General features: G+C 33.6%; 18 protein-coding genes, 3 long non-coding RNA genes and 2 other non-coding genes across 40 annotated transcripts; 12 read left to right on the top strand and 11 right to left on the bottom strand.

The window, feature by feature from the left end:
- Positions 1-779: 779 nt before the first annotated feature.
- On the top strand, positions 780-5,952 carry LOC108220479 (uncharacterized). The gene is made up of 8 exons (XM_017394259.2): positions 780-1,517; positions 2,652-2,728; positions 2,888-3,056; positions 3,798-3,886; positions 4,001-4,165; positions 4,288-4,365; positions 4,653-4,756; positions 5,481-5,952. Exons 1-8 carry the CDS (start codon positions 917-919, stop codon positions 5,584-5,586), a joined length of 1,389 nt encoding a protein of 462 aa, XP_017249748.1. The 5' UTR covers positions 780-916; the 3' UTR covers positions 5,587-5,952.
- An 894-nt stretch (positions 5,953-6,846) lies between these two features.
- Positions 6,847-13,959, top strand: LOC108220170 (beta-ketoacyl-[acyl-carrier-protein] synthase III, chloroplastic-like). Its single transcript, XM_017393859.2, has 8 exons — positions 6,847-7,458; positions 8,790-8,938; positions 9,801-9,937; positions 10,232-10,337; positions 10,441-10,559; positions 12,794-12,858; positions 12,937-13,159; positions 13,694-13,959. Exons 1-8 carry the CDS (start codon positions 7,265-7,267, stop codon positions 13,913-13,915), a joined length of 1,215 nt encoding a protein of 404 aa, XP_017249348.1. The 5' UTR covers positions 6,847-7,264; the 3' UTR covers positions 13,916-13,959.
- A 1,543-nt stretch (positions 13,960-15,502) lies between these two features.
- Positions 15,503-18,732, bottom strand: LOC108221928 (uncharacterized). The gene is made up of 6 exons (XM_017395788.2): positions 18,275-18,732; positions 17,742-17,850; positions 17,353-17,444; positions 16,986-17,244; positions 16,677-16,823; positions 15,503-15,808 (listed from the first exon to the last, which is right to left on the bottom strand). The coding sequence occupies exons 1-6, from the start codon at positions 18,619-18,621 to the stop codon at positions 15,713-15,715; spliced, it is 1,050 nt and encodes a 349-aa protein (XP_017251277.1). The 5' UTR covers positions 18,622-18,732; the 3' UTR covers positions 15,503-15,712.
- Positions 18,733-19,923: 1,191 nt separating this feature from the next.
- Positions 19,924-21,032, bottom strand: LOC108222605 (patatin-like protein 6). Its single transcript, XM_017396501.2, has 2 exons — positions 20,847-21,032; positions 19,924-20,529 (listed from the first exon to the last, which is right to left on the bottom strand). The coding sequence occupies exons 1-2, from the start codon at positions 21,030-21,032 to the stop codon at positions 20,215-20,217; spliced, it is 501 nt and encodes a 166-aa protein (XP_017251990.1). The 3' UTR covers positions 19,924-20,214.
- A 2,875-nt stretch (positions 21,033-23,907) lies between these two features.
- LOC108224014 (protein EARLY FLOWERING 5) lies at positions 23,908-25,282 on the bottom strand. Of its 2 annotated transcripts, none has more exons than XM_017398533.2 (2): positions 24,829-25,282; positions 23,908-24,674 (listed from the first exon to the last, which is right to left on the bottom strand). In XM_017398533.2, the coding sequence occupies exons 1-2, from the start codon at positions 25,280-25,282 to the stop codon at positions 24,121-24,123; spliced, it is 1,008 nt and encodes a 335-aa protein (XP_017254022.1). In that variant the 3' UTR covers positions 23,908-24,120. The 2 variants fall into 2 exon arrangements, with proteins under 2 accessions (XP_017254022.1, XP_017254021.1); XM_017398532.2 differs by having other exon boundaries at positions 23,908-24,683.
- A 478-nt stretch (positions 25,283-25,760) lies between these two features.
- On the bottom strand, positions 25,761-28,061 carry LOC108224015 (GCN5-related N-acetyltransferase 3, chloroplastic). The gene is made up of 4 exons (XM_017398534.2): positions 27,481-28,061; positions 27,087-27,145; positions 26,550-26,606; positions 25,761-25,921 (listed from the first exon to the last, which is right to left on the bottom strand). Exons 1-4 carry the CDS (start codon positions 27,922-27,924, stop codon positions 25,762-25,764), a joined length of 720 nt encoding a protein of 239 aa, XP_017254023.1. The 5' UTR covers positions 27,925-28,061; the 3' UTR covers position 25,761.
- Positions 28,062-30,993: 2,932 nt separating this feature from the next.
- LOC108221574 (uncharacterized) lies at positions 30,994-35,781 on the top strand. The gene is made up of 8 exons (XM_017395442.1): positions 30,994-31,101; positions 32,459-32,606; positions 32,696-32,843; positions 32,933-33,058; positions 33,170-33,250; positions 33,773-33,971; positions 34,064-34,343; positions 35,531-35,781. The coding sequence occupies exons 1-8, from the start codon at positions 30,994-30,996 to the stop codon at positions 35,779-35,781; spliced, it is 1,341 nt and encodes a 446-aa protein (XP_017250931.1).
- A 1,832-nt stretch (positions 35,782-37,613) lies between these two features.
- On the top strand, positions 37,614-42,088 carry LOC108219686 (uncharacterized). Its single transcript, XM_017393184.2, has 8 exons — positions 37,614-38,088; positions 38,717-38,864; positions 38,955-39,105; positions 39,193-39,318; positions 39,911-39,991; positions 40,543-40,735; positions 40,810-41,080; positions 41,482-42,088. The coding sequence occupies exons 1-8, from the start codon at positions 37,891-37,893 to the stop codon at positions 41,745-41,747; spliced, it is 1,434 nt and encodes a 477-aa protein (XP_017248673.1). The 5' UTR covers positions 37,614-37,890; the 3' UTR covers positions 41,748-42,088.
- Positions 42,089-59,239: 17,151 nt separating this feature from the next.
- On the top strand, positions 59,240-59,688 carry LOC135152909 (uncharacterized). The gene is made up of 3 exons (XR_010292179.1): positions 59,240-59,352; positions 59,434-59,488; positions 59,573-59,688. It is a non-coding gene; the product is annotated as an uncharacterized LOC135152909 (long non-coding RNA).
- A 7,117-nt stretch (positions 59,689-66,805) lies between these two features.
- On the top strand, positions 66,806-68,810 carry LOC135153007 (uncharacterized). Of its 14 annotated transcripts, XM_064094564.1 has the most exons (6): positions 66,806-67,019; positions 67,560-67,674; positions 67,802-67,837; positions 67,941-68,000; positions 68,437-68,503; positions 68,574-68,810. In XM_064094564.1, exons 2-6 carry the CDS (start codon positions 67,654-67,656, stop codon positions 68,708-68,710), a joined length of 321 nt encoding a protein of 106 aa, XP_063950634.1. In that variant the 5' UTR covers positions 66,806-67,019; positions 67,560-67,653; the 3' UTR covers positions 68,711-68,810. The 14 variants fall into 14 exon arrangements, 3 of the variants coding, with proteins under 3 accessions (XP_063950634.1, XP_063950632.1, XP_063950633.1); XR_010292452.1 differs by adding an exon at positions 68,238-68,353 and having other exon boundaries at positions 66,806-67,837; positions 67,948-68,000; XR_010292453.1 differs by adding an exon at positions 68,280-68,353 and having other exon boundaries at positions 66,806-67,837; positions 67,948-68,000.
- A 10,070-nt stretch (positions 68,811-78,880) lies between these two features.
- On the top strand, positions 78,881-84,474 carry LOC135152865 (uncharacterized). The gene is made up of 2 exons (XM_064093996.1): positions 78,881-79,362; positions 84,333-84,474. Exons 1-2 carry the CDS (start codon positions 78,881-78,883, stop codon positions 84,472-84,474), a joined length of 624 nt encoding a protein of 207 aa, XP_063950066.1.
- Positions 84,475-87,840: 3,366 nt separating this feature from the next.
- Positions 87,841-88,274, top strand: LOC135152915 (uncharacterized). Its single transcript, XR_010292200.1, has 3 exons — positions 87,841-87,922; positions 87,999-88,112; positions 88,199-88,274. It is a non-coding gene; the product is annotated as an uncharacterized LOC135152915 (long non-coding RNA).
- A 3,308-nt stretch (positions 88,275-91,582) lies between these two features.
- Positions 91,583-93,271, bottom strand: LOC108221575 (protein FAR-RED IMPAIRED RESPONSE 1-like). The gene is made up of 3 exons (XM_064093997.1): positions 93,020-93,271; positions 92,276-92,833; positions 91,583-92,167 (listed from the first exon to the last, which is right to left on the bottom strand). Exons 1-3 carry the CDS (start codon positions 93,269-93,271, stop codon positions 91,583-91,585), a joined length of 1,395 nt encoding a protein of 464 aa, XP_063950067.1.
- A 4,833-nt stretch (positions 93,272-98,104) lies between these two features.
- On the bottom strand, positions 98,105-109,012 carry LOC108223538 (uncharacterized). 3 transcript variants are annotated; one of them, XM_017397856.2, is made up of 15 exons: positions 108,812-109,011; positions 108,401-108,535; positions 107,841-107,927; positions 107,611-107,682; positions 107,028-107,229; positions 105,482-105,600; positions 104,696-105,088; positions 104,332-104,466; positions 103,104-103,241; positions 102,594-102,749; positions 102,057-102,293; positions 101,192-101,358; positions 100,383-100,497; positions 100,174-100,254; positions 98,105-98,456 (listed from the first exon to the last, which is right to left on the bottom strand). In XM_017397856.2, the coding sequence occupies exons 1-15, from the start codon at positions 108,938-108,940 to the stop codon at positions 98,241-98,243; spliced, it is 2,382 nt and encodes a 793-aa protein (XP_017253345.1). In that variant the 5' UTR covers positions 108,941-109,011; the 3' UTR covers positions 98,105-98,240. The 3 variants fall into 3 exon arrangements, 2 of the variants coding, with proteins under 2 accessions (XP_017253345.1, XP_017253346.1); XM_017397857.2 differs by having other exon boundaries at positions 98,383-98,517; XR_010292148.1 differs by lacking the exons at positions 98,105-98,456; positions 100,174-100,254 and having other exon boundaries at positions 101,192-101,384; positions 108,812-109,012.
- A 1,220-nt stretch (positions 109,013-110,232) lies between these two features.
- Positions 110,233-113,545, bottom strand: LOC108220279 (superoxide dismutase [Fe], chloroplastic). Its single transcript, XM_017394008.2, has 9 exons — positions 113,382-113,545; positions 113,250-113,293; positions 112,611-112,685; positions 111,994-112,182; positions 111,506-111,677; positions 111,242-111,360; positions 111,031-111,057; positions 110,882-110,905; positions 110,233-110,790 (listed from the first exon to the last, which is right to left on the bottom strand). The coding sequence occupies exons 1-9, from the start codon at positions 113,422-113,424 to the stop codon at positions 110,578-110,580; spliced, it is 906 nt and encodes a 301-aa protein (XP_017249497.1). The 5' UTR covers positions 113,425-113,545; the 3' UTR covers positions 110,233-110,577.
- A 55-nt stretch (positions 113,546-113,600) lies between these two features.
- On the top strand, positions 113,601-113,673 carry TRNAF-GAA (transfer RNA phenylalanine (anticodon GAA)). The gene has a single exon. It is a non-coding gene; the product is annotated as a tRNA-Phe (tRNA).
- Positions 113,674-114,225: 552 nt separating this feature from the next.
- Positions 114,226-115,965, bottom strand: LOC108220278 (putative pentatricopeptide repeat-containing protein At1g12700, mitochondrial). Its single transcript, XM_017394007.2, has one exon. It carries the CDS (start codon positions 115,963-115,965, stop codon positions 114,226-114,228), a length of 1,740 nt encoding a protein of 579 aa, XP_017249496.1.
- A 149-nt stretch (positions 115,966-116,114) lies between these two features.
- On the top strand, positions 116,115-116,187 carry TRNAF-GAA (transfer RNA phenylalanine (anticodon GAA)). Its single transcript has one exon. It is a non-coding gene; the product is annotated as a tRNA-Phe (tRNA).
- Positions 116,188-116,370: 183 nt separating this feature from the next.
- Positions 116,371-119,078, bottom strand: LOC108223878 (probable pterin-4-alpha-carbinolamine dehydratase, chloroplastic). The gene is made up of 3 exons (XM_017398331.2): positions 118,663-119,078; positions 117,653-117,845; positions 116,371-116,762 (listed from the first exon to the last, which is right to left on the bottom strand). The coding sequence occupies exons 1-3, from the start codon at positions 118,999-119,001 to the stop codon at positions 116,671-116,673; spliced, it is 624 nt and encodes a 207-aa protein (XP_017253820.1). The 5' UTR covers positions 119,002-119,078; the 3' UTR covers positions 116,371-116,670.
- Positions 119,079-119,772: 694 nt separating this feature from the next.
- Positions 119,773-123,313, bottom strand: LOC108223877 (metacaspase-1). Its single transcript, XM_017398330.2, has 5 exons — positions 122,782-123,313; positions 121,236-121,566; positions 120,987-121,107; positions 120,698-120,907; positions 119,773-120,182 (listed from the first exon to the last, which is right to left on the bottom strand). Exons 1-5 carry the CDS (start codon positions 123,176-123,178, stop codon positions 120,123-120,125), a joined length of 1,119 nt encoding a protein of 372 aa, XP_017253819.1. The 5' UTR covers positions 123,179-123,313; the 3' UTR covers positions 119,773-120,122.
- A 1,440-nt stretch (positions 123,314-124,753) lies between these two features.
- LOC108220289 (casein kinase II subunit beta-1) lies at positions 124,754-130,101 on the bottom strand. 2 transcript variants are annotated; one of them, XM_017394020.2, is made up of 5 exons: positions 129,868-130,101; positions 127,752-127,970; positions 126,638-126,747; positions 126,373-126,538; positions 124,754-125,200 (listed from the first exon to the last, which is right to left on the bottom strand). In XM_017394020.2, the coding sequence occupies exons 1-5, from the start codon at positions 129,914-129,916 to the stop codon at positions 125,070-125,072; spliced, it is 675 nt and encodes a 224-aa protein (XP_017249509.1). In that variant the 5' UTR covers positions 129,917-130,101; the 3' UTR covers positions 124,754-125,069. The 2 variants fall into 2 exon arrangements, with proteins under 2 accessions (XP_017249509.1, XP_017249510.1); XM_017394021.2 differs by having other exon boundaries at positions 124,932-125,200; positions 127,752-127,967; positions 129,868-130,058.
- A 3,023-nt stretch (positions 130,102-133,124) lies between these two features.
- LOC108221576 (uncharacterized protein At1g28695) lies at positions 133,125-134,775 on the top strand. The gene is made up of 3 exons (XM_017395444.2): positions 133,125-133,289; positions 133,416-133,793; positions 134,275-134,775. The coding sequence occupies exons 1-3, from the start codon at positions 133,125-133,127 to the stop codon at positions 134,773-134,775; spliced, it is 1,044 nt and encodes a 347-aa protein (XP_017250933.2).
- A 1,719-nt stretch (positions 134,776-136,494) lies between these two features.
- LOC108220037 (uncharacterized) lies at positions 136,495-140,372 on the top strand. The gene is made up of 2 exons (XR_001806649.2): positions 136,495-138,887; positions 139,983-140,372. It is a non-coding gene; the product is annotated as an uncharacterized LOC108220037 (long non-coding RNA).
- The last annotated feature ends 183 nt before the right edge of the window (positions 140,373-140,555 follow it).

Consider the following 140,555-nt stretch of genomic DNA (forward strand, 5'->3'; position numbering starts at 1 on the left):
TCTGAAACAAAATCAGATTAAAACTTTCAAGCTTCTATATCCCATAAATAATCTGTAATAAAATCTGATTCTGAAACTTGCTTCCAATACATCCGAAATTAAAAAAGGTAGTTCTAATTTTTGATATTTTTCATCCAAAAATTCTCGAAAATTAGAAAAATAGAACGGAGCGATGTGAGAGGCGCCACCTAAACGCCCCATGCTTCTCCTTTATATAAGTATATTGATACCTGACATTTTACCTATTTTAAAGAAGGGAATAGCTAAAAATTACTAACAAGTAACAAACCTCTTATCCTTTAATAGATAAAATTCGTTTCATTGTTTAATCTAAAATCTTGTTCATAGACATGAGCTGGTGAATAAACAGATAACAGACCAAGTATTGATAACTCTTATTTATACAACCAGATTTGATATAGTTTCGGGATTTATTAAGAAAGAGTGAAAGACATGTAAGTCAACTTGCTCAAATAACATAATTTTTAAAATTCATTACTTGCTATGATTTTTAACATTTGAGGTTTTATTGTTAACTAACATGTTTTTAAAAAAAAAGTTCATCTATGCTCTCCACATAATATATCTTAGTTATCGGATTACAGGAATCTTTTAAATTATATAATAAAAATTATAGAATAAATTTTAAATTGTTAAAGTCAATTCAATAATAGGATAATACTCCACTGAACGTGCTCGTATATTTTACTAATTTATTGCTTTTCTCCCGCGTAGACCGACACCTTTATAAATTAAAAAAAAATTCGTTCCTCCCATTCAAAGCAAAGACCCCAAAATAACTCATAAACCAGCGCGTACAGTTCAAGTAATCAACCAAACAGGCCCTTAATCTCTCTCTACAGACACCTCCGTTTCTCTCACTCCTCTGACTTCTTCTCCCACTCCCTCCTCCTCCATGGAAGAAGAACAACAAACCCCATTACAATCCCCACCTCTACACACACATATACACACAGAAATGCAAGAAAACAATAATAATGATGATAATAATAATATGAATAATTTAAGAACATCAAGAACAAGATACTCATCACTTGTGTCAACATTTCGGTTCTTGCAAGCCCCTCTCTCCTCTCTAGTCTCTCACTACTTCCCCGTTCCTCAAAGCCCTAATTTCACTTTCTCCAATGAGATTGATGTTAGTAGTGTTGACAGTGGTGGGGCCGGTGGTGGGCCCACTGAGGTTTCTATTGAAATCATGGCTGATCAGAGTGATGATCGTGATGGGGGTGGTGTATTACGTGGGAATGGTGGCGGGGTTGTGGGGGAGATTGGTGTTAGTGAGGGTGATCAAGTTGGGGGAGATGAAGGTGAGTCTTTGATTAGGAGTTCAGGTGGGGCCCACCAGAATGTAGGTTCTGGGGGTGATGAATCTGCTCAGTCTTCGTCGTCGTATGAGCATCGGTATGATTTGCAGCAGGCGGCGAGGCTGATTGAGCGGGTTATTCCGTTTTCTTTTCTCTTGTTGCTTGTTTTTATTCGTCAGCATTTGCAAGGTATCATCCTCATTTTAAGTTAGTGCCTTTTTTTTTTTTGATGATTTTATGGCTCGTTTTAGCTACTTTGTTCATGTGTCGTAAAATTAACAGTATTTTCTGTTTAGTGTTTAGAAATGACTTGATTAGGAATAAAGAATGGAAGCTTAGCTTAGTTTGTTTCGTTTGGTTAAATACTGAATTTCACTTGTACGTTCTGTGTAAACTCCTCTTCGACTATGCCACAAGTGCTCTACTTGGTTGCTAATCTTATTTGCACACAGATATTAGTTTAAAAGCTGGAAAGAATGTGTAGGCATCACGAATGGTTATGTTTGATGATGTAAAAATGTTGTCAATTGTTTATGAGCCAGCTGTTATGTATAAGATGCCATGGATGTGAAGTGTAAAGATATGCTTACCTTAGAACTAAAGAGAGATAAGGCATGGGGTTGGGGTTCGCTGTGCAAAAAATAATGTATTCAAGGGACTTAGGAGTCGTTTGGTTGATGGTTAATGAGCCCAGATAACGGGAACCGGAACCTCAAATCCATGTGTTGTGTTCGGATTATTAATTTTGTGATATGGAATGGGAACTTAATCTCACTTGGAGGGTCAATCATTCCTTACATTCCATTGGGATACCCATTCTCATACCCCTCATTCTCATACCCTTCATTCCCATTCCCGATTCTCATTCCCACTCACGATCTGAAAGCCCCCCTAAATAATAGTTACTAAGGTAATAAATATTGAAGAGAGGCAATCTGTTGCTATTAATTTATTTTTGTCTTGAACTCATTTGGTAATCTTCCCATTTATATGAATTCAAAATAGATTTATTTAGTTTATTCATTAGTTTTCCCATCTTAAGTGTAGTTATATTACATGTATAAATTAATTTTTATGTACTTTTGATTAATTAAATTAAAGACTGAAACTTGTTTACAAGAAAACAAATATCAGGTAAATGTCGTACATGTATGAATTAATCATACATTTATACTCTGGTTCAGTTGTTTACAGCATCATATATACTTCCTGTGTGTAACTTAAAATATCTCTGCATGTAAGTTCCAAGTTTGCATCTCTGCGTTGCTCTTGTTATTTCCCAGATTCAAATTTACGATTGTTATGTTTTTCATGAATATCTAGGATTCTTTGTCACAATTTACATAACTGCGTTCATGTTCAAGTCGAATGATATTCTTAAGAGGCAAACTGTTCTAAAGGTAAGATAAATCTTTCTTTAGACTAATGCAGTTTCTATATTGATAGGAAACTTTATCATTTCCTCTTGTCTCTTTCTTCTGCAAGTAAAACTGATGAAAGAGATACCTATGTATAATTTAGGCTTGATGATTACTATTTTTTGCTCTTTTTTGGGGCAGGGGGAAAGGAAACTGTCAGTTCTGGTTGGATATTTCTTAGTTTTTGTACTTCACGTAATTGGGCTCCCTTGGTGGTACTGGAATGAGGATATGTTAAACCCATTAATCATGGTTCCTCCAAAAGCAATACCACCCTTTTGGCATGCTATGTTTACCATTCTGGTTAATGGTATGAATTACTCTCTCTCTTCCACGGTTATATATTTGTTAGAAATACAATTGAGTGTGGTACTTATATGATATAGGTGTATCTTCCTGGACTGCCTAATACATTTGCATACATTTGTTAGTCATGACAGATTGAAAGCGAATAACTGGATACAATCTACTTAAAAAATATAAATCCAGTAGAATATCTATGATTTAGTAGCGCCATTTAACTCCTTGTCGACTGCTGAAATGTTCTGGCAATAACTTCTTCCAGCTTGGTCTTTCAGCTTTAGTTGATCATATTATCTTTAATCATGTACTACTGCAATATAAAGTGGTGTATTGTCACCCTTCCCATCGTCATCTAAGTCTGTGTTAGACACTGTAGCTACTTTTACAGTTTACATTGTACTCCCTCTGTCCCTCTAGGTTGTTTACATTCACTGTTTGCACGCATTTTGAGGCTCCTGTAAAATATAGTTTCACAGCATTTTTTCAAATTTTCTTTTTTTTAATAAAATTTTAAACACCAAACTTTTATTTAGAGAAAACAAATTTAAAAATATATTATAGAACTATACTTTAAATGAGTCTTAAAAAGCGTGCCAAAAAGTAACATAAAGAAATGAGAGGGACAGAGGGAGTAGTTTCTTAGGTCACCTATTGTGTAATTTCTATGATTTATTCTTTGTTGATTGTGTAACATGTTATGTCCTAATAATATTTTTTTCTTTATTTTTTGAAACTTGCAACTCTCCAGATACTATGGTGCGGCAAGCAGCAATGGCTTTTAAATTGATTCTGCTAATGTATTACAGGAATGGCAGGGCTCATGATTTTCGTAGACAGGTAGGTATAGGTTATTGATGCCCTATTTAAGCTTAGTGCGCACAGACACACACACACAAAGGACATATTTTGAGAACGTGATAAACATTCCTTTTGTTTGCCTTTGTGGTTCAGGGCCAACTGCTGACTCTAGTTGAATACACATTGCTGCTGTATCGTACACTGTTGCCAACACCTGTCTGGTACCGATTCTTTTTGAACAAAGATTATGGAAGTCTTTTTTCGTCACTGACAACAGGGCTATACCTAACCTTTAAGCTAACATCAGTTGTTGAAAAGGTTAGTTTTTTGTAGTCTTACTTCACTTAGCTATATGGATTATATTTTTCATCTTATTCTGAGCAATACTTTGACTCTGATATTGACTTTATATGCTCTGCCTCCCTCTATCTCTCTCACAGGTCCGATCCTTCTTCTCTGCCTTTAAAGCTTTATCCCGAAAGGAAATGCACTATGGGTCTTATGCCACACTGGAGCAGGTATTTAAGTTGATCTTTGATTGAACAGAAGTTCTTTAGCTTATTATAGCAACTACCTGATTTGCATGACAAACACTAACGGAATTTGCCTTTTAATGGCTAGCCTTTTCAAATCTTTGCTGCTATTTTTTTCTTTTTTTTCCTCCCTTCCATCCCAAACGTATGAAATATAAAACATATCATTTTGATGAAAACTAGAAATTCACAATAACAATTCTATAATATATAAACATTAATTGCAGTCTTACTAATTTACTGAGTATAAGCATGCCAATTACTTTTGATAGGTAAAGGATGCAGGTGACTTGTGTACTATTTGCCAGGAAAAGATGAGTGTACCAGTTCTGTTGCGTTGTAAACATGTGTTTTGCGAGGACTGCGTTTCTGAATGGTTAGTTTCTCACATTTGTTTTTTATTTCTGAAACCAAATTAATTTTATAAGTAAAACTGAAGTTAGCCTGCAAAAGTATATTTAGTTTATCTTTATGTCACATAATTAGTCTTATATTCAGTTTGATAAATCATCTTTTTATTGCTAAGTAGATGAATCATATTTTTCTTTTTGCTAGATTCGTTTACACATATAAATTTATATGGTAAATTATATTTGTATTTGTAATTTAATATGGTTGATAGAGGAACTTGAGCATGTATACATGTATGCATGCACAACATTTGTAATAATATACACATATACATACTTTGCCCATGGTTTTGTCGTATATGCCATCAAGATGCTGATTTGACTACCATCTGGTAAATTCCCATATTCGCCACTGATGTTGATAGTCTTTTATAATTCCTTGAAGTTATGATAACACATAGACCTGATTTATTACCTGCTGATGCCAATTGCCAAACCATGAACGTTTGTTCTAATATAAAGCTGTATAATAATACTATCTCTGTAATTTGTACAATACTACTACAATTATTTATAATCAGGAAAGTTTTTTATTATGCATATAGATGGGTTAATGCGAGTTCCTTCTTGTTTAACCTTCATTGGCTTGTGTTCCTTTCTGTGAATGCAACCTCTTGCAACTGGTATTACCTTAGCTTATGCCTTAATGGTATTGAGAAAACCAACTAATTGGCACTTTTAAATTTACAGGTTTGAGAGAAAAAGGACCTGCCCTTTATGCAGGGCATTAATTCGACCAGCTGATCTGAAATCATATGGCGATGGTTCTACTAGTTTGTCTGTCCAGTTATATTAGAAATTTTGTTCTACTTCACAGATTGCATTTTCTTTGCGGTCAGGGACTGTCGGCTGTTCATAATTTATCTCTGTGTTGCTCTGAAAGAATCAGCATAACCAATAAGAGAATTGGATTGACAAGGCCGTGGATACAACAAAGAGATGAGGAAATTCCAGATGAAACGATCCCGCCTGATGTACATATGTCTGGAAACTTGACGATTCAATAATTTTAGTCTATAAAGTGTATACATGTTCATAAAATCGATAGAACCATTTTTTAGTGAATTTATTGATGTTTCAGATTTGGTTGGTTCGAAAGAGTAATTGTATTAGAAACTGTGATTTTATGAGAAATTATTTTGGAATGACTGGGTTTAAGTGCGGGTCCAGAGTCCAGAGAGTGCCCTTTCACTTTGATTATTCATTGCACGTACCATAAAGCAAATTTATCACATCTTCACTGTTCACGTTCACGGTTATGTGTTTGATATTTGCTGTTAAGGCAGATAAAAATATCGTTGCTTTTCGGAGTTAAAGTTGTTTTCAGAGAAAGCATATCTTTAAAAAATGTGGTTTCTCAACTCCCCTATTAAACATCACCTAAAATTATTATTTAATACGTGATTTTATAATAACAAAATATTATAAATTATCTTAGTCCCCGAGAGTCTCTCGGAACTTAATTTTTAATTATTCTCTTTATATCTTAAATTAGTAATCTATTAACAATTTCTTGAAAATGCTTTAAGTTATTTTTAGTTCTCCCAATCTTTTTCTACAAACATGTTATTTATAAAAAAAATAAAAACCCTTATATGTTAAATTATATTATTTATTTTAAATCTCTTTAAATAATAGTTAATTATTATTTTATCAATCTCACGTTACTATTATACCAAATTTGTATGAAATGATTATATTATTATAATATGTCTCTTAGTATTCATATTTATTATTATATTTACACTTTTATGTGCATTATTTTAGTAGTTGTTGTAATTCTGAAATGATAAATATCATATAAATTTATTTAGAGAAATTTTTTTAATTATTTTATATTCTAAATTTTATTACTTACTTCAACTAAAAATGTTTATTCTTAAACATACACAAACCGCACCACATCATATCGTATTTTTGTGGTGCGGTTTACGCGGTTTTTGTTGGCGGTTTGAGTTTTCAGCGAAATTCGTAAGTATTTTGTTTGCGGTTTTGAAGAAAAATGGGCCTTCCTCAATCCTCGTTAAGGTTTCCTGGCATTTCATATCTACGTGGCAGGCAGCAACACATCAGCTGCTTATATGTGTAGCCTGTAGGCATCTATTCCTCAAAACCTCACAGACAACTGGAACTATACCAGTCATCATTAGTAGTGCTGAAAAATCTAGGCATTGGGAAACTATACTTCATTAACTTTGTTCTAGTCGGGGTCTTAACATAGTAGCGGATTGTTTTTCATCTTCTTCGGTTTCTCCGAAACACCATTTGAAAAATTCCCATAAATAAACCCCTCTTTGTTTCCCATTCTTTTATCCTTTCAATTTATTAATTTCCTCATGTGGGCTGTTTTTCTTGATTCATATCTTCTTCTTCTTCTCTCATCACTGAGCTAAAGATCTTTGCTTTACTGATTTTCTTGCTTGTTTTGATCTTTACATCTTTCTTGATAGATAGACACACAGATACATACACAAATGGCAAATGCATATGGGTTTCTTACACCTTCGGTGCAGAGTGTAAGAGGGAGGATTAATCCATCGATTGGTGTTTATGGATCTGGGTTTTGTTCTAACAAGGGGATTGCTACAAGGGTGTTGTGTTCAAGCAGTGTTGAAGATGTAGAGAAGCTTGGCTCTAGTGCTTCTGCTTCTCAATCTAGGGTGCCCAGGTGAGTCTTAGGTTGTTTTTTCTTGGTTAAAAATTATTTGTAGGTGTTTGGTTTGGTGCAGTTTAGCTTCAAGTATGTTGTTAACTAGAAATGTTGAATTGTTAACTAGAAGGGTCTTTTATGTTGGTTGGTATGTGTTTTGAGATTCTTGGTGTTGGTTCATTTCGGGGGAGCTGGATTTATTGCCAAAAAAAAAGTGCATTTCATGGTTTTTCTGACTCATTTCGGGGGAGCTGGATTATATTTTTGAAGCTTGTGTATACTGGAATTCGATAAAAAGACAGCTTAATTAGCTTATGTTGATCAAGGTCTTCGTATTCTGCCTGATCAACAGATGATTGCATTTATACTATATTAGAGTTACAACAATTGAACTGGTATTTCCAAAAATTAGAGTTTTAGAAAAGTGATATGTTAAGAAATGAAAATTTTCTATGTCTCTCTGATTATTTTTAAGTATCATGTATTGGAAGCTGTAAAGTATAGGCAGTATCAGAATTTACGAAGGTAATATATATACTAGACACTTCTTAGTGACAGTTAGCCGGGGTTTTTGACCATTGGTAACTCTAATGAAAGAAAACATTCAAACAGAAGTACCAGCTTATAATAGGTGGTAAAAGAAGGTAACTATCAAATCTAATCAATGACAAGATTGTACATTTGTACTAGATTCAAACTTCTGAAATCTGAAAACGGTTGGTGTAGTAAATGAACACATGTGCATAAGGGGTTGATAAGATTTTTTAAAGTGGTAACTGTTTTATCCTTAACAATTTAATACTTGTAGTATCCAAGCTGTGTTGTATGGGTTATTGCGAAAGATACTTATCCATAAGTCTATAAACTTGACAATGTTGTGAGTATGCATAAGAATCACGAGTAGCTCTATTCCATGTGATGTGGTGTAAACAAGAAATTTAGAAATGATTTAAGATCCTGAATGCGTAAATATATTCTGTAGAAAAATGAAGCAATTGGAATTGAGGTGATTTTGTTTGCCTGCTCTAGGAGATTCATGTTAATTATATTTTTAGACTTGCAAGGGGTCCATTTAATATACATTCAAGACATTATTAGTTGTATTTCATTCTTGCTGTAAGGTTGATAGTTTTACTTCAGTCTCCCAACTTTAGGGCACTCTTTTGACTTTGGCGTTAATGTTCCTTCTAAGTTGTTTTCATTCTTTAGGCAAACCATTTGAAATTTACCATTCGTAGTCAGTGTTAGATATATTTTTGATTTCACGTTTAGCATGAAATTGGTCAACAAAAGAAAAGTGCGTGAAAATTCCTTTCCCCCATGCTGATTCTAATTACTAATGTTTACAGATTTGTCAGTAAAGGCTGCAAACTTGTTGGATGTGGTTCTGCAGTACCAAGTTTAAAGGTGTCCAACGATGACCTTGCAAAACTTGTAGAAACTAATGATGAATGGATCTCTACCCGCACTGGAATACGAAACCGACGGGTTATTTCAGGTAAGAATTTTTTTCACTTCCATGATTGCTTTAATAGATCTGGAGATGAACAATTCGAAGTCCATTATTTAAGAATGATCTCCGTTGCCTTTCCAGGATAATGTTTAGGAATCATGAAGCAGTTAAGTGCTAATCTGTGTCCAGTAATTGACTCTTTTGTGAAACAAATTTAGTGGTTGCTGCACATTAGCATAGTAGACTATGTTTTGAACAATGTTGCTTATCTTGGTGTGCTTCAGAATTGGAATTAATCTACAACAACATTATCTATTAGCCACATGGGGCATGGGTCCTGCCTGTTTAGATATGATAGGCAGATGCCTTGGGTATTATATGTTTCTGTAGGTTTTTAGTTTTCTTTCTACAGTCTACAGGGATTTAATTTATCCTTACATGCTGCTGAGTTTATTTATGAGCTCTATTCGTTTTGATTTGTAACTACAGAACTGAAGTTCCATTGACTTGAGATTCTTTTTACAAGCAAGAATGTAAGCTAAAGTTCTTTCCTTCAGAACTGAAGTTCAGTAACCTGAGATATTCTTTACAAGCAAAGCTAAAGTACTTTCCTTTCTTTACACCTCTATGAAGTAATTTTACCAAATAACCATGTGTTTGATGATCAGCTCAAGAATGACTAGCACAGTTTCAATTGCTCAGTCACACTGAAACATAGAGAGAACACAAACTAGTTGATCATCTTATGCAAAAATTCCTATATGATACGTATAGGTCAGCCAAAATAAGGATTTTATATTATTTTGTGTGCACTATCTAGTATTGGCATCATGGAAGCATACATCTTGCAAGAATAATGAAATAGTGACAAGCAAAGTATGCTCAATTTGGTATGTACATATCACAGGGGCAGATAGCTTGACAGGTCTAGCAGCGGAGGCAGCAAGAAGAGCTCTTGAGATGGCAGAAGTTCACCCTGATGATGTGGATTTAGTCTTATTGTGTACATCAACTCCAGAAGATCTATTTGGAAGTGCTCCTCAGGTATTGATTAAAGATTTATCATCTCCAGACATAGATAGTGGAAATGTGAATATATGGTGTGTGATCGAAACACTTTAGTCAAGTTGGAAAATTGAATTTACATGAGTGTTCTGCTAATCTCTTCCCCCACCCCTCCACCCACTATATGCCAAGTTTGTTTCGTCTTAAGTTTTAGGTTTTCAGCTTGATACATGTCTTCTGTACAATGAGTCTTGTTTTTACAATCCTCTGCCTGTTTAGGATAATTGTATCTACCAAATGCTTAATTTTGCTGCTCTTCCTATTGATATCTAGATCCCAAAGGCACTTGGCTGCAAAAAGCATCCACTCGCTTTTGACATAACTGCTGCTTGTAGTGGATTCATTTTAGGTCTTGTATCAGGGTCTTCTTATATACGAGGTAAAAAAAATTAGAGCTGTGTTTTGGCAATGGTCTAATATGTCAACTTATTTAGTGCGCAGAAAAAAGTTTGCTGATAAATGAACTTGCAATGTGTTTGCAGGGGCAGGATTTAGAAATGTTCTTGTAATTGGGGCTGATGCACTTTCCCGTTATGTTGATTGGACTGATAGAGGCACTTGCATCCTCTTCGGGGATGCTGCTGGTGCTGTATTGCTGCAGGTATTGTGTTAAGGCTTTTTCTTTATTCCAAATGTCACTATATAAACTATGTTACCCGGACTCTCCATTTTTGTGCCTATACTCGTGTCCCCTGGACATGACATGGGTGTGGGTATGAGATCTGAGTCGGATCCTTCTTACTACAACCGGACACTTCACCTTGTAACATCCCAGGTCAAAATGAAAACTTAGGTCTTGTTTCAACTTGTTTATAGAGATCAAGATCCAAGAATGACTTGTTTCTATGTTGTTCTACTGATTTTATGCTTCAATTTTCAGTGTATGTGATTTATGTGCAGTAGCACTATTTTTGTGAATATAAAGTTTTACTTGCGTGGAGCTCAAGTGCCAAGTCCCCGTACCCGAGTCTAATTCTGGATCCATGTCCACGAATCCTAATTATCCTAAGACTACGAATCTGACTCTTGGATGTGTACCCATGTCCGATACCCATACCCGAGTCCGGGTATCTTAGTATATAAAAATAAGCCCCCACTGTCACTTCAAAACACAACTTAAAGTTGCGTTTTCATTTTTAGTCAAATCGTAACATGAAGTTACGTTTTCCTCTTAAACCCATTCTCTCTTTCTCTCGCTGCCGACTGGAGGGAAAACTCTGCCCCCCCCACCCCCCCTCCCTCCCTCTCCCTCCCGAGGCTGTCGCCACCGTCATACCCAATTAACTAACACACAATCAACACATGCACAGTAGTACCTCACCTCTCTTCCTTCCCTTTGTCAGTCCATCCCTACCCCCTTTGATTGCTTTCTTGATCACAGGCGTCACTGCCATTTGTCAGAAACCTTCCCTACACTGCCACGTATGATCTCTCCGAAAACTCACGTAAACTGAGCTTAAAGTTGCGTTTTGGGTGCTGAAAATGCAAATCCACAACTTGAAGTTGTGTTTTGGCATCTTAAAACATAACTTGAAGTTGCGTTTTCATAAACGTCAGACGAAGTCACATTTTAAAGTGACATTTGGGACCGTATTTCAGGATCATGACATTCAGGTCATTTCCCCCTAGAAAGTGACATATGGGGCCAACACCTACATGAAGTATGCCTTTTAGATATTCTTTTCTTGGTGTATACTTGGCTAATGGTCCTGTTTGGTAATTAGCGGTTAGCGGATTGGATAAACTGTTTTGACTAGCATATTGTGGTAGCAGTTTTGACTAGTGGATTGAATTAGTTGTTTTGTATAAAGCTGTTTGGTAAATAGCTGTTTACTTAGCTTTTTGCATCTTAAATAGACACATATCAAACCTCTAATTTAAAAAGCTCCTCAAAGTAGCCTTTTGAAAATTAGTTTTTTGAGTCCAAACCGCTATTTTAATCCACCAACTGCCAAACACCAAATTAGATGATTCTCTTGGTCAAACTTCTAATTTATGCCCAAACCTCTAATTTATGCTCAAACCTCTAAGTTTCAAACATGGCCAATGTCTTTTTAAAAGCCCCTCAACACTTAGCAAGGCATCTACGCCTACAAGGTTCACCAAATCTGTCTAGAAAACTTCTACCTTATTAGCTGTGCTGTAAAAGTCAAAAATCAGTTTTAAATCATCGAGGGAAGCACATATGATTTTCCGGATTGATAGGGTAGTAATGATTAATCAGTGTCTAAATTGGACGTGTAAAGATATTCATAAATTTATGCAAATTGTGACTGTTTCCTTATTGCATAGTTGCAATATATTGGCAACAAGCACCAGACAAGTTTGGCATTGTCTGGCATCTATTAGGTTAATTCTGTGAATCATCATTATATATGTGTATGTCCATGATAAAGTCAAAGTAGTGGAAAGAATTAGCCATTTAAAAGTCTCCACGAGCTCCTTTATTATTAGTATTATCACCTGACACCTTTATTTGAACCTAAAATGAGCTTGTACCTAGTAACCAAGATAGTAATCAAGATAGCTATTTAGGGCATGGCCTGTTTAACTTTTCTGGGGGTGATATTCTCTCAATTAAAGCAGATAAGAGTATGTGGGTTACAAGGCTCAAGAGACAATGATGAGTTGATGACCGTATTGTGACTTGTGAGACCTGTATTACTATTTCCTTGCATGATAGGATTAGTGCATACTGCATACTCCACGTGACATATTTTGTGTTTAACCATGCGCACTACTCTAGTTTGCTTCAACTCTTTAAGTAATGCTTATATTAATTATGCAATTTTGTGCTAATGCTTTCATCTAAACTGGTTTAAAAATACTTTGCAGGCTTGTGATATTGAGGATGATGGTTTATTTGGTTTTGACTTGCATAGTGATGGTGATGGCCAGAGGTTTGTTCCATTACCTTCGTGAAAATAGGATCCTTTATTTTATGTATATATTTGTCTTACCTTCAAAAGCTTTTGCAGGCATCTGCATGCCACAATGAAACAAGAAGAATTGGATGATCCAGCAGCCTCTAATGGTTCAGTATTAGGGTTTCCTCCTAATCGGCCCTCTTATTCATGCATAAAGATGAGTGGTAATGAGGTGTTCCGTTTTGCTGTTCGTGCGGTGCCACAGTCAATTGAATATGCACTACAGAATGCTGGTCTTACCGGGTCTAGTATTGATTGGTTACTGCTCCATCAGGTATGAACCACCGATCATAAGATATACTTGATGAAACTATCTGACTACACGATTCAGACGTTCATATTAAATGTGCACATAAATTACTTTTTAATATAAGAAATATGTAAAATTTGTAGCTGTAATGCTGTATATTGTCTACAACACCTTTTTCTTCCTTATGAACTTGCATAATGTGAACAAGCTTAAGTTGTAATTTGTAAACTGACAACTTCGCAACACTGAATCACCGCCCAACTTTCTCTTGGTAAAAACAGATTCTGTCAAGTATACTATTACTGAATTCAATGAAATATAAATTATTGTTATTCCTTGTGCGGCATTTTTTATTCTTTCATCCAAAATTTAGCATATCATTTCCAATTTAAAAAAGGTCGAAATTACAATATATAATTTGCACGTTCAATTCATTAACAATTTTATGAGTTCTATACTATCTTTGATTTTACTTAAAAGAAGTCATTGCATTTCGAAATGGCTACAACTCATTGTGTTCAGTGCTATTTATATAATTTCTTGTTCAATCCATTGCAGGCAAACCAAAGAATCCTTGATGCAGTTGCCAATCGTTTGGAAGTTCCATTAGAGCGGGTCATCTCGAACTTAGCCAATTACGGTAACACAAGTGCAGCATCGATTCCGTTAGCATTGGATGAAGCTGTTCGAAGTGGGCAGGTGCAGCCAGGCCACACTATTGCAACAGCAGGATTTGGGGCGGGTTTGACGTGGGGTTCAGCTATCATAAGATGGGGGTAAAACCAATTTCAAAGATCCTTGCAGATAAAGAACTTAAAATGTTACATATCACAGCTCTTTAGGTCTTTCTTAGAGTTAAGATTAATGCATTTGCTTTAGGGTGGTGGCCATTCCACCATCTTATTCGTGCATTTTTGTTTGTTTGTTAGTCCAAAAGTTTCCGGAACCATTTAGGATCAATAAACTGTAATTTCCCCTCTAATCTTTAGTTTTCCCCAGAGATCTCCCCATAAAACATTTTTGTATCTATTTTAAGAAATTTGTTCAATTACAGCCATCAAATTATTTTGTTTTGAGCAAATGACACTTGTGTTATTATGGCATTGTCAAGAGTCCAGACATTTGTGTAAACAACTCGCACAACTTTAAGGTGTTGGAACTAGGAGTTCTACTTCCTTCACTGTATGCTTATATCCTAATGTCCATCACTAGGAAAGAGATATAGTATTTTTCCGATGAAATGAGTGAATTTGTAACACCCAGTTCCATGTTAAGTAGAGAGACTCCAGTTCCATGTTGAGCAGAGGGGAGTGTAGTCCCACGTTGCAAAGTAGTGGGGACAAATTAGTCTCTCGTTCTACATTCAACAGAGGGAAAATTGTAGTCCCACGTTGCAAAGTAGAGTGTAGTACCCGTAACGATTTATTGCTGGTGTAATTAACTTTCAACGAGAAAAAGTCTAAAAAGTCATTATTTTAAGTCAAATAACCTCAATGTCATTTTCTGAAAAAATACCCCAACTGTCACTTCAAAACACGATTTGAAGTTGCGTTTTCAGGAATTTCAGCTGAAACCACACAAGTTGTGTTTTAAAGTAACAGAGAGGACAATTTTTTCAGAAAATGACTATAGAAGCTTTTTGCTACTAAATAATGACATCTGAACACCCACTTTCAACAACCTTCAGCCGGAATAAAATAATTTTCCGGATAATGTCGAAAATATTATACACATTCTGCTTGTGTTCATCCAATGGTTTAAGATATTAGTTCAGACTTATTATTACTTCAGATTATTGAAGAAAAAACCATTGTTTTACATCAAGGCTGGTGTATAGGCTTACTAATTTGGCAAAGAAAGAATGGAAAAAAGAGGCTTAAAGTAACTTAGTTTGAAAATTCCCCAATTAAACTATTAAAACTGAGTCCATAACCTGATAGTTGTATACAGGTAAAAAAAAATTTGCAGCATATTACTCTCTCCGTTCCGTTTTGAAATATCGATCGCTTGACTTTTTGACACACACTTCTAAATCTTTTGACCGAATAGCTAAAATCGTAATTTTTAAAATTTTCTTTCTCTAAATTATAATATTAATCATATATTTTATTCAAAAAAAAGAAAATTCCGAAAATAATGACTTTAACTATGCGGTCAAAAGACTTAGAAGTGTGTGCCAAACGACTTATATTTCAAAACGGAGAGAGTATCAACTAGGCATCCAGCCAGGGGCGGAGCCACAGCAAAGGCTGTGCTGAGCTGGAAAAAAAAATATTTTAAAATTTTTTATAATGCAGTTCAGCTTTTTTGAAGTTAGCTCAGGATAAATAATGCCCAACCCATTTACTTTATGTAAAACATTGGGAGTTAGGGAAGAAAATAAAAAAGAAACTTGAAAACAAAACTCCAGGTTTTCAAGCAAGGGAGAAGATTAGAAATTTAAAGATAATTTAACAACAAAATTAAGCAAGATTTGTCCTTTGACAAAGAAATTTTTTTCCAAAGTTAGCCCAGGTGAATTTTGTTTCCTGGATCCAGCAATGCTGAGATCAATGTGCATCCAGACTCCATTATAGATCAAAGCTTAGAGTGGCCAGTTTGCAGATCATCGAAAACAATCATCACCTTTCCAATAGCATTTCTCTCCCTTAACGCCGCAAAGGCAAGGTTGATCTGCCAACAGTAAGGAAATTAGATTAGTTATGCTTTGAAATTTTAAATAAAAACGAAGTCGTTACAGGTAAGGACTGCCATGGTTACACTGGCTATTGAACAACTTGCCAGAACAGAGTTTCCAAATAAGAATGATTGAACTCTATGTTACTTTGACTCGGGTACAGAGTGTCGGACACAACACATATTCGAGTGTCAGACTCAGGAACTTTAAAAATTAGGGACACGGGGACACTGTCCTATTTTTGGACATGGGTACGGGGACACGTCGTGGTATAGTAATAAAGAAGTATGGTAAGTTAGTCATCTTAACAAAAAGTAACAATAAAACTCAAATTAGACATGATTTTGTTGGGGGTTTTGCAAATTAAGCATCTTCTATACTTTAATCCCTTTCTTGCTTCTTTCTTTTTTCTCACATAATTCTTTGGAATTGTAAGTTTGACTCATATTTGATTTTTAAATTGGTCAAAGTGTCCACATTTTAGTCAAAGGATCCAACACGAAATAAGTGTCGTGTCCGAGTGTCCGACACGGGTACGGCAACCAAAATAGAAGAGTCGGAGTAACATAGATTGAACTTTCCAAAGCTTCTGGATTAATCATAGCATATTATGTTTGACAAGCAAAGGCCACAAAGGAGCAAGATTGTTGATTTATCATCTACTTTAAACATCAATAACAGTGTTGATTTACCATCTCCAAGACTCTTTGAAGCAAAGAAGTTCAATTCAGTATGTTTCCCCGAATAACATAATCTGAATAATTAGTCAGTCTGCTGTAATGTTGTTTTGAAACTATAACAGTGTTGTGTATACCTAGGAGAATAACTAAATCAATAAAATCTTGCTGAATTTGAAATCATAACCTCTGACAGGCCGTAAACATGAGAAGCGTGAACAGTGAGTAAGCCCTTCGCTAACCAGGACAAAAGCTCCTTCACAGAATCTTCTTGCGCACCAGGACGGATTACATCATTATAGTGTCCCCAGTAGAATCCATGAATTGTCCAATTCTGAAATCAGCAGATGTTATAAGAAACAATCACAGATGTGCTATGGAAAGACTAACATACACATTAATAGCAAATCATGAGCAGTACCTTAACTAGGGCAATATTTAGAAACGATTTTTATAAAGACACTGGACAGGATCATGAAAAACTCATGAGCAGTACCTTGACTAGGGCAATATTTGCAGGTATGATAGGAACTTCGCCGCTTGCAAAACCAATGACTAAGATTTGTGCACCCCAATTCAAGAGCCTTAAAGATTCTCTCGTCAACTTACCTCCAACTGGATCATACAAAATATCAACTCCTTTAAGCTTTCTTGACTTTAAGAACTCCTTAATACTTGCAGTTACATTCCCTTTGTTCAAGTCCACTACATGATCAGCGCCAATTGATTTCAATATGTCCGCCTTTTCAGTCCCCCTAAATTTAAAAAACATAAACGAAAAATCTGCATAATATCAGTTGATTGGTCCCGATGAAGGGTATTGCAAATGCTTGAAGGCTTCATCAGACGTACTAAATCAGTACCTAGCAACTGCAATGACAGTGGCACCACGAATCTTTCCGATTTGCACAGCTGCAAGCCCAACTCCCCCTGCTGCTCCAAGAACAAGCAATACCTACAACAAAGAAGACGGTAGATATTAATAACAATGACAAAACATTTAATCTGATTACTCATATAAGGTGCAAGAAAACTGTTGGCAAATATGAATAACTATAGCTAAATGAAGTAATCAGAAAGTATCAATGGCAATAATCAGCAAATACTAATATCAGATTGTTAACAGATATGAATAACTATTGCTGAATGAAGTAATAGCAAATATCATAGCAATCACCAGCAAATACTAATATCAATATATGCAAATTTAATTTAATTACTCATGTAAAGCAGGACAGGGCGGAGTAAATACCTGACCAGAATGTAAGTGAGCTCGATGAATCAGGGAAGAATATGATGTTCCATATGCAAGCGGAAGTGCAGCAGCTGCAACCAGATCACACCCATCAGGTACTCGATACCTAATATATGTTTCACAGTTAGACCTGTTTCCACTTAAACGCCCTCTATGAGGCAATTACACAGATGATTTATGTTGGCATCTCGGATCATATACAGTATTCTAGCATTCCCTACAATTTTTGGAGTCGAACTTGAGTCCCCCCTGACACTGAGTGCTAATACTATGTTAAATGACCCGTTCTCCTAAAATTTCAAGATGTTAACAGGAGGATGACTTAACTGGATCATATAGTATTCTAGCAATATGTATATAGTTAAATCCCACAAAAGAACTCAGAGTTACAAGCCAAATAACCAAATTCAATTGAACATCAGTCAAGAACTTAAAAAAATTAATACTTAAACGTGCAGAACTCAAAACACTCTCTCCAGAGAAATCTCCAAAAAAGAAATAAATCAGTATTACTTGCAACATAAACTTACAGTTTAGCCTGGTCAACTACAAGGAACTGAGCAAAAGAATCAACATCTATGGCACCACAGACACGATCACCCACTCTAAGTCTACTAACATCAACTCCAACTGCTTCTACCACACCCGAAAAATCCGAGCCAAGTACAAAAGGCAGCGCTGCTTTCTCTTGGTACTTGCCCTCAACTTTAAGCATAGTAGCAAAGTTGAGAGTGTTGGCTCGAACTCGAACTCGAACACAAGTTGGCGAGGCCAATGCAGGGACAGGGTGAGACTTGGAGATAGTGAGCGGCGAGTCAGGTGATGAGTCTGGAGGGATTGTGGGGTCTCCAAGATTTCTGCATACTAATGCTTCCATTTACTCAAAGAGCAGAGAACAACGGAGAGTGGTTCAGTGCAAAGATTAGATTACCGGATATTATTCTGGTGTGCGCTTTTTTTTATTACTCCTATCAGATTACTTAAAGTTGTGTGCATGTTAAACAATCGAATAAAATAACGGAAGAATCATATAACAACATGTGCAGCGTGTTCTTCCGAGGCTCCAAGTTTGGCTGCATTATGTATAGAGAGTAGAGACAACTTGTCTAGGTTCATTTGGTATCTTCGAGGATGTCTACTTGTAGAAACATGCATATATGAAGAAAATATACTACTTTCCCGATTATTTGTTTCCCCACAATTTTAGATTGGGAAATATAATTTCGTTAATTATTTCATTAAATATGTTATTAAAAATTATATTATTTAAAATTTTGCATTAGAAAAACACCAAGCAAAGGATAAAGACATGATATTTTGAAATTCAGAATACATGTAAAGGATGATGAAGTAGCTAATTTTAATAATTTTTGTGATTTGAATTTTGAAAGACGAAAGGGTGATGGATATGATCAGATAATCTCAAATATTTATATATAAAATATATGTTTAATACTTTCCGATTTGTAATAAATATCACCTAAAAGCAATGTTATAAAAATAAGAATCAGACTTAATCGGTAAAATCACTGAACAAAGATTAATCGAAGATTAATTGAATTTATTGATAATTAATCAGAGAGATTAATCCATTCGATGAGTTACGAAATAGAGATTAATCATGGTTAACCATCGTAAGAGCATCTCCAACCATCTAAAACCCTTAGCTAAAAAGTGAGTTGGCATACTTAAAATAAAAAAATTTAGCCAACAGCTTCAAAAACTCAACTCCAACCATGTTCAGCCGTTTTCTATAAATTTAGCCAACCTCCTATGGATGGCTAAATTTGTCGAACCTCTACAGGTCTGTAGGAAAATCTGTAAGAAAATTGTACATCATTTATTACCATATTGAACTGATATATTCTACTTTAACAATTTAAAATATTAAAAACATACTATGTTTAAATTATAGGCAACCAAAATAGCCAATACCATTGAAGCAAATATCTTACAGGTTCAGTAAATTTTGCATAATGTTTTACAGATCCAATTTAGCCAACGATTATAGCGAATGCCGTTGGAGATGCTCTAACATGTCTAAAAATTATTATATCATTAATAATATTATCTCTTAGCATCCACCATATTTGACTTGTACGAGTTGCACTTGCACGTTGTCACCCGCCTCCTTTGACTTAAATTGTGTTGAGTTTATAAAAAATGCATAACCCTAACTTGTAATGGGAATGCTGGTAAAGTGATCTCACTGCTTCTGATGGAGCAAAAGTATATCAGTTTAAAATAAAGACTAATAACAGAGTCTGGCATAATATTTTAAAGACTCAGAACTACTTGGCAAAAAAAAAAAAAAAAAGACTCAGAACTAAAAAATATAATAAACTCTTGAATTCACTGAATTACTCCTATATAGAATAATAACGGGAGATATCACACTCAGAACGAACTCGACTCAAATATAGTCACGCATTAAATATAAATATAAGAATCTTGAATATTAGTCGACACGTTATTCAGAAGATAATGTTGATGATGATCTCACAGATGAAGTTCTGGGTGATCCCCCAGCCGCCTGCTTTAACACCACTGCAGACAAAATGCCAGTCTTTCTCCTTTCATGCTCCTTGATCAATTCTCCAGAAATTGATTCCAGTTTATCCAAGTTAGTAATTTCCACCAATTTCTTGCCTTCGAACAATGCTGATTCTAAATTCTTTTGTCTCAACATTTGATCTACCGATGCAACACTACCATTCGCTTGTATACGGACATAATCATCACCGGTTTTAGCCTCCCTGAATACCATTGACACAGCTTGATCAACCTACACACATAATAAACAATCATAAGACTTTTTCGTATTCATGTGAACCACGTTCCTTCTTAGATGTCCCAAAAAAATGAATCTTCCATTTATAACATATATTTAAGATTATTACAACCACACATTTATAAACTACTTATTTAATACCTCCTAACTCTTTTTATGTGATTCAGATTAGGTCAAGTATTCATTTATTAGAAACCGTGTTAACAGAGAGAGTAATACTAAGCACAATATTAGTGATGACGTAAATGTGCGTGGATATTTAAATTTCTACGACTAATCGTAACAAAGTAACAAGGGTAAAGTAACATTACCATGTCTGAAACACCCTCTCGAGCAATTTTGATGAATGATGTTGCTGATTTTCGAGCAATGCTTCCATTATAAATTTCGCCATTACCCAAGGACACGATCAATAAATCATCAACACCGTTACAAAACGGAAACTCTAGCTTGTTATTAAGCACGTGAGTGATCGCGGTGGCTGTCGGATTATTCATATGTCATGTTTATGTTGTAATATTATATATATACATAATATGTTACAAAACACATGTAAGAAATTTTATATTTTTTATTATATGTAAAATATTTTTACAAGTCGCCAATTAGTATTCTGTGCAAAGAACTGAGCTTAAGTTTCTTTAATTGTATTGTCATAATAATTTATATCAAGAATCCCTGCCTATTAATCCTGCAACTACATCTTCCAGTTTCATTATACTACCTATCGTCCTCATAATTCACTGTGATTAACGCTCACCATTCTAAAAAGATGCCGAAAATGTTATACTATATCACTTATTCTGCATGCTTGTTTCTTAGGAATGTCATGAGATTTTTTCTGGTATGGAACGTGGATCGGAGAAAATTTAATAAAAAATTAGGATTGGAACGGGTTCGAGGAGTCACGAAGTGACCTGATACCCGTCCCTAGTAATTCTTGATGAATGCTCTTAATGGTTGAATACTTCAAGCCTTGCAAAAAAGCTGAGAGTAACAACGAAAGGAGGCAAGCTTAGATCATTATATTACTGGTACTTTTATCCACTGTAGTCTTAGTAAACATAAGGAGCAAGTTTTTTAGTGTTAGAAAATGGAGTTATTAAGTTCATAATTTTATTATGTTCTTGTTGTTAATTTCATAATCTAATGATTGGAAGTTGGTTCTAGATATCGGGACTTAAACTTTCATGTATGAGTTTAAGAATTTTTTTAATGAAATCCATAAGAGAAATGAAGTTGAAGTTAGTAGTTTGAAAGAGCTTGTTTTGAGAATGTGTTGTTTGTCCCACATAGAAAGAAATAAAGTGGGTGTTGGCTTTATATAGTATAACACACATGGGTAGTGCATAACTACTAAGGTGTGCTATGGTGCATGGTGTTCTCACGAGCCCACGCGCCGCCGCCGCCGTCTCGGCACGTCACGACTCGGGTCGGGTCGAAGGACGATTTGGGAGAATGTCTCGGCGTCTCGCGTACGCGAGGCGACCTGGGCGGGGAATTTTATTTCGGTTTTGATTTAATTTAATTAAATTATTTAATCAGTTGGGCTGGGTTAGTGCCTCTGTTGGGCTCTCTTGGACTGGGTTCGATTCTTATGGGCCGAGTCAAAGCCAAGTCAGATACACTGAATCTGGACATGTAACTGATATAAATTAATTATATATATATATATATCAAAACGACTGGTTCAATGTGGGTTTTAATGTATAAAATCATAAGTTTTTGATTTATTTAATTAATTGGACGGTTTTTATTCGATATTAAATGGAGGTGTATCAGTTACACTTAGCATCTCCTATAAATAGAGGCCTAAGCAGCTGATTGTATACACACTACACCTTACATTCTCTTCCTCACTTACCTCTCTGCTCTCTCTCCCTCTCCCATACACAAGTCAGTTCGTGGTTTCCCGGCGAGTGAGGAGCCAGTCGTTGTTGAGCTTTGGAGGTGCTGCTTAACCAAAGTTCTGAGCTGTTTTATCCTGGAGGAGGTGTTGCAAGCATCCCCAGTGCAGCAGGTGGGGGCAATAATCTCTTCAAGAGCAGTCAGGTCTTCGTATAAGGCCTGACGACTCAGCTGTTCTTGTGATTTTTTTGTTGTACATGTTGTTGGCTCAAGCTATGGCTACTGGTACAACTTCTTTCCTTTCTCTATTCTTACAGTCACTGATATGCATGTGTTTCAACTTGCTTGGCCTTGGCTTGTTTAATATGATATATAACTGCCTCTATGTTGCTATAATAATCAGTATTTCCAACATTTAGGACATATGTTCTGCTATTTTATTTGTAATAATCAAACACAATACCACATAGCAATACAAGAGTTTTGATATTTCTCTTGATTTCTTGTTCAGTTTCAACTTTCACCATTTCATTATGCACACATTGTCTATACAATATAGATAACATCATCCAATATAAAGTTCTTCAGCATATTTAGTGCTGGAAATTGTTTTTGGCAGCCCAACAACACTGAGATCGTAGGCATCAAGATTCAAGAGTAGATTAAAGCTTAGAGTGGGCGACCTGCGGGTCATCGAAGACAATCATCACCTTCCCATAGCATTTCTCTCCCTGAGGGTGGCAAAACCAAGGTTGATCTTCCACAATAAGGAAAATAAATTAGTTATACTTGGTAATTCGAATATAAATAAATTCGTTACAGGTAAGGCTGGTACATTGCATGCCAGAACAGAGTTCAAGTCCACTACGAATTCAGCACCAGTTGATTTTAATAGGTGCAACTATTCAATTCCCCCAAATTAAAAAAAAAAAAAAATTGAAAAAAAATGCTCTAATGCAGTTCAATGGTTTTATCAGAAGATATTGCAAATGCTAAAAAAGCTACATGAACTAAACCAGTACCTAGCAACTGCAATGACAGTGGCACCGCGGATCTTTCCAATTTGCACAGCTGCAAGCAAAACCCCCCCTGCTGCTCCAGTACTAGCAAGACCATTCTGAGACCGGCCAACTAGGTCCGGACAAAATCTTGAAAATGTCCAGGCTCGCATATCAAATACGGAGAGTCACTTAGATTTAAGGCCTCCCCGGCAACACCATGCGTACCTAACACCATGCTGTTCACAAGGCAACTCATACGTATACAACTTAAAGGATGGCTTCTAAATTACTCCCATCATCCCAAATTAGATGACCTCGTTGATTTTGGACACATAATTTAAGATGAATTGTTCGTATAACTACATAACTTACTTTCTAAATTTTACTTTTACAAATGAAAATAAATAAATATACTAAAGATTTTTTTTTTTTTTTTTAAATACTTAACTAGACGGTCAATGCACCTTAAATTGCATGCCCAAAATCAACTACCTCATCTAATTTGGGATGGAGGGAGCAGTGATAAACTTAACACAGTGTCCATGGGATATATTTGAAGCTACTGCAAAGGATCATCTGAAAACTGATGACCGATGCCACACTCGTCAATTTACTTATTACATTGCCGGAGTAAAAAATAAAACAAAACAAACTTCCCAGTTTTCAGACTGTCATCACAAAGTAACATTTATTATGGGACAAACACTGATATGCATAAAAATAAAGTAGCCCTCTCTCAGAATGGAAGATCAGTAGATATGTTGAAACTCGCACTCGGCAGATCATATCCTGACATAAAATCATCTCCAAATATGACCGCGCCAGCTGCTAATGCTCCAGCACCCAACCCCAGTCCCAAACCAGGGCGGCTGTTATGTCCAGGGGCTGCTCCAGATGAAGGCATGTTTATGTAACTCGGAGGCAAATTATCCGTTCTTGGATTAAATGTTGAAATATAACCAACATTGGATGGCGGAGGTGGAGGTGGAGGAGTTTTTGGTGGTTGATAGCCAGGTCCTACTGCTGAAGGTGGTGGTCTTGGAGTTACCTGTGGTTGATAGCTAGGTCCTGCTGATGATTGGTAGCTTGGACCTCCTGCAGAAGAATTGGAATAGTTTGTAGGAAATGACATTGGATGCTTGTAAGGCACATTTATTTGTGATTCATTCTCTGGTTGTTGAGATGACGGGGCCAAGGGCAACTTTGGTGGGTACGATTGTGCTGGTCCATATGGATTAGCCATGGCATTGCTGTTTCTGCGATCATGAAGTCTAAATCCTTCCCCATCACCTGCAAGATCTTAACATGTGGGGTTCTAAGCTTAGAATAAGTCCCTTACTAATGCTTATGTTAAAAACAGAAGAGAAATGATCTATATATAAAAAAAATGAAAAAACTAGAAATCATGAGAAATTAGATCCAAGTGGTAACCAGATTTACATGCCTGGGTAAGAATTCAATTCTTCTTCTTTCTCTGAAATTCGAATTGATACATCAACAAACCCTTGAGGTTTATTGGAATTCCTTTTCCGCAACTGAAAGCTCCCAACTTCTTCAACTGGCTTCGAAACCTCGGAATTCTTAGAGTATTTGTCTAGAAATTCTTTCAAAACAATAGCTGCTGTTCCCTGGAGCCTTTCTCTAAGGAATATCGGTTCCCGGCTGTACACTTCAACAGAGAGGGCGCACTCATTAAAATTGGACTCCGAGCTGTCGACTAATATAGAAAACTTAGTCTTCCAAACAGGATTTGCATTCCCTGATGCATCAATCTTTGTACAGTATTTATTATTCGGATCAATCCATCCAACAGCAAACCATTGAAGCTTCCAAAGAGCTGAGGTACGCCTCAGCCCCCTTGCGGATATTAAGCAGATCTCAACCCAGATTTTTCCCATCACACAAAGTTTTAGGTGTTGAAAAGAAAAGTCCAAAGCTTGTTGGTGTTTCAGTAAAGTTGATTAGAGATTAAAGATAAAGTGAAGATGCTTTACATCAATCAGAAGGCTACTTTACCTTGATACCAGGGTGTTATATATATTCTTGGACTTATCTTCAACTATTTTCCTGCCCATGACTCATAAAGGGGGAAATGAATCTAAATGAGTCAAAAGTTTACAGTACAAAGATAGGGTAAAATGTCCTGAAGGTGATGAAAAATTACTGAGACAGCCAGACAGGCCATCATTATTTTCTTCTAACAGTCCCTTCCTAGTCTCTTCTTCAATCTATCAGATATTTTGTTTATTTCACTGTTGAAAATAACCCCAAATTTAAAGAAATTTATTTAGTAAGAAAGTTTCTGAAGAGCCCTGAATTTCTACACAAATTTCAGTGAAATCAGTGGACCTTATAATAGCAGGTTTATAAGATTATATCATGATTGAAAGGGCTTTCGATCTGGTGGCAATAAGAGCGATTTTCTACCAGCACGCTGAACCATCTGTTTGGCCTCAGAAGTAGAACTGGTTCTGGTATACATCATCGTGGTAGAACCCATTATGTCATTTTCAAATCCACATGCCTTGAAGAATTGCCTGAGATTATTGTAGGATAATAACAATTTACCATGAAATTTCTTATGGCGGCTACACAGATATAATATAAGCTGATGTATCAGCAGAATCCATCCACAACACTATCTAACTTGTTGCTTTATACTCTAGCATCCTGACCCAGTGCATGACCACATAAAAGTGCTAGCAGTATTATAGTAAGTCAAATATAAAGATGATGATCAACAAGAAAAAAAGAGCTATATCTATAAAGAAATGATTTTCCAAAGGCAGAGTTAAGTGATGCTTGAGGTCTTGAATGCTTGTTGTAACTATTACCAGTACAGGTGTTACCAAAATTATATTATGCTTTTACTCAAGATTGGCATTATGCTGAAACTTTAAAGTAGTTTAGATGGGCCGTTTTCATGAATAAATTCACAATAAAACTAAGTAACTAACTATATAGGCTTTCACTTGTTTTGGCAATTTATTCCGATGGCACGCTTGTGGTCGGATAAAGAAAGTACCAACTTTGTTAAAATCTCTTAAGTTTTATGATATAAAAGATATAACACCAGATCGAGTTGCACGTGTTCCTAAGATTATGAGAGAAAAAATTAAGCAGAATACCGATTACTAGACAGTGTCTCATAAATTAGGAGGTTACCTCTCTTCTTCAGAGCAGAGGGCAGCAATATCATATATGCCTCTGTTGGTCAGTGATCTGCGAAGAAAAAATAGAGTGGTAAGAGAGTTACGCCATGGACAATGGATGACCGGAAATTTTAAGAAAAAAGGGACTGAAAATTCTGCCGCACAGCCTACAATTAGATTATTAGATTGTCGCTAGTAAATACGTCATATGTGTCAAAACACGAATTAATTCAAGAGTGGACAACAAAATTATACAGCAACTAACATATCTTTACAAAAAAAACTTTTTTTTTCTTTTTAATTAGTAATATGAACTTCGAAGTTAACAAATGATTACACCAAAAGAGAAGTCAAGGAACCAAAAAGATGAGCCGCAAGCCCTTTCTGGATGGCAAAACCAACCATTTCAAAGAAACTGCTTAAACTACAATAGACATTACCATCTAATATCATAGAATGAAGCACCAGTTACATCTAACTCGCTATAGCACAATAAATATTGTGAAGCAATTGTACCACACGGAAGTACAGAAATTGATTTCTGACAAACCTTATTATCTTCTGAAGTATCTTCCTCCCAATTCCTCTTCCTTGCAGGGCTGGAAGAACCTGACAACCGAGATCATATATAAATTACTATATGCAACAAACTCTAACTCTCACTCCTTATATCAGGAATCAAAGGACAGGAAAGGAAAGTTAATGAAGTGAAACAACTTTTGGTAATTTTACCCTATTCAAAGCTAATTTCCCCTATTAAAATCAGACAAGTCAAGAACACATATAAGAGCAAAAATTCACTCAATTTGCTTCCTTATCACCTGCTTTCCTCTCTACTTAAAACCCGAAACCACAATCTAATCATCGCGCTCAATCAAACACTTTAATTAAAAGTAATCCCACAATTAAAAGAACTATACAATCAGTTTAGGTTTAGATATTACCATAACATCATAGATAGAAGCAGTCAGACAAAAATCTGAAACAGCCCGGCCAAACCCCACCAACCGTCCATTCGCAGGTGACAAAGGCATCAGTTTTCGAAACCAATCTCCACCCTCTTCAACCCCTTCCAAACCCTCCAGCTCCCCTGGCAGATCAAGCTCTGGTCTAGTAAAAACAGAAACCACAACAGTACTGTTGGAAAGAGCAATGCTGAGCTTATTAACCTCAACAGGCTCAACCTGGTTTTCGGAATCTCGAAGTGGGAAACGGTGGGGAGAACGGTTGCATTGGCTGTAAAGATCTCTCAGGTGAAAAGGGTTGATGTCTGATGGATTAGTAGATATGAAAGTTGGCAGAGGTGATTGTTTGGGTGTTTTTCTTTTGTAGTTGCTTAGTTTTGCTGAAAAATTGGAGGGAAAGTAACGGCCATGAATAACTGCCATTTTTGTCGCAAATCAAGAAGTGTTGGTTCGTGTTCTTGTTTTGAAGATGTGATTATATGCATATGGTCTTTGTGTGACTTGGTTTTGGCCAGGTGGGCTCCTTTTCTAACAATATCCAGATTATCTTTTGGTTTATTAATGTTTTGGCCCTCCACTTGTGTCATTATTAACGCATACATGGATTCCAAGATATTTTCGTGTACTTAAATCCTTCGAGCACAAGTTTTGTATGCATTTCTTCGATGTATTTTGAAATTATTATAAAATATACACCTTCTGTTTCTTTTTAAGAAAAATTTGGAAGAATGAGGGGAGAGTGCTTGAGAACCCAGAGATGTAAAAATGAGCTCCCCTCCTTCCACGTATAGAAGAAAAAAGGACTAAAATGTTAAAGATTCTTATATGAGCTTGATAAAAAAGCCGAGCACAACAATGAACAAGAAAGCCTTTAGAAGGATCTGGAACAGTCTCTGCAAATTCTGCAACAGAAAATGGGATGGGAGTCTATTTGTTTCTTAAGCCGAGCAGAAGCTACAAAATGAAAGAAACAAAGGCCCAACCAAAGCATCTATTCCCCAAAAGCCAACCAGAAAAGCTAATATATATAGGTTACCAACTTACAAATTTTTTTTTAACACATATATATAACTCAAGTTCAAACATTTTTTAAGATATGTTGTTGAATATCGATTAAAATTGTGTTGAAGAATTACATAAACTAAAATTTCAATGTAAAAACTAATTTAAACGTATTATATAACCAATATTTATCTTTCTAGACCCTACCCAAACTCCAGGGGTATAATTTAAGTATCTGTATAAATATATTCAACATGATAATTAATGTTCTGCACTCAATGTTAAACTCCAATTACAAATGTGTTGAATGCACGATTTATCTATGTGTTATTTTTAAAATTGTGATGTTTTTTCAATAATTTTCAATATAAATACTTTCGATAACTAAGAATAACAGGTTGCGAGAATAAAAAAAATTCAAATTATTTTTTTGTAAGTTTGTAACTTACAAAATTTTTGTTTGATCCAATACCTATATATACACACACACACACCACCTAGAAGACTATAGTTAGTATGAGCAAAAAACGACCGGGCAAGTGCACCCTGGTCATGATTTAATTTAGGATGAGCTATAAAGATTTCTTTTTTTTTATATAGGAGAAAATCGAGGGACCTTACACCTAGCCTTCAGGTTCCGTGTTGAGTAGCGTAAAAGGAAAAGGGCCCCTTGAAATCCGACCGGGGATCCCTTTTTCAGTTAGGTTTTCATGTTGAGCGGGAACAAATTTGAGTAGAAAAGAGGAAACTATCAAAAAAGCGCTACTTTCGAAAAGAATGAATCATTATCCCTCTTTAAAAAATCAAGGAAAGAATATACATATTAAAAGACAAGAAAACTTCCGTGCAAATTTCGAGAAATTTCCCATAAGTTGGGCGAAGTTGATATGGGCTAAAAATATCCTATATGACATAATAGATGCTATAATTAAATACGATTATTGGTTCGAATATTGATTAATTAGGCCCGTGAATCCCTAATTTATTATTAAATTCTTGGGTAATTAATTAGCTAATAAAATGTTTAATTAAGAAATGTAATATGATTCTACAAAAGGGTGGATTTCAAAAATTATTATCCTATAATGAAACTAACTCCTATATCAGAAGACGAAATTTGACCTCCAAGAAAACTTAAAATGAATCGAAGATTGTCTCTTGGTAGCACTATAAATACACCTCTTCCCTCATCTACGTCTTAACTTGATTTTGAACGCAAGTTTGAGATATAATCCGTTATTCTAAAACTCTGTAACATAATTTCAAGTAAAAAAGAAAGATAAAATAATTAATTAAAAATCCTAAATTAGTGCAACAACAAATACACTGTAATAAATTGATATATACAAGTGCAATAGTCCAAATATGAAAATATTTGTGCATCAACAAAAATAAAGTAATATGAAAGAAACCTAAATCTATGTATGTCTATATTTACGAGCAACTACTCACGACTCATCCCTCTATAATATAATATTATGGTTGTTTACAAACATTAGCAAATTCGTAAGCAATGGATACCAAGTCATATCTAGATAAAATATACTATAAATATATTGTTTTATACTAGAATTTATTGAACTTAAAAAACATTTATTCTTTGTTCAGACCGTTCTAGGAAAAATGAATATGATATGTACATATATTATTGGGACTTTGAATTTGGTTTATTATCCAATTCATGACTCAAATAAAGTTGATTGACTACTCTTAACCGTAGTTTGTCAGAGCATGTTATGCATTAAAAAAAATTAGTCGCCATGACTATCTTCAACACTTATCCATGAGTATGTGAAAGATTAAAATATAGACCATAAAATGTTGTTTAGTCTATTTTCCATAAAAGAACTACAGCTACACATACTTTTTGAACAATGTGGACTACATATCATTCTTCCACCCACATTAATACTAAACATCATCATTTGTAATTATCTTGTACAAGGACGGAACTACACTCGTGGTAGTGGAGGATGTGCCCCACTCAATTCTGAGCCCAAACTTTATTTTTGATAAAACTCAATCCGTTCTCATTTATAATTTACAAGTTCTCCTGTAGTTTATTCTCATAATGAGTAACCCTTGGCCATTAAATTGTAGTTCATTAGCTTGGTTTAGGTTCTTCAAAATATTATGTGTGTGTGGTTGATTTTGATCATTTTCAAAATCTAGAAGGTTGTTTAACTTAGTTTTACTTGTGTCTATCAGATATTTTTCTTATTCTTGTTATATTTCATTGTTTGTTTCTTTATATTTAAAATATTATTATTTCTTAATTTTTTGTTAGTTTATTATGGCCCCAATAAAATTTATTTCGGGATCGGTTATGGATTCCCAACTTATGACCCCACTAAAATTTATTTGTGGGTCCATCAAGATTTCCCAACCAAAAAAGAGAGTTTGTCATTTTGTGCACATACACTCAATATATAATGTACATAGTGTATCATAACTTAGTATTGTCATTCTCAATCATTTGAGAGAATTATAATGAAGACAGGCTCCATTATTCAAATACTTGTCAGGAGAGAAATTGGTTTTAATCGATGTTTTAGAATAGCTAGTACACATGAAAGATTTAAAAGCAATTTTTTACAGGTATGATTGATTTCACAACATCATCACATCATTTTTATTTCCTATATGTGTGATTGTTATGATAGAAGTGTAAGCTTCTATGATATATATATATACATATATATAACATATCTATATATACATCTCTATGTATATGTGTGTGTTATTTTTTTATGTGATCAAATTATAAGATATCGTTATGTTTGATTATAATTTATGTGACATATGCGCCTTTTTGTGTGTGTTCATACTTTTATATGATAATATTATAAATTTTTGTTCGGTTTTTCTGGTGTGTGCCCATGGGCACATGCTAAGCGCGGAATTTTAGAAGATTGAGAGATTTTGATTGGCTCTCATATTTTAATAATGGTGGACCCTCCTGCAAATACAACAACCACACCAATCAAAACCTCCCAAACATATCAAATTCCGCGCTTAGCATGTGCCCATGGGCACACACTAGACAAACCCATTTTTGTTTTATTAGATGATTGTTGATATAAATCTGACACAATACTAGTGCGATGTGTTCAATATATGAAGGGAATGAAGCTATTAAGATTTTGTTACTATTTTGATGAACAATTGAAAAAAAAAACTAGTAATATTGAACTATGTTCATAATTTGTAGTGGGTTAGTATCTTTTTTTTTGATCAAGTGATTTACTCATGAAAGATATGTGTATCTATATATTTGTGTCATGATAAATGAATTAAGGGTTTGTCTGCCCTTGGGCACCTGCTAAGCGCGGAATTTTATATGTTTGGGAGATTTTGATTGGTGTGGTGGTTTTATATGCAGGGGTCCACCATTATCAAGATAACAAAGTTCTATAATCTTTTCCTGGATAAATTAAAAATATCACCAATTTTATATACTAAATTGAGACTAAGTTTGTCATATTTCTATATTCTGATATTAGTTATTCTAGACTGATATATTGAATATGAAATGTCAATTAAAATGTTTCTTTGTTAATTTAATAGACTACCGGTGGTTTTTAATTTCGGGGTGGACTTGCATATTAGTGGATATCAAACAAATCGGTATTAATGAATTAACTAATATTCTGTGCTTCAAAAACTAAAGTAAGAGTATATATTTTATATAATAACACGAAGAAAGAAATTCTTCAATTTGGAACTATAATTTTTACATATTCTGTACTTGGAGTCTGCTATGCATTTGGGAGGTTACTATCCAATAATTGTTAAGTAATCGACTTGTGGAGAACATAGATCTTTATATTTTATGTTATAGTTATATCAAATAATTATATAATGAATTATTTATTCTAATTCTACCCCCAAAAAAATCCTTTGCGTTATTCTTTATGTGAAATCCACCCCATCTGCCGTGTTCAAATTATTGCAGGCTGAATATGATACTCAAGTTCCAGAGAGACAGTCCGCCATAGTGCTACCGTTTATGAGAGAACGGTCAAAAGTTGTTGAGATATTATCTGCACGCGGAGTTGTCTTTGCTCGTGTGGAGTCTGGTGTTTGTGTTGCATTTAGTCGAGGTAATCTATTTTCTTAGAGGGGATACTTGCTGGAAGAACAGTTTCTCATATGGAAATATTGGTTGTAAACTCTTGATACATTGATGCAGGAACTAATCAAAGGTTATGCTTTCTGAATGTTTCGGGTGAAATTATTCAAGACATATTTTACAATAAATGCGATGATTCGATCATCACCGTCTCAATTTCTGAATCAGACAATTTCAGCTCCTTCAAATGCAGAAGCACAGGAATTGAGTGCGTGAATTACTTGTATTTCAGTGTGTATTTTGTGGTTTCTAAATTTTGAATTTACTCATGCAATGCCCTTATATATATGGTGACAGATACATTCGACGTGCTCAACCAAATGCTGGCTTCACCCTATTTGAATCCTTGTCACTGAAACGGCCTGGTTTTGTCGACTTTGATGATTTGGATTCAAATGCAGTCACTTTTTCTGTCGAAGAAAGGTAAGATTACTACCATTTTTTGTTTATTCTATGAAAAGAATTAAGGTTATTCTTTGAAAAGCATGATTCTTAATCTTGAAATAATACACTTTCTGGCTTCTTTTTTCTCAGCATCTACAGGGTCTTTGACCTAAGCAACTACACGATGCTATACTCCATCATTAATAGAGATTTGCATGAAATTGATTTCAGGTGAGGTTTTATATGCATATAACTAGCATTATAATAATGTCCTAGAGATTTTTTTTGTGAGGAATGTCCTAGAGATTTTAAATTATAGTTTACTAATGTTATTTCATTGTTCCAATCTATTGTCATTATAAAAAATAAAGCAAAACCGACCTGATATAGAAAAGATGAAAAATAAGATAGACCGAGACCGATGCTAGGTCAATTATGTCAAAGACAATATCATTTTGATGACGTGGGAGGCTCTCGTAACTGACCGATTTTACCAGCCGGCTTTGCCTTATATTTTCGTAGTGTATATTGTTACCTACTGTTACCGTATCTGTATCGTTACCTTCTGTTACCGTATCTAACGCTTGTATGAGAACTTTAGTTAACTTTTATAAGTTATACAGATTTTGTTTTCTTTAAATAATTAATTTGGAAATATTTTAGCAATTAAGACCCAAAGTGTACTATTTTTAAATGTGTGTGGTATAACTGTGCATCTGCGACATTAATTTGACACATCTTCATGACAAACAGCCCAGGAATGATGTTGTTCATTTATCCACCTAGATCTGGCAATAACATAAATCGTTTTAAGATTCATTCAATAGAGGACGGATCCGTTCTTAAATCCTTTACTTATCGCCTTCATCGGGAAAGAAAGGAGGAAGTAATTGCACTGTGTAATGAAAAGTTACTTTTCAAGCAGGAGAATGAGAAACTACAAATTCTTGATGTATGTATTCTGTGTCCTTGTTATATAAATTGCCCTATTGTTTCTTTTCTCTTTATGAGCAACTCCAACAAGCTGGAAATTGTGATATGCAGGTTCGAACCTCAACTGTAATTAAAGTCAATGGAACTGAATTCAAGGACATGCAGTCGGAATTCCTTTTTCTTTACAAGAAACATATGTTCCTGACATTCAGTAATCGAACAGTAGCTATGTGGAATTTCAGGGGTGAGCTCGTGACTACATTTGAGGAACACCATTTTTTGAATCCTGCAGATAGCAGCTTCAACAACACTATATATACCACTAGTGACGAGGATCTTATCATTTCTTACGGCAAGGCGGAGACCAATGACCAACAACGAAATGGTAAAGATCTATTCATTCTCAGTACTTGATGCAATTTTAAACGATACCAATAATTATATTTTAACAACATATAATTATCAAAATTCACGAAACAATTAATTCTTGTAAAAAACATATGATTACAAAATTAATTGGAATCGAGGAGAAAGGTTTGAGAAAACAAACGGAGATCAGATTTAATCTCGAGTTCAAGAAATCTGTCTCTTTACCGTCTGTTAAGAGACCTTTCTCTTCGGATAAAATGAGATATAGTACAATTGATAAAATCGACAATGCTCTAAGCTAACTTGAACTGAAGACACTGATAACTTTAAGAGCGGCTATAAGTTTCTCGACTTAGATTAAAATGCCCTAAAAAGCTCAGTTTATAAAGATAGACTCCAAAGACTGGATTAAAATGCCCCAAAGCTCAATTATAAAAATAGACTCCAAAGGATTTTTCACCTGTTTTTCCACATGAAATAATCTACGTAAAAGAGAAAATTAGGAATATGTTTGTGCTCTTCTCGATGTGGTACAAAACTTAATAGTCACCTCAAAGAGTCAACTTTGGAACATCAGTTCGCATTCCCTCTTTATTCATTTTTTAGCGTGGAAATATTCAGGAGAATACAATCTAACCAAAACACACCACTGAAACATAGCTAGTGTATTTCACTTAAATTGTGTTTGATAATGATCCACAACTTAGTCTAATATACTAAGTTTTTCCAACAATCCCCCACCAATGAGATTGATGGTCTAGTGGCACTCACCACACAAACACGAAGCTTGACTTGGTTGATAGATATAAACTATGGTAGACAGAGAATGCTCCTTGAACCTTCACCCAAGTAAGTATACCGATTGACTGTACCGGTAGATAGTAGACATGTTGTCTTGAACTGTTCAATCGTATGTTTAAGCAATGATATACTTATCATCATACCTTAATTTGTCTGAGATAAGATGCCTTAATTTGTCTGAGATAAGATGCAGCAGTCAATGAATGGAGGCATCTTTTTCATTGCAGAGCTAGAAATTACAAAATTTGTTATTCTTACTTAGGCTACGAAAACCTCTTGCACTGTAGCATGATTATAAAATTCTACAGGCTACTTTCGGCATAATTTTCCGGTTGAAGATTTTGTATGCTATTTAATGTATCTCCACGGTATATTTATTCCTTGGCATTTCATTTGTTCATTCTGCAACAGGTTCAATAAATATCAGCAGTATTTTGACGGGCAAATCTATAGCCAAGATTGATGCTGGTAACAGTCGCATGCTTAAGGAATGCACATGCAGTGGTCGAAGGTGCAACTCAAGTAGTCACCAAGCAACTGAAATTACAAGCACAGTTGCACAAGCATTAGATGATGTCACTGCACTATGCTATGATGAAGAACTCAATGAGTTATATACTGGTAACCAGGCTGGCTTACTTCATGTTTGGTCTAGCTGAAGGTGCTAACGTCGGATTGTATAACGACTCTCTATTTGGTCTTGCAATTTCATTTAATTTTGTTCAAGTCTGCACCTGAACCGATCTTTTTAAATATTTTATTGTTTTAGTGGTATTTAATTTTTTTAGTCTAATTTCATTTTTAGTCATATGTTAACACCGTGTTTTTAGAATATTTATTTGAAAATTTGATTTCATATGAGTTTGCTATCCACAAATCTTCTTTAAAATTTATTATATTTTTATTTTATTTTATTAGCTATGTAATAGTTTGGCTACAAATATTTTCAGAAATAAGAATTTATTTACGGAGAAAAGTATATGAAACTCCACTCCTTCTTTTTTGAAATATTGCCTTTTTTTATCATATAATGAATATGAAGCACCTTCTTAATATTTATACCAAAAAATTAGTAAAATATACATTTTTTAGAAAAAAATATTAAGTCCTTGATAAAGAATTTATATTACCAAACACACCTATGCATTAAGTATGATATCATTTAGATCAACTGACTTCTTTTTTGCTCTATCAATTAGAATCCAATAATATAAGTGGTGAAAATAAGTCATAAAAAAAATTATGATTTTGAACTAATATATTCTACCTTAAAAGTTGAAAATTGACTTTGTAATTTCCCAAAAATGACACAACTAATTAAGTTATTTTTGATTTATAATCCCGGAAGCTCCAGACCAAACACCACCCATATATTTATATTTATATACATTATGTAAGATCAATTTAGAAAGATATTTATATAACTGTTTATTACTTCTTACCTTCATCATTCTAAAAAAATCGAAACATTACAATTTTATTCTCACACACTTCTATAATAATTAAATTAACTATCAAACATTTTTGTAGAAATATAAATATTTCAAAACTAATAAATGTTCTTCTTTTGTAAAACTAATCAAAACCACAAAGGAAAACAAAAGCTCATTTACGCTCAAAAATTTTATATACTCAAATTCGATGATTTTTAGTTTTGTTAGGTCAAATTCAGTATGAGTCAATGACTTCCGGACATATTTGATGTCTTTACCTATTTACATTGAATCAGTTAAGGATCATGAGAATTGATCTGATGATGATAGTATGAGTTCAAAATCTTAAATCTTCGTGTATTTTAATATTGTATTTGATATGTATAATATTTGTTCGTTATTCTTTATTATATATTATATAGTTCATAATTTTATTGTTTTTTGACTTGTTTGTAGTTAAATATATAACACTATTGTAAATTGTGTTCATGTCTTTGTTATCATCTGTTTAGATTTCCTTTTAATTGAGTATTATAATTGTTGGGATTATTTTGTTTTGTGTTTTAAAAACAATCGTGTTGTTATAAATGACTTTGTTTCCTTACATGGCATGAATCTATGCCCGGTTCTTTTTTCTATTCTCATATTTTTCCTCCTCTTTGTTTTCTTTTTTTTCCGCAGATTCTGTGCCATTTAATTAGATTTTCTTTTAAGTCATTAAAATTTTACGGATTAAATTTTCACGGTTATCTCTTCATAATCATTGGTTGGCCGGCAAACATTTTAAAATGACATTTCTCTTTTTCTTTATTAAATCGTGAAATTTTATTTTTTTTTTAAGATATTTTTTCCTACATCAAAATCTTCATCTTAATGTCCACGAGACAAATCTGCATGTCCTATAATTAGATGAAATACTTCTATATTTTAACGCCCTTTAATATTATACTTTCGGGACGACAAAATAAAATAAAAATTTGAAGTACCCGTGAATATTTTGATATGCATTTTGCAGTTTTTTTTCTGTAAAAAAGGGAGGGAGCAGCGAAATCACAATCAAATCAAAAACAGTTCAAATTCGGATTTCAAATAAATCTAATCAGACCCCAAACACACCCTCCTAGTTCTTTCTAACTCCGGCACTTTACTCCCCTTTTCGCCGGGGATACACACATAGAAGCCCTAAATACAGTTAGGGTTTATCAATTAGGCATCTAATTCATCTCAAAATCATGTCTTTACAACTCTGCGGTGCTTAATTCTCCGTTAGTTTGTGACCCTTTTAGTGTGTTGTGTATATAGAGAAAGTTTAGGGTTTTAATTTGGGGGTCTGAAATGGACGGGAGGAGAATCACGGCGACTCGGCGACCGTGTTGTGGTCGCAGAGTGGTGGCCAAGAAGCGGCCACGGAGTGGTGGTGATGGGTTTGTGAATAGTGTGAAGAAGCTGCAGAGGAGGGAGATTTGTTCAAAGCGCGATCGGAGTTTTAGTATGAGTAATGCGCAGGAGAGGTTTCGTAATATTCATTTGCAGGTTCACTCATTTTACCTCAAACTTGTTTCAATACATGTATTTATGTTTGATTAATTTTGAATTGGATGTGATGAAATTTAGCATTTGTGTTATTGTTTGCTGGATTATAATTGTGTTTATGAAATTTAAGATGTTATTTATGTGTTGATATTTCTGCGGATGGGAATAATGGAAGGTTCACATCTCTTAGTAATTGGCATGTATTTCAAAGTTGCCGTGTAAAAAAAGTCTTTGTACCTATACTTACAGGATTAGTTGGGATAGTAAATGCTTTCTACTGCCTTTGTTTCTAGAGATGGGGTATTGCTTCGCATTGCACTATTTCAGTCTGAAATTGTGATGTAATATGTATACTCTACACAAGCATCTTTCCTTATTGCTGTATTCTTGTGTTTTAAAATAAAAAAATAACTTGTGATCAGTAGGTATTTCAGATTGAATGTTTATTAAACTGTTAATTTGAGCATAAGCAATCCTCTGTGCATTTGTCTCACTAGATGTGTAAATTGTCTTTATTCGTATATTCATGTTCTTTGGTAAAAATTCTAATCCTAAACTGAACGAATTCTGTTCACTAAGCGGTGATGATAGGTTTTTTTACATAATAGTATATTTACTTATTCATCAGGAGGAGTACGACACCCATGATCCGAAAGGACATTCTTCTATGGTGCTACCCTTTCTAAAAAAGCGATCAAAAGTTATTGAGATTGTTTCTGCTCAGGATATTGTCTTTGCTCTTGTGCAGTCTGGTGTTTGTGCTGCATTTAGCCGAGGTAGTGATTTAATTAGATAATGATAAGATGATAGTTTAATGTCATTGGCGTAAAAGTGGTAAAATGTAACATTTGAATTGCTGAATGCAGAAACCAATGAAAGGATATGTTTTATGAATGTCAGTCCTGATGAAGTTATTCGAAGCTTGTTCTACAATAAGAACAATGATTCCCTCATCACTGTTTCCGTTTATGCATCAGACAACTTCAGCTCCTTGAAATGCAGAACCACAAGGATTGAGTGCGTGAATTATGCATACTAATTTGCTCGAAAGTGTTTTTTGGGGTTCTGTTCTTTCTCTAATCATATGCATCCTTTATGATTTAGATACATCCGACGTGGCAAACCAGATGCTGGCTTCCCTCTTTTTGAGTCCGAATCATTGAAATGGCCTGGTTTTGTCGAGTTTGATGATGTCAACGGGAAGGTACTCACTTATTCAGCACAAGATAGGTAAGCATACAATTTTTTTTTTGCTTATATACTTATAGGCCAACATTCCATGGAGATCCTTATATGGAATTTCGTAGTACACCACTATATATCATTGATTTTGTTATGGATTCTCTTATAAAATACGTATGATGAGTGTAAAATACTACGATATATATATATATATATATATATATATATATACATACACACACACACACACACACACACACACACACACACACACAGATATATATATATATATATATATATATATATATATATATATATATATATATATATATATATATGAGTTATATGCAATTTCCACCCGTTTAATGTAAATGCAATTTACAGCCAATACTTTTACGACAAACACTTTGCATCCCTCAACTATCTAGCCCGCTACCCTATCTCCATAGAACTTTACTCGTATGTATTATATATATTTATAATGGGGTACAACAGAACTTCATATAAGAGGGTATGCTCCAGAGTGCCAGCACACACACACACACACATACATATAGATATTGTAATACATGACTACTATAGTTTACAAAATATGGTTCTTGATATCATGAAATATAATTTTTTGTTTTCTTGTTATCAGCATCTACAAGGTCTTTGACCTGAAAAACTATACAATGTTATACTCCATCTCTGATAAAAACGTGCAAGAAATCAAGATCAGGTGAGTTTATCGTACATAACTATTTGTAGCAATGTACTTGAAACTTGAAATTATGACTGGAAGTTCATTAATGTCGATCCTCGGATCTCCTATATGTTTTGGGCTTAGTTTCTTGTCATGTGTTATACCAGTCTCAGAGACCTTGTGGTATACATCTGATTAAGTTGTAAGATTTTGGAGGTTTTTGCCTATCCACTTGTAATTTGGATATTGCGTCACGGGATTAGATAGTTACTTATTCTAAACCCTCTACTATTACAATGAAACCCACCAGTTTATATTATGAAATCAATGTACATATATTTTTTTTAAAAGTACATTTATAATTTATATACATATTCTGGATTTTGGGCCTAAAGAAAATGATAGATATCGATAAGATCTGTGAATATAATACAAAATGTAATTAAGGGGTTGTTTTAAGAAAATATCAGTTCTTACATTTGTTAACTTTTTATATAGTTGTTACCTCTATGATTGTGATTCATAAGATCATTTTCTCTGCTTTATTTATGCATCATGCAACCTTCAACATATCTTTCGACCAACAGCCCAGGAATAATGTTGCTGATATTCACAAAAGCCAGTGGTCATGTTCCCCTTAAGATTCTTTCAATTGAGGATGGAGCTGTTCTTAAATCTTTCAATCATCTCCTTCATCGCAATAAAAAGGTGGATTTTATTGAACAGTTCAATGAAAAGCTGCTCGTCAAGCAGGAGAATGAAAACCTACAGATTCTAGATGTATGTATCTATTTCGTACTCCAAAAGCTGCTCATGTGTTAATTACTTCTAAATGCTTCAATTATGTAATGCAGGTTCGGAATTCTGAGCTAACCGAAGTCAGCAGAACTGAATTCATGACTCCGTCAGCGTTCATCTTCTTATATGAAAACCAATTGTTCCTGACATTTCGGAACCGAACAGTGGCTGTGTGGAACTTCCGAGGGGAGCTTGTGACTTCATTTGAGGATCACCTTTTGTGGCATCCTGATTGCAATACTAACAACATATATATCACAAGTGACCAGGATCTTATTATATCTTATTGCAAGGCTGATTCCGAAGACCAACTGCTAGAAGGAAATGGTAAACTATTAAAGAAAATCTAATTTCCATATACAGCTATAAATACTCCATACTGGCTGCTAGTTAACATGAGAACTGGCCGGTGAAAGTTTTTTGTAATTGCACCACTTTGGTGATTGTAAAAGTTATTATTAGAATATGCATGGTGTATGGTTTTGTTATTATGTTCACATTCGAATGGATTACTTGTCAATTTGACCAATATGTGCAATGTTAATGGTTGGTATTATATGATGTCATTAATGTGGGGTAAGACCTTTTCTAGCTTCATGTGCAGAGATTGTATTTGTATAGGCTCCAGGCAATAGCCGCTCCAAATAGACAATTCTTATATATTTTAAAAGTTAATCAGCTCTGTTTTACCCTTGTATAAATCTCAGACATTTTCTTTGTTTATGCAGCTGGTTCAATAAACATCAGCAATATACTGACGGGAAAATGCCTGGCCAAGATAAAAGCCACCAACAGTCTTCCGCCGGAGGAATGCAATTGCAGTAGCAAGTGTAGTGGAAAAAATTGCAGCTCAAGTAAGCGATTCCAAGCTTCTAGGATGAGGAGCACCGTTGCAGATGCACTCGAAGACATCACTGCTCTCTTTTATGATGAAGAACGCAATGAGATATATACTGGCAATCGGATTGGCATGGTCCACGTCTGGTCTAACTAAAGGTGCTCTTACCTTTATAACTGCAACTGGTTGAATTCACCCCACAAGCCCAGCTAGAGCAACCGTAAGGAAAATGTTGTGTTCGAAGTTGGTTAAGGTTGTTTTGTGTCCCAACTGTTCCATGCCCTTGTGGTTAATATTTGCCCCTTCTTTAATTTGCTCCCTCCTATTAGGGGAGTTTTATTTATTATCAGGGCATATAACGGGTTTTGCAAATTGAGATGTTGAAGTGACACCTGTTGTAGATGTGTTTTATGAAGATGGGCATACTATGTAAAAGGAACTATGAGTGCTTGATGGACATTTGCATGCAGGAAAGCTCTAACTTCTTCCATTCACAATTATTTTTGAAGATATGTGCGTGTGTGCGTGTGTGTGTCCGACGAATCTTAATTTTATTTGTGTTTTTTTTTTTGAAGTAATCATGTTCTTATATCGTCACCTTCCTTCAATTTTTTTGGATTGATTGTGCACAAAAACATCTAACTTAAATTCGTGAGATTGTGGTTTATAACTACTCTTGCTTGTAAATTTTTAATACTGTATAAACAGCCTTCACTTAAAAGTTGCTTGAACGGAGCAAACAGATAATGCATGAATAATTTTTTCCCATATACAAAATAAATCATATAAAAATTAACAACAACAAACATGTCCGATGAACAAAACAAATATTATAAAAGAATAACCAACAAACATACATCAATAATAGTTAATTTATTGATATCATTCATCAATATCATGTCAAGACTATATTCTTTTCCCGTGTTTTGGATTTGTCGACTCCTTCATCAATATCATGTCAAGACTATATTCTTTTCCCATGTTTGGATTTGTCGACTCCCACATAGCGGTCTAATATTACCTTTACTTGCATGTTTGGATTTGTCGACTCCCACATAGCGGTCTAATATTACCTTTACTTGCAACAACCTTTATTTTTTTAATACTGTATAAAAAGCTTTCACTTATCGTTGTAGAAAAACGGCATTACCGAGTTAGAAATCGAGCAAGAGAACTATCACCAGAGAGAGGTATGGTTGCGGTATTGAGAGAAAGAGGAGGTTGTGTTTAGATGATCCAAAGCCCTACAATCTATAGGGTATTTATAGGTGCAGAGAGACTTGTGTGCTACTCTTTCCCATAATTAAATAATCTGAAACAAAATCAGATTAAAACTTTCAAGTTACCATATTCCATAAATAATGTGAAACAAAATCAAACTAAAAAAGGTAGTTCTAATTTTTGATATTTTTCATCCAAAAATTCCAGAAAATTAGAAAAATCGAACGGAGCGATGTGAGAGGCGCCACATATACGCCCCTCGCTTCTCCTTTGTATAAGTATATTGATTGATATATTGATATATTGATTGTCCTTTTTAACTAAAATTATTATCTTTTTTATATTTTTTAACTAAAAAAACTCAACTTTGTAAAATTAACATTGTACAACATAGCAGCTACTCTTTTCAAAAAAAATATGTGAAGCTGATCCAACATTAAATAAAAAATGAAGGGAGAGAAAACATTTTCACAGAAGTATTTTCAAGAAAGGAGTATTATCAAGATATACTTGATCGGGGTGATGTTCAAATTAGAACCAATATTAAAATTAGAACTTAGGACCACACACATCCATTAGATGAATTTGAATTCAATGGTCATGATCTGCCTAGCTATATTATATAAATTACAACTTAATGCTATTTAATATACCTTATCTTATATGTAAATCATTATTACAAATCATAATAATCATTAAATGCTGCCTACTCATTATAATAATCAGTTAATATATATGCACTTTGTTATAAATGCAAATCAAACCTACAACTTATGATTCTCAATCAATTTTAATAATATAATATTGTAAAACACGAGATTCTGTTGCAGTACATGTAATATTACAAAAATGAGCTGTTGTTGCAGTATATATCTAACTAAAATAGATTATAAAACACGAGATTCTGCTACAGTACATGTAATATTACAAAAAACAAGATTATGTTGTAGTACATATCTAACTAAATATATTACAAAACACGAGATTCTGCTGCAGTACATATCTAGCTCATATAATATTACACAACACGGTATTCTGATGCAGTACATATCTAGCTCTTATAATATTACAAAATACGAAATTCTGCTGTAGTACATATTAATAATAATAAGACATCAAAACATACACATTCGAATTCTTCGTATTTTACTAAGATATATGAATTAAATATTAAATATATTTTTATTGTAAAATGATCAAATAAATTAAGAATGTGCATTAATTGAAGGCATGTATATTTAAATATGTACCATATTAAAACATATTCATATGTTTAATTTCACATATTAAAATTACTTTCATTTAATGACTATTAATGTGGTTCTAAGGTTCTAAGTTTAAGCGGTTCTGTCTGGAACCTGACCCATTTATTGTTCGATCGAGTTTTATCAACCGGTCGGTATTATTCTACGGGTCTCCTTAATATATAACATGTTGTAATAAATTCAGTCAGTATGATCGGTTTGTATTTCAAATTAAATTTTAATTATAGACGATAAAAATTACAAATGTTATAAATCGGAGACTAATTTTTGTGGCTATAGAGACTTAATCACAGCCATCTATTTCTCACCCATCTTAACATAAAATAATAATTCCATAATATATATTGGTGTTCAATCACCGAAATCTTAACAAATAAAAATAATAATTGCATACAAAACAAAGATGTAGTTGGACATTGATATGATTGGCACCGAACTCATTGTCATTGTCCTGCAACGAATTGAATTTGTTGCAAGACAAAATAACACTTAGATATATCACAAATATACGGGACAAATTATTAATATTACATTACTAGAAATGTATGACAAGAATAGTGTAAATTATAAAGATAGTTTTAAATTAAAATTAAAACAAGAAAAGCAGGACAAGAATATTAATAATACATTACTAGAAATGCTGGACAAGAATAATTTAAATTATTAATATTACATTATTAGAAATGCAGTACAAAAAATATTTAATCATGTCCATTAATTGCTAGATTATTTTAATGGTAGATCTTGTAGTCTTTAAGAACTCCAAAGTTTTTGGTCTCCATTGAACCCAACTCTCTCTCTATATATATAGTGGTGTTCAAAAGGGTAATGTATGAGTGCTTCGCTACGTATCTACATCAAGATTATAGTGGGATCCAGATCTTTATAGTTAGGCAGATCTTAATTACAAAGATTTCTCTTGATTAATGAGATATCATTGCTTTACTTTGCATTTACATATATATTTAATTTTTAGATTTTCTAATATTAAGAGTGGATATTGTCTTTAATGTTACTCCCTCCGTCCCCCTCAATTGTTTACATTGGAGGGGGACACGGAAACCAAGACAATGTATGAAAAATGAGTAAAGTTAGATGAAAAGTGGGTAAAGTGGTGGGACCCGTCAATATTTAATAATAAATTCGAGATAGTGGAGGAAAGTAGTGGGTGTAATAATAGTTTTTATTGTTAAATATGAGATAGTGGGGGAAGATAGTGAGTGTAATGATGGAAAAAACTTACTATTTATAGTAACGTAAAGAAATGAGAGGGACATCTCAAAATAGTAACTGTAAAGAAATGAGAGGGACAGAGGGAGTATTTGTTATCTTTAAGTTGTATAAATAACTACCCAAAGTTCATTTTCTAAGACACATATTAATAGTCTAAACTTTAAAGTACGTACATTAGGCAAAAAAATGATGAAGAATGGTATTAAATTTAATTTTGAGGGGCTATTAATTATGATGTTACTTATTTTTCGAGAAAATATAAAGGTTTCAGGTGATGAATGTTGTCAACAATGTGTTGAAGTGTGTGAAGGGAGTTATAGATGTATGTATGAATGCTTTTTACACTGTCCTTACTTCTGCGCTATGTATATTCTTTGATTATATACATATATTACTTATATTTACAATTAATAATATATCATATCTTCTTAAATAATATTAAGTTACGATGGTTTTTGTTTGTTGATTAATATCGATTATACTTTAAATGTTGCAGGAGGAAAATTTGTTGAAAAGTCAAATGTTGAAGACAGTTCGAATATGAAAGAGAGAAATCAAGAGAAACGAGTAGTAAAAAACATTTAGCAATCTTTGTTGATGTTAAATGGATTTTTTTTAAATTAGTTTTGTTGAGGTTATATGACATACTTTTGAAATAAATCAAGATATTTCTTAACTCTATATATTTCTAATTTTATACATTTAGTTTATTTATCAATTAATAAAAATATGATATATTTCATATTTTAGAAAATAATGCAACCCATTTTATCATCTTCATGATTGATTTATACACATCATAAGTATTGTAAAATTTTAAAAACCGAAATTATAGAATAAGCTCAAAAACCATATAAAGAATGAATTTATAATAATTATGGGAGGAGGTACATAAAAATTTGATTTACAGGTGCACATTTCTGTTGGAATAATGATTAAAATATTAGTATTGTGTAAAAGCGTGAGAGATGAAGATGTGCGAGGTAATTTTAGCACAATATTAACAGAAAAATTAAAATTTGATGGGTAACTTAATCATTGTAAATGTGCTTGGTAACTTAATAATAATATTAATATAATATGCTCATAATTAATTAATATTGAATTATCTACTAACAATATGCAAAGACTTTTCATTATTGAATTATTTTCTTTTTTTAGAAAAAAAACAATATACAAAGACTATATACAAAACAAAATGATATTAATTACCAATTTGAATTATCTTTTGGAGTGGTCGCAACTTAACACATATTACTTTATATAAGAGTTGGGTTGCTTGAAGTTAAATTGTAGATTTTAGAGTATGAATTTGTAACATTGTAATTAGACAACAACAATGTTGTTATCAAGAATTTAATTTAAAAAAATTAAAATATAAAATATTAGCAATCACTCTCACCACCGTCCAGTCATCAATCTGGATTTATGAACATAGTATACAATAATTACGATAATCAATTAACATATCCATTATAACAGACTCAATATGACAATGTCTCCCGTTTTACTATATGTCTTGCAATTCTTGTATAATTATCTTACATTCCAATTAAAATAGAATTGTATGATTAATTTTTAAAGTGAAAAATGTATGATTATTAAGAAGGGGATTGGATATGTATGAGTTATTATCGTGCACACGAGATTGAGGTTGAACAAAAAAAAACTACAAAGAAGAAATGAATAAATAATTTCAATAAAATGTTCAAGCAACAATAGGAAAGATCTCGGTACCAACGATACTGAAAGATTATCAAACATACCGTAAAAAATATATTTATAGTACTAAAATCATGTGATTCATGTAACTGTACTATATATATATATATATATATACAATAAATCTTAGCGTACATACATATCCACTACTAATTCACTACCTGGTTTTTAGGGTAAAACGTGGACCCACTTTGTCACTTGTTTTCATCAACTGTTATCAATTTCCGTGTATTTCAACAAAATTTTTTTGTGACAAAACAGATTCTTATTTTTAACTTAGCCAAATTTTCACTTTCAACTTCATCCCCAAAAAAACCTCCTTTATATTTAAATTTTACAAAATATATACCGACCATAATATAATTATATTTTAGTATATAATATGTAATTTATATAATATTATATTATGCCTTTCATGATTAAATATCAAATTTATCTTGTATCATGTGTCAAAAATTATTTTTAAAATTTAATATTATTTGTCTGTATGTTTTTATTGTTAGCAAAATTCTGATAAATACATTACTTAAATAGTAAAAGAAAGAAAAATAACTAGTACACAATAAATTTATATAGCTCCTGGACTTTTTTTCATCGACAACTTTCACATAATTTTTAAATAAAATCTTAATATACATATATTAATAAAATTATATATATATTAATAAAAGTTATAATATTATATGTATAATTATTAATATTATATAATTTTTATTTAAAAACTATGGTCAGTAAATATTAAGCCATATTAAATATATAATTATATATATATTAAATATATAACCTCATATGATGATACATCCTCTATAATTTTTTAAATATATATATGATGGATCAAATGCGTATATACTAAAATTATAATTATATAAACTCATAATATAATTTTATATAAATTACATATTATATATTAAAATATAATTATATTATAGTCGGTAAATATTTTGTAAAATCAAAATTACATAAGAAAGTTTTTCTTGAAATTGAAGTTAAAGGTGAAAATTTGACTAAGTAATAAGAATTTGTTAAAACACACGTAAATCGATAACAAACAGAAGTGAGAGAGGGGGTCACATGTTACCCTAAAAAGCAGGTAGTGTATTAGTAGTGAATAAGGATGTACGCTAAGATTTATTCATATATATATAGGGGTTTATTCCACTACAAACCACACTCCCATACAAACCTAAAAACCACTATTTCCACTCCCATTTTTGCTATGAGCACTCCAATCTTTTTGTTTTTTATTTTTTTAATTCTCAGGGGGGCCCACTGCTGACATCATCTGCCACGTCAGCACTGGGTCAGCCCACTGCTGATGTGGCAGTGCCGCGTCGGCAGTGGGTGTGACCCAGTGCTGACGTGGCAGTGTCACGTCAGCAGTGGGGGACCCCCCCTGCGCTGACGTGGCGTGGTGACGTGGCGGGGTGGAAAGTGTAAGTTTGGGGAAGTTGATGGCAAAGCTGGGGGGGGTGATATTGTTAGTTTTTAAGAGTTTGGGGGGATATTTGTTTAGTTTTGAAATTGGTTTTTAGGTTTTTATGATAAAGTTGGTTTGTATTTGAACAAACCCCTATATATATATATATATATATATATATATATATATATATATATATATATATATATATATATATATATATATATATATATATATATATATATATATATATATATATATATATATATATATATATATATATATAGACCAACATTCCAAAGAGGTACTCCTTATATGGAGTTACATAGTGCGCCACTATAAATCATCAATTTTATTATAAATTCTGTTATAGAATACATATAAAACGTGATTCTAATATAGAATACTATAAAATGTATCTACTTTAAGTAATTTAACACTTAAAATTTGATTAAAAAAAGTATATTTTTGAAATTGATTCTACAACAGAATAATTCTGGATGATTATTATTCTGTTATAGAATCATGTTGAGATATTGCATAATTCTAGATGATCTTTGGAATAAAAAAATTGTATAACTTCGTTTTCGCTTTAATAATCAAAATTGGCAATTATATTTCATAAAATATATAATATAATATATATTATGTATATATTTATAATGGTGTGCTACGTAACTCCATACAAGAGGGTATGCTATGGAGTGCTACCCTATATATATATATATATATATATAGGGTCGAGTTCCAGGGAGACCTCACATCTTGAGAGACCCTAGAGACCCTCTAACAGCCGTTGATTACATCAGTAGAAAGTGTATACACTCAAGGGCACGCTGGTCAGAAACCGTGACAAAATACAGGGCTAAAAACAAAATACGAATTTTATACGAATTCTAAAAAGGGAAGATTCTGAATTGATTATACACCAGCGTCAATCATGCGATACTGTAATATTGGAAGGTTTGATTTCAGTTGACAACTACATTATTAGAACAAAACGAAAAAAAACTACAGACGCAGAAGAACTCTCCATAGAACCCTAGAAGAGACGACGACTGAAACAGGCATGGATGAAAAAAGGTTCGTTCTATAAGACAATATTCTGCATACTGTTCCTTTTCATGACGACTTGTTTATGGAACCCTAACTAGAATCGCTTATGTTACTTTTTCGTTTTTTCCAATGTACAGGCATGATCGATCGATTGTTAGATTTAGACCTTGTTTGCTTGCAGACGTTTTGTCCTCTCTGACCCAGGATCAGAAATCATGGATTTGCTCGACGGGTTTTGGTTTTGTACTAAGTTTTGAACTGAAGGAGTATCCCCTTGAGATATCCAGGTTCTTATTAATGGCATTTGAACCAAACCCCCCCTTGTTGAGGTTGGATGAAAGTACTTTTCCTGTAAACGAACAAGATGTTAGTGAGATTCTTGGTTTACCTATTGGTGAAACAGATGTTGATTTTGGTCTTTCAACCGATGCCATTAAAAGGTGGGCAATCTCTTATGGTCAGGTCGGAAATTGCTACAAGGTTACACCAGTTGACATTTGCAAAAAAATTGCTGCATGTGACACAGTCAATGAGCCATTTAAAATAAACTTCATATTGCTTCTGAGCAATGTATTTTTTGAGGGGTCATCCACTCCTTATATTAATACGCGAATGATTCAATTTAATGGTGATTTTGACAACTGCAAGAAATATAATTGGTGTAAGTATCTTATTCAGTGCTTACAGGAGCAATATGTTGTTTGGAATGAGAATAGGGAAAAAAGGTTCTTCAAAGGATCCCTCGTATTCCTGCTTGTGAGTAGTTTCTTGCAACTATTCCATTAAAAGTTCCCCTTCTTTATTAGTTAAAATATCATTAATTTTTTTAACAATGTCTTTGCAGTTTTTTTCATTTGAGAGAGTACTTTTGCATTCTAACAAGCTTCCAATGGTTCAGCCATCTTTTAGAAGATGGCCAAGTGAAACAGTCTCTGTGATTACATTAGATTGTTTTAAAATTCAAGGCATCTCTCAAACAACAAATGATGTTCCAACTGATGATAAGGTATGTAATAAATTTCGAATTCTTAAATTCTTTCGAAAACTTGTTAAGTTTTTAAATTTAATTTTTATTACACATTATTAGGTAAATCCTGCTGATGATATGGTTACGTCAATCATTCGCGGTGTTTGTAATGACATTAGGAAGGAATTTGATAATGATCTTGATGCAACACCTCAGGTGCTTTTAAATTCTTTTAAGGTTTTGTATTATTTTTTTTTTGAAATAGTGTTTGTTACCTGTATAATTTTTTTTTTTTGGTTGAATGAGGAATGTAGATTCTGATTTCAAATTTAAAAGAGGCACTGGATGATTACAACTCAAAACAAGAAAAATGCATGAGGAACTTACTTTACATTTACGAGCAGTACCCTGGTAGTGATTCTATTGATGTAATGAAGAATAAATTCGTTAAAATAAATGAGAAGGCTACATGTTTCCTTTATAAGAATTTAGTTCGTGGACTTTTGAATGAAACAAAAACATCATCTGGAGATCTTGAGCCATTCAATGGAAAATTCAAAAAGCAGCCCACGATTCTATGGGATATCGTGAATTCTGAACAACATGACGACAAGTAAGAAAAATTTGAAATGCAGTCAATTCTAGATAGCACAGGATTTTTATGTGGCCTCCTCATTTTTTCTTTCATCTGTTTCAGTATGGTTTTTTTCAAATGGAGGTCTGTGTTTGCTTGCAAGATTGATTTCATGTCCCTGAATTTTGGAGAGATGGTACTGTCGTCAGTAATAGATGTCTGGAGCTGTGTATTGAATTTGCTTGTCCCAACTGCGGATAATTCTTCAGCAAGGAGGCTTTTTTGTTTCACACAGAACACAGTGAGTTTTTTTTCCATAAAAAGTGAAAAACAGTCATAATGAACCTATTATACTTGTCATTTGGCTAATAGAAGATGACTTGAATTAATTTTAGATTGGTATCATAAATGCAACCAAACAAATACCATATGAGAGGATGAATCAGGTTTTCGTGGAAAACATAGAAGATACAATGAGGCTTTATGATGTCCGTCTTGAGGATCTAAGCATGGTACTGGGAACTCTGCCTTTAAATTTGCTTTTGTAATGCAATTTTAAATTCACTGACTAGTTGAAATTTGTTTCATGTAGATTTTCTTTCCAATGATTGCATCGAACCATCATTATGTTGTTGTGTATGATTTACGTTCGCCTAGCAGGGAAATTTTAGACAACAGAAGATCTGATAGAACATTACTTCAATTGTATGGTGATCAGATAGATGTCTTGGTAAACACTGAAACATTAATTCAAATTTTGTGAATCTATTTTAATACCACATTTAATTTTTTCATCTATTTGATGCTTCTATCTTTTTATATTCAGCATAAACACTTCACTATGTTTCTGAACAAGAAGAAAGCTTCGAAAAGTATTGATTACTTTTCCATAGTGCCTGAACGTTTAGAGATGGAGTGGCAGACTGTTTACAATGATGTTGATTGCGGTGTTTTCGTTATGCATCATATGGGGACGTATTTTGGTGGAGGTACTTCAAGTTGGGATGCTAAGATCAAAAAAGAAAGTGTATGTGTTGTGTTTTTTTTTTACCGAATTCGTTATTATGCATTTACCTTTTACTAATTGCTGGTATTTATAATAATTTGTTATGCACACAGTATGAACAAGTGATGCAGCTAAATGATCTAAGGCAGGACATGTTGCACACAATACTGACTTCGAACAACAATGAGAAGTCTCGGGAACTGCACGAACTCTGCGTTACTTTCCATGGAGGGAATTTTTGATGATAAAAATGGAATGTAGTACTATTATTTAAAACGCCTATTATCTAGCAGACCATTTCTTACTGTTAAGAATTAGACTCGCAAGATTTATTGCTTTAAGTTTTGATGTTTTCTGGATACTGATGTTTCTATTTTTAATAAATCTTTTCCATTGAATTCTAATTTAGTACAATTATTTTACAAACAAATAACGTTTTGGCAAATAGTTATAAGTTTATATCACGAATTCAGAAATAATATACTCACACATGTTTTTCGTTCATGAAAAAAAAAGCAATATGTTTTTCATTAAAAGATTAAATTGTCTCTTATATAGGAACATTTAATTTATTTGATACATGTCAAAGCAGTATCTTTCATCAGTTTAAAAGAAATCACTAAAACAGAACAAAAGTTTATGTTTGTATTCCTGCGAATAAATATTTTAATATATTAAATGTTGAAAACAAAATATAAGTAAAACATCTTTTTATTATATTAAACTCAGGAAATTCTTATAAGGAGCACACAGGAACACAAAAAAAAAAAGACGGCAAACCGGGAAATATGTCCATCAAAAACACTAAGAACAAAATACGCATGTTTTAAAATCCAGAAAGCTTCTAAATCTTCTTCGGTTTCTGCATAGATGCACGAAGAACATCTTCATCGGGAACCAATGATGGGTCTTTCATCTCGTCCATTATCATGCCAAAACAACAATTGTTTCGGCTCGAAATCATATTGTATGTGTACAGAATCCGAAGCCTCCTTATCTGAACCTTTTGAGTATACTACAAATGAAAATATGGAAAGACGTTAGCTTTCGATATGTCAAGCCGAATTATCTTTTAAACTAACAAGTCATTCAGAAGATTACACTCTCAGGTGCAAATTTCGCATCCCAATTCCGTGATCCTCCTCCAAAGTATGTCTCCATGTGACGCATTGCAAAAACACCACAGTCTATCCCATTTTCTTTTGTTTGCCACCTCATCTTAAGGCGCTGAGGCACAAGCTTCGATATATCACCAAACTTGTAATGATTCTGGGTTTGTAGATACTTCACAAAGTGTTTTTGCTGAGAATTTTGAAGACATGATTTCAGTGTGTGTCTGATTCTTGTAAAACAACATCTAAGAACACAAGAACAAAACAGTTTTAGGAAATTTTACCAGAACAATTAGTGGCTGACCATACAGATTCTTGATTGGTCGCTCCGAGGCTCTATTATCAAGGATGTCTATAGATGAATTCTTCAAGTTGTAACAGACAACATAGTAATGATTTACATGGTGAACTGGGAAGAAAACCTGTCAATTATACAACAATGATTTTTTTATCTTTCATAATAGAAGACAAAATTTGATAATGATAAAGACATGAAATATTACCAAATCATAATCATGTATTTTGGTCTTGTATGTTGCAAAAATATGATCCATGTTCTCTGCAAATGTTGTGAATTTTTTTTTTGTATGGATTCGTCTGTGAACCCATTCAGCGTTCCAACCTGAACATGTTTTTCTAGTTAAATTTTTACATGTTGATGAAATATAAATAAAAGAACCCGAAGGGAAAAGCGTAAACATACAGTTGTCTCTGTGTAACAGAATAGTCGTCTTGGAGACGTTGGAGATCTTAGTTCTTCATAATAATTCAAATAGCAGCACCATACATCCAACGCTGAAGTCATTTTTATCTCACCTTCTTTCATTGACTGGAAGTCAATTTTATAACACATGATGTTCTGCCACTTGAACAAGACTCGACTGCATGGATAAAATAATAATAAATATCAACTCATACTTGGAACCTTTTAATGAATAACACTAAGAACACTTACTTTGGGTACTGTTCATTTTTGTGAAGCCATTCCCAAAGTTCTGTTTCTTCTTTGCTGAAATTCTTTCCATTTATATTTGTTATTCGGTCTATGTATGGTGATCTAAAGATATTAGCAATCTTTCTGTCTCTTTCTGGTTTCTGCATTGCAAGGCCAGGAACTCTACTCGAATCTGGATTTGGCTCTTGATTTTTGAACTCTTCTCCTAAGTCAAAGGTTGGGATTGTTGCATCCAAATTAACTTTAAAAAAGCGCCCATCACCTGGTGTCTTTAGATCGTTTGACAAACATTTCTCTTGTATACTTAGGAACTTTGATTGTGATTCCATACTCCTGAAGAGTTCTGACTTGTTTTCTTCGACCATGTCGTTCGTGGTAACCAAATTATCAGGACACACAGACTTCTTTGTAGTAAAATTGATGAGACCATCACCAGCATCAACCTTTTCATTCGATGAACCAGTATTTTCACGTCTCATACTCACATAGTTGAGAACTGAATTATTGAACAGAGTTTTATAGTTCTGTATATTCAGCTCCTTCTCAACAAACTCGTTTGCTTTGACTATTAGATCAACAAATCTTTTCTGCAGCCCATCAACAAGATTATTGTTACTGAACAATTCTTTAGAAGACAAGAGATACATTATACACTTCCTTTGAATATTCTCGTATCCAACAATTGAATCTTCCAGTTCACTGAGGACATACTCAGGCACCTAGAAAAAAGAAACTTTACATAGTTATTCCCTGACCCTTTTACAAATGTATGATATTGTTATATTCGATTTTATCTTGTGCTTGAATTTTACCTTTTTCCCAAGAATTTTTTGTTCTCCTATTGATTGAACAAAGTTTCCTGTCAGAGTAACGCCAGCATCTTTCTGTATAAATATTACACAAAAAATTAATATCACATTGTGTCATCATGTAAAAATAAATAAATTATAACAGTGTGTGATTACCTCGTAATGTGCTTCACTAAGTTTTCCATCAGTTAATATTTCAAACTGGTTTAAATCTTTTCCAGCCTGTGATACGTTTGGAACACTGTTAAAAGAACCATGTTCATCATTCCTATCACATTGTACCTCGTCGTCATCCGATGATGCTGCTGAAACAATGTTCCATGTGTTGTCCTATTCATAAAATTTAAACATTTTTTATATAATAACACATATTAATTCCTATAATATATTCAGATCAGTAAAACTGGTGTGCTAATAAAAACACCTCATAGCTGCTCTCATCATCCGAATGCTTGCTTCTCAGTGGTAACGCAACACGTCCATTGAAAAATGTCTTGAGGCTGCCTGTTGCGAGTTCTGAAATCTGTCTGTCAAGTATGAGGGAATCTGACCATCCTACAAAAGTTGGTTTTTTACGCCTGACTTGACGTTTCCCATTTACAACTCGATCAACATAGAGATACTGTAAAAAAATAACAAATTACACGAAGTTCACAGTTTTGAATAAAAAGGATAATTAATTATTTCAGAATCAGAATTTTTATCATTAAAAAAGATTGAAAAAGATCTATGAGAAAAACTTACAACAAGCATTGGGATAGACCCAGTGAAGTACTTGCTGTCTGGTTTTTCACTCCATGCCAGAATTGCATTTCTTAGGTTCTCAATCAAATAATCACACCAATTATAGCTGCTGCAATTATCTAGATTGCCGGAAAAACCTAGTATGTTTTGCTTAACATAAGGATTTGTTGGTCCTTCAATAAGAACATTATACATCAACACCAGAAAATTCAGCTTAAACAATCTATCAGCTTCATTGGAATTTTTTATTGCATCGCAGACCATGTTCGCTGTCACTTTCCATCCATCCTTTACAAGTTCCTTAAACTGATCTCTCCATCTGTCCTCAATATGTGTACTACGTATTATTTGTACGTTCACCACCGAGAGGTAACCCAAGTACTTCATTTACATCTTCTTGTGTTATTGGTATAGTAATGTTACCGAACACCAGAGATGTTAAATTCACATCAAAACAAGAAGCCAAATCATAACATAATGCTTGTGGATACTGGTTCATTCTGAATGAAAGCAAAGAAGCAAAACCTGTGTTCTTGACCCATTTTTTTGGATCGGAGAAAGAGACCTGACAGCATCAACAAGAACTTTAGGCTGATACCTTACTAGTAACCAGTGTTCAAAATCTTTTTTGTTCCTTTTCCTCGTTCTAACAGTGATCATTGCAGATTTTTTTATTTGGTGTTTAGGAACCTAGAGAACAATACCAAAAAAAATATATTTAAAATGTGAATCATATTCCTCAAAAACAAATAATTAATATATAGAAACTAGTACCTCAACAATTTTCCCCACTTCAACATATGTTTTTTCTTTCATCACGTATTCCTGAAACTGTTCACCAACCAATCCATCTTTACATAATTCTTTTTGGTTCGAATATACTGGAATCAACTGTTTTTCCAATGAAGTGGATTTCAGTTGTGCGACTTCTTCTAGAGGTGTTACGATCCTAACTCTCTTTTTCGAAGGTGTAACACTGCTATTGACGTTGACAGGAATAGAAGTTTCATTATTCGCATTATTCTCTGTGTTGTTTCTTGTACGTTTTAGAATTGAACCTAATGAAGCACAAAAATAAGGCTTTTATCAGACTTTTTTTTGATTTTGAACTGTGGAAGAATAGATGTTATATCCAAAAAAAAAAAGAGATGCAACCTGAGAGAGAAAGTTTGTTCCCTTTAGATGGTGTGAATGCTGGTACCCGATTAACATTGTTGACTATAGTTGATAGAACTTCACGAGTTGCCGGGTATGGAGTTCCTCTAAATACCGGTGTCCTATGTACATTTTCTTTGTCATCGTTCACCATCTTCAAAAACTGGAAAAAAAAAAAAGAAGAAGAAATTACAGTAAAAGCACGTATAATATATTCTGGAAAATAGTTTTGATGCGAGGTAAACAAATACGACCTAATCAGCGCCACCAAACAGAGTTTTGGCCAAGTATTAGAGAAAACGTATCTTTGATTGTCTGAACAACGATGAAGAAATGAGAATAATTTTTTTTTCAAAATATGAGTTACGGATGAAATCAATTAAGCGTTCTGAATATTACTAACAACCTTGATTAAAGGAGTGACATAAGGTTAGTTTGAATTTTTGTGTCATATTTATTATGCATGCATCCTTATTTATAGCATGTTCTATTTTTTAAAATTTAGAACGTACACCTTGTGTTTAATAGACAATATCTTTTTGATACATTTTATGTTTCAAAAAAAAATGGAGTATTCTAAGGGAAATCAGTTAAAATATTCTCTAATAACACCAGAACAACTATTAGAGGAAACATGTTATTAGCTTGTATGTAGAATAATATTATTTTTCTGATTGATAAAGTAATGGAAAGAGATGTATCCTTTTTTTGAACACTGTTTGGAACTCAAATAAATTTGAATTGTCTTAACACACATTTGTTCTCTGTATATAATGGGAAATTTTTATGTTATTTGTATGTGAAAAAAAATCAAGTTTTTTTGCTTTGTCTTTAATTTAAAAATCTTACTATTATGAGTTAGAACACTAATGAATATCGGTTACGTAACGTAAATTACCCAGAAATTTAATATTAAAAATTTTCGAAGCAATTATTTTTTTTCACAAAAACGTCACTATATGTATTTGAGGTATGATATAAGGAAATGATGGAGACATAAACGAGATTTAATAAAAAATATTTAATTTGAGAGAATTACTATTAAAAATTAATGAATATATTTAGTTATAGATTTTTATCATGGAATATGCTGTAAAAAGACTTCCTTGTGGATAGAACCTGACTTCTTGTGTGGTCGTTTTAATGTAATCGACTTATCAAAGAGTTCACAACACCAATCTAAAGAGATTCATATTACACGTCGAGTACAAGATCAAATTAAAAATGCAAAAGTCTACTGAAAATTAAATTAATCAAAAATTATTGATAAAGACAAATAATTAGTCATTTACCTTTTTTGAAAATATGGGACTATTTCTTAGAACTAACCAAAACAAATTTTTTTTTATTTACATAATATCTTAGATTTTTATAAAAAATGTTAGATCTTTATAATTTAACCATAATTTCTTTATTTATTTTTAAGAAAAATTCAAAATCCTAATAATTTTTCATATTATTGAGATTGAAATTATGTACTGTTAATGATTATACTATTATGTTGTATAGTATTTTTCATAATATTTCAAATTTTGGTAGAAAAACTAGTAATCTTCGTTATCATACCACAGTCTTGTAGTCTTTTTTCAATGCATTACAAACTTTTTTTTTATTAGGACTGTAATTCAGAAAGATGACATTAATACTCCTCGAAGGGGAAAAAAAAACCGAAATCAATGTTGTGTTCTACTTAGTTTTTTCAAACAAGTCGAATACATATGCAAATGTTTAATGAAAATTAAATCTTGAAAAAGGAAAAGTTTTAGTCAATTTTTATTTCCCTAAAACAAATCAAATCACAAATTTTTATTTTCATAATATCTTAGATCTTTATAATTTCCTATACTATTTTAATTACTTTTTAATAAATACTAAAAATCGTAATAATTTTACTCAAAAATTGAACTTAGGCATTGTTAACGATTATTTTTTTTTATGTTGTATAGTGTTTTCATAATATTAAAAAATTTTAGGAGTCATTCTAGTAATCTTCCTTACCATATACTCCCTCTGTTTTTTAATATATGACGTTTGACTTTTTGGCACACACTTTTAAGTGCTTTGACCGGATAGTTAAAAATATTATTTTTGAATTTTTCTTTTTCTGAATAAAAATATACAATCAAAATTTTAATTCACAAAAAAATCAATCAAAAATAATGATTTCTACTATCCGGTCAACCCACCTAAAGTTACGTGCCCAGGTCAAAAGTGTCATATAAAAAAAACAGAGGGAGTAACAGTCTTGTATTCTTTTTTACAATGCATTGCAAGAGTGATATTTATTAGACCTGTTGTTCAAACAGATGACATTCACACTCCTCATTTATTGCTGAATAATGGATACATCGGTACGGTTAATAGTGGAAAAAAAAAACGAATTCAGTTTTGTGTTCTACTTTATTTCTTACAAGTTGTGTTGTCTTTCTTAGAATCCCTAAAAGAACTTTACCAAACCTGACCAAAGCATAGTTGGGAGCAAAAAATGGCGAGGAACTTGCGTTCGTCCAAGGCTATTGATATAGGTATAATATCATCCCAATCTAATATTCTACTTAGATTAGGGTTTATTCTTTGTATATCTTACTAGTTTCGATCTGTTTCAGCTTGTCCATTTGACCCAGAGAAGCTTAATGATGATCAAGCTGAGCAATATTTAAGGTAACGAGCTTATAATGTTTACACCACCAATCCATTACTCTAACAAAAGTTCTCACATTCTTCAAATTTGTTCATTATTTATAGGCGTTTATGGATATTAATGGGGAAAGAGAAAGCAAAACACTGTCTGTATATAGATCCCCTTGTCATCAAAGATTACTATGACAACAGAAAGGGCAGGGATAAAGTGTTAAGTTGTATGCTAAAAAATAAGTTTTTTGAGAAGAGATACATTTTCTTCCCAATATGCTTGTGGTAAAGCTGAAATATTTATTCTAATTGACAATGATTATTTAGTACTCTGTATTTTATAAGAAATTCGTAAAATGTATGGATTTTCAGGAATCACTGGGTTTTAATGGTTTTTTGCAACCCGTGTAATGATTTTGAAGTAGAGATCGAAAAACCGGCTCTTATTCTCCTAGATTCACTAAAGGATTCTGTGAAAAAAGATGTTATAGAGTTCATCCATGGGTAATGCTTCATTATGATTTTTGTTGTTTTTTTATATATGGTTTTAATCAGTGTGTGATGTTTGTATCGTGTTTTGGTTTGTTACAATTTAGGATGTTGGTATCTCTTTACAAACTTGCAAATATAAACTTTTCTCCGACAACTGTGAAGAACATTCCTGTATTAATCCCAGAGGTATCTTAAATTAACAGATCAGGTCATTTTTATATTTAAAATGAGAAAGAAACTAACTGTACCAAAAAATGTTATGCAGGTTCCGAAACAAAATGATGCTAAAAGTTGTGGTTTCTTTGTGTTGTTTTATGCAACCATGTTCTTAAAGATGTGTCCACCAGTGTTCTGCACGAAAGAGCACTATCCTAGTTTTGTAAGACTTTTATGCATTTACTTTTGTTTTTTCCTATAGCATCGGTTTCCATAACTTATTCATGTTATTCTATTTTAGATGACAAAGAATTGGTTTTCTACCAAACAAATCAAGGATTTCCGCAAATCAATTCTCGGCATCTTTTCACACATATGTATGGTTTTGGTCTATAAGCAAAAATCATTCCTTTTTTCTGTTTGGAAACCTGTTTCACTGTTTTGATACACAGACTGTTTTTGTCTTGTTGTAGCCATGTTTGATTGCTCATCAACTGAAGACTATACCATCAAGAAATCCAAAGCAGATGTTGAAATAGACATGGTTATAGAGTCACTTCGTAGCAATTGTCAGTGTCTCATAATATTTTTTAATTTTAGTGATTCATTTTTCATTGTTAAATATTTCCTAATTGTTTATACTCCAGTATAAATATTTAACAATATCCTTTTTATGTAGCTTGTTCTGTTCATTACAATACTGAGGAAACAAGTAAAAAACGGAAGTTGGGGCAAAAAAGTAAAGATCTAGTCGTTGAGGTTTGTAATCAATTTTTGTATATGTGTAAAATGAAGTTACCTGTATTGTTTATATACTGACATCAATTAAAAAACAGAAACAGATTCCTGATGTTAAGAAGAAAAAGAAACTTTCAACCGAAGGTCCTGAGAAAGAAGAGATCGAGCTAGAAGCAGAGAAAAACGCAGATCAAGAACATAAGATCTTGATTAAGATAAGTCCTTCGCTGTTCACCAACTTGGTTAAGAATTTAACTGAATCTCAAAGAGAATGGGTGATTAGTACAGGTTTTGGATGTATTCTTGATTTCAATCTTACTAGTTATCCAAAATATCTAGGATACAGCCTTGTTAACAGTTTTGTTTCTAATGATTGTTCAATTGTATTGGACAAGAGGACAATAAAAATCACTGATAAAGATGTTCATCGTATTCTTGGTCTCCCACTCGGGACAATCCCTGTACCTTTTGTTAACAGCAAACAACTTTCTAAAGAATGGAGGAAGCAGTTTAAAAACACTGACAAAGCTTTCAGGGTTGGCGTGAAAGATGTATTGGATGCCATAAAGGATTCTACGAGGGTTGATGTGAATTTCAAGAAAAATTTCATCCTCGTTCTTATCTGTTTTTTAATCCAGCCATCATCAAACTCTTACATTAGGCAGAATTTCCTGGGTATTTGTTGTGATCTTGACAAGTGTTTTCAGTATAATTGGTGCCAGCTTGTTGTTAGCTACTTGAAAGAATCCTCAAAAGTTTGGCTACGGAACACAGAAACAAGGTTCTACACAGGGTCGTTGTCTTTCTTGCTGGTATGTTTGTTACCGTATTAATTTTAAACCATTTTATGTTTTTGAAAAAATTTTCGTTAAAAACTCTCTTACATGCAAAAAATTTCCACAGTATTTGTTTCTGGATACCTTCATTGGAAGAAGGGCTTTCCCAACAATTCCAAGCCCCAGATATGTTTCATGGAACTGCTACAATTTGGATGTTCTTGAGGAAATCATGATTCAAAAAAATTGCATACAAAATGGGGAGCTGAGTATTCCTGAGATTGACTATTCTGCACTGCAAGGCTGCCAGAGAAAGGTCTTAGAATAAATTATTATATAATGTTTTTGTATTGGTTAATAAACGTCTCTTTAATTTTTTTTACGTTATATTTAAACTCATCACGAAAACACTTTTTCTGAATCTCTGCAGTGCTTGACTGATCCCATCGAGCATGAAGATGATGACAGTAGCATCATACCAGAGGTGAAAAACGTTTGTTACCGCATGTACTCTCAAAATAATTTCAAGGACATATTTTTTTTTATATTTTTTTGCCTTATACTTATATGAATGTTATTTTTTTCAAACATCTGTCTTTATTTTCTATTTTTAAGAAGGACAAAGAAATTAATTCTTCTTCAAGGGAGCATTTGGGTGAACCAGAGATGGACAATATCACAAAGGTTTTTGTCCATAAACTATTATTGTCACAAATACGGTTATCATCTTTTTTTAGATGACTCCATTGCTCTAATTTTCAGGACCCAAGTGTCAAGGACACTGTTGAGAACAAGTGCGAAGCAAGTTCTGAAAGACATAATCATCAGGTTCCTACTAGATAATTCACTTATGTCCTTTCCGAAAAATTCTCAACACTGCCTTATTTCTGTACAATAAAAAATTCTCAACACTGCAATATTTCAACTTGTAGTATTGCTAAATAATCTTTAAAACACTATTAAAAGATAACATTGAATGTGATATAACTAAAAATGGTAAGTATAGGTAATCAATGTTTTATTTGGATTATTAATCAACTTTCAAATTTGATTTGTTTTATATACAGGGGAATCTAATTGTGTTGGAATCTCTGTTAGAGTCATACAAGAGACTTCAACAAACGTTCATGCTACAGATGTCATGTCTAAAGAATGAAATGATAGAAGACGAAAATGTTGAACGTATAAGGAGAGCTTTCATCAACATGAATGACACTGCAAATATGTCACTGTAATAGATCAGTTTTTCTCTTATCATCAAAATTTGGCGTGGAATGTGAAGGAGTGTATTGATGTTATTAATCTGGCCTATCGATATGAACAGGCATTATTTCTTTTGGTTTTTTATTAACCAAATCGAATTACAAGATGGTTCTGTGTTGCAGGGACGGCCAAAAATCAGATTGCCCCTTTTTGAAGTCATTTTACTCGTCAAATGTTGTTATTTTTAGTTTGTTTGTTCAAGAACAACACGCTGATGAATTTACTGAACACCCAGAAGAATATTTGTATAAGGAAAAAACGATATAATGTTGTTTTTTAACATTTTTGAATGTGTTTTTGTATTGGATATAAGTGATTTTTGAATCTTTGTATAATTGATTTTTGTTAGATGTTCTTCGAGGCTTTTATAGAGATAAAAAAAAACTGACTATTGGACTACCCCCAGGATTTGCCCACAACTTTCTCCACGCATTTAATACATGCATGTATTGGGTTGTTTTTTTTTTTTTAAAATGTTGCACTATTCATTTTAATTTTTTTACTAATTATAACTCATTTTTATCACAAATAATGAATACAAAAAGTCTATTTTTTTAAATTAGGAGTATCTTTGAAATAGATTTACATCAGAATACGTAAGAGAACACTAGAGTAAAATCAAACTGACAAGATTTTAAGACCATTCTGGGTTTTTTCCTATATAGAAGTTATTATGGCTACAATGCCTACAGCCTCTATTTTATTCTCTTATTTGAAATGTATCTTGTGATAGTCCATTATAATACTAAATACTTACCATATAATAAATAAAGAAGATCAAAAGTCAATTCTAAATTTATCTTTATAAACCCTCGGCTACAAACCCATTGAAGAGTTAACCCACTTTATAATTTCCAAACCTAACCCTTTTTATACCAATGGCCTCACAGTCACCGTCAAACCCCAATCAGATCATCGCCAATAAGAGTGTTTTGGAAGAAAAAATAAAAGACTTGGAGGAGGATAATGCCATTCTTCAAGAGAACATAAGGTTAATGGAAAATCAACTCGCGCACCACCAAACTGTGATTGATTTGCTGAAGAAGCATATTGAGGAACGAAGTGCCAGGGGAGTTTCCATTCAAGGTGAAGTCGAAAGCCGGAAAGCCTCCGATCTTATTCAGGCTGAACGCAAAGAAGATAAGAACTAGATAATATTAATTAATTTTCTTTACATGTCGATGTACTATGTAGTCCACGCCACCGCGGGGAAAAAAATGAAAAGTCAAGGTTTAACTTAAAGTAATTTTTCTTGATTTATTATTACACATTTTTTCAACGTTGTAAAATGTTTAAAATTAAAAACGATGTTTAAAATGACGTTTCTTAATATATTTTTTTACAATCATTATATGTGACACGGGAAAGGCATTATTAGAAAGAACATAAAAAAGAGAATTTAAACGAAGAACACCTAATGAAATCTATGCAAAAGGAACATGTATCGGGGATTAGATACGGGTTCCAACATGTGTTCTATTAGGTAGTTTGTAAAACAAAGTTTCCAGTGCGTGTGATGGAAATGAAACGTTAGGAAATATAAACCGAAGTAACATTGTAATTTTCTAAAATTTTATTTTTTTGACCGTGTTGAATTTGTTTAATTTGACATTCATTTTTAAAATGTATTAAATGGATTATATAAAAACATTTATTAAATTTTTGAAATGATTCTTATTGATGAATCACTTTAAGACGCAGTTCCATATATTGTTCACCAATATTGATCATATACGTTTGTTTTTTTTTTTATTATGACTGTAGTGACTGAAACGTTTACTTTTTTCCTTTCAAGTTTTTTCTGAATCTTATCTCCGTAACATTTTTGAGATTCTTTTTATTGTTTTCTATAGAACACTCTATAGAAAGATATGGAGATCTAAGCTATGCTCGCTATTTTCTCGTCCATTCATTTTTCTACAAATATAGAACCACCTGTCAGAGCAGTCATATAAATTTTTTGAAACAAAGTTTAACATAGAGATTAAGTCAAAAAATATGATTCTTCATGCAAGAAAATTATGTTAAAAATTATTAAAATGATTGTATTCCAGAAAAATATCTTAATTGTAATCGACAGTCGAACAAATAGGATAACATGTTATGTGAGATAAGAAAACTAAATATTAAAAAATAAATAGTCATTTTTTTAATTAAAACAGGTGGGTGCACTTAGTGAAGTAAAAAATCAAGAGTCAGTTTTGTTTAATGCGGTTATACATTGTTTGAAGACAGTTCCTGAATGTAATCCAATAGCCGGTTTATTTTTTGAAGTCTATAAAAGGCATCCGAGTAACGACAAAAACTCCCATTCAACTTTCCAAAAAACCAATCTAAAAAACATCCTCAAGCACTTCTCTCTCAAAAAAACAAAGATGGATTCAAACACACAGATGAACCTCTTACAACTTACTAATGAGAATGCTTCAATGGAGGTAAGAATCAAGATGCTTCAAGCGGAAAACAGTATTCTCGAACACAAGATTAAGCTGATGGAGATTCAGCAGACGCATGATGAAGCGGTGGTAACAGTTCTTAAGAATCATATTGAAGAACGAAGAGCCTTCAATCGTTTACTGAGGGATGATTCAAATTTTTCTCCATCGGAAATGGAGAGACATGAAAAGATTCGTGAAGAAATAATCAACGAACACGAAGCCAAGAAACGTGCAAAGATTTCACCGAACGTGGATGAACAAGAAAAGAAGTAAAATAATTTTTAGCATTAAAAATATGTTTATTTCGTTGTAATCCACTGTCTAACTATGAATAAAAGTTAATGTTTATTTTAATTTGTGTTTTAGTATAAATGGTGTTTTTTTATTAAAAATTTTTTGTTCTGTGGTATTTTTGCTTTACGACCATTTTTTCCGATTCAGAACATGAATGAAAGATGCACATTTCTTAATATTCTATTATTTAAATCAAGTTTTTTAGTTTTTTTATGTAAAATACGTGGTCAATAAAATAGTGAAACATAACAAGGAAACGTAACATCATACATTCAGTTTGAGGAACACAGCAAAGAACTCTTTTGGGAAAAGGAATTTTTTGATATCTCGGGGGTGTAATTCGAAGCAGTGTTCCATGGGAAGACCTGTAAGGATGTAATTAATAGAGTAGATGTTTTCTTACCAGAAGCATGCAAAACCTTGACACGGTTCTATGCATCATTTATTTTTATGGGTACTAGTAAAAAAATGTTATGCTCGGTTGTCATTATATCAAATCTTTAAATTTGTGGCGGTTATATAGGACAAAACATTTAATTCAAGTAAATGAGCATAATTTAAACAAGTCGTTTTAATACATTGTAAGTAACTCATAAAGAATTAATACAAAATATATTTTTTTAATGTTTAAAATATATTCTTGCTAATATCGAAATGAAACAAATAATGTTACACTTTTAAATTCAGAATTCCTCAAAGACGTGTCTAAAGTCGTGGGGTTGTCTAGTGAAGTCGTGTATGCATAACAAAAATCATCAAATAAATTAGAATAGTTCAAAAATTAGTTTCTTGTTAAGTAATTCAAATAATTTAAACCATATTTTAAAAATTTTCATATTCGGGTACAAGGAACACCCAACAGAACACCTAACTTAGCTATAGGGAAGCGCAACATAACGTTGTGCACAAGGAGATGAGGAGGATATCGAGGCGATAGAGTCACTACACCATAACTAGCCTTCTACAACAATTTTCCCCACTGTTGCCGTAGAAGATGTTGCCGTAGCTATCTATTAATCTAGCATGTTACAACAATTTTTAATTACGTTAGCATAGACATAAACAAAATGTTGCCAAACAATTATATAGGCAAAGAATATTAATTTTAATAAAGAAATATGTAAAGGAAAAGAAAATATTTTTAATAAAAAAATATTTTTAATCAATATTTTATATATATGCAGGTCCCACTAAAAAATTGCCACGCTGTTTGAACAACTCAGCTCCAAATTACACTAATTCATCATCGACACTCAGCCCTCTTTCTCAATGTCGAGAGCTGAAAAATAGGGTTCGAGAGCGGCGAAGAGAGGGCTGGAAATGGAAGCAAGCTGTGAGTTAAGGGAGGATTAAAACTTTATTAGTTCTTGAACTGGGGTTGAATTTAATCTTCTTTGATTTAAGGTACTATTCTTACTCGATTTTGTTTCTTGTACCTGTATATGCATATGCCTGTGTATGTACATCTCTCTCTCTCTCTCTCTCTCTCTCTCTCTCTCCCTTCCTTTCTCTCCCTCTCCCTCTCTCCTGAGCTGTTCCTTCTCATGTCTAGGTCAGATTCACTGTTCGATTTTCGGTTGCATCGCTAATTACTACTAATCACACTCTAGATCCGTGAATCTCGGATACGTGTTCGCCTAATTCAACTCGAATCTGTTGTTAATTTGTTAATTAGTGTTTGACTCAGGTCTTGACTTCATTAATTAAGGCTCAGCTACTTGGATAATGTTTATCTTACTTATTGTGTCTATAGCTTGAATGGCCTAATGATATAAAACCCCAGGTTAGCTGTAATTTTATTGATTTTTTACATTGTTATTTCTATTTATGCCTCTTTCAAATAATTTGCTCCTCAATCAGGGTAGTATGCACTATGCACTTTAAGTATTATTGCTGATATTATTGTCCTGTTTTTCTTGACTAATTGTCCTGTTTTTCTCAAAGATTGGTAGTGCCAGGAAAAATGGAATTCTTTTAGAAGCCATTTAAATCCTCACAGATCTTGACATGTCGATTAAGAAAGCTTATATTTCTTCTTATGAAAGATGGTTCATGGATGGTAAGTTTAATTATCACTAATCCTTTTCAAAAACTTAAACTTTACAATCTTTTTTTTATCACTAATTATGATGTATATTATTTTGTTGGTCACAATTTTTCATTTGAATGATTTGAATGGAAACAAGTTAATAGATGAAAGTGTAATCGACTACATGGAACAGGTTAATATTATTAACTTCTTAATTTTTGTATTTCTCTATCGGATTAATTAAGACTGCTACATATATTGTTATTGAATTTGTGTTACTTGTTTTGATTTTACAGTCTCTAGGTAAAATCCAATTTGCTGGATCGAAAGGTATTGAGAGGTTAACACCGGAGCAGGTACTGCCATACTTATATCCACTTATCTTGCTGATTTGTTTGCTTTTATCCAGTAAACTTTAATAATAATTTTAATGTTGTGTGTTAGTTCCAACACAATATGATTCAGAGACCATTCCAATTCTTGTTGTGCCATCACTTTCTTTTCCTTTTAATAGTTGACATGCTAGTAATTAATTACGAGCAATACAGAGCATTATTAATTAATTTTGTTTATGTTTTGTTTCTCTGATCTAGACAGTGATTATAACTTATATTTGGTCTAACCTCTAACAATAGCAAGACGTTTGTTCTTGGAATCTTGCTTCATGGAAACAAATATTTGAGTGTGGAGTGTTGGTTCAAAGAAACAGGTTTCTGAGTTTAAATCGAATAGCATGCTTTCCTTGGATTTAGATCAATTGATTGACCCTTCTAATGTTTTGGAACATAATAGGTGCTTCTGATTGACAAGTCTGAAAGATTTATCTTTAAGCCAATGTTACATGAGCTTCTGAGTGGAGGTATGACTAAAATTAAACATTTACTTGGTTGTATAATGCACCTGCTAACGGACAGAATGTTTAAGTGCAGAAGTAGATTCATGGGAAATAGCTCCACGGTTTTCAGATCTTCTAGCAAAAACTGGTGTGCAATTTTTACAAGATAGAGTGAAACTGGTGTGCTATGTTTGCGGTGCTCGGATTCTTTATGATTTGTTAAGTGTTTGACATAAGTAGTAGTATGGATGTATATTTTGGATGTTTTTGGAATGTAGGGAAATCTATGTATTCAAATAGTACCTTTCAATTTGATAATTTTTAGAACCTATTGCAATAGTCATATAAAATGTGTTGTACTCGCTTTATATTTACTGTTGTTATCTGTACAGCAGTGGGACCCACCAAACAGTGGACCTAATATATGGACCCACTGTTTGGTGGGTCCCATATTTTTTTCAAAATTGTGCCTTTTTGGCAACGAAATTAAGATGTTGCATAAACTGTTGCCTTTGCTGGCTAAGGCAACGCCAAAAATACTAACAGCCCAAAATCGTTGCCATTGCAAATTTTCAGCCTGCTGCAACAATTTATGGGCCTCTGGCAACGTATTTGTAATGTTGCTGAAAGCCATTTACGGCGCAGTGAGTTAATGTTTTGCCATATCAGACATTTTTTTTTCGTTAGGTTGTATTAGATGTTCTTTCATGGGTTCTAAATGATATTTTGAAAAAAAAAATTAACGCATCGTAAATAATTTTTTTTTACAATGTTTATCAGTTAATGAAAGGTCTGTTTTCCTTTCGAAATGATCAACCCGGAAAGAAATCTAGATAAAATGCATTAACGTCATTATTAAATATACCGCTTACCTTTCTAAATATGGAGGTGTAGAGCACTGCCATTATTATCGTGACATATATTTTTTCCACCATTTGATTAATCACCAAATTATTTGCTGTACACCTTTTATTACCTTCAGGTAGAATCTAATTATCAAATCACCCTTTCAATAAATTATAATAATTCAAAAATAATTTTTTTTAAGTAATTCAAAAATAATTTTTTTAATTAATTCACCCAACAGAACACTTAGGTGAACTATTGGGACGCGCAGCAGAACAAATGTGCATAGTGAGATGAGGAGGATATTACCCAAGTTATATATTACCCAAGATGTGCATAGCTATATTACCCAAGTCTTCTAGATGGTTGTATTAGGTGTTCTGTCATGGGTTCTAAATAAAATTGAAAAAATATAAATATTGTCTGACATTTACCATGAGTAACTTGTTGAGGAGTTCTTTCAACAAAAAACATCACAGGATAAAAAAAAAAAATTAATTGTAACGTGTCGTAAATTAATTTTTTAACAATGTTTTTTATTAGTTAATGAAGGTATGTTCTTAAATTTCGAAATCTTGATAAAAACTTGATAAATTCCCCCAGTAAGAAATCTAAATAAGCAAATTTAACGTTGTTATTAAATATACCTCGTCCTTTTTCTAAATCCGAATGTTTAAATCATTACCATGATTATCGTCTATATTTTTTTTCCACCGTATGATTGGTCAGCAAAAACGGATTCTAAATACGGATCCAAGTGAAATCTTGTCCATTATGAGAAGCTTGGTAGGTGTTTTTTTCAAGACGCATGCAACCCTCCGTTTTCTGTTCTATTAGAGATTCTGTTTTGCGTACTTGTACCGTTTACTAGTGTTCTGTTTTAGTCAGTCATCATAACAAACCTTAATTAAAAGTGGTGAGATGGGACAGAACCCTAAAGTTAAATTATTAGTGGTTTTCTGCTTGCTAGATGAACTTTTTTTTGACGGTGTAAAATTTCTTTGCTAGACACGACATTGCATTTAAGTTTTATTTTTTAAGGCTCTATGTGAACAACACGAAGAACCTCATGGAGAATTCGGTTTTTTATCGCTAATTGTTGCAAAGTAACAATTTAAAAAATTATAAACATATAAAAATTTTAAAAATTCTAAAACATATAAAAATCCACTACGAAAAATGAAACGGGACACTTATTTAACAAAAAATTATTTATTTATCTTTTCAAAATTTTTGTAGAAATGTTTAAACTTTAATTTTACTAATACGAACGTGATATATTGCTTTGAATAATTCAGAATTATTAAAACTCGGATTAACTTAAATAAAAGCTAAAAAATACTATGAGATAAAAATTGTGGTAAGAAAACCCGATTTTCTGACCAAAAAAAAATAATTCAAATTTTTAGGGGTAAAAAATGTACATTGAATATTTGATAAAAATGACTCTAGGGGTTAACCTATAATACAATCCTTCGTAGACAAAATACATGAATGTATTAAATTTAAAATTATTATTAAGTCGTGTGTAAAGCCGTAGGGTCCATCAAAGGGAGACGTGACTGAATTCCAAAAGTCACTTCTTCCTTACTATATAAAACCACAAACAGCACTATGTAACCGCATAAAAAACCAAGTCACAACAACAAATACTACCCAGAGTCCTATTTTACATCATGTCTTCAGAAGCAGATAAGATGATCCTGGATGCTGTCAAGGAAAACACAAGGATGAAAAAAACCATCACACATCTGGAGGAAGAAAACAAAAGGCTGAAAAATAAGATTAAATTGCTTGAGATACACCACTCAAACAATGAAAGGATGATAGATTTACTTAAAAGACACAAGGACGAGCAACAGGCACTCGGTCTTCACATGATAGATCCAACTAAGTTCGAGCCCCCAAATATCGGTAAGAAGAGAAAGTTGGAACATGGTGAAGGAAGCCAAGTTCCCAGGGATGAAGGAGAACAGAAGAAAGAATAGGTTAATTTATATGTATTTTTATTTTGTGTTCTTTGTGAATCTTTTAATCTTCTCATATATGAAAAATATATATGCTTGAACAAATTAATGTTTTTTTTTCTGTGTGGCTTTGATAATACATGCGATGATATTAAAAAACATAGAACAGAGGAAAAAAAGAGTTTGAGCATCTTTTATGACGTTATCCATGTAAAATGACTTATTTTTATTCTATTATAAAAAAAAATAAGCATTAATCAAGTAATATATTAACACGAAACAAAAGGCGCGGGGTTATCGTATTGGAAAAAAAAAATTCCTTTTCAGTTTTTAATTGATTGTGTCTAATCAAAATATGGAATTTTTTAACAACTAACAAAGGAATTAATTATTATTGGGAGGTCTTTTGATTTCTTTAAGATTCGTTAAGATGTTCAAGTAAAACAGATCCAGTAAAAAGGATGAAAAGAATTTTGAATTTAACGGAAAACAGATTAGTAGAATTAAATGCTGAGTTAATTGACGTTACCCATACTATAAATGATAAAAATTAAAACTACAGAATCGTTTAATTGAATCGTTTCACCATATGTTTGTTACGAATCAACTATCATTTTGTTCCATATCAAGGATCATTAAAAAGTTAAAAAAATTTTAATTTGTGCCTGGAAAACTGAATATTAAATAATACATATTTTAAAAATGAAATATTTTTGAAATGATTCTTATTGATGAATCACTAAAAGACGCAGTTCCATCTATATTTTTTTTTTATTTTTGAGATTCTTTTTATTGATTTCAATAGAACACTCTATAGAAAGATATGGAGATCTAAACTATGCTCGCTATTTCTCGTGCATTCATTTTTCTACAAAAATAGAACCACCTGTCAGAGCAGTCATATATATTTTTTGAAACAAAATTTAACATAGAGATTACGTCAAAAAATATGAGGCGTTAAAAATTTATGTTAAAAATTCATGCAAGAAATTTATGTTAAAAATTATTAAAATGATTGTATTTCACAAAAATATCTTAATTGTAATCGTCAGTCCAACAATTAGGATAACGTGTTATGTGAGATAAGAAAACTAGATATTAAAAAATAAATACTCGTTTTTTTTTATTAAAACAGATGGTTGCACTTAGTGAAGTAAAAAATCAAGAGTCAGTTTTGTTTAATGCGGTTATACATTGTTTGAAGACAGTTCCTGAATGTAATCCAATAGCCGGTTTATTTTTTGAAGTCTATAAAAGGCATCCGAGTAACAACAAAAACTCCCCATTCAACTTCCCAAAAAACCAATCTAAAAAACATCCTCAAGCACTTCTCTCTCAAAAAAACAAAGATGGATTCAAACACACAGATGAATCTCTTACAACTTACTAATGAGAATGCTTCAATGGAGGAAAGAATCAAGATGCTTCAAGCGGAAAACAGTATTCTCGAACACAAGATTAAGCTGATGGAGATTCAGCAGACGCATGATGAAGCGGTGGTAAAAGTTCTTAAGGATCATATTGAAGAACGAAGAGCCTTCAATCGGTTACTGAGGGATGATTCAAATTTTTCTCCATCGGAAATGGAGAGACATGAAAAGATTCGTGAAGAAATAATCAACGAACACGAGGCCAAGAAACGGGCAAAGGTTTCACCGAACGTGGATGAACAAGGAAAGAAGTAAATTAATTTTTAGTATTGAAAATATGTTTATTTTGTTGTAATCCACTGTCTAACTATGAATAAAAGTTAATGTTTATTTTAATTTTGTGTTTTAGTGTAAATGGTTTTTTTTATTTAAATTTCTTTGTTCTGTAATATTTTTGCTTTACGATCATTTTTTCCGATTCAGAACATGAATGAAAGATGCACATTTCTTAATATTCTATTATTTAAATCAAGTTTTTAGTTTTTTAATGTAAAAACGTGGTCAATAAAATAGTGAAACATAACAAGGAAACGTAACATCATACATTCAGTCTGAGGAACACAGCAAAGAACTCTTTTGGGAAAAGGAATTTTTTGATATCTCGGGGGTGTAGTTCGAAGCAGTGTTCCGAGGGAAAGACCTGTAAGGATGTAATTAATAGAGTAGATGTTTCTTACCAGAAGCATGCAACTTTTGACATGGTTCTATGCATCATTATTTTTATGGGTACTAGTAAAAAATGTTATGCTCAGTTGTCATTATATCAAATCTTTAAAATACTGGCGGTTATATAGGATAAAACATTTATTCAAGTAAATGGACTACAAATTTGTCAATGTTTGTTATTCTCATTGATTGTTATTCTCATACAAAATTAAATGTTTTGCCTTTTATAAAAAACATCACAAAAAAATCAATATAAAAATGCATTAAAGTTATTTGATTCAATATAACAAATTTTGTTTTCTTACAAACTAATGTATAACACACAGCATAATTTAAACAAGTCGTTTTAATACATTGTAAGTAACTCATAACGAATTAATACAGAATATATTTTTTATTGTTTAAAAAATATTCTTGCGAATATCGAAATGAAACAAATAATGTTACACTTTTAAATTCAGAATTCCTCAAAGACGTGTCTAAATGTCGTGGGGTTTGTCTAGTGAAGTCGTGTATGCATACCAAAAATCATCAATGAATTATAATAGTTCAAAAATTAGTTTTTTGTTAACTAATTCAAATAATTTAAAATATCTTTTAAAATTTTTCATATTCGGATACAAGGAACACCCAACAGAACACCTATCTTAGTTATAGGGAAGCGCAACATAACGTTGTGCACAAGGAGATGAGAAGGATATCGAGGCGATAGAGTTAATCAGACTCGCATTGAACAAAATGTGTGTTAAGTCAATTCAAATTTATTGATTTTCCAGTCAATATTCGTGCTGGACAAATTTTATTACCCTTCAGGTAGAATCTAATTCTCAAATCACCCTTTCAATAATTACAGTAATTCAAAAATAATTTTTTTTAAGTAATTTAAAAGATTTAAAATATTTTTAAAATTACTATAGTCGTAAATAAGAAAACACCCAACAAAACACTTAGGTGAACTATTGGAATCCGCAGCAGAACGATGTGCATAGTTAGATGATAATGATATTAACCAGATTATATTACCCCCAAGATGTGCATAGCTATATTACTCAATTTTTTAGATGGTTGTATTAGGTGATCTGTCATGGGTTCTAAATAACAATGAAAAAAAAAGGAATATTGTCTTACATTACCATAAGTAACTTGTTCAGGAGTTTTTCCACCAAAAATACATCATAGGATTAAAAAATTATTTTAACGTGTCGTAAATTTTTTTGTTTAACAATTCTTTTATTAGTAAAATGAATATATGTTCTTAATTTCGAAATCTCGATAAAAACTTGATAAATTCCCGCAGCGAGAAATCTAGATAAAAAAATTTAACTTTGTTGTTAAATAAACCTCGTCCTTTTTTTTAAATCTGAGTGTGTAAATCATTACAATGATCTTCGTGTGTGTTTTTTTCGCACCGTATGATTCGTCAACAAAAACCGGAATGTAAATATGTATTTGTAAATCATTGCCATGATTAACCAAAATTACGTTTTTTCACCGTTTGATTAATCAGCAAATTAATTGCTGTACAACCTTATTACCTTCATGTATTATCTAATGCTCAAATCACCCTTCCATTAAATTATATTAATTCGAAATATAATTTATTTTAAGTAATTCCAAAAATTTAAACTATCTCTTAAAACACTTAGGTGATTTATTTGTATGCCCAACAGAATGATGTGTATAGTTAGATGAGGAGGATGTCGAGGCGATGGAGTAAAACCTTAACAGATAGATTAAGTTAAGAGAAATAATACCTTATCGAACGATTTACTTATAAATTTTATAAATTTTTTTTTTCACAAAAATAAAATATAAGCACTTCCGACCTCATTTTATATTCTACAATGATTTCTCTCATTAAAAAATAGAAAAACAAGGATTTTCGTTTTAACAGATTTATGCAGTTAATAAATTTAACCTAAGAGTCAGTTTCAAAGAAATTCAAGAGTCTGATTTTTTTAATGCGGCTATTCATTTGAAGCTGACAGTACATGCATTTAATCCAAGTCAATTTATTTTTTCAGCTTATAAAAGGGATCCAAGCAAATATCACTCTACACTCATTCAAAAAAACCAAAAAAAACATATCACACAGCGTGATCATTTTTCTTCTCAAACAAAATTGATTCAAACAAAGAAATGAATCTTTTACAACTGAAAAACGAGAATGCTTCGATGGAGCATAAGATAAAGTCTTTGATGGAAGAAAATAGCGAACTCGAAGAAAAGATCAAGCTGATGGAGATTCAGCAGGCGAACGATGAAGCTGTGGTAGAAATACTTAAGAATCATGTAGAGGAGCGAAGAGAATTCAACAGTTTTTTGCGGGATGATTCAAATTTCGAACCAGCTGAAATTGAAAGACGTGCAAAATTACGTGAAGAAATAATCAGCAAACGTGAAGACACCAAACGTGCAAAAGCTTCACGAGATGTAGAGAAAAAAGTAAAGGATTAGGTAAAAAATTATTAGTTTTTGTATTAATCCTGTTGTAAGCAGCTTTTAAATTATGAATAAAAGTTTTTATATTATTTATTCGATCTCCATTGCAAGTTTTAGAAAACATTAAAATTTTGATAAATGATTCTCTTAACTTATCAAAATGAGGAATATATCTATATATATCTTTTTCTCCGCATAGGCTTTTTCCTTTGCGAATACAGTCTGTATCCATTTAATTACTCGAGTTTCCAATTAAAATTTATTAATCTAGTAAAGAACCAATAAATGAGCCCATATATAGAAAATAAAATTAATGCTTTTTCGGGATCCAAGTGAAATCTTGTTCATTATGAGAAGGTTAAAAAAAGTCTATGTAATCGAGTAGGTGTTTTTTTCAAGACGCATGCAACCCTCCGTTTTCTGTTCTATGAGAGATTCTGTTTTGCGTACTAGTACCATTTACTAGTGTTCTCTTTGGTGAGTTATCATAACAAACTTTTAATTAAAAAGCGATGATATGGGACAGACCCCTAAAGTCAAGTTACTAGTGTGTTTCTGCTTGATAGACTAACTTTTATTTTTTTAAGGCTCTACATGAACAACACAAAGAACCTCATTGGAAAATACGATTTTTTTTATCCCTAATTGTTGCAAACTAAAAATTTTAAAAATTATAAACATTCTTATTCAAAACAGAAATACCCTATTTATATCAAATACTACGAGATTATATTTAAATTTGAATAAACATGGTGGTAAGAAAAACCGATTTTCTAACCCAAAATAAATAATTCGATTTTAGGTGTAAAAAATGTACACTGAATATTGATAAAAATGATTAGATGCTGGTTAACCTACAGTACAATCCATGGTAGACAGATACATGAATGTATTAAATATAAAATTATTATTAAGTCGTATGTGAAGCCGTAGGGTCCATCAGGGGAGACGTGACTCAATTCCAAAAGTTACTTGCTCCTTACTATATAAAACCACAATCAGAACTATGTAACCGCATAAAAAAAATCAAGTCACAACCACAAATCCTACCGAGAGTTCTATTTTACATAATGTCTTCAGAAGCAGATAAGATCATTCTGGATACTATCAACGAGAACACCAAGATGAAAGAAACCGTCACACTTCCGGAGGGAGAAAACAAAAGGCTGAAAGATAAGATTAAGTTGCTTGAGATACACCACTCAAACAATGAAAGGATGATAGATTTACTTAAGAGACACAAGGACGAGCAACAGGCGCTCGGTCTTCACATGATAGATCCAACTAAGTTCGCGCCACCCCAAATCGGTAAGAAAAGAAAGTTGGAACACGGTGAAGGAAGTCAAGTTCCCAGGGGTGAAGGAGAACAGAAGAATGAATAGGTTAATTTATATGTATTTTATTTTGTGTTCTTTGTTAATCTTTTAATCTTCTCCAGTTAATATACATTCTTGAACAAGTTAATTTTTTTTTGGGGCTTAATCTTTTAATCTTCTCCAGTTAATACACATGCGATGATATTAAAAAAAACATTGAACAGAGAAAAAAATGAGTTTGAGCGTCTTTTATGGCGTTATCCATGTAAGATGACTAATATTTTTTGTATTTTTAAAAATAACCATTAATCATGTTATATATTAACACAAAAAAAAAAAAAGAACGGGGTTATGTTATTGGAAAAAAAAAATTCCTTTTCAGTTTTTAATTGATTGAGTCTAATCAAAATATGGAATTTTTAACAACTAACAAAAGGATTTTATTAATAATGGGAAGTCTTTTTGAATTCGTTAATATTCGTTAAGATGTTCAGGTAGAACAGATCCAGGTAGAACAGATCCGGTAAAAAAGATGAATAGAATTTTGAATTTATCAGAAAACGGATGAGTCGAAATAAATGCTGAGTTAATTGACGTTAACCATATTTAAAATGATAAAAAATTTAAACTATAGAATCGTTTAATTGAATCGTTTCACCATATGTTTGATACCAATCAACTATCACTTTGTTCCATATCAAAAAGATCATAATAAAAGTTATAATTCTTTAACGTGTTCCCGGAAAACTGAATATTAAATAATATATATTTAATATTAAATTTTTTTGAATTTTTTAAACGGTCGTTAATTTGTTCAATAAACAAACTTGAAGATCCCACAAAGGTGAATTCAAAAAAAATATAAAAACAAATTTATTTTTTGAAAATGAAATCCAATAAAAAGCTTAATGTTGTTCGATAACTAAAAACATGTAAAATTTTTGGTATAATGTGTTTGTTACTATGCTCAAGATAAACGAAGAACACTAAAAAGAAAACCTAGCTAAATGAAACCTTGAAACTTGTAGCAGATTACTGTGCATATCGAAGTGTTAGCTTAAATGTTTTTCATGTCACCCCAACCTTTGCATGATTTCTATTAATTGTTAAATAGAGCTATGTTTAATGTGTCATTATAGAACATTTTTAATTAGAAGCGTTAAGAGGACACAAACATTTGTATTCCGTTGGAATCAATGTTTATAAATATCGGTTTTTCTATGGTGTGCCCATGGGCACATGCTAAGCGCGGTAAATTTTTTGCTTGAATCATTTTGATTGGCTCCTATCTAATGATAATGGTGGACCCCCCTGCAAATACACCAACCAAAACCAATCAAGATCTCCCAAAAATACAAAAATTTCCGCGCTTAGAATGTAACCATGAGCACACACTAGCCAAAACGTTATAATATAAATAAAATAACACAAAAAAGTTATAAGGGCAACAAAACAGGTTATTTTTTTGATTTTTTGTCTTTTCATTGAAGCATCGTACACAAAAATCGTTGTGGAATATATGCTTATCCCCAAAAAAACTCTTCGTAAGCAAAAAAACGTATTTAATGAAATTAATGCATGTGATACAGTTTTCAATGAAAAAATCACAGTTTATGGAAATAATATCAACGTTTTTATACTTGACATAAATTCTGTGTTTACAGAATTTTTTCGACCACCTATATCAAGAGATCTTAGCTATTTGTTTATTTCATATTTTTTTTTCTAGTAGGAATGGCCCCGTGGAATAAACCGCCCGCTGGTTTTTGGAAGATCAATGTAAGTGGTCATAGTGATGAAGGTATTCGCTCATCTGCAATTGGATGTCTCATGAGGTCAAGGTCGGGTCATTTTTCCTGTGGATATTACGGGATAGTAGAATATTCAGAGCCTATTTATACAGATCTGTTGGCAATATACTATGGATTTAAGATGGCCGACGAGGAAAATGCAAGATACATTGAGGTCGAGTCAGATTCAGCATCAGCTGTTTATCTTGTGAATAACCCTAACCAAAACTCCGAATATTCAGATATCTTATTAAACATTCGTAGGTTAAAAGATTTGGCACACCAATCTTGTGTACTTCGGTATGTGGAGAGATCATCGAACCTAATGGCTATCAGAATGTCAGCGTATTCTTACGAGAAAAGAGTCCCTATTACTCGTCTAAGGTGTTGCCCATCGGATATTTTTCCAGAACTTGCAGCAGATTGGTATTTCTCGTCCTAAAAAAAAATGAGTACTTCCTCTTTTCTACAGCTAGTTCTTTTAACAGTTTTTATGTATTTTTATTCCATATGATGTTTACTTTCTTGGACATTTCAATTTCATAATATCTCCGTAACGAAATATGATATGTATTAGAACGAATGAAAAATAGCTTTTTTATAATGATCATCCTATGGAATCGTTTTTATGAATTATTATATGGGTTATAAAAATAAGAGATACAGTATCACTCTGAAAAAATTTTATTTTTTTATGAGTATTATTCTGATAAGCTAAAAGATAAGCTAAAAGAACGTTTGATCCATGTTCTGTTTCTAGAATGGATCTCTTCAAAGTGTTCCAAATACTACATGACTCGGTTATAAATTACAAAGCAAAAACGTTTTTTTATGATGTATTTTTGGTCTAGATGTCATACCAATATACAACTCACAGGAAAAAAGGCAAAAATCTTTTTCGATTTTTTAAATTTTAGTTCGATGTAAAGTATTAAATAACATGTGTCTTGATTATACGATTCTTTAGAGTGTTCTACGTGTTACCAGACCATGAAAGAACGCCGAGTACAATGGAAAAGGCCAAGAAAAATAATTCCACCTCTATGTTTTTTAAAAAAATAATATCAGCAGTAAATATGGCAGTATGCAACGGCTATACAAAACATATGAGAAAACAAAAATTCTACATTACATAGTTTCATAACCAATTGTTTAACAAAAATTAAATGTTAAACTAATAGTATGCTAAGTGAAAGTTAACAAAATTTAAATTCTGTGATATATTAAAAAAAATTGGAAAAAATTAGAAATAATGAAAAGTGTAACCGTATCAATAGGTATATACTAGTGAAAAAATCTACTAATGTAAAAATTATACTTATGTGTACACAGTTGTGTGATGGATGCGTAAAGGTTGCAACAGAATGGATTTCGTAAAATGTTATATTTAGTAGGTTTATATTTAAAAACACCCGTATAAAAAAATAAATGCCCCGTTTTTTTATTTATCCAATGTTTTCAATGTTTATATTTCTTACAAAATTAATACATACTATTATTCTCTACTTTTTAAAGTTCATTTTTGTAACGTGTTTTGTATTATAAATGCCTCTGGTCTTGATTGTAATTGATTTTTTTTATACATTCGTAGTGCTTATCTTTTTTGTGTTCCTTAGACATTTTTGCTAAATTTCGAATGAGTATTCACATTACGTCTAATTTAATTATATCACACTTTGAAACCAATTTGTAGAGTCACAAATGACTTGACTTGTTTGACAAATTGTAATTATTCCACACTTGGAACGAGATTAAAAGAGCATTAAATATGTCTTAGTAAAACTTAATCTGTCAAATGGTCTTAACTCTTAAGAATGCCGGTTTTAGAGGCTAATGTCTTTACTGTTCCAAATCACCCTTATTATGTGTTGTACTGCCGCAATTATTGATCATTACACAAAAATCTATTAATCAAATACTCCCGGTGTTCTCTATCCATTTTCTTTTTTGGACAAAACACAACTACACTTTTACTCAACTGTTGTTGCAAAAAGAGAACACAGAAGAAAATCAATTAAGCACACACACCATGGCAAAGAGGGTTAGCTTCTCAGGAGCTGGTAAAAAAGGTTTGGTCTGAAAAATAGAACTTTAAACACTTCTACAATTAGTGTGTTTTATTGATTCTTTCTAATTGATTGTTTGTATCTTTCTTGTTAGCTGATCCAAACAAGCTGAATGATGATCAGGGAGATCGGTACTTCAGGTATGATAACTTATAAAGACCTACTTGTGACTGCATGTTCTGTGATAAGTGGTATTTATACACACTTATAGGCCTTCATTTCCACTTAAATTGGTTGGTTGTACTTAAGTGTTTAGTGTCATTTGATGTGTTTCTATTGTTTTTCTGTGCAGGTCACGAGTTGAGGTGATGAAGTGATTTTCTATCATTTTAGGTTGTTCTTGGTGCATTATTTGCAAGAATGGAGAATTGTGGATTCGTCACGACTTGGGATTTTGTGGGTACATCTTCTACAAACCCTCACGAGAACACACTCGTCCACTAGAGCTATCTAGGGGTTTAAAGGGCTTGTTGCATGTGCTAAATGCAACCGTGATCACCTACGGAAGTGGTACTAGAGCGAGGAAGGACATGCACGCGAGAACGAGCTAAACACGAAGAATTGGGCTGCCAGTGGCAGACAGTAGCGCGCCCGCGCTAACATCTAGCGCGCCCGCGCTAGCTACTGTCGCCACTAGCGCGCCTGCGCTAGTTTAGCGCGGCCGCGCCCAGCAGAAGTGCCCCGGGCCGATTTTTGAAGCTTTTCTGATGGATTTTCGCAGCGGTCGAGGCCCGGTTGACTTGGTCAATGTATTTTATTTTTCTCGTGTGTAAAACCCTAGCCTCGTAGTAGTTTTAATAAGAGTAGAATATCGGATTATAGATTATTCAGTTTTTCTCTTGTAATCAAGCACATTATCAGTTTGTATTGGATCGTTCTTCGCGAGAAAGTGACAGTTTCGAGCGAGATCGTGAACATCAAATCTGTAACGTTGTGTTCTTTATTATTAATTCAAGTACTTTTATTCCGTTTAATTCTCGTATTTTATTTATCATGTTTTCATTAAAACCCATGATGTCGATTAGTTCGATTATGAACTAACCGCCTTCATGGGATTCTAATGGATTTATCGATGTAGTCTAGTAAGAATATTAATTGCTGATTTTGTGACGTACGTTGATTTCTTTGCATGAGCCGTGCTTATTCTTCTTAGGAGAGTAGCTAACTTCTAAGTTGTTTGTTAATTCTTTCTGAAGCGAGAGTGGATGATTGAATTTAGAACTATGCCATGTAAACATAGGATTATGTGAATGAAACATAATTTGTGGTAGACTTGAACTATTTTTATCACCCTGTGTAATCACGATAGACGACTTGCTATTAAACCTCTCTGCTTACACTACCGCTATAGAGATATAGGGTCTGAGCTTTGTTGGTGTCCATGAGATTTCTGTCTTAATTGCGGATTTTGATTGGTATGATATGTGTGCAACGAGAGTTGGCATGTATTAACTTCGTGTTGTCTGATTAGGATCAACAGTCGCATGTTAATCAGTAATTTCAATTCTAGATGAATTCGATAATGAAGTTAGAATCCCATGTGTTTTCCTATTCTGAATTTGATTAGTAATTTTAGTTATTAGTATAAAAGAAACCATCCTTGTTAATTGTCTTGGCAGTGAAAATTGGTCATACATTGTTGCATAGGTGCGTATTCTTAATTCACCAGTCTCTGTGGGAACGAACAAATATATTACTTATGATCACGTGCGCTTGCGTGTAGATTTTTGCGAACAAGTTTTTGGCGCCGCTGCCGGGGACTCGGTGTTAATTAATTAGTTTATGTACTTGTCATCAGTGTGCATTAAAATTCACTGACTCGGATTCTTTTCTCACTTTTCTTAGTTGTTGTTGTATCTATTGTTTTTGTTTAGTTATTTATAATGTTTCCTTTGCCTCCTTGGGACTTCAGTTCCAAGTGAGGTAGCTTTTACTGCGTTCTTGGCTGTGTTTGTGCTGTTACAGGGTTACAATGGAAGAAGTCGATACCTTTGCACTTCTATCTTCCATAGTTGAGGCATATTCGTCGAAAGCTACAGAGCCGACCTTGTATCCGATGAGTGTCGATGAGATGTCACAAGTTGCCCCTACAACATACAGCTTCTGTCAAGTTTGTGGTGTTCAGGGTCACTATAGTTATGAATGCTCTTATAACCACTTCAACTCTCAGAATACTCAGTCGGGACATGGATATAATTATCAAGAAGGATATGAGTACAACCAGTATTCTAATTCTTGTGATCAAGAATGGATGGATCAACCAGATTTCTCTTACATGGACAACAATTTTGGTGATTTCCCATATCATGGTCAACATCAATTTCAAGAACAAAAATTTCCGCAACAATGTTATGAAGAACCTCCAATGCAACAATATGATCAGTTTGAGCAATAGTATTATCAGCCTCAATATGAGCAACCACAATCTCAACAGTATCAATATCCTCAAGTACAAGAGCTACATGTTCCTCAACCCACTGTAGAAGTGCTTTCTGATCAAACAAATGAGGTATATGATATGTTGGTAAACATAAACAAGACGCTTAAGGAACTCAAAGCTACACAACTGATGATGGAGGCTCGACTTGAGCGGTTAGCTAGTTCTTTTACTGTCGAACAACCCGATTCTTCTCCACTTATAGCCACCCAAGTTGAAGATGACATAAACGCTACCATTCTTGCAAATGATGGAGATTGTGATAGTTTTTCGACCAGGGATGATGATGTGCCTATTAATAAAGAGGAAGATCGTGTCGCTGACGGCAAAATCGATGAAGTTGTTGTTGTGGACCGTGTGGGCGATGATGAGGTGCGTGAAAAAAGCAATATCGAGTTGATCGTAGTTTCTCCTACACCAGGTGTGCTTGAATTACATTTCCTGAAGGGGATTAGCTCAATCAAGGTTGCTCCATGTTCTGATATTGAAAATTTGGCTTTCAATCCAACCTCTACCCCTATACTTGAGAGTACATGTTTTAAAGCTAACATGATGATTGTCCAAGATGATCTTACACAAAATCTGGTGGGTTATCCAGTCCAAAAGGCTCTTACACTTCAACTCTTGGAAAAAGAGGATAGCAATTTCATCTCTTTATTCAGTGACTTGAAAGGCCAAGAAGTTCTTATGACTCCTGTGAAAGTGAAGAGTTCTGAAAAACCACCACCCGAGCCTCCACCTTGTGTGAAAGTCGAAGGAGTTCGGTCCTTTAATGGATGTGAATTTTTTCGTTGTTTTATCACAAAGTTCTCTAAAAGTATAAATGTCGATCAATGGTTACTTCTTGAAGTGACAATTAAGTTTACTAACGTTTGTTTGGAGACTTTCTGCAGGACAAAGACAATATTTGATGCTCTTGATTTTATTTGTGGTGGCGAGATTTTGTTTGAGAAAGCGGATACCCCATTTCCTAAACCTAAGCAATATCCTCCACCGGATTCACCTCCGGCAGAGGAGGGGGAGGACTCCGATTAGGTACGTGTTCGCTCTAGCCTTTTTACCACTTTCAATGAGAACATTGAAAATTTTAAGTTTGGGGGTGGTAATCTAAGGAAGAGCATGTTATTGTAATTTTGTTTATTATTGCATGTGTTAGTTAGTACATGTAGTTCACGTTTTTTTTATTTATTTTGCTTTGATTATTTCTCACGTTTTTTTTTATTTTTCTCACGTTTTCTTTCTATTTTTTCTCATTTTTTTTATATATTACATGTTTAGTGGTAATTGTCGTAGTTAGTATCACGAGCATTTGCATGAATTATGAAGTTAAGCCAAGCTAATTGCCTATGATGAGTTATGTGCGTAGTTCTTGATTAGTAGTTTCAATTGCAATGCTAGGTTAGTACTTGGAAATTGCTTGTGTTGGAAATTGTAATTCACATATGTTCTTGAGATAGGATTTAGACGAAATTCCATGAATTCTAGGATTGAATTGAGCACCCTTCAGCTTAGGTCTGTAAATCTTAAGTTTGGGGGAACTGAGGAGTAGATATACCTTTCTAAAAAAAAAAAAAAAGAAAAAAGAAATAGTAGTAAATAAATTCACTAAAAAAATAAGTGGTAGAATTAACTAGGTTGAGCTCATTAGTACTCGAGTAATTAAGTCTGAGGGGACTTTGTGCCTAACAACCTAAAGCCCTTCGTGGTTTGGGATTGTTGACCCAACGCTCGCTACATGGGTACTAGTGAATAAATCTTTAGGGATCTCAACCATTGCACGGTTAAATAAACCACTAGAATAGAGTGAATAATTGGTGTGTGAAGTCTTGTGGTGTTCGTAACGCATTTACACTGCGAAGCGCTCTGACCTTAGACCGAGCAATTAATCACCAATAAAAAAAAGAAAAAAAAATAGTGAATAAAATAGAAGGGTGTGGACAATCTTTGGGACCTTGGCTTTTAGTGGGACTTGAGTGACAGGGTGTTAGTTTTAAACTTTTACGATTCTTGATGGGGATTCTGTGGGAGTAGTAGTTTTTGTCTTGTCTCAATAAAAGAGCATGCTTGCACACACTGGCACTCCACACTTGTAAATAGAAGAGTAATTGACTTAGTAGCGAGAGAGATGAAATTCGAGAACATTAGCACAATCTGAGGTATTATAATTGGCAAGGCAATTACTTCATAGTTTACTCATTCATCACGTAGTTGCATTCATGCATTGCATTGTATTATTGTATAGTGTCGTTGACGCTTGAGGACAAGCATCAATTTAAGTTTGGGGGTGTGATAAGTGGTATTTATACACACTTATAGGCCTTCATTTCCACTTAAATTGGTTGGTTGTACTTAAGTGTTTAGTGTCATTTGATGTGTTTCTATTGTTTTTCCGTGCAGGTCACGAGTTGAGGTGATGAAGTGATTTTCTATCATTTTAGGTTGTTCTTGGTGCATTATTTGCAAGAATGGAGAATTGTGGATTCGTCACGACTTGGGATTTTGTGGGTACATCTTCTACAAACCCTCACGAGAACACACTCGTCCACTAGAGCTATCTAGGGGTTTAAAGGGCTTGTTGCATGTGCTAAATGCAACCGTGATCACCTACGGAAGTGGTACTAGAGCGAGGAAGGACATGCACGCGAGAACGAGCTAAACACGAAGAATTGGGCTGCCAGTGGCAGACAGTAGCGCGCCCGCGCTAACATCTAGCGCGCCCGCGCTAGCTACTGTCGCCACTAGCGCGCCTGCGCTAGTTTATCGCGGCCGCGCCCAGCAGAAGTGCCCCGGGCCGATTTTTGAAGCTTTTCTGATGGATTTTCGCAGCGGTCGAGGCCCGGTTGACTTGGTCAATGTATTTTATTTTTCTCGTGTGTAAAACCCTAGCCTCGTAGTAGTTTTAATAAGAGTAGAATATCGGATTATAGATTATTCAGTTTTTCTCTTGTAATCAAGCACATTATCAGTTTGTATTGGATCGTTCTTCGCGAGAAAGTGACAGTTTCGAGCGAGATCGTGAACATCAAATCTGTAACGTTGTGTTCTTTATTATTAATTCAAGTACTTTTATTCCGTTTAATTCTCGTATTTTATTTATCATGTTTTCATTAAAACCCATGATGTCGATTAGTTCGATTATGAACTAACCGCCTTCATGGGATTCTAATGGATTTATCGATGTAGTCTAGTAAGAATATTAATTGCTGATTTTGTGACGTACGTTGATTTCTTTGCATGAGCCGTGCTTATTCTTCTTAGGAGAGTAGCTAACTTCTAAGTTGTTTGTTAATTCTTTCTGAAGCGAGAGTGGATGATTGAATTTAGAACTATGCCATGTAAACATAGGATTATGTGAATGAAACATAATTTGTGGTAGACTTGAACTATTTTTATCACCCTGTGTAATCACGATAGACGACTTGCTATTAAACCTCTCTGCTTACACTACCGCTATAGAGATATAGGGTCTGAGCTTTGTTGGTGTCCATGAGATTTCTGTCTTAATTGCGGATTTTGATTGGTATGATATGTGTGCAACGGGAGTTGGCATGTATTACTTTCGTGTTGTCTGATTAGGATCAACAGTCGCATGTTAATCAGTAATTTCAATTCTAGATGAATTCGATAATGAAGTTAGAATCCCATGTGTTTTCCTATTCTGAATTTGATTAGTAATTTTAGTTATTAGTATAAAAGAAACCATCCTTGTTAATTGTCTTGGCAGTGAAAATTGGTCATACATTGTTGCATAGGTGCGTATTCTTAATTCACCAGTCTCTGTGGGAACGAACAAATATATTACTTATGATCACGTGCGCTTGCGTGTAGATTTTTGCGAACAGTTCTCAATTGGAAAGATATTCTCAAATTCAAGTTCTTTAATTTTTTAAACTTATCCAGACTTTTATGGGCTTCACTGGGCAAAGAGAAAGCCAAAACATGTTTATATGTTGATCCACTGGCAACAAAATCTTATTATTACAATAAGAAAGGCAGAGAGAAAATATATAGTCGCCTAATGAAGGACAAATTCTTCCACATGAAATATGTTTTTTTCCCATTATGTCTGTGGTAAGTTTTTAGGACTTCTGTATTCAACCTTTTTTAACTTTTAATGTGAATTTTTATTAAAATAATTGACAATTACCTATGGTACTTTTGGTAAAATTCAGGAATCACTGGGTGTTGATAGTATTATGCAACCCAAGTAATGATCTAAAGGGTGGGGGTGAACGCCCAACTATGTTATTGCTGGATTCTTTAAAAGGTTCGGTATCAGGAAAGATAGAAGGATTCATTCGAGGGTATTTTTTTCCCTCTACCTCTCGACTTTTTATCTTAATTGTACTGTTCCTGTGTAAGGATACACTTCAATCATGGTCATTCTTTTTTTTAATCTAGGTTGTTGAAGTCTTTTTACAAATATGCAAACAGAGACTGTTCTCCGAGGAATATTGACTCGATTCCTTTTCTAATCCCCGAGGTTTTTTTTCAGAAGAAAAACTTGGTGAAGTCATTTACAATTATGTTTTCTGAGGCTTTTTTATATTACATCACAGGTTCCAAATCAAGATGATGACAAAAGCTGCGGATTTTATGTGTTGTTTTATACAACTCAATTCTTGAAGATGTGTCCTCACACGTTCAATTTAATGAAGGATTACCCTTCGTTTGTATGTTATACACTTAATGAAGAATTACCCTTCGTTTGTACCGTAACATTCTTTTAACTAATTAGTTGATTCATTTCCGTTTCTAGATGTCAACAACTTGGTTTAGCGATGAAGACGTTGAGGAATTGAGAACCGGTTTGCTGGATCTGTTCCAAAAAGAATGTAAGAAATTTTACAAAACCAGGATCCACATGTCTATAGCTTTTTTATTCTGACAGTATTACAAAACAGCTTCTGGAACTCGGAAGAGGAGGTCTGATATGGATATGATGCGCTTAATAGATGCTTGCAAATCTGCAGGTAAGATCTTAGCATTTAATTAAAAACGTAACATATATTATGCATTACCATGATTTTAATCCATGAAAAGATTTATTAGTTGCATTTTTGTTTTTTTCCATCGTGTTAGGTAACAATGTGTTAAGAAGTGGTAGAAAGAACCCTAAAAGGCAGTGTGTTGATAGGAAGAGAACTGAGGATGTTGTATCAGTAAGGGGTTTATAAAAATGTTTACATGTGAAAAGAACAAAAACACACTAATTATATATAAATACTTAACCACTCAGGTTGCACGAGGGAAAAAAAGGAGGACTCGTGATGTAAAGCAAGAAGAAGTTGTTCTGGAAATAGTCGAAGAAGATATCATCAACGATCGACACAAATTGTCTATGAAACACAGTCCATCCCTTTTCTCTGAGATGATTAAAAATTTGAGTAGTGCACAGAGACAATGGATCTCTAAGACTGGATTTGGGAGCATTTTGGATTTTGAACTTCATACCTATCCAAAATATTTGTCTTACGGTGTTGTCACCAAATTTGATTATGAATCATGCAGGTTTGTTATAGACGGTAGGTCTATTGAAATTTCTGATGTTGATGTTCATCGTGTTCTTGGGCTACCATTAGGATTGAAGACAATACCATTTGTTAAAAGTGAAACTCCGGCCAAAGAGTGGAGGAAGCAATATGGAACCTCTAAGAATGCTTTTAGAGTTTCGGTGAAGGATGTGGTTATTGCTGTAGAAAATTCCATGCTGGCGGATTTTAATTTCAAACAAAACTTCATATCTCTGTTAATTGGTTTTTTTTTGCCAAGCTCCTTCGAATTCGTACATCAGACAAAAATTGTTAGGATTTTGTTGTGATTTGGACTGTTGTTATAATTATAATTGGTGTGAGTTTGTAATTAAATGTTTGAAGAAGTCTACCAAGTTCTGGTTAAAGAACAAAGAAACCAGATACTACACGGGTTCGCTCCCTTTTCTGCTGGTATGACCTTTTTTGGTTGTTTTTTTCCTGACTATGATGATGAGCTTTCTAATATATATCATAACAACATTTTTTTTCATGATTTTACAGTACATGTTTCTTGATAGTTTCATTGGGAGGAACACTCTCTCAGAGAGAGAAAAGCCCAGGTTTCTCCCTTGGAACAACTACTGTTTGAACAAGCTGGAACAGATCTTGATACAACGGTCTTTTCTGGTAGATGGGGAGTTGCGAGAGCCAAACATTGACTACACAACTCTTCAGAGTTGCAGGATAAAGGTGAATTTAAAAATAAAACATTTACTGAATTGATACTTCCACATATTGATTTTTTAGACAAGTTAAACAACACAAATCATGTCTATTGTAATGTCTTTTATAGGGTAGTGTTGATGATGATGCATTTGGAAGATCTACCCAGAATCCTGATGTTGAAAAAACACAAATGGTAATTTATCTTGACCAATATATATAGTTCAGGATCGAATTTTATGCATATTACAAAGACAATTCAAGCCTAAAACTATGTATTATGATAGATTATATTTTTTTTATTGTAGAACTGAATATATATTTTTTTAAGTTTTTGTTATTTAGATGATATCAATTGTGATTATGATTTGAAAAATTCTTGTCTAAATGGATTTTTGATAACATTCTCAAAGGGGGGTGACGTTTGGCGTACGATGGACAGTTCTGATGCAGACCTCGACTGGGATTTAATTCCAAAGGTTTTGTTAAAACTTTCATAAAAGATGATGACTTCATATCAATTTTTTGTGAATTCTTTTACGAAAACTACATAATTGTAATTTCTGTCTGTTGTAAAGTCGTTTTCTAAAGGTCAAGAATGGACATGTAGCAGAAGAGACTGGACAAGAACCTCAAGACCGTCCTTTGATTCGGTCTGTTACATAAAAGTTTCTGATTTTATTTTTTAAAGTTCGATACAATGTTCTACAAGCTAAATTTTTACTTAAATGTACATGTTAAATTTTTTAGTACACCAGAACACTTTCTGGTGTAACTCAAAAAATGAAAATTGGAGTTCAAAAATCATAGATATTCTGTTGTATGGTGTTTGAGAAGAAATCATGTATGTTTGCCCAGGATTTTCCCAAACTGTCTGAAGAGCATTGTGATAAGCTAGATCAAGGAAAAATTCCAAGACCATGCTTTGAACAGGTTACACATATCTTTTTATAAATACCATGTTCGTTGAATATAGTTTTAGTGATTCATTTTTTTCATTTTTTGCTAACAGGGGAACCACTCAGAGTGGATGGATCAAGTGAGTGTAGATTCTGAGAATTTTGCTAATGTATGTTGTTCTATATGTGATTACTTGACCAAGTATGTTATGTGTGTTTTATAATTATTCATCAAAAATTGTTTTCCCTTCTGCAACTTTATTTGGCAGGAAAAACACAGATTGGTGGATTCTCTCCTGGCTTCATACCAGTCAGTACAACAGACCTTCTTGCTTCACATGTTGTATGCAAAGGAGAGCGATGTACCTGACGAAAAGATGGAGTCTATTAAGAAATCGTTTAAAGAGATGAATGAAAGAGCAAATTCAGCGTTAGACTGAAAATCAAGCACATGATTGCAGAGGCAAACTCATCATGATGCTGAACTGTTGTCTTTATCTAATTATGTATTTTGTTGGTATGTGAGACACGAATTATGTCGGTAACTTGTTTCTGTTTGAACATGGCATATTATTTTGTTAGACCTGCTATTTTAACCATCTGTTCATCCAATTAATCCGTTACCTATAATAAGTTTCTGCCAACCACACTAATCCTATAGTGCAATAATACCGATTCTATTAACTATTCCAAATATTGTTCTAGTAGTTTTGTATATTTATAGTAAACTTTTACATTTTTTACATTAAATATTCTACATTAAGTAGTTTCCTAACCAATTGTTTAACAAAAATTGGAAGAATAACTAAAAAAAAGGAAGAATTACAAAATTTATTCAAAAACGAAAAATGTAAAAATGAGAACTACAAATTCAAAACTGTAAAAAAGTAAATAAGTTTAAGGAATCTTTAAAAGAAAACTATAAAATCAGAAATGTATAGGATCCAACTACAAATTCATTCAAAATTGAAAAATGTAAAAAAGTTTAATCTCCAACTAACAAACCCAGATTCATATAAAAAATTAAAACAAAACAAAATCGATCATTCAGTTTTTTTCAGGACATGTTCTTGAATCATGAAAAGCATATTCCTTGCATGTTGCACACTTCCTCTTCTTTCTTTTGTTACAGCCAATAGACTTTTCTGCTCCAGATACAATCCTTTTTCTGCTGCCTTTGTTGTTGCTTTTGTTAGGATTCTGTATGGTCACCTCTTCAACAACACGAGAATCTATTAATTCTTCAATTTGTTCAGAATTCAATCGTGTCCTTGGCTTCTTCATTGTCACTGTAATGTGCTTACGCATACTACTCAGGCCACTTCTAATATACTCCAAAATATCGGGATTTCCAGATGCATCACTGAGACAACCCTGAAATTCAAACCAACAATCCTGCGACTTAACCCGTCTAGATAACTGTGTTGTACCAGTATCAGATATTTCTCCAAGCTCTAGTGTACTGAAACGCTCTATGGCATTCTTCAGCCACCTGTTGGATACATTCTGTCTTGGTATTAATTTTATTCCACATATGCCAAGGCAGAAAAAAGCATGAGAGCATAGGTAACCAGCTCTGGTGAAAAGTTTGCACGAACATTCAATATTGTTTGTTTCCATGTTAACTGCAACCTGAAAAATGATACATTTTAGCTGGATAATCATAGAAATCCTACCAAATATAAAAATACATCATTGTAGTTCTTGCAAATGACAATGAACATGTTGATTCCTACAAACCTTGAAAGTGATTCCCTTTTTGAATGTGTCTTGAATCATTATTGTTCTTGTATTCTCCGAAAAATTCATGCTCAAGACGACAATATCCATACTACTAGCTTTGATCTCCTCCTGTACTTTATAGAACATAGCCCTGGTGTAAAGCCTCAGTGCATCCTTCTCAATCTCTCTGTCAGTGATTAACTTTGGTGTGAAATCATCATAGTGGGTCAATTTCTTCGAGTTATTCCTCTGTTTGTCAATTGCACTTTGATAACAGAGATAAAACTCTGAAAGTGTGTCTCCTCTTTGAACATAATTGCCAAAATAAAAATTAGAACTCTCTGATCTAGATGTTGTTCGGAGAAGGCCAACCATTGGCTCGTCATTAAAGTATGCTGGAATCCAAAAATTCCTCAGTTCAAACATTTCCCTGAGCCATACATTGTCACTCAAGTCAAATTCTTCAATAGCATCAGACCATCCTTGTTCAAACTCTTCTGGAGTAATGTGATCTGACCAGATAAACTGGTTAAGTTTCTCCATGAAGCCTGACTCGGCGCAGAAAACAGTACCAAGCTAGATATATCACGGTTAGAACAAAAGTTAGAACATATTATAGAAAAAGTTAGAACAAGTTTATCTGTTTAATACAAAAAATATAGCGTATAGAAAGACAGATATAGAATTGCGTGGTGATTTGATTATAGAAACACATACTATCAAACATGATTGAACACAAACTGTGGAAAGACAATATTCTACCTTTGAGGGAAATTTTTTCATTATATGCCACATGCAAAGACGATGCTTAACTAACGGAAAGCAAGTTTGGAGAGCAACCTTCATTGCAAGGTCCTGATCTGTGATTATACATTTAGGATTCTTGACAAAAACTTTCTTGAAGGATTCACAGGCCCATATATAGTTATCATTATCTTCCTTCTCAAGCAATATTGCACCAAAAGTTACACTCTTCCAATGGTTATCTATCCCCACTAGCGGAATAAAAACCATTCCATACCTTTAGAAAATAAAAAATATTAGTTGGCAACTTGTATACCGAACTATATATCGTAAAATATTAACCAGAATACCTGTTTGTCCTATACGTTGCATCAAATGAAACCGCATCACCAAAAACTTCATAATTTTTTCTGCAATCACCGTCTGCCCAGAATAGTTGAGTTAGATGATTATGTGAGTCAGTTCGGTATTCAAATCTAAAATGGGGGTCTGAAGAATCTTGTATATCCTTGAATTTCTGAATAATCATATCAGCATCGTGCTTCCCAATATGTTTTTTAATATCCCTAGAAAAGTTTTTAAAATCAACAACAGTAGCTCCTATATCCTCATATGAACCAATCATGGACTTTAGAATGGTAAAGGCTCGTGAGGCACCAATGTTTGATTTAGAAGCATCAACAATGAACCTCATATGGAAATCAGAGAGGGACCTGCTGCACCTCAAGAATTGCATTCCCCCCTTGCCTGCAAACGGATGATTGTGAGCCTCTGTAAATTTTTTAACAAAAAATCCTCCACCGTCGTGAATCCCAAGCACAAGTTCTGCATGACATTCGCACTTTGTTGATATAGTTCTTCTTCTTTTTGTGTTCTCATCAAGATTTTTGTCTTCCGGCCTACCTGACCTAGAACACACGTAATACTTTGTTATAGTGTTACCAAACCTATCACTCTTTTCGGTTGAACGACGTACATCGAATCCAGATTGTCTGCCATATTCCTTATAAAAGATATAGCCCTGATCAAGATCACTGAAACGTTGACCCATTTTAGGTTTTGACCTGTCGGGACATTCGGGAATCCAGTCCTTTCCAAGGTTCTCAAGATCAACACCATCAAAAAGATTGGAACCCTCGGGTAAACTGTTGCTTGAAGCATCTGCAAAACAATAAGAATAAAACTTGTTCTGTCCATTGTATGTTTAAAAGAAGCCAATAACTTAAATGATAGATTCAAATATACATACCAGAACAAGCTTGATAAGATTTATTGATCTCCATTGATAGACTTGAGCATGAACGTAGAAAAAAATAGAAATATGAACAGGCATCAATCAGGGATGTAGATTGTCTGCATAATCTTTTTAATTAAAAGGAAGGTTTAATCATGAATCTGTGATTGATACACTGAAACGTACGTATTTTTATTTTTAACAATTAAACCATTCCATTAACTGCCCTTATACGAATTATACAGGTTTTATACTAATATAACGTATAGTAAATCTGGCCACATATTTAAAACTCATCCAACGGTTCCAGAGCTGGTCTCTCGAGTCTCTCGCATTGCCTCGGTCTCTTTTGAACCTCCCCCTATATATATATATATCTCGGTTATATGCTCTGTTCTAAAAATCGGTGATTAATCACCGATTAATCCCTGTTCCGTAGCTCGCCGAACTGATTAAATCTCCGATTATTCTGATTAATCCCCGATCAATTCAATTAATCTCCGATTAATCCTTGTTCCGTGACTTCACCGATTAAGTCCGATTCCCGTTTTTTACAACACTGGTTATATGTTAGTTCAGATTTAAGAAAATATTGCATACATAAGGATTATCCTTTAATATTTTATTATTAAAAAATAAGATGCAAAAAATAATAACTATCACTCCCTCCGTCTCTAAATACTTTTCCTATTTCTCTTTTTCACATTTGCCAACACACACTTTTGATCGTTAATATTTTTAATTTCGTATTAGTATTTAATATAGAAATTTCACCGTATTAAAGTACTCACAAATACGAATCCAACAACATCACTCATGACTATATTTAGTCTTATAGATTAGATGTAAATTAGTAATTTGTCTCATGTTATGAACAGTCCCGACATATCAAACGAGAGAAGTTTTTAGAGATGGAGGGAGTACATAAGAATATAACGGTTGTCTATAATCTCGGATTCTAATACTCCAAAAAAATTGTAGATTCTCTGAAATTGGATTATATTATATAAATGATAAAGCTATAATTCAATTTAGTTTTCTTGTCCAAATAAATTAAACCAGTAGCATTCAATATTATTGTTAATTTTATAAATCCTGTTTTGCCCTATAAAATATAATAATCACTAAAATCTTGTATAAACCATTCTCAAGCCGCTTAGCAAAATAAGTTCCAAAGAAATATAAAATTCTTTTTAGTAAAAAATGTATATTTAAGTACCTATTTTAATATACATATATGTTTGATATTTATTCCTATGAGGAAAACATTTTTGTGTAATTTCTTTCGGGAAAAAAATTTATTTATTAGAAATAAAATAAGCCAAACGATTTTAATAATGTTTAAAATGACTTCATATGATAACAAAAAAGTATAAAATGACTTCATATGATAACTATTAATAATAGTAATAATATTGTATTAATTTTTGAGTAATTATTTTGATAAATTTTTATTATCAAATTAAAACTTTACTAATAAATTTACTAAGTAAGTTCAATTATCTACGATTAAAAAAGTTAAATTACATTTATCTTTAAAATATTATAAAATAATTTTAGATTTTAGATATGAACTGAATTCTTTAGATTTTAAATTAATTAATTGAAGTTAAATGTCAAATCCGTGGTTAGAGGGAATTATTTATGTAGGTGATGGTTAAAATTAATGACACCCAGAAAAATTATTAAATAATTTTTTTTAGAAAATTGTTTTTTCTAATGATTTATTACACTTGTATTATGTATGATATCGTCTCGAAGAGAAGGAAGAGATCTTCGGTTCTAGGTTTTTATGATCTGATAAACAATCAAAGTCATTTAAATATTTCAATCAAAAAAAAGTTATTTAAATATTTCTGTTATTCCACATATATTTTAAAAAGAACGCTTAGTCTACAAGAACCGTTCAAGATCTTTTAAAAGAGGTTTTGATTAATAAAAAAAGAATCTATTTTAACCGATTTGTCCATAGACACGACCATACATAATATAAATATCACATGTGGAGGGGATGAACAATTAGTTAGAGCGGCGGGTGATGTAACAAATTTGATTGCAAAAGAGTGGAAATCGGTCACATTAATAATTACTTTCTGGGGAGTTTCAGTTGATATTTAAAAACTGCTTGAAGAGAGCTTTGTGATGAATTTAAAATCTTTTCTACTAGGTAATCTAGTATCCTTATGCATGAAAATAATCAATTTGATCGTTGTGGTCGGATTTGTTATGGATTTCTAACCACATGTCTTCATAGGACCCTCTTATCTCTTTGTTCTCCGAACTCAGATTATGGAAGAAGGATAAGGAACCGAGAAGAACATATCAGCAACAATTTTTATTAAAAGACAGCTCATGACGTTTATATCCATCTATTATGCGCCTCTGGTCTAGTATTAGATAGACCTCATACAATAACTGTACTAGATGTACCGTATCTTCTGTTTCATTTCATCTGGAAAATCAAAAAATAATTTTTTTAATTATGAATCTACCATCAAAAATTAAATGTGTAATCTCAACATTCAATATCAGGGTTGATTGTTTTATAAATCAACATAGTTAACTCAACCAGTATCTTTCTCTACCTCCCCAGTTGCACCCAGTTCTACATTTCGAAAAATGAAATCATCGATCAATTGAGGAACAATATCATTGTTTTTGTCCAATAAGATACCAAAGTGGATGATCTAATCATTCCATATCGCGGGAAATCCTTTGCTAACATGGATTCCTATTTATCAACGATATTTCATGATCAAGACTATTAGCTGGATCTCATGAAATTATTTCATAAAAGTTCACTGATATTTGTTGAGTGGCTGTCAACCCAAGCTACATATCGGAAAGATAAATAAGATTTGTCTTGTATATAACCAGCCAACTAACTTCATTAGTATGAGGCCTTTTGGGAGGAGTCTAAAAACAAATCCGTATGGGCTTGACCAAGGGCATGACGGACAATATAATACTAATGCGGAGTTAACCAATGTTGCATGGGCCAACAAATAGCATCAAAGTTGGAATTGCTACATGAGGTCTTGGACGATGTGTAAATGTCACAAGATTGGTGGTTCTTGGATTGAGGGGATATTGTTGAGTGGGCCGAAGTCAACCCAAGTCTCATATTAGAAAAATAAAGAAGTTTTGTTTTGAATATAAGCAATTAAATAACTCTATTAGTATAAGACCTTTTGCAATAAGCTCAAAAACAAATATGTGTGGGTTTAACCACAACCCAGAGGACAATATCATGCTAACACGGAATTAATGAGTGTCGCGTAGCCAAATAATATCATATTTTTACAAAACAAATCAACTTGGATTCTTGAATAATCCACATCACTTGTGCTTTTATTTTAATGTCGGACCCCATTATCATAATTTGAAACATTAATACACCATATTTCACAATCTGAAAAAATGCCCCCAATATCACTTATTAACACGCTATGTTGTGTAACATTTTCGATATTAATCAAGAAGACTACTTTGTGTAGGGCTTATTGTGGTTAAAAGAATAAAAGGTTATTTCTTGTGGAGTTTTATTGAGGTTAAAAAAACAAAACACTATACGATGTAGCATTTTTTTGAGTTTAAAAAAACAAAACGCTACTTCATGTAGCATTTTTCCAGGGTTGAAAGAACAAAACGCTACACGATATAGTATCTCCTTCCAAAATCGGCCAAAATCAGAAACATTAAATTATCTGGCATTAATAAAAAAATCATTTAGAATTATTTTTTCTAATTCTGTTATTCGGTGAGTGAAATGTACAGCCAATTTGTGTACATTACAAGATAATTTTTATAATCTTTTTGCAGTAGAAATTGCATGTAAACTGTTCACTTGCAATTGTGCAAGACAAAAATGGAAAATTTGGCTTCTAACGAACTACTTCACACTCCCGTCATTGACATTTTACAAGATTCAAATACAAAAACACGTCACTTACAAGATCCAAGTACAAAACCACCTAATTTTTAAGTACTTGAAACTAAACTGGTTTATTGTACAACAAGCTTGATGGCTTCTCTCTTAAGATTTTCTAATTGCGGGAAAATGATATCGGCATGGGACCCATAATACAATAAAAAGATTGTGTCAACCTGTTTTATGGTATCAATGGTGTCAGCATCACCCAGTGATAGCTGAATAGATGCTAGTTTTACCAGTTCATTTCCGATAACAATATGGTTGAGATCATAAAGCTTTTCAAGAATCTGCAAATTTTAGAGGAAACCACAAATTGCACTGTAAGCTCTATATGGACTCTAAACAGATCTGCAAAGAAAAACTAACCATTTTGTCAGAAGATATACTTACAGAATAGTTTCTTTTCTTCTCTCAACTCCCCCTATTTGTGGATCAAAAGACTCTATGTTTTCAATTGTTCATTTGCTATTTTTTTTTCAAGGACTATGATTTGGAAATAGAACAAGTTGCTCTAATTTTACACACAAAATAATTTCTAGATTCATGTCACGGGGAATCAAAGTAACAAATAATAACCTATAAGATTGTTTAATGATTTAAGCACGAGATAGTGCAGTCCCTTGTGTGTAATTAGGCCCAATAGTCCTATCGAGCAATTAATTTGAAGGTAGAAACAATTTGATCAAATAAAATTTATAATTCCTGAACTAAACTGGGTTAATTATTACACATGTTTAGTTGAACTGAGTAAGGGCAGGACATTGCACTTTCTTTAGTTGAAAGAAAAAAAAATACTCACACTACATCCCGACCAAGAAGCTCCCAGATATTCTCATATTGTATAGCCCGAGATCAATACCTTATTATACTACTATGTGCCATTTTCTAATTGCACTCTCTTAAAAAAGAAAATACACTTGCAACGAAGAGTATGCTCGCAGTGGGGAAAGCAACTAGTTTGAGAGTTCAAAAAAGTTGGAAAGCAACTAAAAATTATCAATCTACTTGTCACTTTGAATCGGTAAAGTTTAGGAGTTAACAACTTATTTGGTAGCCTACTCAAACAAATTAGAGCAAGTCCAATAGGTTACCTAGATGTGCTCCTAAACTCACATTTAGGTAATGTATTAAAAAAATGGTACTCCAACACTATGCCAGTGATTACTTAAATCACTAGCACATCCCCAAAATTTCTAGCCATTATCTATTTTTAAGTAACCACTAGCCATTACCTATTTAATATTTATGAATAAAAAATTCATCTCTTTCCTTTCTTTAACTTTTTCCTCTTTTTCTCCCTTCTTTCCCTCAAATTTATTATTAAAATAATAATAATAATAGGGAACAAAAAATAGGGATTGCTATTGGAGTTGACACAAAAAGTAGATACCCTAAATCGCTAGGACTCACTATGACTCATTATTTTATATTATTAATAAGTAATTAGATAAGTAACCCATTGGACTTGCTCTTAGGTCTTATAAGGGGAGGGAAAATATTACCTATTTTATATATCATGTGCAACTCTTGCTGTTGGCACAAAAACTATCAAGAATATCACCAAACTACACAGTCTACATTTGTTCTTAAATTTAAATAAAACTGCATGTGCGAGCAACATTATCGGATACACCTTGTTGAAGAACAAGTGGACTCTTTGAGAAGGAGAAACAAGATGTAATGAAACAATTTTAGTCGACCATAGTGTTTGGTCATGATTTCTTTTAGAGATTATGATCATAGGTATTACATCTAAATGGTTCTTTTTATGTGGAATAAGAAATGAACTAGAAATATTATCTCTGCAGATATAAATTATCACAGTTGTCCCCCAAAAATAAAGTGAGCTCTGAATTCTAAATTCAAGTCCAAATTCTAGGATGCAGATATCACACAACCTTAGGATGTAGCAACACGATTAGAGACAGTTTTCGACTTAAGCATTTGTGGTATAGATGATTGTTCCAGTATGAAGTGGCAACTAAATGTTCTTTTAAAAGATACCTGCATGGATGCTTTACAATGGCTCTTTGCATGTTGCAATTCTCCGAGCAAACAAAAGGCTTGGGCCAGATTATCCTCCAGCTGAGATATAATACCACAAAGTTCAGTTACTCCTATATACATTGTTAGGCACACTTGACCAGTAATAGGATGTAATAAGATCACCAATCACTAAATTTGATTATCAAGTTTAATCTCATAAAACCTACCTCTGCAATCTTCTTATTGTATGCATGTAATTTAGATCTCAAAAGATCAAGGGACCTTAAAGAATATGAAATGGTATCAGCCGATACTTGGTTGAAAACTATTGCATCCTTCAATCTGCAGAATACAAATCTAAATATTTATCTATGACACAAATCTGAATATATATCTATGAGAAACTACAAATTTTGCACTGAAGGGCAGTAAAGGATGGAAGAAGTATATCAACCTGGGGCAGGAAGTATTGTAATTTCATAAAAGAAAGCTAACTGGAGCTCAGGGTAATGGCTAGTTTAGGGTACTGTTCTATTGCAAGAGACTATGACTTGGGTGAGAGGGCAAACCCGCTCAACTAGACTTGTCAGGCCAGGAATTTAACTTCCACAACCCAAGAATTTTTTTTTTGAAGTATTGCTACGGTGCAGAAGCTTGTTATGTAAGACTGGATACTGTGAGGTTGTGGTTCAGGCATCAATACTACATTTAAGCTGTGAGGTTATGAGTGTTCCAAATTCAGTTTCTGTGAGGTCACCCGGTCAGGTACCATTACTAATTTTAATGTAGTGATCAATAGGTCTGGAAAGCCTCGTCGAGAGCAGTTAACCTCACTAGCTTAGTGTGTGTATGTATGTATGTATGTATGTATGTATGTATGTATGTATGTACGTATTGTTCAAAGTTTGCAGGGACAAGATCGATAATTAACTAGATACACATAGTGATTTCTCGTCTAATCAAAATCTTAGTTAAAAGAAGACATACAGTACAATATTATACAATCTGTATCTTGCAAAAGAATTAGAAGACGTACCGTTTGCTATTTTGGGTAGCTTCATTTAGTGTTTCAGCTAACTTTTCAAGATTAACACGTGAACCACAAGTCAAACAAACTCCAGGTTTGATATCATGGACAAAGTCAGTCTGCTCAAATACACATTGAGCCACTCTTTTGATCTCCTCGGATTTAAGCTTCCTAATCTTAGAAGTGCCATCAAATCAGAAAACTGGAAGTGGATATCTTAACTCAGAAAGCATATCAGGATACACATGAAGCACTTCTGGACATGACCCATTGTGCGAACACCCCACTATAACGGTCAAGTGGGACATCAGCATCTTAAAGAATCAATTAGGGAAATCACCACACTATCTTTAATCCTTCTTTTAATAATTACTAACTAATTATTTTGAAGTTTCATTAACCTTTTTCTAGATATGGCTTGCAGTTAATTGTAGTGTACCATAATTTAACATTTTATGTTTCTAGATTTTCTAAAAAATTATTTAAACTTGTTACTTTTTAATAAAACTTACTTCAGAGCAGTAATGTAAACATCCGTTGACAGACCACATGTTTCTATAAAAGTGCAATTAAATAACACACACTAACAGTGTACAATGGCATACGTTCTATTCTAAATGAGACACTATATTATGTGCCGAACTTGATGATCATTCAACCATCTTTTAGGTGCACATTTTTACATACGAAAAGTGCATCCTTGCCTAATAAAATATGGAAATGAAAGTACACTATTCTATGATTTCCATATATAATTCAGAGATAACAGTCTCGAGAGGTTATTATTAGTCGGAAATTAATACATGATCAACCCTTCTTAAAAAGTAGCCCACTTATATCTCACAGAATCATTCACTACTAAGAAAGTTGATACCTGCATATGAGGGTCGGAACTGCAAGTTGTGTGGATATCTGGGCATTGACTGACCATTTGTTTGTCATGAAAGAGACTTCTATCAAGGACTACACCAAAACAATTTGGTTTACTGCAGCGAAAAGCATTTAGAACGAGGTCTGAAAAATTTATACTTGAGCAAGAACTGCATTGGCAACTAAATGAGTATTGATTTTTAAGAAGCTGTTGGCGGTCCTTGCAATCCCACTGCCCAACCTGCAAACAAATTTAATGCTTATCAGTGGAGATGCATGCTTCTAACATTAATGTTTTAGTTTTTACTTATCATGTCAAGCATACAGTGTTCATGGATTTATCTGATCAACATTCTTTACATGTACCAATTATAAAAGTTTCGATAAACTCAAAATTCTGTGGATGAGACACTAGAATTATTTGCTACCCATCTAAATCTACAATGGTCTGGCTCAGGTAAAAGCATCCATGCAAAGAGAAACAATAAACTATTCCTACTAGAGTACACTTCCAAACAAGAAAACATATTTACAGTTGTACCTGGGGTCCATATGATAGCTCAAGTGGGTATCCTGCTGCAACATACTCGGTTGATCGTACATACAGAGTACGTGATAGAAAATATGCATGGATATTTGGCTGACAGGAATGGTTAAACAAACTACCAGCTGAATAAATTGCTTGACCCACTTTAACCTGTACACACACAGTGAACATATATTAGGGTGGGACGATATACAAAATGATTGAGGCCAGAAGAGTACAAAGCAACATGATCAAGTAGAAAAAGAAAGGAATAATAGATATGCAAAAAACAGACTGCATGCTAGCAATAGTACACGATATTAACGGCAACGAATATAGTACTTCAATCAGCAAGCAAGAACTTTTCCACAGACCTATTTTAGATCTACTGTGCATAGAATGAGTTTACACACACAATAAGGTGTGTATGACAATAATAGAAGCACAAATTAATATAACTTGATGACATTATAATATAGTTCAGATGAAGAACTGCACAGTGGGAATATTGTTTCTAGCTCAGACCTGCTCAATAGTACTAGTCAAAGCATTTCCAGCAAAAGATGATACTGTCGACGGAACCACCAATTCCTTTGCATCCAAAGAGTTTAGACGGACAATTGCGATAGAATTAACCTTGATTTGACAAATGAGTATAATACACTGCATATAGGAAACAAAAAGGAAGCCCGTTGCAGATGAGAGATGCTCCATAAACATTGGATATCTAACAAGTTGAATCTGTCAGCTAACTCGTAACTGATAACAATACAAGCAGCACAATCAATAACTAATAATGTTCCGTTCATTTTCTTTCTCACTCCGAAAGACAAATTACAAGTTATAAGTAACTAGCAGGAGAGACCATGCATATAATTTTAACACGGCATGCATCTCAACAATAGCAAATTCAAAGCCTTCTAACAAAGATACACCAGAAGACATAATAAAAGGCTCACGTATTTATATTTATAGCAACTTCTTTACTAAGATTGCCAATGCACTGTCATACCAGGGGTAAAACAGGCAGAGCAAGCAAAAGTTTATATAAGAAAGAAGTATAAAGACAGTGGATTTAACAAGAATTAGAGGTCAAGGCGAGTAAAGAAAGAAAAAAGATATGTGGCTAGGATGGAGACAGTTGGCAGATGGAAGGAAAGAACGTTAAAAGGGGAAAATAGAGCAAGAAGGGTTTTATGCAAAGTCTGGAGTAAACTAGGGTTTGGGAGAGGCGCTGGACCTCTCGAAGATTCCATGCAATTTGTAGTCACTACCTCTATTTCTGTTAACAGCTTGTGCTGAGACTTTCTATTAGCAGTATTGTAATCGTATTTTGCTACTGATTGCCTTGAGTTTCACAATTAGTGTTTGTTTAATTGAAATTACTGATCCAGTTCATCACATGCACAAAGCACACAAACTCACAATTCACAAGACCATTGACAGGGCAAATCTAACCTAACACAATTCAGTACATGAAAAGTGAATACTGCCAGAAGCTCAATATACATATATGTCAATACCAGCATTCATTTTCAAAAGTTTCATAGATATTATTCCGTATCTCAAGTCTCTAAGAAAATAATAATTCAGATGTTTACTGCAGCAGTCGGAAATTTTCTACAATACTAATTTTGGGGTTACCTTCTAATCCACAATTCTTCCAGTAAGAAGTATCTAGATAGATCAACCATACCAAAAATCTCCCGTTGTCTATAAAATAAATTCAGGGAAGGATGAGGGATGATGTCACCTGTGATAAATTAGCCCCATCAACCTGTACTTGAGAGCCACAGTATTTCTGAAGACAGTACAATAAAATGATGGAATGGATGTGCAAATACAATTTAACATCTGAAGGAAGGTCCCCATAGTTGTGACAGAGATCCTACAATAAACATGAAGGCTACATTTCTGAGTTGAATCCCCTTTCATCAGGAAATCATATATTAGTTAAACCATATAGTTACCTTCTGTATATTAAAGAAAACATGTGTGTGTGTGTGGGTGTGGGGGTGGGTGTGTGTGTGTGTGGGGGGGGGGGGGGGGGGGGGGGGGATGACCCATGAAGTCCACATAAATTAAATAAAATAAAAAAGGACCCTGATTGTACTAACCAAATTTTCCACCACGGAAGAAGAGCCGCCAATATGTCTTGCCTGCTTTACTAGTTTCATAAGAATTCGGCCAGCCAACACTATCTCAGATGGAAGCACTAGTGGCCAGTTGACTCCTCTACACTCGTGTCTGTGTTCAGAATTGTGTTCAGTTTGTTCAGTACAGAAGTCTGACAAAGTAATATCTGCAATATATTTCTCAAGATCGCCAGACAAACTAATATGATTATGGCGACTCTTTGAAACACTTCCAGCCTTTTGTCCTGTAGCCTGTACATGGCACTGCTCAGAGCAATATAAAGCTATAGTACATGAAGAACAAGGGACGATATCCGCTGGTAGTTCAATGAAGCAAAAATGACAATGAGTATCCCTGCAGTGCTTTAATATGACCTGCAAAATGATAAATGGAAACTAAGATTACATCTGATCCAGTATACATAAGCCAGACAAGATGGCGTGGGCATAACTTTAGGGCCCTAAATTCTATGAAACAGTTGTGAGTTCTTTACATACTTTATGGATAACAACTAGTAGAATGGGGGCAACTGACATGTACAACAATCTTACTTTTCATCATTAACATAGCAAAGGGTTTCAGTATTTAATTTGTTTGACATGTCACAAGTCGAGCACCAAATCTGCCTAGTCGACTACATCTCAAACGCCTATGCTATTTTACAACTCTTTCATTTTTATTTTTATTTTTTATCAGATACAACTCTTTCAATAATCTTCCTTTCTTGCTAACAGGTACGAATAATTAATTGTTGGTTTGGATCTTACCGCAGAGTAAGGCTCTTCAATATGAAGCAAAGAAGATGGTGGTATGTCTCCCACAGAAACCATACCCCTTCCTTTAGTTGGAGTAGAGACGCATTCTAGTTGTGTATGGAACATCTCAGCTGTGTCAGAGAAGATTGTGTTATTCAGAAGTTAAGGTCAGCTACCATTAACCATTTATAGAAACATCATTTCCAGATTCCAGATCTTATACAATAATAAATTTTAACAGTATGCCAATTCTGACGGCCAATGAGGACAAGTCACTTCAATTTTTTTAGTCTTTAACACACAGACACGCCATAAAATGACCCTCCCTCAATACTCCCTCTCCCTACTCACATAAATCTCATACCTCAAATGATAATAATCTTTCATACACAGAAAGATATATATGGTAATTGTCATTCAATCTGCAATGCTCGTGGTATTTAACAACACAACTATATTTCTAGCAAATGTAACCTGATATAAGATACTGATGAGAATGATGGTCAAGACATAATACAGTAGAAGCCCTCTAAATTTATATTCTTGGGACCATGAAATATTATCAATTTAGAGAAACTAGCAACATAATACTCCTTCTCCCCAACCATTTCTTTACACTTTCTTTTCTAGGATGTCCCTTCTGATTCTTTACTTTCCAAAACTTACCAAAATACTAAATTGTATAATATAATAATTTACCATATCCACCACTTTCTTCCATTATACTCACTTTATACATTTAACATCAATTGGTCCCCTCACTCTACTCACTTTTCTTACTTTTTCCCCCCTTCACTCATTTTCAAAATCTCCGTGTCCAACCCAAATGTAACATTAGAGTGGGATGGAGTAGTAGTTCATAATATTTAAAGTGATTTTTCCACAACTCTCTAACCCTGAGGAATGAAAACCCACTAAATTAGTATATAACAATTTTCAGGAGTTCTTGACAAGCAAAACATATTCACAGAGTTTGAAAAAAATATGTCCATGCGCTATAAGAACATAAAACTCTGGCTCACACGATTGATGCATATTCCACTCTTTCATAAGAACTAGTTTTGTTATAAATATTGATCTTTCTTGCTATATCATTTCAGGTTCTCGACCTTGCAACGCTTGATACATTTTAACATTTTGTTGATGTCAGACTGATACAATATGATATGAAGTCAGATCCAATAGTTGTATCATTTTTCTTCCAAGGGTTCCTACACACAGCTAAGCATGTTATATAAACTTAGTCAGGTTTTGGTGACCGTCGATTAGGTTTTAGGTCTTCAATTACTTTTACATTAGTTTAAGTAACACAATATAGACCTTGATTAAATTCCATGTATAAAAAAGAAAATAACAAAAGATCAAGTTGATGGAATTATGGGAATCAATAGCCAATGGTGAAGACATTACAATCTTTCATAAGTATCCACCGATCACTATGCCACATTACGGGAAATGGGAGTCAGCCATAAAAAGAAAAACTAATAGCCTATGTGACTGCATATAGCTGCTAAAAGACATAAAAGAACAAGACAGATAGAGCATGTGTTTATCATACCAGCAGAATTGATATTATTTTTACTAGCACTATGCAGCAAGCCGTCTCTCTCCTCCTTTCTGTCCATGTATAGCTTCAGTTCACTTTCAATCCTTCTTTTCTCAACCATGGTCAGTTCCAAGTTCACGGCAACAGACAAATCACGAACTGCATCTTCACAATTACCTAAAGAAGCATTTGCTTTACCTCTTCTGTACCATGCCTGGATCAAATATGTATACAAACTGTAAATAGCCTCTGATTTGGTCCCTAATTACCTCAAGCTAACAAACAATATGATTTTCAATTAAGTTTAGACATACTTTATGTTGGCACTAACCAGTGCCTAAAACAACAAGAGTAGCCAACTCATGAGGAGGCCCTAGATTTTGCAAATTAAAACTAAAAGATTTATTATAGAGTTATGCATCATATATGCCTAAAGGTATTATGCTTTCTTTGGTAAGTTACGTTTAGAAGGTAAGACCCATATGTTACCGAAAACAATAATCAACTTCAATTTGAATTTTTTGTGCAAGTGTATGATGAGATAATAAAGTATAATACAGCAAGTGCAGGCAGAAAAGAAAATGGCTTTTATCACCTTTGTGTAATGTGGAGATATCACAAGAGCCCGGCGGCAATCTCTTAAACACTCTTCCAGAAGGCCCAGTCTCTTTAACATATAAAAACAAAGAATTCTGTTAACATGATCCAGCATATTATAGTATTTTCGAAAAAACACGTTACATGGGGTTTGATTCCTAGCCAAGTAGATAGCATAAAACCAATGCAACCATGGACTACACATGCTAAACAAAACATTTAACTCACATGTGATACTGTGGCACGGTTTAGATATAAAGTCGAGACGAGGTTCCTCCCCAGGACATCAGCATCACTCGGAGCATCACGGAGAGCCTGCAATGGTGTAACAACATACAAATTATAAAGCTATATATGCAGAAGACAATCATCTCTGCCTTATTAAGCTATGAACTACATCAAATCATTGACCAGCAAACAAAAACTCCCCCAGTACAACGACCAATCACAAGATATTATAAAGCCATTCATGTATCATTGCCATAGTGTATCCTCTAGAATACAATTCACTATTGATTACACGTCCAATCATTAGTGTAACATTTCTATTACAAAAATACACTGTAGCTATCATAACAAATATTGACTGAAACTTCTAAGTTCTACCTCTAAGCACAAAGACCAACTCCATACTGCCGTGACATTCAACACTAAATTGATAACACTAATTCGAGTCTCGCAAGTTCTAACGAGCTCAAAATTCACATTTCTAGTCTATCTTAACTTGTGACCATAATAAAAATAGAAACAAGGACACTATATAATTAACAAGTAATGAGAAAACCGGCCTTGGAGTAAAAATGAAGAGCATTAGCATAATCTGCTCTGGCGAAGCAGTCGTTTCCACTGCGCTTAAACTCCAAAGCAGACTCCTTATTCTTCCCACACAATCCCCTATCTCTGTCCGCCAAGTCTCCAACCACCTAATTATCCAGAAGAACACCAGTATACAACAGCATTAATATACAACATATGTGTGTGTTTGAGAGGGGAGAGAGGGAGGGAGGCGGGGAGGGAGGGAGGGAGGGAGGGAGGGAGGGAGGGAGGGAGAGAGAGAGAGAGAGAGAGAGAGAGAGAGAGAGAGAGAGAGAGAGAGAGAGAGAGAGAGAGAGAGAGAGAGAGAGAGAGAGAGAGAGAGAGAGAGAGAGAGAGAGAGAGAGAGAGAGAGAGAGAGAGAGAGAGAGAGAGAGAGAGAGTACCTGGTGAAATTGGGGAAGTTGGCGAAAGAATTGAAGAAGAGAGGAAGAAGTAGAAGGAATAGCAGAGACTGTACTTTCTGAAATCAAGCGTTTTAGACTTGGAGGAATAGCAGATTTTAGCTCCTCCATTTTCAGGGGTTAGAGAAGGCTTCGTAGCAATAACCCGCTATTTATAACAAGGGTTTTATAATCCGAAAAGCAGGGTCTAGGTTCTAAAAAAACGGGGTGCATTAGTATTGCTGAAATTCGATCACTTGTCGCGAGTACTTGTTTGAGGTAAATTTTTTATAATCTGTAATTTTCTAATTTTCATATGAATTAATTGTAAATCTCTTAATTTGGGTTTACAGGTACTTCAACTGATATATTTTTGAAAATTGTAATTTGCTATCGTTATTGTTTTGCACTTTGTATTCGACATTTTTCTATTCAGTTTCATTAAATCTTTCTGTTTAACATTACATAAGTAAGAGAGACTTGAAAAACACGTTCTAAATGATCTTCTTCCACTATTTAGCAATATATCATGAATTTATTTATATTAGTACTAAATACTAATTTTATTTAACTTAGTTTCTATTTTTTTCCATCATAAAAATACGAGAGTTTGTCAAAATTACTTGATTAACTATGTTTCACGGTTTCACCACGATGATAGTCATTCTATCACGCATTTTCATTACCTCTTTGAGTGACTTCTGATATTCGTTCACCGACATTTGTAGAACATGGTAGTTCATGGTATCGAAAGAAGAAGAAAGAAGAGAAATGGAAAGAGAAATTTACAGAAGAGAAATGGAAAGAGAAAGAAGACAAATGAGAAGAAGGCAAATGGAAATGGAGGAAAACAGAGGCTATAGCTAGGTGGGAATATATGCAGATAGGTGGGAATATATACAGCATGACTACAAGTGTGTGATATAACAGTGTCTTTGACAACCGCTCTAATTCTCGAGTTTTTTTCGGTAGTCGCAATTTATTGATCTCTCACCTTCTTGGGTTTGTATTAGGGGTGATCATCAAACCGCAGGATCCATGTGATTCATTTGAAAACTCTTTCATCACTCTTATGCACCTAAACCTTGAGTTTCTCTTCTTTATCACTTGAAAACTCTTTCATTACTCTTATGCACCTCAACCTTGAGCTTCTCTTCTTTATCACTTGTGCTAACCTTCAAATGATATTGTTGATTCCTCTATGACCAAGATCAGATACCACTCGTTGGACTAGCTAAGCGAGCTTAACTCCACAATAATAAGATATTGTCCGATTTGGGTCGAGCCCGCACGGTTTTGTTTTTCTACATCTATTATACTTTAAAATGTTCTTTTTCAATTTTGAAGATCATGTAAGAATAGTTACTAATTATCGGTCAAAGTTTGGTCAATTTAACAACAAAAAATCAAACAAGACAGATAAATTGAGACGGAAGAATATACCGTTATCTTTAAAATATGATTAATCTGAGTGCTATGACAATCTAAACTCGTCTTGGTACCTATGATATACAACTTTTCTGCCACATAATTGTGGAGGCTAAAGCTTTTGCATATATTTTCATGGATTCCTATTCTTACATCAGTTGCTCAGTTCTGACAATCTAGCCTATAAATTATAAAGCTACATTTCCGCAAATACAAAACTTTCTACAGATGTGCTCGATCCAGTCAGCAGGCAGTGATTCCCATTTGCTTGCCATTTCAGTATAGCAGACATGGATCCAAGCATCCCAGGGCAAAAACTATCATAAATTTCTACCTGATAATTATTCAGCCTCCGATTCTTCACTTTCACTTTCCAAGTACATCTCTGTTGCTTCACCACCTGGTAAGTTAGCTTCTTCTTCCTCTCTCCTTTTCCTCTCCGCTTCTTTGTCCCTCTCCGTTGACCTGGACTTTGCTATTTCTAGCCTCATACTCACTGTTTCCCATGACACTAGCTTCTCAAGAAATGTTGAAATATACTCCTCCCTTCGGTTCTGTTGAATTGACACAAATAATTGCATCAAAATATGATTCAAAGAAGCCAACAAAAGAAAACTTGACTAATACCAGATCATGCATTCTTACCTCATAGTCAATGTAGTATGAATGCTGCAATAGGAAAACAAAAAGCAATTGAAAAGGAAAAAATAAATCAGCTCTTCAATCAAGAAACTTTAAGTGCAATTACTTTCTGTAAGAAAACAGTAGTTTAACATTACAAAATACCAACGTACCTCCCAGACATCTATTGTGAGGATGGGCTGCAACAACCAATCAATATAATCAGATTCTTAAAATTACAAGGAGATGCTAGGGAATTGTAGAGTTGAAAAACCAATTTCTATCAAAAACGACAAAGTTCACATATGAAGTTGTAAAGCTCGCTGTACTTCAATGAGAATCGGTTAACTCCATCTAAAAGTTTAAGAAAACATAATTACTCACAAAGTAATCCCAGACAAGCGGATTTACAGCATTCGGACTCTTAACCACTACAAGCTTCTTGTCCTCCTCCTTTGGGAGTGGGTTCACAGCATTACCTACATCGAGCCTGTTTGCTTTGTCTAGAATAAAGCAAATCAATGGAGCCTTTAAGTCGTCAGTGTACAAAAACAGTAATATTAAATAGCCATATATTAAGACAAGACAATAAGAAAAGTTCTTTTTTTCTTGATTTGGGGGAGGAATGGAAGCAAGAGAACCACTTACATGCAAGCCAGGCCCAACCAGAACCAAACTGAGATGATGCTGCCAACTTGAATTCTTCAACAAAAGCATCAAAGGACCCAAAATCTCTGTTTATAAGCTTTAAAAGGTCTCCAGATGGCTTTCCGCCGCCACCTGGTGCCATAGATTCCCAAAAGAACTCATGGTTCCAAGTCTGCAACATGGAAAAGTTAAAACTATTTAGCAAAAAAAAAAGTTAAAACTACAAATATGACGCAGAAATAAAATTAGTCTGTAAATATGAAAGGGTGTGGGTTATCTGGGAGCCTGATTAATAAGAGGAAAACAGTATATGCAAATCCCAGAATATAAATGTTGGAGAAAGTACCAGTCAAGTGAGATGGGAATTCGCATAGTTTGGCAACTTTTTAACAAAGATTATAGTCTGTTTGCTTTTAAAAGATTGCATAATATTAACAGAGATGTACAAACAGTGAACAATCTACTTTAATGTGAAAAATGTGACACACCTGTGCAGCATTGTTAAATGCCGGAAGGATATCACCTTTGTTGTATGAAACAAGTACCACACCTTCCAAAGTCAATCCATCCAGTTCTGTTCCAACAATTTGCTTGTTTAGGTTGTCCACATAGCCCCTCTGGTGTCTTCCCCAATGATACTCCAGAGTTTCCTTGCTCATGTGTGGCTCCAAAGCATTCTAAAACATATCCACAGATTAGAATAAGAACAATCTAGTATATGCTTCATGATTCCGCTGATTGGCACAGATGCAAATTAATTCCACTCATCTATGAATACGTCGGTCTACCTTTGTACAATTGAAACCAGAAAGTAACACTTAAGGGCTCGTTCTAGATGTATTTCCCTACTTAGCAAAACTTACTCAATTTCTTATCAAAGGAGACAACAAAACTCTGGCTGGAGGTTGCCCAAAATTAAAAAATTGAACATCAAAATTTTAAACAGATAAGAATACTAAGATTTATGTGGTGACAGAGCTTCATAAACTTTGGGTAAGATCAGTCTTTTAAAATTAATGTCAAAGCATTACATCTTGAGCTAAAAGCAGAACATTTACTTCTCTTTGCCACAGAGTTAAAACAAAATAGATATATCAAGGCTTACGAGCATATATGGAGGAGGTTTCAACTCGATTTTCGCAGTTACTACTTGTTGACCAGATCTCCTCTTAAACTGCTTCTGCACAAAATAAAGTAGCTGACTCAGGATTTGCATAGTATAACCAGACACGAAATGTCACAAAACTGGGTACTACACTGGCAACTACATTAACTGTTAAAAGAGCTGATGTGACACGTGGACACTACCATTTCTCAAGCATTCTACACCAATTTCAAATCTTATTCTTTTGTGCCGATTTGTCCAATAAAGACCTCTCCGCGTTAGATTAAAATTTTAGGCAGCTACATATTTCTTATAAGCACCTAATATTTCTAAATAATTTCATGGATTCATCAAAAAGTTACTCTATTATAATTACAATGGGAATATTTGCACGAACATTTGATAGAATCGATTATTAATATAAAACGGCATCTTACACGTAAAACTATCTATACGTCTAGAGTTATGTTCCACTACAAAGCTTTTGAACCCACACACAAACTAAAATAAAGCGAAGAAATAAATAATTGAAGACACTCTAACAGACATTTCATCAAACACATGTCCCCATTCATACTATAATCATGATTTTTAAGCTCAATAAAAAATGTTGGATATAACAAAGTGAATATAATAAACCTGTTTGTTGTTCCAAACGAAGCTCCGAGTGGACTCACTTAACTCTGTTGTAGCAATATAAAGTATGTTAATAACTCAGTTATAGATACAATTATATGTTGAGATTATAACAACAACTGTGTGAATGCGGACCTTGTCTCGGGAGAAACGCACACGTCAGCAGACTCGCCGACATTTTCGCCGGAGATTGTTTACTACTGTGGGAGATTCTACTGAGCTCAACTTAAACTTGATGTTTACTGTTTAGTTTTTGTTGCGCGGATAATGTTAGTCAGGCCTGTGTTTTGTGTTATTCAAATAAACGGTCTATTGGAAGATACGTGTAATATATGTATAAATTGAATTTTCATTGCGGGGATAGCTCAGTTGGGAGAGCGCCAGACTGAAGATCTGGAGGTCAGGTGTTCGATCCACCTTCACCGCATGTGTTTGTCTTTTTATTTGAGATTCTTTGCATGCTTTTTCCAGACTGGGGCATATTGTTATCTGTGTACTTCAACTTTTGATGCCTGCTTAAGCTCACACAATGATTGTTATAAAAATGCATCTTCTGTAAACTTCCTTTGTTATAAAAATGCATCTTCTGTAAACTTCCTTAAGCATATATAATGATTAATTTTGTGTCTGTTACAAATACAAACGCTAGGAGATTCGCACCTTACAAAAATGTGTCCAGAAAAAGTCTATTCAGGTAAGCAAATCATGACCATTTTTAGAGAAAATGAAACAGAATACTACAATTAATCGATTGTCCAGCATTAAGCAATGAGATGGTAACAACTAACAAGTAGTGTAAAATATGTATAGTGGTATACAAATATGAGACCAAGTATCTTACAATTAGGAAATACATTATGCATGTTTTACAAGTTTGCAATCATCCTAAGAAAAGTCAATAGTGTTTAATATTTACATAAAACTATCAATAATTGCTCAGGGACACTTATAAGAAGCTGAAATACCTAAATCCAGGAAACTATTGCAAGAACTTCTTCTGCAAAGCATGAAGAGCAGGATCATGTTCTTTCAATTCCAGTAGGTCCAGCAACATGGAGGTGGTCGAAGCATCTGCAGAGAAACCACGACCACGCATCTTGTCTATAAGTGCACCTCCTTCATGATACTTCTTATACCGAAAATAACCGCGGATCAGTATGTTGTAGGTACACTCATTTGGCAAGCAGTTTTCAGCTTCCATTTGCCCAATAAGCTTATTTGCTTCATCTAGTAGCCCCTCTTCACAGTATGCTCGAATCATCATAGTGTATGTCTTGACACTAGGCTTCAAACCTTTTGAAGGCAAGCTGTCAAAAAGACTTTTTGCCTTTTCAAGATGTCCGTTCTTGTTTAATCCGTCAATGAGAATGCTGTATACATATATATTAGGAACTAACCCACTGGATTCCATCATGTGAAACAAGGACAACGCTTCAACAACGCAGCGGTTCTTGCACAGACCGTGCAACATGATAAGGCATGTCACTTTGTCTAGATGAATACCTAGATTTAACATCTTCTCCTTATAAAATTTACGTGCTTCAACATGTCTACCTGAATCAAAAAAACCTTGCAATATAGTATTGTACGTCTGAATAGTTGGTGTCAAACCTTCACAGGGCATTTGTTGGAAAAGATCTATTGCATTGTCCACTTTCAGCTTCTTACAATAACCTTTGATCAAGATATTATAGCTATAAGTATTATGAGATATCCCCTTACTCTTCATGGTTTCAAGCACTTCTAAAGCCTTATCAACTTCTCCCCGCAAGCAATATCCATCCATTAGTGTACAATAAGTGACTTCATTAGGATACAGACCTCTTTGGACCATAATTTCCACCCAATCTTGAGCATCTTTCATCTTTCCTTCTTTCCCGTATGCATCAATCAAAATATTGTAAGTATGGACATTTGGAGAGATCTTCTTAATCTCCATCTCTCTTAGCAATTTAGAGATATCATCCCATCGACTGAAGTCGCAAAGACCTTGGATCAATGAGCTATACGTTACAACATCCGCCAGTACGCCTTTCCTAGTCATTTCACAGAGAAGGCCTAATGCTTCATCCACCAATCTATGTTTACATAAACTGTCAATAATTGTGCTATAAGTTACTGTATTGGGTTGGCAACCTTTCTTCTTCATATACTTGAACAACTTAACAGCCATATTGGTGTGACCAGTCTTGCAAAGCCCGTTAATGATGGTATTATAGGAAACTACATCGTGTTTCATATCATCAAATCTAATAAGCTTCTTAAACAAATGCTCCGCCTCCACAAACTTATCTTGGGAAATAAGCCCCCGGATGAGAGTGTTGTAAGTAAAGACATCGGCCACAAGACCACATTTGATGATCCCACCGAGAAACGAAAAGGCAAAGTCAAGTCTATTCAAGTGACAACAACAATTGATGACAGTATTAAATGTAACTATATTAGCTGGTATGCATAAAACACGCATATCACGAAACAGAGAAACCGCAAAGGCATATTGTTGCATTTTTACGAGGGCGGCTAACAGTTGAGTGAAGTCGATAACCGTAGGCAGAGGCTTCATAAGGAGCATTTTGTCGAACACAACAAGAGCATCATCGAGTTTATCGAAACCGACCTTGGACTTTTGTAACAGTAACTGTTGAAGCTGAGCACGAGTAGTAGTAGTAGTAGTTCGTGCTACGGCAGCTGAAGTAGTAAATGCTCTTATCATCATCATCTCCGATTCTTACAAACTCAAGGAACTGGTGAATCTTTTTGAAAAACTGCGCCTTTTTTTTGTTTTTGAATACAAAGGCTTAAATAGTCAAATATATATATAGCATATTTCTTATAATAATATAATAATAAAGTAACTTTTCACACATTGCGGGGATAGCTCAGTTGGGAGAGCGCCAGACTGAAGATCTGGAGGTCAGGTGTTCGATCCACCTTCACCGCATTCTCACTTTTTATTTCCTGTGTTCACTTATAAGTTTTACAAGTATGAAGAAAAAGCAATGTAAAGAATGCATATGTTTCAGCTATCTTCTGTCAGCTTTATTTTTGGCAATTTTCACTAATTTATTTTATAGTTTGTTGTTAAGAATATTATAACTCGATGTGTGTGAAGGAAGATCAATGGTAGGAGACCTAAAAAACTAAACACAGATGGTATAAGGATGTGTAGTTTCAATTTACATTTCCTGGTTTGTCACTTTGAATGAGGCCGTCCCAGATTAAAGCAAGAAATGAACTATTTATGAAGGAGTTTGGCTGATCTATCTTTGTTTCTCAAATGCAATTACAATCCTCCGATATGCTATGTTGAATTTAAGATAAAACAAAATTTTATTACATGTGTGTTTTGATAAGACGATACTTAGTGAAATTAAGCTTTGCTTCTTCCAGCTTGCACTGATGTAAAAGTAGAAGTAGAGGTGAGTTACGCCCAAGCTCTCTTTCTGGGAACAAGATCTGATGTTTTTATCTCATCAATTTTAGCAGCTACGATGAAATCATTCATGCTTAGACCCCCTGCATAGCAGAAGAGAAATATAGTTTATACGAGGGGATAGGCGGGTAGCTATCTACCACTTTTGTAGTGATTCAAGAATACACAAGTAAACAAGGCTAGACCACAACTATTGCGATTCAAGAATACACAAGTAAACAAGAGGTTTAAAACATATTGAGAGAAGCAAATGCATTTGTTTTGCATCTGAATTTTCTAATTGGATGTAGATTTCTACATGTTGATAATTAGTCATATGACTCACTAATTATGACTAGGTATACAGGGCAGCACTTTGACCTTGCAAGAAACATGAGGACAGTTCGATGAAACATGAAGGGAAACATTTTTAAGTAATTATGAGAAGAAACATGATGATATATCTAATAATATGAGAAGATTAAGAAATATGTTGATAATTAGTCATATAATGAAGGACAGTTTAGCCTAGTCAAGATAAGGTATATATTGTAGTTGCGTAGTATGGAATAGAAGTTGTTGGAAGTTATCGACTCAGTTATATGTAGATTGCTCTCAATCATTTTTGGCGATTTATGATAATATATACTATATACGTTATTCCATTATATTAATATGTGTTAGTTCACAGAACAAAAAAAAATTGTGGGCCGGGACTCTTGTTTAACATAGCAGATTGAAAATATGATTTTATCAGCTTAGATTTAGATAACCAATATTCGTAAGCAAAGTTTAGAAGAATGTGATAGAACAATAAAATTGAGAAATGTTCAATCAGATTGAAAAGCTTGTTAAAAGGTTTCATATAGACATAGAATTACTGCAGAAACACAGAAGACATGACCCACACATCGTTTAACCTCCAGTAAGTGTACTTAAGCGATCATATAGTATTGGACTCAAAATGTTTAAAGAAAGAAAAGAGATCGCATACCAATCGAAGGCGTCCACAGTTCAGCTCTAACTTGATTGGGTGGTTCCAAGTGAAGGTTGGGAAGGTGCCCAGTAGCTTCTACAACATTGAATATCCTATTGATGAGTTCAACGCCAGATTTGAAATCTTTTAGCTTCCACAAACATTGTAATTTCACCCTTCCACCTTCATTTGACAGTCTCCAACCGACAACCTACAAGAACAATTGAGAAAGGTACAGTGAGATCTTTCAAGAAAATGCAAATAAAATATCTTTTCTTAATGGTATATTCCTGTGATACTTTCTTCTGTCCTATTCATACCACATTAAGAGCTCAATCTGACCAATTTTGGATAAATTTGCATTAGTACTTTCTACTCATTTACTTCACAGACCTCGTAACTGAAATTTACGTGCGCTTCAGGTTTTTATGCTCTTCCCCTCACGCTCTTCTCCTACGCTTCTAATATAGTTCTAAAATTGCATTCCACTCTTATTCTTACCTCATTCATCCAGATTAACATACAGAAGAGAAAGTAAACTTTTAACAATGTTCTTCGACTTTCATAACTAAGTACTTACTACTTGTAACAACACTTTACAAACAAGCAGGTGTGGCAATGTCTAACAAAACCCAAAATACTCAAATCCAGTCCAACTATCAACAGTTCGACACAGTATATAGGGACAAATTTCTAATATGATATTGACACAACTCAATGTGGTTCATTTCTGTTATTTCAAGCTTAGCAAAGTTCAGTTAATAAATTCAAACTCAATTGATACAGCCTAGAAACAAGAATTATCAAAGTTTTATAGGGAAAAAAAAAAATTTAAGGGGTCAGTAAAAATTGAACCTTTCTGTGTAAATTCTAATTTTTGTTGATCATGTTAAAATCTTAGCATATAACCTAAGCCCATACATCAATTTTATCAAATTTCAACAAGTCTTAAACCCGAAACCAACACCGCTACAAACAACAAAATTCAAAATTCTTGAAAAACTATAGGGGTGTAGTAAAGATTGTACCTTTCTTAACAAATTCTGAGCATCTTGCTCAGACAAGGCAAATGGCTTAGGAGAACAGTCAAGTCTAGAAAGAGAGAGAGCAGCTAGATTGGGAATCAATATCTTATGCTCAGTGCTGCCAAAACCCAAGACTTTGTCTCCAAAATTACTCTCAATCTCAGCAGGAAAGGGGTCTCTTGCCCCAAAATCATTGTCGCCTTCAATAGCCAAAGTGATCAACTTGGTGTGTCTGGGAGGTGCATATGTGATTTTAGGACATGGGTTTGATGGAAAACAAGATAGAGATAGAGGAGGAGCTGAGAGGCTTGGACGACCTAGAGTAGCAATGGAAGAAGCCATGTAATAAGAGTGGAAGTTTCACTCTGCAACAGGCTTGTGTTTCTTATCCATTGATTGGTGGACACTTAGCATTTTTATCAAACATATCGTAGAGTCTATTATTTTTCTTTTTATGAAATTATAGAATCATTAATTTGACTCCAAAAATCAAACTATCTTATGTGGGACTGGGATAAGATATATTCATCGGTATTTATCTTTTTAAGCATGATTTACAATAAATAAATTGATATTTATATGATTATATCAGCTTTTTTTCTGAAAACTCTTAGTCGTCGTGTTAGCACCATACATATTAGCTTTGTAAACACCGATTAGTAGAAGAAGCAACTGATAAGGAAGTATAGAAACTCGTCGAGTTTTATTATTGTTTGCCTGTTTGGTGTTGCCACAAAAAAATTATGTTTATCTGTCATATTTAGATTTCTTCGCTTGAATCGCTTCCGTTATGTACCATTTTAGGCCTTTTTCACAAATTTTATATAAAATTGTCTTCTGAAGAAAAAATATAAATATGTAAGCCGATTCTCTTTTCTTTTTTTAGGCCTATTAAAGGGAGTTGCAAAAGCAGAAAATCAAACTCCTCAGTTCTCCTTCTTTTCCTTTCATTTAAAGTATAACTGCAATCACATTATAATTTCTGAACTTCACTTGATGACAAATATAATAGCAGGACACAGATTACCACTGTATATTATTTTTATCTCAAACTGCATATGTTTGGAGCTATGTCTGTCTACATTGATATATTACATAACCAATTGCCACATATCACACAAAATGCTGGTTGAGTGGTTGAATAGCTTGAACTTTATGAATGTCCAGTCAAAAGTATCATTTAACTCAATATATTTCCCTCCTCCCAAGTTATCAAGTTTTACATGTAGATTTGTGGTGTTCTACACAGACCTTAGCATCCGTTGTGGTGTTCTACATTGACCTTAGCAATCTTTCCGGGGTAAAAATCAACAAAAAAGAAATTACTGCACTAAAACTTAACCAGGTTCATCTCAGCAGAACAATGCGACTCACATTGAAGGGCTGATGTAGATATCTTTAAGAGTAAGGTTCAACTGTCAAACACAACGTTATCATAAGCCGAAGAGTTAATGTGTTATTTGTTATATGGAGAAGACCTTTTTGTAGACATCAAAAGATTCGTTCGCAGTTAGTTGCGGTTCCTGTGTCAAATAATGTAACATACACAAATTAGTTGCAGTTCCTGAGTCAAATAGGGATGAAAACCAGTTCTGTTAATTTAACATAATAGAACTATATAGTGTAATCCTACTTGCACTTCCAGAGTAGATATTGTGGAAAGAAGTATAATTTTGAAAGTGGATAGTGCGGAAAGAAGTATAATCCATGGGCATGGCTAGAGAGAAGATAATGTCGGACTATCAAATTGGCACAAGTAATTCTTGATATTACTGTCAAGCATTCCAAATACGTCATTTTTTCTTCTAGAGATTAGAGAATACTCCATAATTTAAAAAAAATAACATTTGAGCTTACAAGATGCCATGTCCTAAAAAATCCCAAATATATGTATATTCATCATGTGGACTACAGTATTTTCTTTGTTATGTTGACCTTCGTTGTATGATTAGTGACATGTGCATAACAATATCTGTCTCTATATATTCGCAAATAAGTATTTTTGCTTTCAAATCATAGTAGCAACAGTATTATATACCTGTCTCAGGCCAGAACCAAGACTCCCTCCTGTCAAAAGCATGGACAAAAGCGATGTAACTGTACCACCTCCCCCTAAACCACCATCAGTCTTCCGGATAGTTGACCTCATTGCAGTTAGCATATCCCCATATGTTTTTGCATGTCCATGTTCTATTGCTTGGATAAAAGAGTAAGTCATTGCACCTGTGGAAGTGACCTTTGATAGGGCCTGTCCGCATAAATTGTCAGCCAGCATTCTTTGTGAATCACTCTAAGATGTGACAATTATACGTAATATGATTCCTTACAGATGTATCAGCAGAAGTTTGATCATCATCACAGCCACTAAAGGATATGACTTCTCCCCCATTTGTTCCTTTCCATACTCCTGACTTAGGACGATGATCCTCCCATACATACTTCCCTGTCCTGTAAGAAATTTTTGGAAAAAAAAGAGAGGTTAACCATGTAAATTACATCATAACTATATTAGAGTATGACATGTATAGCATGCTATAGAAAGTCAGACGCTCTACTTAAGGTTAGAGGCCACCTACCTGTCCATTCTACAAAGATAAGGTAAATCTAGCACAGTTCCACTATGACAAGCATCTATGATTGAGTGAAGCTTAACCCCACGGGGAAGAGGATTGACAATGGTAGCATTTATTTCATCATCAATAATCATTCCCTGTGTTTCGAAATCCAGGGGACAAATGGTCTCATCATATCCATCAATCTCATCCCCGTTGTAATTCCTTTGTTGAGAACCATGTCCAGAAAAATGAAACACCAAGGAATCTCCTGGCTGACAACCTTGCACAAGCCAATACATTGCCATTCTAATATTGTGTTTCGTTGGACGCCTTAATGGATCCTTTTCTTCCTCTGTTACAGAAGATATTAGAACCGGAACAGACTCCTCTAAAATACTTAACAAGCAATATAAACTACTATAAACATTTAGGGATAATAAACTAAAGTAAGTGCTTTGGCTGACAAATAGAGAGAGGGGGGGGGGGGGGGGGGGGGGGGGATGCTTGTGCTGATAATAAAGTTACTGTGCTCGGTCATTTTTTTAACAGTAATATTACACAAATAACAAATTGCCTGAGAGAGTTTGGGTTATGCTATGCACCAAGCTCGTTACCCTCCTATTCAAAGAATTATCAATTATAAATTTATAAGCATAAAGACACACACTGTATCCAAATTGACTGATAATGGAAAATTGAAGTTTTTTCTTGTTAAGTGGTAATTGCATTGACCCAATAACAATATACATCAAGAACTAGGGACCAAGCTTCAGCAATTAATCAGAACTCATGATTATATTGAAGTTATTGCTTGTGCTGAGAATTGATAGTACTACACGTTATTCAGTTTCAATAGCATACAGACACGCAGTCAACTAACAAATTACCGGAAAAATCTATACTATGCACCTAATTCTTCCCTAATCCGGAAATATAACAATTACTAGAACACACATTCATTGTATCCAGATTGACTATTGACGTCTAGGCAAACCACGAAAATGAGGATCTAAATACATTGCTCACACACTTCTTATAAGTTGTAAGGTCTTTATATTAATATACATTCACACATAACTAAATGCCTTGATTTGGAAATTCATTGATTATCATTATAGACAAACAGACACGTTGATCCAAATAGGCTTTCAATGTTAAAGCAAGAAAAGACGTTGGGGTATCCAACACACTGTTTGTATAACTGTGGACAATTTTTCCTAAATTGAAGAATCATACATTATAATCTTCCACAGAGAGAGAGAGCCTAAATTGAAGAATCATACATTATAATCTTCCAGAGAGAGAGGGAGGGAGGGAGGGAGGGGGAGAGGGGAGAGAGAGAGAGAGAGAGAGAGGGCGGGGGAGAGAGGGAGAGGGGGGGGGGAGTCAAATTACTGCGGGGACACAATTATTAAATTGCTGAGCATTCACCTGGCCTTTTTCCATAAAATTCACAGATACATCAAATACAATCACACACATTGCATCCAGTATGAACAACAATAAAAACAAACCACTAGTACAATATCTAACGATACCGAATAATCAATAACTAAAGTAAACATACCTGTGAGCATAATAATAGACGACTCCGGAAACTTGAAATTATTGATGAGCATATACTTCATACAATTGGCATCATTAACACATCCTTTCAGCTGATTCCTGCTCCCAGTATACGAAATCCCGCAAATCACAGCTCTCTTCTGTCCATTCACCGATGCTGGTTGACCAGGCGGCACGTAACTGATCGGAGCCTGTTGCTGCTGAGGTGGCTGATAATGATGATAATAATTATTATTCGATGTGGAAGAGGAGTAAGCCGGAGGAGGTGGAGGAGCCACGACATCGCGCGGCTGCGCGATGCGAGTAACGGCGAGGCAGAGTGCGCAACGTATGGACTTGGCGCCTGGCGGGAGCTGCAGCTGCGCGCGGCAGTTAGAGCAGTCCACTAACATCAACATTTTAGTTAAGTGTTTTCGAGATATTGATAGTTTTGATGCGGAGAGAATAAATTTGATGCGGAGATTATGTAGATGAATGTGAGAGAGAAGGCGATGAGGAACAAGTCAATATTTGAATGAGTGAAAGACAGAATAACGTCTTTTTCCGGGAAGGAAAGAGGAGGAGTTGGTGAACCCAAGCGTGTTAGTTATAATCCAGGCTTCTTTTTGGCTCGAGTATATATATATATTCTAGATTACTTTTAACCGATGTTTGTTTACGTAGAACATCGGAATCGGATTTAATGATACGAAACAAGGTTCAATCTTAATTGAAGATTAATTGAATTTATTAGAGATTGATCATTTTTTTAACTAATTAATTAGATATTTAATCAGTTCGACGAATTACGGAACATCAATAAATTGACGAATAATTATCAAATTTTAGAACAATATTCTGACTTAAATTAAATGATAATATTAATACGAGAAAAGGGAATCTAAATATTTGACATATTAAAATTGATTTTGTGAATTATATTAATATAAAATAATATTATATATTTCTTTTGTCAAATGGAATAGCAATTGGGGAAATATTGAGTATCGAACCTCTATTAATATGTATAAAATCATTTCAAGAAAAAAAAAATGAAGGCCTTGACCTTGACTTGCAATTTAGATCTAGACGCTAACTTGTTTACTTTTTCTTTTTGGATAAATTACAACTTGTCATTATTTTTAGTAGATAATATAAATAACAACTTGTTTTGGTGCTAATTTGAAGAACTTGTCCTGGGTTTCACCAAGATTAATGAATGAAGGTCTTCCTCTGACTTTTGTGCAAGTTCAGAAACAGGGCATCAGTTGAGAATATACAATACTTAAGTAGTTAAGTATATCATGATTAAATCAACACTTGAGCAGGATGGAAATAATAAGGCTTCAGAATTAAATATATTAGTATAGATTAGCAAATTATAGGTTAGAGCATCTCCAACGGCGTTGGCTATAATCGTTGGCTAAATTGGACCTGTAAGACATTATGTAAACTTTGCTGAACCTGTAAGACATTTTGCTTCAATGGTATTGGCTATATTGGTTGGTTATAATTTAAAAATAGTATGTTATTAATATTTTAAATTGTTAAAATAGAATATATCAGTTCAATATGGTAATAAATGATGTGCAATCTTCCTACAGATTTTCTTGAAGACCTGTAGAGGTTCGACAAATTTAGCCATCCATAGGAGGTTGGCTAAATTTATAGACAACAGGTGAGCATGGTTGGAGTTGAGTTTTTGGAGCTGTTGGCTAAATTTTTTTATTTTAGGTATGCCAACTCATCTTTTTGCCAATGGCTTTAGATGGTTGGAGATGCTCTTAGCCAACATAGCAAACAGTTTTATATTTTATCCTTAACAGAATGTGATAGCTCAATTAACTACTAGAATCGACAATTCTGATTATAAAAATTATATATTCAGATTAGCAATTATACACTCTCCATCAATACAATATGCATATTTATAGCTCAGATTACCTATGTATGTGTAAATGTCAGACTTCAAAAATCATAGCAAAGCCAGTCCCTTGGTCATCGAAATTGCGTAGTCTTACTAATATTATTTCACCTGCTAAAATGTAAAAAGTTTAACAACTTCGAAATAGACTGATACTGATCTATCCCAAATTTACATCCAGAAGATTATCCAACTGCCGAAAACAACCCCCTAGATTAAGAAGATTCAAATTTAAGTCAATGGTCCACACTGATATCCTGTGTCATCAGTGTAATCAAGCTGGCACCATCATTCCACATTCCGGTGTCCAACATGAACATAACTAACTTTCCTGCCAAAGTATATAAACTCGAATAAAACTCTGGAAGTAGCTCATGTACCTAAAGTTATGGCTTGTGGACTTTGAAACCGAATACTTTAGGAACATAACTGCGAGAATCTCGTTGTGGCTTGAGATGGTTATAAGTCATCAGAAATAAGTGAGGAAATGTTGACCCGAAATAAGCCCCATCAATGGCTGAAAAAACCCAAAAGAGACTAATTAGAATATTGTTAAACAAATTTATATACCACCTTAGACTATAGTTAGGATCACAAATTTGATGCATTTATACAAGACATGCTAAGAATTTATTATAAATATAACTTTAACCAGGGACGGAACCAGGAATTTGGATTGGGGTGGGCTTGACAAGTCAATAACGAACAAAAATATACCCACCAGTATATTTAGGAGGTCGAAAGACCTCATGTGCTGATATCTAATAGAGATATCCTCACTGCACTATATTAGGGATCGAAAAAAAATAGAACTCCACCTACTTACTCCTCATTTTCTATTCTATTCTCTGTATCTTGTTGATTATATTGATGGGCTGGACCTAATTGATAGTGGGTTTGGATTCAAGTAACACATAAATTGCATAATATATATAACTACTAGACATTTTTTTCAAAAACTACCCAGGGCTTAAGCCCAGCTTAGCCCTTGAGTAGTTCCGTCTCTGACTTTAACTATATTCACAAACTACGTTCACATAAGGATTCTAAGAAAACAACACAAGAACCTCATATGTCTTAGTGTGAAATTTTAAGTCTTGATATCTATTATCACATGTATATGCGATCCACGAGAAGCTTCAGATATGTCTGGATGTGTGTGTGTTTTTGAACCCATGGATTCTTTTTTATTCAGATATGGTACTGCAGCAGTTAAAACCATTGTGCCAATATATGGACATGATTGTTGTTTTCCACAAACGGAGGTCCTAGAAACAGTTGAAAAAAAAGGTTATGTGATCCCATTTATTCATCATTTCATGTTTTCTGCAAAGGCCTGTAAGTGTGTTCTTCCTCATTTCTGGCTGCACGTTTTTGAGAAAATTGTGTGGTAGATGACAATGGTCTATAGGAGAAGGAATGTAAGAAATGCTTTTATAACTGCAAGATAGAGGAACCTATAGTCTTAAAGTTCAAATCCACTTTTACTTTCTGATCCATACAATTAGAGACTGCATATCTATATGGATCAGAAAAGTCATACGCAATTTAGAAGGTAAGTAACCCTATAATGAGCATATAGATATATCTATTCTCTTAACAATTATACAAGGTTCAAAACTGTCACTAGAATGCATAACTTTAGCAGTAAACCAAAGATTACAAATTTAAAAGCCTGCAATAAGTTACCATATTGATATCTGGTACGCGGCAAGTATATATCTTCGCATTGTGGACAGTAAATCCTCACATAGCTTGACCTGGGAATATCTGACTGGCCAACTGGCAAACATGCCTGTTCGTTGCAAAAAGTCCTCGGGCATGTCCCAAATTCATTATTCTTGTACTTCTCCATCTACAGAAGTGTTTAGAAGCATTTTGAGTCCATACAGATTGGTAGTCCTAAATTTTGTAAAGATGTGCCGGAAATAATTAATGCAAGAGAGTAAATTACCATTGCTGACAACCCTTTGCTCGTTAGTATATATCGGGCATGAATAAGACCATAGAGCATCTCTGCTGCTGATTCAACTAATGAATTCTGTTCTTCACTAAGCTTATCACCTGTATAAATTGTAAAAAAGAACGTATCAGTTACAGAAAGGGAGCATTGTATTGAATTTTTTTTCGTAGTAAAGCATTTCCTATGCCAGCAATATAGCAGATGGATGACACAGCTCTTCCCGAGATGATGAAATCTATTATGGAACTAGGATCATTACCATATCTATTTCAAAATCCGGGCAGTCAGTTACTCGTACTTGGAATAATGTAATTTTCACATTGAAATCTAGTGATACATAAGCTCTTTTACAGTTCGAGTTCCTAGAATATATGACCTTCAAAATGTACAAATTAATAATTCTTCAACATATACATAGGCATTATGAGAATGAACATATTCAAAATACTTGTGGAAGACCGGTAGTCCAAAAAAAATTTCTATTGCCGGAGGAATTTTTAATATTAACAACCACAGAAATCTTGACAAAGTAAATTTAATTAGAAGAATGCAGAAATGCCACAACCCAAGCAAAGCACTCAGAAAGCTGAATAAGATCAAAATTGAGAGGAACGGAAGAAATTTTTAACCTAAATGGTCTACATATTTTTAATACAATAGCTGCAGGAAATGTTATTTACTGCAACAGGATTTCCAGGCAGAACCATCAGCTATCCGACTCCAGTAGTCAGAAGTCAGAACTAGCAACCACGATTAGTAAACTGCGCAAGGCCTTCCCAATGGAAACTTTTTAAACAGCTATAGTAAGTAAAAATACACTTAAAGAAGACTAGCCAGGAGCAAAAAGACACATAAATGAAAGTGGAAATGACACTTTAAAGGCTATGTATGGAAAAGGTTCAAAGCCGTCAAACAGAGGACTCACGAATTAGAATACAGACTTGGTACATAGAGTTTCAACTACATTCGAACACATACACAGTTGGATGTGATTAAGGAAAAACCCTTTCTGATGCCCTCAGTAATTAACTCATTAGGTAATCAAACTACTAAACTGATATATTAAAAAAAAGATCTACTCAAGGAAACGGCAAATAGACATTACCATGGGATGACTCAACATCTAAAATTAAGTCAAGGGCATAGTCGTAGTATGGAACTTGACTGCTTAGCCCACAAAGGTTAAAATCATCTTGAATGTAATCATCATCCACCTCGCAGAAGAATTCATGTCCTTTCAGATTGCAAAACCAGGAGACCCAGGAAACATATTCACCTTCAGAACCACTAACATCGGACTCATCAACTGATGTTTCAGATTCTTCTGTCACAAAGTAGGTGCAAGTATAATTAATAACTGAATAAGAATGAGAGCTTGTAAAACAGATTAATGGGTCATATCCACTTTAAACTCAAACAATATTTAAATTACGCAAAGGCCAATATCTAAGCCTAACGCAATCAAGCAAATCACATTATTATACTACATAATTACATAGATTACAAATTTAAATTTGTAACTATTACAAAATATGAAAATAACGATAATTATTATGAATAAATAAATTTAATTTGAATAGAACTATATTCATTAATTTAGCAATACCAATTAAACAATGACAGATATACAAAAATCATGAATCAAGCTGTTGCATTCAAGGTGATGGTTAAAGATTGGTTATGCACCAGTCTCCAAAACCACTTTAAATCAACTGGAAGGCTAAGAGCAGAAAATTTGTGACGTAAGCACTGAACTACTGAAGTAGAAATCAACCCAAAGGGTTACTTTTATAGAGGTTAAATCAATGCTTTGCATCTATACTAGGGCCAGTCCAAGATAGTAAAAGTTTTAACATTAAAAACAGTCATTGTAACTCTACTGGAACTCTAAAAGAACACTCTCAGTTAGGACTAAGATCCCTTAAAAAATGACGGCCTGTACGAAAATATTGTTGCTCATGTGAATGCCACTTGTAGTTCTATGTTAAGAAAATTTAAAGACAAAATCCAACCATTTTGTTCTTTGGTAGAAGATGAAACAAAGAATCAAGACAACTTGTACAAAACCCACCAACATTACAGAGGCTATGTTTGTTTTACGGGATTAAAATGTTGAATATATTTCATCCAATAAAGCCGTCATCCTAGAACCCTAAGGTTTTGGAAGAGCTGGTTACTTAACATCATAGTTCTTGATTATTTACAATTTGCACTCATCTAATTCCTAAACCCTTAAAGAAATCCTATATTCCCATGGACTGCCTTTCATCACTTTATGATTCATTTTTGGGCGACAATTACTCTCACCTGTCCGAAGTTCTTATTGGTCCAGTTACAATATGAGTAAATAATGATTGAAATTTTAGTCTAACTTAAAAATTAAAACAGGGGTCAAATCAGAACAAATAGACAAGAATGTAAGGATTAATGATCCCTTTAAAAAATAGCCAGAGAGTCTTACACAAAATTATTCGTACCTCATTATGCCCATCAAAACCTTTAACTAGCTTCAGCATGTTTCATAAAAGGTTAATTGCTCATATCTATATCCATGAATGGTGCAACAACAGTTCAAAAAGACACATAAAACAAAAAGAAGATCCTGGATGATTTGAGTTAAAAAATACAAAAAAACAATTACTACATCATTGTTGACTATCCACTTATCTCACTCTGAAACTTCTTACACGGTATATATTTTGTTCTTCCCAAATTAGTTACTCCCTTCTCTCATACTTCACACCCTAAAGGGCTGAAACATAGCATTACAAACATCCTATCACCATATCACAGTAACATTATTCCTAAATGAGCCCGTCTCAAGTTGTTTCTTTTGTTTCGCCAATCGTCATTCAACAATTATTCACTAAATCAATTTTACGAAACTTTTCTCAATAAACCCAAAAATACCACCAATTTTCACTCAGCATTGGATCAAAATAACCCATAAAATCAACAGAAACAATAAATTACCCATTTAAAATATCTTAAAACACGAATCAAAGAAAACCCATTAGGCCTTAAGTATTACTTTTCATTCACCTATAAACAAATACACAATCATACAGCACAAAGGGATCTCTTCAAGCCAGACAATCAAATCAACAAATCAAGGCATGTATGCAGAGAGACTCATATATCTATACAATAGATTACAAGTTTCATGAACAAATAATATACAATCAGCTGGAAATAATAATAAAGGATAAGAAGAAACTCACCCTCAGAGACCACCTTGTCCTTGTTTTTATTAGTTGAAGTGGAAGGCATCGAGTATATGTATGTATGTAATCGATCTCTGAGTTAGAACGGGTTGTGGGTTCAATAGATAAACATGTTTCTTTGTTCGTCGGACCTTAAAATCTGAGCTTTTAGGACAGATTTTAGCTGCAAGAGTGCGATTAAAGATTTGGGAACAAGTGCGCTAACATCATCAAACTCTAAGTTCCTAATTTAATTACCAAAAAAATTAAGAAACACTTCTACAGTATTTATAAGTAAATTATTTTAATAATTCAGTATATTCCTCTCGAATAGCTTGGGATGAATCAATTAATCAATCAATCATTTGATTAAAATATCGATCATCAATATTATTTATTATACTTACTTACTATGATATATAATATAATTATATCAATTATATTTATCTAATGTTGTAGAGTGTGTTTTTTATTTTTAATAATAAAATCTTATTATTTGTCTTTTAAATTATAGTAAAAAAGATATTTATGTAAAATTAAATCTTATTTAGATACGAGAATAGTATAATATGTAATGCAAGCCTTATACAAAACAATTGATTATACAAGGTCTATATTAATTTTATAAGAAAATTTTGAATTTTTCTTACTAGAAATTAGTTATATAATGCCAACTTGGTAGGGATTTAGATTTGAATGATTTTGTGTTCTGACTGCAAAAGAATTTCATGAGTCTGTAATTATGAGAATTGTTTGTGTGTATATAGAGATTACTTTCAAATATAAATTAATTTTTAAATATAAATTAAAAGTCAATTTTATTGTCACTTTTTATAATTATAGAAATCATCAATTATATTTCATTAATTATTGTTTTGTATTGTAAAATTAGTAGTATTTATTTTTCACAATTAAATAAACTTGGTAGTCTTAATTATTGGTGGTCAATTATTTATGATCGACCGGAATCGCGAGAGATTTATGATAGAAGTGAATAAAGAAGTTGTGTGAAAGTGGCAAGTACTTCATTAAAGAGAGCAAGTTTATGATTTATCACCAGCTAATCACCACTCTTTGCCATATAAATTACCAATAATAAGATTTTAATCTATCATAAATTACAAATAACAAGATTTTATTAAAATCTTATTATTTGCAACTTATGATGGCAAAGAACGGTGATTACCTGGTGGTAAGTCATAAAACGCGTACTCTCTTAACGATATGATTTGGCCGGAGGTGTATTATTATAATAATCATAGTAGGAGTGAAGATGCGGATGAAGATGATGAATATATATGTTATATTATAAATATGTTTGTAGAGTTGGGCTCAATGGAGACCAAAAATTTTGGAGTCATTAGAGACTACAGGATCTACCGTTAAATAATATGGCAATTAATGGACATGATTAAATATTCTTTGTCCTGCATTTCTTGTCCTGCATTTCTAGTTTTGTAATATTAATAATTTACACTATTCTTGTCCTGCATTTCTAGTAATGTATTATTAATATTCTTGTTTTAATTTTAATTCAAAACTATGTTTGTAATTTACACTATTCTTGTCATGCATTTCTAGTAATGTAATATTAATAATTTGTCCCGCATATTTATGATATATCTAAGTGTTATTTTGTCTTGCAACAAATTCAATTCGTTGCAGGACAATGACAATGAGTTCAGTGCCAATCATAGCAGTGTCCAACCACATCTTTGTTTTGTATGCAATTATTATTATTATTTGTTAGGATTTCGGTGATTGAACACCAATATTATGGAATTATTATTTCATGTTATGCAAGATTTAGAAGTACTGCTTGTTGTTCATCGATTTAGAAGTGCAGGACATGATAGGGTGAGAAACCAAACATGCAGGACAAAATATATGCAGCCGTTGGATGTTTAATGATTGGATGGCCAGGATTAGGTCTCTACAGTCTCCAAATAATCCAGTCTCCATAAAACTTTCTTCTATGTTTGTATATATTTATATTTGAGAGATATATTGTATATAATACAGTGATATATGATATATAAATGAAAATTTTCTGTAGTTAAAAATAATGATTACAAATGAGTTCGATGGTGGTTTTTAGTTTGCCGACTATTTTTCACTTTTAATTATTTTGTTATTTTAAACTTGTGAAGTTGATTTTTCATTTTTAATTATTTGTTATTTTAAGCTTGTGAAGATAGGTGTATCTGTTTCTTTCGCACTCTCGTACACCATGATCGTATATAATACGATCTCACAAATTTAATATTAAAACTAATGAACACAGTATCACATGAAAATGAGATGCACTGGTATGGCCAGAGAACGAGGAACGAGATAATTGTGTAATCCCTCAAAACCCGATTCTTTTGCTTTAAAATCGAAGAATTTAATCGTCTCAGTTTCCATCATTATTTAGTTGTGACGTTACACGAGGAAAAATAAACCTCAAACGGCTCGTAACTCGTAGACATGAGTAAGGAAATGAGATAAATGCAGTTCCAATATCAATATCTCGTACTGTTTTCAGGGATACATGATAATCATGAAGTTTTCTTTGCCATTTATTTTTCTAATTATGGATTATACAAACGGTTTGGCTAGTGTGTGCCCATGGGCACATGCTAAGCGCGGAAATTTTTGTATTTGAGAGATTTTGATTGGTGTGGTTGGTGTATTTGCAGGGGGTCCATCATTATCATGAGATAGGAACCAATCAAAATATCCAAGCACAAAATTTTCCGCGCTTAGCATATGCCCAGGGCACACCATAGAAAAACCGTTATACAAATACTAATTTAATTCTATCTATATTTATGTCAATATACCTTTTCTATCACCAAGTAGTACTACACTGGTCGCCTCCCTACATTTTCTTTTAAATTTCAGTTAAACACTTTTCCTGTTTTATTTTACTATAAACAATTCTCTTTTACATTTTGAAAAATGTATATAGATTATATTAATTTAATTATAACATTATCGAAATATATGTATAATAAAATTCTTGGTTTATTCTTGAAATAATACATTTTAATACTTGTTCTTTGAAACATAAGTTTTCTTGAAAAAATTTGTTATAAATTTCGATGCCTTCCTAAAAATCAGTTAAAGTTATAGAGGTCGGATAAGCCTACTATAACAGTCTTCTACATTACAAGATAGGCATGCTAAACAAACAAACAACAATCTCTTGACCCAAATCTCTTCTCTTCATTTCATTATATCTCACATAAACCCTGTAAAATTTAAACCATCAAAAATCATTTGATATGATCATGGATCATCAACAATCCAAGTATAATTCCAAAGTCATCGAAAATGGCGTTTACATATTTGTTCTCTGTGGTTTACTCTACGTTGTGTTTTTCAACCAGAGCACTATCAAATCCTTCTTCCCTGCTCTTCAACAATCCCCACCTCAATCCACCAACACACTTCATGTAAGTCTCTCATGCCTCGTTAGTTTCAGAAATTTAAATACTCACGTTCACGTGACCATGTTACGTTCTCGACTTGTTTTTTTGTCAATGTTATTTGATTGCTGATAAATATTGCATGTGTCACAGCTGAAGCCTAAGACGTACAAGGACGAACTCGACGCAGCACTAGCAAAGGCTTCGGGACAGAACAAGACGTTGATAATAGCTATAGTGAACAGGGCTTACGTCGAAGGATACAAGCCGATGCTAGATATATTTTTAGATGGATTATGGCTGGGAGAAGACACGCAAGGCCTTAAGGACCATCTTCTGGTCGGTGCAATGGATCAAACCTCGTATCGACGATGCATATTTCACGGATTACATTGCTACAAGCTTAAAACGGACGGTGTGGATTTCGTTGCAGAGAAGCTTTACATGTCTGATGAGTTCATTAAAATGATGTGGAGACGAACATTGTTTCTCGGTGATGTTCTGAAACGCGGTTACAACTTCATTTTCACGGTATTATTCATATTTGTCATTATAGCTAAGCTAGATCAATTATATTTAGCAAAATATAATTACTGCTTAATTAGTATTTTTTTCTTAATCAGAAATTTTTGCTAGATATATAAAGTAATGACATTAACAGATCAACTTAAAAGGCGTTTGGGTGGTTTTTTGTTGGACCTGATTTGAAAGGCCTTTCAGAATAGATAGGCTATTATCTAGTTTTGTTGTTGAGGTTTTAGTCAATATATAGTCACCGGGTTTTCTTTTTTTGGTATGTAGATTAAGAAATGTTATGTATTTTTGAATAAAACCTGGTTTTTGAGATTTTTGTTTAGATAAAAACAGAAAAAAATTATACATTATGATGCATTTTTTATATCTCTGCGCTCTGTTCATTGAGCATGTTTGGCAGAGTTCATTCAGGAGAAATAAGGACTTATTTTCGGGAAAAAATCCCATTTACATTTGTTCTCCTTCAAATTTTTTACAGGATACAGATGTGTTATGGCTCAGAAATCCATTTCCGAAACTAATAGTAAACGGAAGTATAGACTTGCAGATCAGTACTGACAGATTTAACGGAGACCAGTGGTCTGAGCAGAATTTAATCAACACGGGTTTTTACATGGTCAGATCAAACAACAGAACAATAGCCCTGTTTGATTCCTGGTACGCCCAGAAAAACAATTCGAGAGGCCTGAAAGAACAGGATGTCCTCGCAAACTTAATGCACCAGGGCCTGTTCCGCAACTTAGGACTCAAAGTTATGTTCTTAGACACTGTTTTCTTTAGCGGTTTTTGTGAGAATAGCAGAGATGCTCGGCTTGTTTCTACAGTTCATGCTAATTGTTGTAGGAGCATTGTTGCCAAGGTGGCTGATCTTTCTACTGTTATGGCTGATTGGAGGAGGTTCAAGAGCTTGCCAGCTAACGAGAGCTCGACGTTTGTCTGGTCGCTTCATGATAGATGCATTAATTCCTGGAGACCCTGAACTGTAATTTGCTTAGCATTCTCAGTTAGTTGGTGTGTTTTGTTCTTTAGCTTTTCATACATTAACTTGAGGTTCAAGGTTCTGTCATCTGTGCTGATTTCAGTGTAATATGTTATGTATCTGCATGTATTACTAATCTATTTCAAACAAATTCTATATATCACTGCACTTATTTATGCAAATTGTCAAGTGCTTATCAAGATTATATATGTGCATATTTAACTTTATAGATTATCCCGTTCCGTTAGCCAAACAACAAGTTTTATTAATCATATTGAAATCCAAAACTAGCTCTACCCTCTTATGTCATCATTTTTCAATTGTCCACTTTAACCGAATGTTCAAATTAAATTAATTAATGACCAAATTTTTTGGATCCATTCAATCATCTACTTACATTTTACCTTGAAAGCGATTTCAAAGTCTCATAACATGAATCAGGGTAAATATCTCTTACCTTGAAAGCGATTTCAAAGTCTCATAACGTGAAGCAGGGTAAATATCTCTTCGGTTATTCAAGTGTGTATCCATAGGCACATGCTATGCGCCAAATTTTATAAATATGACTCATTATATACTTATATATAATAAGCGTAAGGGAGATAATTTGGTCGCATGGTCCTCTGGTCCAAAAGCTTATCATCCGTTGGATCTTATATTGAACAAATAAGCACCGTTAGATTGGAAAATTAACTTCTGTTCTGCAAGGCAACTGATATCACCTTGCATATTTATAATTCCTTTTCTGAATCCGAAAATTAACTTCTGTTCTACAAGTCAACTGATATCACCTTGCATATTTATAATTCCTTTTCTGAATCCAAAACAAATTCTGTGTTTCACGTGTATATGATTTTTTTAATCCCAAATAAATATTTCCTACCAGTTTTATTCGTAGAATCATATAAATCCCACTGTCACAATTTTTTATAATATATTTTAAAATTAATAAGCCGGATTTATGTGATTAGCAAATACAAAAACTTTTTCTTAATCCAAAATAGATCTACCTTCTTATTGCATGTTTATGATTCCTTTTCTTAATTCAAAAACAAATTATGTTTATCAATTTTGATTTAGAACCATATAAATTTTTTGAAAAATATTTAAATCACATTATATATTTTTTTATTTTTTTTTAACCTAGGAACCCACAACCGCTACCCTTCGGATCACGCAAGAGGATATATGTCCTCTCTTTAACCAGCTAAATCAACCCTTGCGGGCTATTTAAATCACACTAATAATTCTAATATAAAATACATTTATAAATATAATCTAATAAAAGTTGGCAATAACGTATTCCACTCAAAATATATTAAAATTTGATAGAAAGAATTTAATACTTTGGCAGGGTACATACGAGAAAAGGAATGGCTTCATTACAATAGTTTATTTGAAGCCATTAATGGTTGTGATGATGTATTTACCACAATTCTAACTTACAAATAAATTATAATTTCGAATTTTATTTTATTGAAAATTTTAATTTATTATTTATAAATTAAATTTCTTCACACCATTTAAAATATATTTAAGAAATTTATAAATAATTAAAAAGCTCCCGTGCCTTGCACGGGCTATAAGCTAGTTTTTATTAGCTCTAATATCTTAACAAGTATATAAAATTCTACACTTAGCATGTGCCCATGACCCACATCAGATAAACCCATATCTCTTCCCAACATGGGGTGAGGGGTTTACGGGGCTGGGCTTTACTAGTACAGTGTGGTCGCCTCCCTGGTATGATATGATTCGTGGGCAATGTTACAAGCCCAAAACTAATTGATATTTTTAACCTAACTTGTTCTATAAATACACACATCAATGATCAACTGATGCTTCACCTAAACAAGAAACCACACTCATCTCACGAGTTAGGTCAAAAACAGCCGTCTTGGCTGTGTTCTGCACCTCTAGATCTCGAGTCGAGGCCCTTCTCTATCTGTTAGTTGTTGATGAGTAATGAAAATAAGTGGTCCTAGAGGCCACTTTGTTAGTAGGATATGTTGTAATAGCCTTTGAGCAACTTGTTAGGCTCATTTTGATTTATGTTTTGAGATACTTTGTAATCGATTCTTAGCTAGGTGTATTGTTGATTCCTAAACCTGTCTCCCGTTTACGGTGGGCAGGAGGGCAGCGCATGAGGCTAAGATGGTAATTGAACTTACGGATTCCGGAAAGGAAGTCCGGACTAGTGAACTTGCTTATCTTCGTCCAGACGACGATGTTCTTGAAACAGGGACCGGATAATAGGATTTTTGATCTTGACAAGATGCTTAAGGGGAGCTATGGGAAGCGGCGGTGACTTAATATACTTCTCTGATCCCTGGCGTTTAGTGAAAGCCAGGAGTGAGAGTGAAGCATATCTGGGAAGAATTCATGGACAAGGAGATCTTCGGCATGGTCACACAAGCAAATGTTGGTGCTGCATATGTGTGTGATTGGATTACAAAACCAGATTTTGGTGGATACTTGGATCTTTCCATTTATGATGATGTTATGAAGTTCTCGAATTACAAGGAGTTCTGAATCAATGTTCTGATGTCAGCATCTTGAAGAAACAGAGAAGTGGCTCTGCTAGCTCTTTTGATCCACCAATGGATACACACAACGGTGTTCCTGAATAGACTTAGCTGGCATCATCACTTTCAAATGTGCGTTACCCACATTTGCTCGCGTGACCTTGTTGAAGATCCCTTTTTTGTGGTTTATTCCCAAATTTGTTCCAATCTCCTGGTAAATGCTTGGCATCAGAGAACTATCTTGAGTTACTGGCGCTTTCTAGAGCTTCCCATAAGCATCTTTACTTGGCCGAAAATCCTGGAATGCAGTCTCAGTTTTTGGGTACATTTTCATCTGGACGAAGATAGGGAATTCCGTTAGACATGATTTCCTTTCCAGAATCTATGAGTTCCGTTACCTTCTTGGCCTTCTGTACCGCCTCCCTGCCAAGTCGAAAACGGGAGACAGGTTTAGGAATTGGATTTACATCTAGCTAGTGAATTTATGAACACCCTGGCCTAAATTTGTACACTTGCTCATTGGTTTCTGTTTTTGTAATCCTCAGCTTCTTCTCCTCTATATACACTGTTTATGCTGTTTTGTATGATGCAGTATTTAATTGAGAAGCTAAATAAACGCTTACTTTCTATCTCTTGTTATTTTTCCTCCTGATGCTGGTTTCTTAATCAGCATATACATGTTTGGTATCATTGTAGGTGCAGATGCATATCACCTTTGTTATATTATGTAAGTCACACTACATTAACAAAATAAAGGGTGCATTTTTATAATTTAAATATATTTATATATGTGTAATTTTGTCGCAGAGAGATGTTTAGTAAGGTGTTATTTAATGAAAATTTTGAGAACCAGGCATAACCAAGTAAAGGTTGCATGACTGCTTGCAACTTACAACTTACAAACACAGTTACTAATAGCTAACAACTTAAGAACACCGCTTATAGGTTTTGCAGAAGAGGCACTAGGTGTGGGAAATGACCGTGATTTTATTAGAAATTAGCATAACTATAATTGGTATGGATACATGTTGTCCATAAGGCGTGCTTGTGTTTAAAAAGGAATCTTCAATAATCATAAATTTGTATGTTTCTCGTTCTCAGAGTTGGACATTTTGTTGTGATGAACTCGAGTCTAGCCAGAATCTGTTAGTATACCATCATTGTAGGCTTCACTGTTGTTTCTTTTCATTTTACTAGTTGCAATCAAGCAAAGATTTAATTAATGATTTTCTGAATACAACATGTTTCAGGCCTATGAGCATATGTGCAAGGATCCAGAATTCCAGATGACGGGCATCAGTGGTTCTTGTTGGAGTTGGAATTTTTGCAATGCCTCTCTAGTCCAGCTTATATTTAGTGTACGTTTAAATTAAGCATTTTATGGTTGTGTTTATATTGTTGTATTATTTTATCTTTGCAGTTTATGGAACAACTTCGAGGTCCTTAATTTCTAATTCGAAGCCAAAAAACTTGGGTGAAGGGAGAAAAAAGTTGTTAGTGCCTCGTTTCAAAATTGTGTTCGGAAAATGTGAATAATTACTCGCCTCATCTAGCTCCAAATAACTAAAAGAACATTCCAGTCACGAGGTTAGTTCTGAACTGAGTAGAATTGTTATGTTATATGTAGTAGTACTTTTTTGCCATTAAGTCATCTTTTCTTGTGAAGAAATTATGTAAAAATGTGTTTATTCATGTCATCAGTACCCTTTCAACTTCTGTAAGGTTACCTTGCCTTATATAGCTTATTACAGTATGTGAAGGAAGGAGGGGGTATATTTTGATCTATCACAGTCATATAAGACTAGATAACTGAGTTATTTACAATTAAGCAATTCTGGAATTTACCGATTTTATTGCTAATATTAGATGACTACTCAGATAGCATATTTGGCTCAGAAGTCAGAACCAGCAACATAAAAGGCTAAAAATTCTTCAGTAGTTGGCAAAGGATAGAGTATATAAGATTTACTTGGTGAGAATTGTGAGAGAAAATTTCTTAGCACTAATGGATATTAGGAATCAGAATTTGAGTTGATGATAGGATTAACACAGGCAGTTTTTCCCCTTCACTAGCATGATTGTGAAGCTTTCTAATCCAAGCAGAACTCATTAGACATAGGCAAAGAGGGCTTCTTGCTTTAACCAGTCCTGTAAAGACTAGACGGATAGTAGGGTAAGACTGGGTAACTCATAGCTCATGAAAGCCGATCAGAAAAAAGAGTTTGTTTGGTTAATTTCTGCCTGACTAATCACCCTATACTCGAGGACAGCTGTTCAACGGCAATCCAATTCATCATGAAAGAGCGGTTCCAGCGGTTGATTGCTGGGAATGGAGTTGCTGTATCCGATGCTGCTGACAGAGCAGAAAGTCTAACGTTGGCGCATTGTATTATGATTTTATGTTGGAAACAAGACACTTACAATTCTAACATTATGTCTTGAGCCAAGGTTACAGAATTATGATAAAACTTGCATTTAAAGTTTTAAGGATGTGACCAGAGAACATATTTTAGTCTATATTTTGGAGCACCTGTTGTTGTTTCGCCTTCACGTCTTAGTATTATGTAATCTTAATTTTCTTTTAAGTTGCCTAATAATGGTCTTACGGAGTCACAGTTGCAATAGTTTCACGTGTTTTAGTTCACTAGCTGTTCTAAGCAGCTGCCATATACTTATGCACAGGCATGATTGAAGAATTTATTAGTAGGTGGCAATTGGACAATTGGTTAAAGCCTTGCACTTCATTTACAAAGTCTGACTTGTGGGAAGAATGTTCCATATTATTCCCCTGCTAAAGCCTTCCTTCTTGATGCTGGAAAGGCCGTAGCAGTGCAGCTTCTATCGTGGAGGATCCTCATAGTCTCTTCCAAGCTGTCGTATGTATTTCGAATTTAAACCTTGATCAACCCGATCTGTTGTGGCTCTTTATCAATTTGATATTAATACATGCCGTCTTATAATTATTAACTTTTTTTTAGAGTTCAGTTGTAAAGGTTCCTGCTCTGTTCTTTAAGGAACCTCTGATTGTTTCCGTTTGTTTTGATTGTATTGAAATTACATGCTTCATTGCTAGTTTTTCGGATCCTATATCAGTGTCTGCTGTCCTGTTGTACCAATAGTAATGTAGTGGTTTCGAGAGCAAGCTTTGCAGAGTGCTGCAATATGATGTATAAATGCAGAATTCTTCGTCTAAAGGACGAGCTCTAACTAATAGTTTTCGGGTGTCTTTACAGCACCTAGCATCACGAAAAGAAC

This window comes from Daucus carota, chromosome 5 (genome assembly GCF_001625215.2).
Source record: "Daucus carota subsp. sativus chromosome 5, DH1 v3.0, whole genome shotgun sequence".
Taxonomy (NCBI): Eukaryota; Viridiplantae; Streptophyta; class Magnoliopsida; order Apiales; family Apiaceae; genus Daucus; species Daucus carota.

Bases quoted from the DNA above. Each gene is read 5' to 3' on its own strand.
- LOC108220479 (XM_017394259.2), top strand. From the start codon at position 917: ATGGAAGAAGAACAACAAACCCCATTACAATCCCCACCTCTACACACA. The intron at 1,518-2,651 runs GTATCATCCTCA...ATGAATATCTAG, and splicing joins TATTCGTCAGCATTTGCAAG to GATTCTTTGTCACAATTTAC. The intron at 4,366-4,652 runs GTATTTAAGTTG...TACTTTTGATAG, and splicing joins CTTATGCCACACTGGAGCAG to GTAAAGGATGCAGGTGACTT.
- LOC108220170 (XM_017393859.2), top strand. From the start codon at position 7,265: ATGGCAAATGCATATGGGTTTCTTACACCTTCGGTGCAGAGTGTAAGA. The intron at 7,459-8,789 runs GTGAGTCTTAGG...TAATGTTTACAG, and splicing joins TCTCAATCTAGGGTGCCCAG to ATTTGTCAGTAAAGGCTGCA. The intron at 9,938-10,231 runs GTATTGATTAAA...ATTGATATCTAG, and splicing joins TATTTGGAAGTGCTCCTCAG to ATCCCAAAGGCACTTGGCTG.
- LOC108221928 (XM_017395788.2), bottom strand. From the start codon at position 18,621: ATGGAAGCATTAGTATGCAGAAATCTTGGAGACCCCACAATCCCTCCA. The intron at 16,824-16,985 runs GTACTGCTCATG...TGCTGATTTCAG, and splicing joins CAAATATTGCCCTAGTCAAG to AATTGGACAATTCATGGATT. The intron at 15,809-16,676 runs GTTATGATTTCA...TACTGTTGGCAG, and splicing joins ATGTTTACGGCCTGTCAGAG to ATCAACCTTGCCTTTGCGGC.
- LOC108222605 (XM_017396501.2), bottom strand. From the start codon at position 21,032: ATGAATAATCCGACAGCCACCGCGATCACTCACGTGCTTAATAACAAG. The intron at 20,530-20,846 runs GTAATGTTACTT...TTATGTGTGTAG, and splicing joins GAGAGGGTGTTTCAGACATG to GTTGATCAAGCTGTGTCAAT.
- LOC108224014 (XM_017398532.2), bottom strand. From the start codon at position 25,282: ATGGGAAAAATCTGGGTTGAGATCTGCTTAATATCCGCAAGGGGGCTG. The intron at 24,684-24,828 runs GCATGTAAATCT...CCACATGTTAAG, and splicing joins AGAATTGAATTCTTACCCAG to ATCTTGCAGGTGATGGGGAA.
- LOC108224015 (XM_017398534.2), bottom strand. From the start codon at position 27,924: ATGGCAGTTATTCATGGCCGTTACTTTCCCTCCAATTTTTCAGCAAAA. The intron at 27,146-27,480 runs GTAATATCTAAA...CTCGGTTGTCAG, and splicing joins CTTCTATCTATGATGTTATG to GTTCTTCCAGCCCTGCAAGG. The intron at 26,607-27,086 runs GTTTGTCAGAAA...TTTTCTTCGCAG, and splicing joins ATACTTCAGAAGATAATAAG to ATCACTGACCAACAGAGGCA.
- LOC108221574 (XM_017395442.1), top strand. From the start codon at position 30,994: ATGAAGACAGGCTCCATTATTCAAATACTTGTCAGGAGAGAAATTGGT. The intron at 33,251-33,772 runs GTGAGGTTTTAT...CATGACAAACAG, and splicing joins TTGCATGAAATTGATTTCAG to CCCAGGAATGATGTTGTTCA. The intron at 34,344-35,530 runs ATCTATTCATTC...TTCATTCTGCAA, and splicing joins CCAACAACGAAATGGTAAAG to CAGGTTCAATAAATATCAGC.
- LOC108219686 (XM_017393184.2), top strand. From the start codon at position 37,891: ATGGACGGGAGGAGAATCACGGCGACTCGGCGACCGTGTTGTGGTCGC. The intron at 38,865-38,954 runs GTAGTGATTTAA...TGCTGAATGCAG, and splicing joins TTGTGCTGCATTTAGCCGAG to AAACCAATGAAAGGATATGT. The intron at 39,992-40,542 runs GTGAGTTTATCG...TTCGACCAACAG, and splicing joins GTGCAAGAAATCAAGATCAG to CCCAGGAATAATGTTGCTGA.
- LOC135153007 (XM_064094562.1), top strand. From the start codon at position 67,742: ATGATGTATATTATTTTGTTGGTCACAATTTTTCATTTGAATGATTTG. The intron at 68,001-68,436 runs GTACTGCCATAC...GGAACATAATAG, and splicing joins AGAGGTTAACACCGGAGCAG to GTGCTTCTGATTGACAAGTC. The intron at 68,504-68,573 runs GTATGACTAAAA...GTTTAAGTGCAG, and splicing joins ACATGAGCTTCTGAGTGGAG to AAGTAGATTCATGGGAAATA.
- LOC135152865 (XM_064093996.1), top strand. From the start codon at position 78,881: ATGGCCCCGTGGAATAAACCGCCCGCTGGTTTTTGGAAGATCAATGTA. The intron at 79,363-84,332 runs GTATTTCTCGTC...GACTTTCTGCAG, and splicing joins CCAGAACTTGCAGCAGATTG to GACAAAGACAATATTTGATG.
- LOC108221575 (XM_064093997.1), bottom strand. From the start codon at position 93,271: ATGGTTTTTATTCCGCTAGTGGGGATAGATAACCATTGGAAGAGTGTA. The intron at 92,834-93,019 runs GTAGAATATTGT...TGATATATCTAG, and splicing joins TGAAAAAATTTCCCTCAAAG to CTTGGTACTGTTTTCTGCGC. The intron at 92,168-92,275 runs GTTTGTAGGAAT...ATCATTTTTCAG, and splicing joins AAAAGGGAATCACTTTCAAG to GTTGCAGTTAACATGGAAAC.
- LOC108223538 (XM_017397856.2), bottom strand. From the start codon at position 108,940: ATGGAGGAGCTAAAATCTGCTATTCCTCCAAGTCTAAAACGCTTGATT. The intron at 104,467-104,695 runs GTTAGTACAATC...TGTTTATTGTAG, and splicing joins CTTCCGTGGTGGAAAATTTG to GATCTCTGTCACAACTATGG. The intron at 101,359-102,056 runs GTATCAACTTTC...GGCACTTCTAAG, and splicing joins GTTCCGACCCTCATATGCAG to ATTAGGAAGCTTAAATCCGA.
- LOC108220279 (XM_017394008.2), bottom strand. From the start codon at position 113,424: ATGTCGGCGAGTCTGCTGACGTGTGCGTTTCTCCCGAGACAAG. The intron at 111,678-111,993 runs GTGTGTCACATT...TCCATGTTGCAG, and splicing joins CATTTAACAATGCTGCACAG to ACTTGGAACCATGAGTTCTT. The intron at 111,058-111,241 runs GTGAGTAATTAT...TGGTTGTTGCAG, and splicing joins CGCTTGTCTGGGATTACTTT to CCCATCCTCACAATAGATGT.
- LOC108220278 (XM_017394007.2), bottom strand. From the start codon at position 115,965: ATGATGATGATAAGAGCATTTACTACTTCAGCTGCCGTAGCACGAACT.
- LOC108223878 (XM_017398331.2), bottom strand. From the start codon at position 119,001: ATGGCTTCTTCCATTGCTACTCTAGGTCGTCCAAGCCTCTCAGCTCCT. The intron at 117,846-118,662 runs GTACAATCTTTA...TTGTTCTTGTAG, and splicing joins CTCAGAATTTGTTAAGAAAG to GTTGTCGGTTGGAGACTGTC. The intron at 116,763-117,652 runs GTATGCGATCTC...TCTGCTATGCAG, and splicing joins ACTGTGGACGCCTTCGATTG to GGGGTCTAAGCATGAATGAT.
- LOC108223877 (XM_017398330.2), bottom strand. From the start codon at position 123,178: ATGTTGATGTTAGTGGACTGCTCTAACTGCCGCGCGCAGCTGCAGCTC. The intron at 121,567-122,781 runs GTATGTTTACTT...CTTCTGTAACAG, and splicing joins GTCTATTATTATGCTCACAG to AGGAAGAAAAGGATCCATTA. The intron at 120,908-120,986 runs GTAAGGAATCAT...TTATGCGGACAG, and splicing joins AAACTTCTGCTGATACATCT to GCCCTATCAAAGGTCACTTC.
- LOC108220289 (XM_017394020.2), bottom strand. From the start codon at position 129,916: ATGCCTTCCACTTCAACTAATAAAAACAAGGACAAGGTGGTCTCTGAG. The intron at 127,971-129,867 runs GTGAGTTTCTTC...ACTTTGTGACAG, and splicing joins GGACAAGGTGGTCTCTGAGG to AAGAATCTGAAACATCAGTT. The intron at 125,201-126,372 runs GTAACTTATTGC...GGGTTTTTTCAG, and splicing joins GCGTACCAGATATCAATATG to CCATTGATGGGGCTTATTTC.
- LOC108221576 (XM_017395444.2), top strand. From the start codon at position 133,125: ATGGATCATCAACAATCCAAGTATAATTCCAAAGTCATCGAAAATGGC. The intron at 133,290-133,415 runs GTAAGTCTCTCA...CATGTGTCACAG, and splicing joins AATCCACCAACACACTTCAT to CTGAAGCCTAAGACGTACAA. The intron at 133,794-134,274 runs GTATTATTCATA...AATTTTTTACAG, and splicing joins GTTACAACTTCATTTTCACG to GATACAGATGTGTTATGGCT.